Here is a 143,194-nt window from a genome sequence, read left to right on the forward strand (position 1 = left end):
CTGGGATAGCGCATTCATGTAAGAGCCCCATCCACCCCTGGGGCTGGGATAGCGCATTCATGTAAGAGCCCTCTCCCAGGAAGAGTAACCACCCTCAGGCTGAGACGAAAGACCAGCAAAAGTCCTCACCACGCTTAGAGTGAGGATACAAGGAACCACCCCCTCAAGGGCGGAAGTCTAGATCTTGCTGGAGAGGCCCAGCTGTGACTCAATGTGTGGCAGAGAATTTTTGTGGTGCCACCCTCTGAAATTAGAGATGAAGCACCCAAGGCAAAATCCCTTGTCCCAAGGCTGAGATAGGTCACCCAAGGAAAAGTCCCTCCCGAAACATGGCTGAGCTAGGAGTGCCCTGGAGACAGCACCTCACTACAGAGCTGAAATAAAGTACTCAACTAACCCACACAGGAGATACTTTTCCACCCAAGGAAAATGATCCCCTCTCCTAGTGTTGAAATTCTCACCTGGCTGGAGGAGCCTGGCAGAAACTCACAGAATGTCAATAAAGTTGTAGTGGAGCCACACCGGTGGAACTTTCTGGAAATCTGCCCTCTGGAAGTTGCTGGAAATCTTCCTGAGGTGACTGGCAATGTTGTACATGGGGAGGTGTCTCACCAGAAACACTCTGATATATTACTGCCCCAGGGAGGTCTAAAGGAAGCTGCTGGCTATGGAGTGGTGCTGGCCACACTGCCCTGCACCAGCCGGGCCCTGGAGAAGCCACGTGAGGTGCAGAGGCTGACGCTGGAGAAGCCTGGTGTCCAGCGGAAGCCAGCTGTGCCAGCAATCCAGGACCAGGAAGCAAAACTCTAGCTTTTCACTGTCTCTGGCTCCCTCTAGTGGTAAACTTCAGTAACAACTGCCACAAGAAAAAAATGGAAAGGACCCAGAACATTTTCATGGAAGCAGGACAAAAAGGTGAATTTGGAGCTTACCGGCAATAGAACCATCGTATTTTATTGACAGATTAAAAGAGGAAAGTAATACAATTATCCCAATGAATGCGGACAACACATGGGATGAAATGCAACAACTATTCATAAAGAAATATTTGCAAGTATGTTAAGAAGGTTACACACCAGAAATCTATAGCATACGTTATTCCTATATGAAAAAGTGGAAGTATTCCATGTAAGATAAAAAACAAGACAAGGATGCCAGCCATCACCCCTTCTATTCAACACTGTAGCAGCTCCTGTAGGAGACTGGTCAATGCTCTCATGCCCACTGATTAAAGTCAACGGAAACTACACTATCCTAATTCATTCAGGACTCCTAATGGCCATGAATCTCAGGAGTGAAACGCTGGGTCACCCCATCACGAAAAGGACAATCACCAGGGAAAGGGCTTGTGAGGGTAAAAAAATGTGGGATGGATAGTAGAAGTAACCACATAACCGTATGCATAAACAAGGACTGTAATGATTGTGAGTATTACTTCTTTGTTTTTGTATGAATTGATTCACCTATATATTAACCAAATAATTTTGACTTTGACAGCCTCTCATCTCCTTATCTTCTAACACAAGATGTATTATTAGTTAATTTTATTTTTCAGTATTTAAGATACAGGATATTAAACTGGGGTGTGAATCCAAGGAGAAATATGCCAAGACACATTTTTTTAACATCTTTATTGGAGTATAATTGCTTTACAATGGTGTGTTAGTTTCTACTTTATAACAAAGTGAATCAGTTATACATATACATATGTTTCCATATCTCTTCCCTCTTGCGTCTCCCTCCCTCCCATCCTCCCTATCCCACCCCTCTAGGTACCTTCTTTCAGAGAAAGGTTAGTGTTTTCTTGGTTGTGGGAGAGATGCATCAGGTTAGACAGAATCATGATTTTGTTATTGCCTCTATTTAGAGATTAAGTATGGTCTTTTCCTTCTCTTGTGTTTCCTGCCTAGAGAAGTTCCTTTAGCATTTGTTGTAAAGCTGGTTTGGTGGTGCTGAATTCTCTTAGCTTTTGCTTGTCTGTAAAGGTTTTAATTTCTCCGTCGAATCTGAACGAGATCCTTGCTGGGTAGAGTAATCTTGGTTGCAGGTTTTTCCCTTTCATCACTTTAAATATGTCCTCCCACGCCCTTCTGGCTTGCAGAGTTTCTGCTGAAAGGTCAGCTGTTAACCTTATGGGGACTCCCTTGTGTGTTATTTGCTGTATTCCCTTGCTGCTTTTAATATTTTTTCTTTGTGTTTAATTTTTGATAGTTTGATTAATATGTGTCTTGGTGTGTTTCTCCTTGAATTTATCCCGTATGGGACTCTCTACATTTCCTGGACTTGATTGACTATTTCCTTTCCCATATTAGGGAAGTTTTCAACTATAATCTCTTCAAATATTTTCTCAGTCCCTTTTTTTTTCTCTTCTTCTTCTGGGACCCCTATAATTCAAATGCTGGTGCATTTAGGGGCTTCCCTGGTGGTGCAGCAGTTAAGAATCCGCCTGCCAATGCAGAGGACACGGGTTCAAGCCCTGGTCTGGGAAGATCCCACATGCCGCAGAGCAACTAAGCCTGTGCACCACAACTACTGAGCCTGCTCTCTAGAGCCCACAAGCCACAACTACTGAGCCCACGTGCCACAACTACTGAAGCCTGCGCGCCTAGAGTCTGTGCTCCACAGCAAGAGAAGCCACCGCAATGAGAAGCCCGCGCACCACAACAAAGAGTAGCCCCCGCTCGCCGCAACTAGAGAAAGCCCACGTGCGGCAACGAAGACCCAACACAGACAAAAATAAACAAATAAATAATAAATGTATTAAAAAAAACTGTTGGTGCATTTAATGTTGTCCCAGAGGTCTCTGAGACTGTCCTCAATTCTTTTCATTCTTTTTTCTTTATTCTGCTCTCTGGTAGTTATTTCCACTATTTTATCTTCCAGGTCACTTATCCGTTCTGCCTCAGTTATTCTGCTATTGATTCCTTCTACAGAATTTTTAATTTCATTTATTGTATTGTTCATCATTGTTTGTTTGCTCTTTAGTTCTTCAAGGTCCTTGTTAAACGTTTCTTCTATTTTCTCCATTCTATTTCCAAGATTTTGGATCATGTTTACTATCATTACTCTGAATTCTTTTTCAGGGAGACTGCCTATTTCCTCTTCATTTGTTTGGTCTGGTGGGTTTATACCTTGCTCCTTCATCTGCTGTGTGTTTCTCTGTCTTCTCATTTTGCTTAAGTTACTGTGTTTGGCGTCTCCTTTTTGCTGGCTGCAGGTTCGTAGTTCCTGTTGTTTTTGGTGTCTGTCCCCAGTGGCTAAGGTTGGTTCAGTGGGTTGTGTAGGCTTCCTGGTGGAGGGGACTGGTGCCTGTGTTCTGCTGGATGAGGCTGGATCCTGTCTTTCTGGTGGGCAGGACCGCATCTTATGGTGTTTGATATTACGTGGAGCCGGGAGGTCTCTGGTGGACCAGTGTCCTGAACTCGGCTCTCCCACCTCAGAGGCACAGGCCTGACACCCGGCCAGAGGAACAAGACCCTGTCAGCCACACAGCTCAGAAGAAAAGGGAGGAAAAAAAAGAAAGGAAGAAAAAATAAAATAAAATAAAAGTTATTAAAATAAAAAATATTATTTAAAATAAAAATGTAATAAAATTTAAAAAAAGAACGAAGAGAGCAAGCAAACCAAAAAACAAGTCCACTAATGATAACAAGCACTATTAACTATCTAAAAACAAACAAACAAAACGGACAGAACCCTCGGACAAATGGTGGAAGCAAAGCTATACAGACAAAATCTCACACAGAAGCATACACATACACACTCACAAAAAAAGGAAAAGGGGAAAAATCATAAGTCTTGCTCTCAAAGTCCACCTCCTCAATTTGGGATGATTGGTTGTCTATTCATGTATTCCACAGCTGCAGGGTACATCACGTTGATTGTGGAGAGTTAATCCGCTGCTCCTGAGGCTGCTGGGAGAAAGTTCCCTTTCTCTTCTTTGTTCTCACAGCTCCCGGGGTTCAGCTTTGGATTTGGCCCCGTCTCTGCGTGTAGGTCGCCTGAGGGCGTCTGTTGTTCGCTCAGACAGGACGGGGTTAAAGGAGCCGCTGATTCAGGGGCTCTGGCTCACTCAGGCCGGGGGGGGGGGGGAGGGAGGGGCACGGAGTGCGGGGCGGGCCTGCGGCGGCAGAGGCCGGCGTGATGTTGCACCAGCCTGAGGCGCGCCGTGCGTTCTCCCGGGTAAGTTGTCCCTGGATCCCGGGACCCTGGCAGTGGTGGGCTGCACAGGCTCCCGGGAGGAGCCATGTGGATGGTGACCTGTGCTCGCACACAGGCTTCTTGGTGGCAGCAGCAGCAGCCTTAGCGTCTCATGCCCGTCTCTGGGGTCCGCGCTGATAGCCATGGCTCGCGCCCGTCTCTGGAGCTCGTTTAGACGGTGCTCTGAATCCCCTCTCTTCGCGCACCTCTGTAGCTTTATTTTTAAATTAATTTTTATTGCAGTATAGTTGATTTACAATGTTGTGTTAGTTTCTGCTATACAGCAAAATGAATCAGTTATACATATGCATATATCCACTCCTTTTTAGATTCTATTCCCATATATGTCATTGCAGAGTATTGAGTAGAGTTCCCTGTGCTATACAGTAAATCCTTATTACTTACCTATTATATATATAGTCGTATGTGTATGTCAATCCCAATCTCTCAATTTATCCCTTCCCCCCTTTTCCCCTGGTAACCATAAGTTTGTTTTCTACATCTGTGACTCTATTTCTGTTTTGTAAATAGGTTCATTTGTACCTTACTTTAGATTCCACATATAAACAATATCATATGATATTTGTCTTTCTCTGTCTGACTTACTTCACTCAGTACGACAATATCTAAGTACATCCATGTTGCTGCAAATGGCATTTCATTCATTTTATGGCTGAGTAATATTCCATTGTATATATGTACCACATCTTCTTTATCCATTCCTCTGTCAATGGACATTTAGGTTGCACTGTAGCTTTACAGTAAGTCTCGAACTCAGGTAGCATCAGTCCTCCAACTTTGTTCTTTTCCTTCAATACTGTTTGCTTCACCGTATAAACGTTAGAATCAGTTTATCTATATCCACAAGAGGACTTGCTGGGATCTGGATTGGGATTGCAGTGAATCTATAGATCAAGTTGGGAAGAACTGACATCTTGACAACCAAAAGTAGGAGTTTTTAATTCTCAGACTGTCCACACTGAGCACCTAGCAATTTGTCAGTTATAGTTCAGGTTTTCCTACCCCGGCACTGGTTCTCACAGTGGTTTTCAGTCATGAATCTCTGCTCCAGTAAGCCATGACTCCCTATTATTTTTCTGTCTGTCTCACCAATATTGGAGGTTTGCCCAATGTCCTCCCACTCTTACAGATCCAGTCTGTTCAGTCTTCTACTTGTTGGGACAGAGTGGTGGCTTCCAAGCTCTTTACATGAGGAACCAGAAACCAGAAGTCAGTGATTTAAAAAAAAAACCCCAAACAACCCACTATTACATCTTATAATTTTGTATGTCAGGAATTTGAGCATGGCTGAGATTGGCAATCACTCTGCTCCATATGGCATCAAGTGGTGTCAGATGGCAGCTGGGCTGCTCTGGAGCATTTTGTTGCTGTAAATTGTACATAAAATTCACCATTTTATTTTTTTGGTCACGCCACGTGGCTTGTGGGATCTTAGTTCCCCGACCAGGGATCGAACCCAGGCCCCTGGCAGTGGAAGCGTGGAATCCTCAATACTGGACTGCCAGGGAATTCCGTAAAAGTTACCATTTTAAAATGTACAACTCAATGGCATAAAGTACCTTCACACAACGTTGTGCAGCCATCACAGAACTATCTGGTTCTAAAACTGTTCTACGATCCTAAAAGGAAACGCCATCAGCAGTCATTCTCATTTCCCCCTTCCCCAGCCCCTCACAACCAGTTATCTACTTTCAATCTCTATGGATTTGCCGGTTCTTGATACTTCATATAAATGGAATCATACAATATGTGCTCTGTTTCCTCTGGCTTCTTTCACTTAGCATACTGCTTTCAATGTTCATCCATGCTGTACCATGTATCAGTGCTCCATTCCAATTTCTCTGCATCCTCCGCACTTGCTCTTTCTCTTTTTGATTATTACCATCCTAGTAGGTGTGAAATGGTATCTCATTGTGCTTTTGATTTGCATTTCCCTAATGACTAATGGTGCTGAGCATCTTTTCATGTGCTTGTTGGCCATGTGTATATGTTCTTTGGAGAAATGTCTTTTCAAGTTCTTTGCCTATTTCTTCCTTAGATTATGTTGTTGAGTTGAAAGAATTCTATTTATATAATGGACACTAGACCCTTATCAGGTATGTGCTTTGCAAATATTTCCCCCTATCCTATGGGCTGCCCTGTCACACTCTCTTGATTGAGTCCTTTGACGCACAAGAGCTTTGAATTTTAATGAAGTCAAATTATCTATATTTTTCTTTTGTTGCTTGTGTGTTTGGTGTCTTATTTAAGAAACCATTGCCAAATCCAAGGTCAAAAACTATTACTCCAAATTTTCCTTCTTAGAATTTTGTGGTTTTAACTCTTATAGGTAGGTACTGATTCATTTTAATTAATTTTGGTATATGGTGTGAGGTGAGGGTCCAACTTCTGTTACTGATTTCTGGTTTGACTCCATTATGGCAAAGAAGATTTGTTGTATGATTTCAATGTTGTAAAATTTATTGAGACTTGTTTTGTGGCTTAATATATGGTCAACCCTGGAGAATACTCCATGAGTACCTGAGAAGAATATGTACTTTGCTCTTGTGGTGTGGGGTGTTGTATAGGTGTCTATTAGACCTGATTGGTTTATAGTGCTGTTCAAGGCCTCTGTTTCCTTACTGATCTCCTTTTTTATTAAATATAATTTTATGTATTTATTTATTTTTGGCTGCATTGGGTGTTCGTTGCTGTGCGTGGGCTTTCTCTACTTGTGGTGAGCGGGGGCTACTCTTCATTGCGGTGAGCGGGCGTCTCTTGTGGTGGCTTCTCTTGTTGTGGAGCACGGGCTCTAGGCACACGGGCTTCAGTAGTTGTGGCACGCAGGCTCAGTAGTTGTGGCTTGTGGGCTCTAGAGCACAGGTTCAGTAGTTGTGGCACACGGGCTTAGTTGATCCGCGGCATGTGGGATCTTCCCGGACCAGGGCTCAGACCCATGTCCCCTGCATTGGCAGGCGGATTCTTAACCACTGCGCCACCAGGGAAGTCCCTCCTTACTGATGTTCTAACTAGTTGTTCTAGTCATTTATTGTGCTGACCCTAAAGATTAGCCAGAGGTGAAATCTTACGGTCTTCTCCGGTCTTTTCCGACTGAGTGCTGCCCTGGGCATGCACATGGTTTTCTAGATACCCAGATATACATGGGAGCATTTCAAAGCCTTACTTTCCCAAAGTACCTCACTCCTCAGTTTTTCTTTCCAGAATTCTGGCATGTCTGTTGTTTGCCATAAGCATCGGCAGCTTATTCACTTGCCTTTCAATGTTTCTGAGGAACGTCCTTCACATAGCTGCTTCTCCACTCTAAAAGAGCTTAGAGTTAAGGCAACAGAAAAGCAAAAAGTCCCCTTGCGTCAGTCCTTCAGGGAGCCTTCTAGACAGCTTTAAACAAACAAAATTCCTTGGGAGTAAGGTCTACTCTCCTCACTCCTGAGCCAGGAACCCGCACTTGGAATGCGGGCTGACATCTTCAAGACCGCTGCTCTACTAGGGAAGGGCTGGGGCAAGAATAACTTAAAATGCCAGCAAATTCTCCTGTCACATTTCATGGCTCTTCTTCAGATTTAACATTCGCTTGGTTGCTGTAAACCTCTGATGATCTTCCAGAGATCCAATAAACTTGATTCCGATCATTGTTTTCCCGGTGTTTCCAGTGTTCCTGGAGGACCCTACCCAGAGTGCCCTACACCACCCTGTTCACCAATATCACTAAGTTCCGTGAGTGACATTTTGAAGTTTACATCCTTCTGCTAACATCTTAATTTAACAGTGTGGCAGCTTCCCTGGTGGCGCAGTGGTTGGGAATCTGCCTGCCAAGGCAGGGGACACGGGTTCGAGCCCTGGCCCAGGAAGATCCCACATGCCACAGAGCAACTAAGCCCGTGTGCCACTACTACTGAGCCTGCGCTCTAGAGCCCCTGAGCCACAACTACTGAAGCCCGCGCGCCTAGAGCCTGTGCTCCACAACAAGAGAAGGCGCTGCAATGAAAGCCCACACACCGCAATGAAGGGTAGCCCCTGTTCGCGGCAACTACAGAAAGCCCGCATGCGGCAACTACAGAAAGCCCGCGTGCAGCAACGGAGGACCCAACGCAGCCAAAAAATAAAGAAGTAAAGAAATAAATCTATTAATAAAAACAACAACAGTGTGCACTTTTTTTTCTGAAAGGAATAACAAAGCAGAAGAAACAGAAAACTAGAAATTTCTCTAGCATCAGGGACCTTGTGAAAAATCAATAAAATGATTTATTTTATATATGCAAGTCAAAATCTCCTTGTACACTTAAAATTTTGCAAATTAATACAAAGATAACAATACTGCTCCATATAAACCTTTGTATAAACATTAAAGGAAATATATGCATTATTTTGTCTTTTAGTGCTTCTGAAGCACAGAATACACAAGTCCACCTGAAGACTTTCTGTCGTCACATGCGAGAACAAATGTCAGGGGTCGAGGCAGCCTCAGGTGCACTTTGTAATGTCTCTAGACAAAATAGAACAGAGTTGGAGGTAGATTGTTTGGTGACTTCCCCTGCCTCTCCCACGGAGAAATAACTTACCCAAATAGCAGCTTTCTTACTCTTTGATCCAAACTGTCCTGAATCTTGCATGGTTTTAAAGGCACAACTAGGAACGGTTGAAAACTTTGTTCAGCACACACAAGATTACCAGTTGGCCTCTGAACACCTATTCTTTCTAAAGGACATAGTAACAGCACCAAGTAGTGCCCCACCTGCACGTGGCCCCTAGTCACTCTGGAAGTGCCCAGGACGGCCAAGTTCAAGAGTGAACCCTTATCACATGTGGTAGGGGCGACAGGGTTTACTGATTTTAACCTGCTGGATTAATAACATCACCTTCCTCAATTGGGAAAAGTAACAACAAAACAACCAAGTAATACTTTCAAAGAACACTCATAGGGCAAAAGCCAGCTTTTCCCGCCAGAGAATCTGAAAACAAGAAGCTCCACTGCTTTCTCTTAGCCTCTGGAAGGCAGTTCCCTTGACTGAAACACCGTAGGATGATCAACAATGTCCCATTATCCTACAGCACAGAACACTCATTCTTTTTCCTCCCCGGTCGTTGCGTTAACATCGTGATCTGCTGTTGACGTGATTAAACGCTGTTGGGAAGGTGATGGGATTCTATTTCTTCTAGTAGCTTCTCGAGGTACTGAATTAAGACTCGTCTTTTGAACCTAAAAACGAAGAAGAAATTTTATTATCCGAAAGGTCCTTAAAGCATTTATGATGCGTGAGGCACCGTGTGGGATACAACGTGGGACTGGCCATTCACGTGGGAAATAGAAAATGTATGTCCGTGTAAAGACAGGGCTTAGCTAATACCGAGATTACCAGCTGAGAGCCTAAGCCCACCTCAGACTGTGAGGAGTGCAAAAGGCTCCACAGACCTGGATGAATGAGTTGGCCTCAGGTAGTATTGATCTAAACGCCTCTGCAGACAGCTGTAACTATGACTGAGGGCCAGGGCTTAGGAAAGCAAGGCAGGACTTCCCTGTTGGCACTGTGGTTAAGAATCCGTCTGCCAATGCAGGGGAAAACGGGTTTGAGCCCTGGTCCGGGAAGATCCCCCATGCCGCGGAGCAACTAAGCCCGCGTGCCACAACTAGTGAGCCCGCGTGCCACAACTACTGAAGCCTGCACGCCTAGAGCCCGTGCTCCACAACGAGAGAAGTCACCGCAACGAGAAGCCCATGCACTGCAACAAAGAGTAGCCCCTGCTCGCCGCAACTTGAGAAAGCCCGTGTACAGCAATGAAGACCCAACGCAGCCAAAATTAAATAAATTAATTAATTAAAAAAAAAAAAAGAAAAGCAAGGCAGCGCCAATCCCTCCACCTGTCTTGCATTGGGCGGCCCTCCTGCTCCAAAAAACACAATGAAGAGTTCCTCTTTACACCCACCTTGCAGCTTCCTTGATGGTAAATTCAATAAATTGTTTCCTCACTGCAAGAGGTCCTTGCACTCCTTCAAGCAAAATGAAAATTCTTTCATACTCTGCAGATATTTAAAAAAAATTAGTAAAAAAAAAATTAGTATTTTTAAAAATATGGATGAAAAATAAAATTCAATCTTTACACGTCATCAGTAATCATTCCTCGTGTGTGGAAAGTTAGGTATAGTTTGTATTTGAAACACTCAAATCAAGATATCCGCACATATCTGCTAGGGAAACTCTAAACACTAATTAAATGTGGTCTGCTGAATAATGGCCCCCCAAGTTGTCCATGTCCTAATTCTGAGAACCTGTGAACATGTTACCTTATATGGCAAAAGAGACCTTACTTTGCAGATGTGATTAAGTTATGGCTCTTGAGATGGGGAGATTATCCATGTTTATACATGTTGCCCAACGTAACCACAAATATCCTTATAAAAGGGAGGCAGTAGAGCTGGTCAGAAAGAAAAGATGTAAGGGTGGGAGCAGAGAAGGGGCTAAGTTGCTGGCTTGAAGATGGAGGAAGGGCCCACGAGCGAAGGAACACGGGCAGCCTGTAGAAGCTGGAAGAGGCAAGGAAAAAGATTCTCCCTAGAGCCTGCAGAAGGAACCCTGGCCTGCCAACACCTTCGTGCTAGCCCAGTGAAAATAATTTCAGATCTGACTTCCACAACTCTAAGATAATACAGTTTTGAGCCACGAAGTTTGTGATAACTTGTTACAGCAGCAAAAGGAAACTATTACAGTAAGTAAGGGGAAAAAGAGAGAGAAAGGTGTATTGGGTCTTTTTTAGGTAAAGCAAGAGGAATCATTTTAAATTATGTGAAAGCCCAATACTTCCCAAAAATGCACCTCAAGAGATACCTTGAGTGGAACTTCCGGGAAGATGGCGGAAGAGTAAGACGCGGAGATCACCTTCCTCCCCACAGATACACCAGAAATACATCTACACGTGGAACAACTCCTACAGAACACCTACTGAACGCTGGCAGAAGACCTCAGACCTCCCAAAAGGCAAGAAACCCCCCACGTACCTGGGTAGGGCGAAAGAAAAAAGAATAAACAGAGACAAAAGGATAGGGACGGGACCTGCACCAGTGGGAGGGAGGTGTGAAAGAGCAAAAGTGTCCACACACTAGGAAGCCCCTTCGCGGGCGGAGGCTGCGGGTGGCAGACGGGGGCAGCTTCGGAGCCGCGGAGGAGAGCACAGCAACAGGGGTGCGGAGGGCAAAGCGGAGAGATTCCCGCACAGAGGATCAGGGCTGACCGACCGGCACTGAGCAGCCCGAGAGGCTTGTCTGCTCCCCCGCCGGAGCGGGCGGGGCTGGGAGCTGAGGCTCCAGCTTCGTCGGAGCGCAGGGAGAGGACTGGGGTTGGCGGCGTGAACACAGCCTGAAGGGGTTAGTGCGCCACGGCTAGCCGGGAGGGAGTCCTGGGAAAAGTCTGGAGCTGCCGAAGAGGCAAGAGACTTTTTCTTCCCTCTTTATTTCCTGGTGCGGGAGAGGGGATTAAGAAGGCTGCTTAAAGGAGCTCCAGAGACGGGCGCGAGCCACGGTTAAAAGGGCGGACCCCAGAGACGGGCATGAGATGCTAAGGCTGCTGCTGCCGCCACCAAGAAGCCTGTGTAAGGGCACAGGTCACTATCCACACCCCCTTCCGGGGAGCCTGTGCAGCCCGCCACTGCCAGGGTCCCGGGATCCAGGGACAACTCCCCCGGGAGAATGCACGGCGCGCCTCAGGCTGATTCAACGTCACGCCGGCCTCTGCCGCCGCAGGCCCGCCCCGCACTCCGTGCCCCTCCCTCCTGCCGGCCTGAGTGAGCCAGAGCCCCCGAATCAGCGGCTCCTTTAACCCCGTCCTGTCTGAGCGAAGAACAGACGCCCTCCGGCGCACGGAGAGGCGGGGCCAAATCCAAAGCTGAGCCCCTGGGAGCTGTGAGAATAAAGAAGAGAAAGGGAAATCTCTCCCAGCAGCCTCAGGAGCAGCGGATTAAAGCTCCACAATCAACTTGATGTACCCTGCAGCTGTGGAATACATGAATAGACAACGAATCATCCCAAATTAAGGAGGTGGACTTCGAGAGCAAGATTTATGATTTTTCCCCTTTTCCTTTTTTTGTGAGTGTGTATGTGTATGCTTCTGTGTGAGATTTTGTCTGTATACCTTTGCTTCCACTATTTGTTCCAGGGTTCTATCCATCCATTTTTTTGTTTTTTGGGTTTTTTTTCTCTTAATAATTATTTATTTTAATAACTTTATTATATTTTATCTTAATTTTACTTTATCGTCTTTCTTTATTTTTTTCCTTCCTTCCCTCCTTCCTTGCTCCCTCCCTCCCTCCTTTCTTTCTTTCTTTCTACTTCTACTAATTCTTTCTTTCTACTTTTTCTTCCTTTTCTTCTGAGCCGTGTGGATGAAAAGGCTCTTGGTGCTTGCTGCAGCCAGGAGTTAGTGCTGTGCCTCTGAGGTGGGAGAGCCAACTTCAGGACAGTGGTCCACAAGAGACCTCCCAGCTGCACATAATATCAGATGGCGAAAATCTCCCAGAGATCTCCATCTCAACACCAGCACCCAGCTTCACTCAACAACCAGCAAGCTACAGTGCTGGACATCCATGCCAAACAACTAGCAAGACAGGAACACAACCCCTCCCATTAGCAGAGAGGCTGCCCAAAATCATAATAAGTCGACAGACACCCCAAAACACACCACCAGACGTGGACCTGCCCACCAGAAAGACAAGATCCGGCCCCATCCACCAGAACACAGGCACTAGTCCCCTCCACCAGAAAGCCTACACAACCCACTGAACCAACCTTAGCCACTGGAGACAGACACCAAAAACAACGGGAACTACGAACCTACAGTCTGCAAAAAGGAGACCCCAAACACAGTAAGATCAGCAAAATGAGAAGACAGAAAAACACACAGCAGATGAAGGAGCAAGGGAAAAACACACCAGACCTAACAAATGAAGAAGAAATAGGCAGTCTACCTGAAAAAGAATTCAGAATAATGATAGTAAAGATGATCCAAAATCTTGGAAATAGAATAGACAAAATGCAAGAAACATTTAACAAGGACCTAGAAGAACTACAGATGAAACAAACAATGATGGACAACACAATAAATGAAATGAAAAATACTCTAGATGGGATCAATAGCAGAATAACTGAGGCAGAAGAACGGATAAGTGACCTGGAAGATAAAAGAGTGGAAATAACTACTGCAGAGCGGAATAAAGAAAAAAGAATGAAAAGAACTGAGGACAGTCACAAAGACTTCTGGGACAACATGAAACGCACCAACATTCGAATTATAGGGGTTCCAGAAGGAGAAGAGAAAAAGAAAGGGACTGAGAAAATATTTGAAGAGGTTATAGTTGAAAACTTCCCTAATATGGGAAAGGAAATAGTTAATCAAGTCCAGGAAGCACAGAGAGTCCCATACAGGAAAAATCCAAGGAGAAATACACCAAGACACATATTAATCAAACTGTCAAAAATTAAATACAAAGAAAACATATTAAAAGCAGCAAGGGAAAACCAACAAATAACACACAAGGGAATCCCCATAAGGTTAACAGCTGATCTTTCAGCAGAAACTCTGCAAGCCAGAAGGGAGTGGCAGGACATATTGAAAGTGATGAAGGAGAAAAACCTGCAACCAAGATTACTCTACCCAGCAAGGATCTCATTCAGATTTGATGGAGAAATTAAAACCTTTACAGATAAGCAAAAGCTGAGAGAGTTCAGCACCACCAAACCAGCTCTACAACAACTGCTAAAGGAACTTCTCTAGGCAAGAAACACAAGAGAAGGAAAAGACCTACAATAACGAACCCAAAACAATTAAGAAAATGGGAATAGGAACATACATATCGATAATTACCTTAAATGTAAATGGACTAAATGCTCCCACCAAAAGACAGATTGGCTGAATGGATACAAAAACAGGACCCATATATTTGCTGTCTACAAGAGACCCACTTCAGACCTAGAGACACATACAGACTCAAAGTAAGGGGATGGAAAAAGATATTTCATGCAAATGGAAACCAAAAGAAAGCTGGAGTAGCAATTCTCATATCAGACAAAATAGACTTTAAAATAAAGACTATTAGAAGAGACAAAGAAGGACACTACATAATGATCAAGGGATCGATCCAAGAAGAAGATATAACAATTGTAAATATTTATGCACCCAACATAGGAGCCTCTCAATACATAAGGCAAATACTAACAGCCATAAAAGGGGAAATCGACAGTAACACATTCATAGTAGGGGACTTTAACACCCCACTTTCACCCATGGACAGATCATCCAAAATGAAAATAAATAAGGAAACACAAGCTTTAAATGATACATTAAACAAGATGGACTTAATTGATATTTATAGGACATTCCATCCAAAAACAACAGAATACACATTTTTCTCTAGTGCTCATGGAACATTCTCCAGGATAGATCATATCTTGGGTCACAAATCAAGCCTTGGTAAATTTAAGAAAATCGAAGTTGTATCAAGTATCTTTTCCGACCACAACGCTATGAGACTAGACATCAATTACAGGAAGAGATCTGTAAAATATACAAACATATGGAGGCTAAACAATACACTACTGAATAACGAAGTGATCACTGAAGAAATCAAAGAGGAAATCAAAAAATACCTAGAAACAAATGACAATGGACACACGATGACTCAAAATCTATGGGATGCAGCAAAAGCAGTTGTAAGAGGGAAGTTTATAGCAATACAATCCTACCTTAAGAAACAGGAAACATCTCGAATAAACAACCTAACCTTGCACCTAAAGCAATTAGAGAAAGAAGAACAAAAAAAGCCCAAAGTTAGCAGAAGGAAAGAAATCATAAAAATCAGATCAGAAAGAAATGAAAAAGAAATGAAGGAAACGATAGCAAAGATCAACAAAGCTAAAAGCTGGTTCTTTGAGAAGATAAACAAAATTGATAAACCATTAGCCAGACTCATCAAGAAAAGAAGGGAGAAGACTGAAATCAATAGAATTAGAAATGAAAAAGGAGAAGTAACAACTGACACTGCAGAAATACAAAAGATCATGAGAGATTACTACAAGCAACTCTATGCCAATAAAATGGACAACCTGGAAGAAATGGACAAATCCTTAGAAAGGCACAACCTGCCAAGACTGAATCAGGAAGAAATAGAAAATATGAACAGACCAATCACAAGCACTGAAATTGAAACTGTAATTAAAAATCTTCCAACAAACAAAAGCCCAGGACCAGATGGCTTCACAGGCGAATTCTATCAAACATTTAGAGAAGAGCTAACACCTATCCTTCTCAAACTCTTCCAAAATATAGCAGACGGAGGAACACTCCCAAACTCATTCTACGAGGCCACCATCACCCTGATACCAAAACCAGACAAGGATGTCACAGAGAAAGAAAACTACAGGCCAATATCACTGATGAACATAGATGCAAAAATCCTCAACAAAATACTAGCAGACAGAATCCAACAGCACATTAAACGGATCATACACCATGATCAAGTGGGGTTTATTCCAGGAATGCAAGGATTCTTCAATATATGCAAATCAATCAACGTGATACACCATATTAACAAACTGAAGGAGAAAAACCACATGATCATCTCAATAGATGCAGAGAAAGCCTTTGACAAAATTCAACACCCATTTATGATAAAAACCCTGCAGAAAGTAGGCATAGAGGGAACTTTCCTCAACATAATAAAGGCCATATATGACAAACCCACAGCCAACATCGTCCTCAATGGGGAAAAACTGAAAGCATTTCCACTAAGATCAGGAACAAGACAAGGTTGCCCACTCTCACCACTCTTATTCAACATAGTTTTGGAAGTTTTAGCCACAGCAATCAGAGAAGAAAAGGAAATAAAAGGAATCCAAATTGGAAAAGAAGAAGTAAAGCTGTCACTGTTTGCAGATGACATGATACTATACATAGAGAATCCTAAAGATGCTACCAGAAAACTACTAGAGCTAATCAATGAATTTGGTAAAGTAGCAGGATACAAAATTAATGCACAGAAATCTCTGGCATTCCTTTACACTAAGGATGAAAAATCTGAAAGTGAAATCAAGAAAACACTCCCATTTAACACTGCAACAAAAAGAATAAAATATCTAGGAATAAACCTACCTAAGGAGACAAAAGACCTGTATGCAGAAAATTATAAGACACTGATGAAAGAAATTAAAGACGATACAAATAGATGGAGAGATATACCATGTTCTTGGATTGGAAGAATCAACATTGTGAAAATGATTCTACTACCCAAAGCAATCTACAGATTCAATGCAATCCCTATCAAACTACCACTGGCATTTTTCACAGAACTAGAACAAAAAAATTTCACAATTTGTATGGAAACACAAAAGACCCCGAATAGCAAAATCAATCTTGAGAACGAAAAACGGAGCTGGAGGAATCAGGCTTCCTGACTTCAGACTATACTACAAAGCTACAGTAATCAAGACAGTATGGTACTGGCACAAAAACAGAAAGATAGATCAATGGAACAGGATAGAAAGCCCAGAGATAAACCCACGCACATATGGTCACCTTATCTTTGATAAAGGAGGCAGGAATGTACAGTGGAGAAAGGACAGCCTCTTCAATAAGTGGTGCTGGGAAAACTGGACAGGTACATGTAAAAGTATGAGATTAGATCACTCCCTAACACCATACACAAAAATAAGCTCAAAATGGATTAAAGACCTAAATGTAAGGCCAGAAACTATCAAACTCTTAGAGGAAAACATAGGCAGGACACTCTATGACATAAATCACAGCAAGGTCCTTCTTGACCCACCTCCTAGAGAAATGGAAATAAAAACAAAAATAAACAAATGGGACCTAATGAAACTTCAAAGCTTTTGCACAGCAAAGGAAACCATAAACAAGACCAAAAGGCAACCCTCAGAATGGGAGAAAATATTTGCAAATGAAGCAACTGACAAAGGATTAATCTCCAAAATTTATAAGCAGCTCATGCAGCTTAATAAGAAAAAAACAAACAACACAATCCAAAAATGGGCAGAAGACCTAAACAGACATTTCTCCAAAGAAAATATACAGACTGCCAACAAACACATGAAAGAATGCTCAACATCACTAATCATTAGAGAAATGCAAATTAAAACTACAATGAGATATCATCTCACACCAGTCAGAATGGCCATCATCAAAAAATCTAGAAACAATGAATGCTGGAGAGGGTGTGGAGAAAAGGGAACTCTCTTACACTGTTGGTGGGAATGTAAATTGATACAGCCACTGTGGAGAACAGTATGGAGGTCCCTTAAAAAACTAAAAATAGAACTACCATATGACCCAGCACTCCCGCTACTGGGCATATACCCTGAGAAGACCATAATTCAAAAAGAATCATGTACCAAAATGTTCATTGCAGCTCTATTTACAATAGCCCGGAGATGGAAACAACCTAAGTGTCCATCATCAGATGAATGGATAAAGAAGATGTGGCACATATATACAATGGAATATTACTCAGCCATAAAAAGAAATGAAATTGAGCTATTTGTAATGAGGTGGATAGACCTAGAGTCTGTCATACAGAGTGAAGTAAGTCAGAAAGAGAGAGACAAGTACCGTATGCTAACACATATATATGGAATTAAGAAAAAAAAATGTCATGGGGAACCTAGGGGTAAAACAGGAATAAAGACACAGACTTACTGGAGAATGGACTTGAGGATATGGAGAGGGGGAAGGGTAAACTGTGACAAATCGAGAGAGAGGCATGGACATATATACACTACCAAACCTAAAGTAGATAGCTAGTGGGAAGCAGCCGCATAGCACAGGGAGATCAGCTCGGTGCTTTGTGACCGCCTGGAGGGGTGGGATAGGGAGGGTGGGAGGGAGGGAGACGCAAGCGGGGAGTGATATGGGAACATATGTATATATATAACTGATTCATTTTGTTGTGAAGCTGAAACTAACATACCATTACAAAGCAATTAAACTCCAATAAAATAAAAAAGAGATACCTTGAATCTATTCTGAATCCTAAACGGAAAGGGACCTCCATTATATTATTGATAGATGGTCTTTCACTACTTACTTCGCCCAAATTTTCGAACTTCCTTCATTAACTGGTGTTTTATATCAGCATTGATTCCTTGTGCCATAGCAGGAGTTATTTGTGATGTATTTGGCCCAGTTTCCAAAGCAGATGCTACCGAGACTTTTCGATCATCTGCAGAGACGCTGCAGTTCTTGGTTCCTCCTATGACTGCATTACTACCAGGACTGTGCATCAGGTCATCTTTCCTGAGACTAGTGAAATCATCAGACAGGGAATCCACTTGGTCGGGCGGGATACTATCTCCTGCCATATTCATAAGCTCTGGGGCAGCAGATTTTGACAGGAAGCCATCGGGTGAGATTTGACCATTTTCCATCTTCTCATGAACATCGTGAGTGACAGTAACATCTGGAAACCAAATTAACAAGTGGAGCTGTGACGTAGGTGCATTATGGCAACCCCACAGGGACCACCCGGTGCTCCTCAGTTTTGAGGAAATTGTTTCATAAAGCAAGAGGAAGTACCAGATGGAGCCTGAGACCCCTCAAATTGGGCTCAGGAAGGTAATACGACAAACGCACTTTCTTCTCTTCGTGGCACCATGAACACATATGGAAACCAAGTAAGACAGTACAACGAATAAAGAGGCTCAGGTCCCTGGTGCTGAGGGTTGAGCTGCAGCTCGTGCTTTACAAGCTGAAAAGCAGCAAGTCTCACTTGGTGGCATGATTTCTGTCCTTTACCTATGAAATGCCATGCTCTACCGAGCTTGACATCAGATTACATGGCCCCCCCGCCAAACTCCCGCCTCTCTCCCTCCAAAGTTCTGAGGAAACACAGGTGGTGGCCACTAGACCTGAAGGCTCTGTATGGCCCCCGTCACCCCACCCCAAATCCCTGTCAGTATAAGATCTTCCTCATACATCTTTTCTCTCCCAGAAACCTGAGTTTCTTTTTACTCCAGGTCTGACACCTCTTCTCCATTGACTCGTCCTGCTCTGTGCCGGGCGCCGTGCCAGGAGCCGGGGAGCGGCAGCCAACAGGACAGACGCCAACAATCCCCGCCCTTATGGAGCTTCCATGCTCATGGGGACGCCAGGCAGTAGGTGTACAATGATCCAACAAAATTATTACAGTTGGAATTCGTGTTAGGGAAGAAGCAAGCAGGGATGGGACAGAGAGCAGGAGGGGGAGCCCCAGCGGACCACGTGGTCGGGAAGGCCCTCCTGAGGAGGTGTCCTTTGGGCAGAGCCTGGAGGAGGAGAGAGAGCCGGCCTGTGCACATGCAGAGGAAGAGCTCCAGGCTGCGGCGAGGGCACGTGCAGAGCCCCGGGGAGGGGACTGGCCAGGGAGCACAGAGCAAAGGACAGAGGCAGAGAGAGCAAGGAGGAGATGACAGGCCACGTGTTAGGAGAGGATGGCGGGCCCAGGTCGTGCAGAGCTGGGAGACCAGGGTCGGGAGCTCAGATTGTGTTCTGAGTGCCTAGGAAAGGTGATGATGGGTCTTCAGCATGGATGTGGCGTGATCTCATTTCTGTGTTGGCGTGATCACTTTGTCTGCAGGGCAGGAAGTGACTTAGATGTGCAGGAGATGGGAAGTAGGGAAATCAGATAAGAAGCTATTGGAGTAGCTTGGTGACATGAGGGCAGCCCAGATCAGAAGAATGGAGAGAAATGGTGGGATGTGAGATTTATATTGGGCATCATCCAGTGGAATGCAGGAGGCCGGTTCAGACTGCACTGGGTTGGAGCATAGAGAGGAACTGGGGACACAGAACACACATGCAGACCCATTTGCTCCTACTGACTCAGCAACTCCAAATGGCTGCACATCCTTCCGCCTTGCCCTGGCAAAGCAAACAGGCGTATCTCTTGCCATTTCTCCAACTTGTGTTAATTACTATGAAAGTAAGGATCTTCCTCCCCTCATACATATTGAGATCCTTGAAACACAGTCTCCACTCCCCACGGGGCCCTTGGTACCTACCACATAGATGGTTTAATAACGGTTTACTTAACGAACAAAAACTGAATACAAAAGAAATGAATACAAAGGAAAAGAAAATTGTTTAGTGTCTTAGTCCTCTAGGGGCCATAAGGAAATCACAACCACTACTCTATACCTGTATGTACAAGGGTGGGTTTTATGAGGTTTGGATAAGATGGGAACCACGAGGCTGAGGGTGGTCCCTTTCCGCCCACGTGGTTAGTTACAGTAGGTGGTGTTTGTGGTTTCCTCAACAGCAGGGACATACTCCGCCTTCTCTTAGATGACAGAGGACTGCTGGGTTCTCCAGGACGTTTCACTTTGTTTTGTGGCCCTGTTACAAACTCATCTGCTTCATCAATCATCATTCCCTAGAAAACATCAATGAACATATTCCATTAAAGACAGCACTGCACGAACTCTTCACATGCATATACAATCATACGCTACGTCACCAATACAGATCTTAACCATCGGCCAAAGATTTGCCATAGCCCACAGAGACCGTCCTCAGGAAACGCTACTCAATTTCAATCTAGTCTAAGTGGGACGAGGAGGAAACTTGTTGTAAGGTCAAACATAACACAATCACGATTAACCAGAAAGCTTGGGGAATGAGCAACGCGATGAGAGTTCCAAAGTGGGAGTAAACCCACAGTGACCTTTCTGAAGAAGATACAAACCATTTTGCATCAACCCTTGGTAAGGCAATTCATTCCCTTTTGTGTGCTTTAAACCCATCCTTAAGAAATATTGATAGTCACTGTATAGAATGCTGCATGAAAATGGTGATGGGCAGGTAGATGGAAAATGTCATTCCCCCAACAGCAATCTCACAGAGATTCAAATATGTCCACCTTGGTGCTGGACAGAAATGAGGGAGGGGGCTTTTCACCCTTGGGACTAGATAAAAGATGAGAGCCAGCAGTATAGAAGGTTAACTAAAAGCTGTTCTCATCCAAGGGTAATCCAAGAATGCGCACTCCCATTATTTGAATAAAATCATAATAAATGACTTTTCCAAAGCATTTCCCAAAGCAAAACAGTACATAAAGGGGAAAACACAGTCACTGAGCACGTACCACGTGTCAGGTAATGTTCTAAATGGTGTACGGGTACTAAGTCAATACTCCAGAGAGCTCTGTTAGTTAGGTGTCATAGTTATCTCCAGGGCCACAAATGAGGAAACCAAGACACAGAAAGATTAAGAAAAACTCCAGTTAATTGAAGATTCAGGTGAAGCAGAATACCTTTCAGTCTACTTTTGCTACAGAAGACATTATTTCACGGTCTGCACGTTTATAACAATGGTCTCCTCTATGAATGCAGATATAATCTCCATTTGTCTTCATGCTTATATGGTCAAGTCAGTATATCTCTCACTTATACACACAGAGATACACACACACACACGCGCATGCACACACACACATCTCACATGTATATCTCACGCACACATCTCACATGTAGAACAAGCCAATAAGGCAACACCACTTAGTACTTCATATTTCAAGAGGAATACTTTATAACTGTCTAGATACAGCACTAGAGAGCTGAATAATGTAAACAGAGGAAATAAACAGTGATCTCAATATTAAAGGAATTAGTGTGTGGAGGTGGGAACAAATACAGACTCTGGAGCTGGAAACACGGGGGTTCAAATCCTGGCTCTTAGCAGTCGTGTCACTGGGGTGAACCATTTGGCCACTATGAGCTGTGATTTCATATTATAGGGCAGACAGTAGCACTCATCTGCAGCTGTGAGCATTCAATGTTATCATTTAAAATAGCACCTACTACGTATCAGTAAATGGCAGCTATCACTTTGTTTAACCAACACACTCTTGCATAAGGAGGCTCCCACTTTCCATTCACAAAGAGCCCTGGAGGCATATTTTATCTCTTAAACAAACAAAAGGAGAACCTCTGAGTTACCTACACATTGCCAAGAAGAAAGGAATTATTGCAAGAACATCACGATCTAGGCAGACATAGAAATAGGTATCCCACCTTCTTATCTTGCTTAAATGGATTGCCAAAAGTATGTAGTCTTTTTGGTTGATCTGGATCAATCTCTCGAAGTGGAGAAGCCAGTGTCTTTAGATATTCTTGATAGTTACCCATTTGTGCGACTGGAACACTATGAAGGGAATCTGCAAAATCACCGGAAAAGCAACAGATACTATACAGCAGAAGTGTGTGGTCCTTTTGAGAGGACATGATCATAGTCTGATTTAGCATTGTGTATCTTGGCAACCGACAGTCTAAAATCTCGAATCTAGCAGCCTGGATCTAAAATCATCTCTCTTCATCCCACTCATCACTCAGTCTACCATCACTTCGGCCTACAAGCTCAAATCCCTAGGGCAAGAACAACTCCCTCACTCTTCATACCAGGTTCGAGAAGGGGCTGACATTCCCTATACCACCATCCCAACTCAAAACCCCATATTTTGTGTTTTCAAGAGCCTAGGCTCAGGGCTTCCCTGGTGGCGCAGTGGTTAAGAATCCACCTGCCAATGCGGGAGAAATGGGTTCAAGCCCTGGTCCGGGAAGATCCCACATGCCGCGGAGCAGCTAAGCCCGTGCACCACAACTACTGAAGCCTGCACTCTAGAGCCCGCGCTCCGCAACAAGAGAAGCCACCGCAATGAGAAGCCCGCGCACCACAACGAAGAGTAGCCCCTGCTCGCCGCAACTAGAGAAAGCCCGCACGCAGCAACGAAGACCCAACGCAGCCAAAAATAAAATAAAATTTAAAAATAAATTTATTTTTAAAAAAAGGAGCCTCGGCTCCATGGTTTTCTCTTATCATCCAGAGAATCTTGGTTAGCGGGCCTCACCCTCTTGGAAAATTTGATTAGATCTACAGGCTCTCTTCCTAGAAAAGTCTCCCCTGCCAAAAAAACAAAAACAAAAACAAAATGGCGTATAATTTCAGGAGGTTGGCCAGGCTAAGATTTGCACATTTTAATGGACAAATGACCCTGCTTAAAACGAGCAAAATGGAGTAAAGGGGAATTACACACCATCACCAATTATCCTAGACAATATCAGGTTCATTCTTTTCCTGTAAATGAGGAATTTGGATTGAATTCATCACAGTAGGCTGGGCGGTTATAGCTTCGGGGCATGCAATTTCCGGAATCTGATAGACCTAGGTTCTGCCACTTTCCAACTCACTAAACCTGGGCAAACTACTAAAATGCTCACTCTCAGTTCCAATGTCCATAAAAATGGGCACAAACACAGCATCTATCTCATGGGGTTGCTTTGAGACTTACAAGAGCTAAAACGTGTAGTGTAATATATGCACCGATTAATGCACACTTCCCCTTAAACCCGAGAACAATAAACTTGTTCCTGGGTAGCTGAAGGGATTCTGGAAAAGAGGCATTATAAATATTAAAGTATTACAAAATAACTTACTCGTTATGCAATAAACATCTTCGTGAGAGTCAGACTTGACATTTGCCTAATCAACAAAAAGTGCTTCTTTGTTCACTTACCTTCATCTTGTCCAACAATAAACTTGTGTGTTTTCAGCAGATTGGATCGCATTCTGGTTAACTGGTCTAAAAGACCTCTACGTGGAATATCATAAGCATTTCTATACGTCTGAGGTTTCAAATCCTATTTGAAATGAAACAATTTCAGTTACTCCTGAGGCTTTTAATATAGAAATATAATTCCTAATCCTCTTAAAATCTTAGTGAAGAGAGGGATATTCATTACAACTAACTACAGTAGAATTTTGCCAGTGGAAAATTTGCCTTCGCTGGCTGTGTTCTGAATTCTAATACACCCACAGAGCATTAAAGCCACTGGGAATATCCTTTTTCAATATGTCATTTAAAACATCAAATCCTGAGATTTGTGCCGGGGGAAGCCTTGCAGGCCCACTGTTTGTAATCTAGATGTAGCCCGCCTGCAGCCACGGGGGTGAGCTGCTGGGATGTCCATCCGGGAAGCAGTGGCTGATCCTACAAGGGCTGCAGTGATCTGACCACCTCCAGCCCCAGTACCTTTGGGATCTGGGGCAGCATTGGAGCCCAGGCTGTGCTCTTCCCCAGGCTGCCCCCAGCCAGTGATGGAGGATGATGGGGGATGTTAGGGCCTGGCCAGTTCTGCCCAATGTGGACCTCCTCTATGGGAGATCGTGGTGCCAGGCTTCCCTTCTGGGCTGGTTAAGATTTTCTACAAGCTATACTGATGTCTGAGGCTCTTCATACCCATTCCTCCTTCCTTCCCCCACCCTCTCACAAGTGTTAGTTCAGCAGCGTAATCTGACGGTTAGCAGACATTTGGTCCTGTCCAAAATGTCTGTACAACATTTGGTCCACGCCAGAGGTCCTTGATAATTGGTCACACTTGGTCCTGTCCAAAATGTCCATGGAGACATGTGGTCCACACCAAAGGGTCCTTGATATTTGGTTCTGTCCAAAACCATTTGGCATGAACCAAATATGCTCATGGATATGTTTTGGATCGAACCAGATTTCAAGGACCTTTTGGTGTGGACCAAATGTCTTATGGACATTTTGTTTAGGACCAAATGTTCTGCAAGGGATCTGAAAGCTCTCTCTGCTTACTCGTGTTCCTTCTCCCCTTTATCTTTCACAGACCTTACCACCCCCCCCACCCCAAACAATCTATTTATGTCACAGTTTACCTTGTTTAAGAGCCCTACTTGGAAGCCGGCAAATTCTTTGGTATTCAATTCTGCCAGTCTCGGTGCTGTTTCTCCTATGATTTCTTTCAATAGTTTTCTAAAATTTTTATTGTGAGTCAAGGACACGCCACCTCCAGAATGATTTTTCACTTTGATTCCAATTTCCTGGGGAGGTTTCTTCCCCACTGATGCTAGTATTCGTTCTGACTCTAGTTTGGTCTAAAATGAAAGTACATAGTACGTTATGAAAAGATCTATATTATCACTATTGTTTTTACTACTTAAGAAAGATAATACTTTAAGAAACCCATTGAACAAATTTCAATCGCAAATCACAGAAAAACGGATAATTAAACATTTTCCTGTGCTTCTCTGTACTACCACAGCAAACAGAGAGAGGGGGCTAGAAAGACAAATAATACACTTTTTTTTTTCTCTTGTCTAGTGTCAAAATTATGATTGAATCATGGAGAGAATGAAAACCATGGGTAAGAATTACATGTAAAATCACATTTTGCTACTGTAAAATCTAGTCTAAGTGAACATATTCATTTCGGACCCAGACATAAAGGGTAAAACTCTGTATTTATAAAAGTACACTAGTACTAAAATTCAGATTACATAGATTGCATTATATCTGAAAAAAACTTATAGTGTTTAGTTCTAATATCAGACCACCCCCCCAAAAGTAATACTTAACAAATATTACCAAGTAAATAATTTGTAATATGTACTCAGTAAGTTTCTTACTAACTCACAAGAAAAAAAATCCTCTTAATAGACACTATTATACCATATTGATAAATATTGCTTGAGAATGTATTGTAGCAATATATTTGGGCATATTTCGTGATTTACATACATCTGAGATGGTTCAAAGAACACTGGTGACATAGAGTTATTAAATTAGTAATTAAATTAGTAATTAGAGCTAGTATAAATTAGTAACGATCTTTTCTTTTTCTCTAAAAGGTGGAATTCCACCAATGTCCAGTAAGCCCAAATTAATTTGAATTTCTTGTGGTTTGGTCAGAGATACTCATAAATTTTCCCTAATTATTGGAATTAAGTATGTTTATTATCTTTTTAAAAACTTAGTCATGAAATAAGGGATAAGAGCAAATGAAGGGTCTGCTTCCACAAACTGGTCCTGAAAGGTCATTGATAAAACTGTACAAGCAACGTGTCCCAGAAAGCCCCAGAACTTGCATGAGTTTCAACTCTGTTCACTATTCTTCCTTCTGGCCATACCCTGCTGACACAGCCTTAAAGGCCTAAGGTAAACATCAAATAAAAAAATATAAATCAATAGATCAATAAATAAATAAATAACCAAAACAAAACATTTAACAACAACAACAAAAATCTATTAGCAGAGAGGGAAAGGGGTTAAGGGGACACTTGATAGATCAGAAATCTGGGTTTGTCTTTACTTTCTTTTGCATTTATGAGCACAGTGGTCTGGTAGGAGCTGGTAAACTCCAGACTATACTTAAGTTTTTGCCAGTTCCTAGCAAGGTGTGTCAGCATCCCAAATTGTGGAGTCATTTTGGTTCTTTGGTGTCAGAAATCTGACAGTTATTTGCTCTGACACTTATTTGCTCTGTTTTCTAAAGGCCCAACTTTGAAACATATCCAACTTGAAGCATTATTGTCACTGCAAATGCTACTACTATTCCCTACCTGGGAATACATTTGTGCACAAGAAGAAAGTAAAGCTGCTGCATTAATTTGTCATGTAACATAACACATTTGTATGGCAGTAAAGCTCTAACTCAGTAGTTCTCAAACATTTCCACCCTGCAAGAATGGGCTAGGTAGAGGTGAGAAGTACGATAAGTAGGGGTGAGTGGAGGATGAGGTACTAATAGAGAGGGGCAGGCAAGGGACAAGGTGAATAATGCAAATGAGGTGGGGGAACAGATGGAGGGCCTGTCACCCTCCAGTGCGAGGAACACTGGTCTCATCTCCCCCTCTCCAAGAAAAAGCATACTGATATTTATTGCCTAAAAACACATTTCAGGCAAGTCATTAATCACACCATGCCTCAATGTGCTGACCTAAAAAGGGGGATGCTCTAGCCCAACGTGATTTGAGGAGAAACTAGGTTGAGGATAGACAAAATGTGACCCACGGATAATTCTATTAAGCCTCTGCCCCTCCTAGGCCACAAAATATCAACCAGCTTGTGGGTAGAACAAACTGGCAAGCGAAAGGAGAAATGGCACAGCATCAAATGATACTGACAGACCCTTAACTGCAGTTTAATGGTGAAGCTAGAAGCCATAGAGAATCACATTATTACTAATCCATAAAGTGTAGAAATATATACACATTTAATTTGAAAATTACAGTTATACTAAAGAATAAGGAAATGCACTTCTGAGGGCAAAGGATTTTTGTTTGTTTGTTTTTACCAATACTACCTGTTGGCTGAGTTTTTTAAGGTAAGAGATAACACTGTAACTAAGTCCACAATCTAAATTATCTGATATCAGATTTGGAGCTCCCATCATCCTTAGTGCTTTCTTTAATGGCTATAAGGAAACAAAATACACAACAGTAAGAATAGAATAAATCTTAAAATACTCAAACTTCAGTTATAAGGGGCAAAGGGACATGATTCATTTCTTAGAAGTCAAGGTGCTGCACATAAAACCAAACATGGAACATTAAAAAGTGGCAATGAAAATAGCAGAAAAGTAAAGAGCAGAAAGTAAAAAAATCAGAAGAGAGTGGGATAAGAAGAGCAAGTAACAGCAAATTCAAACAGGTAAATTGCTTTCAGTCTTAATTCCCAAGTCATAAAATCATTTCACATTGCATTTTATTGTGCACCCCATTCCTGCCATGGTAAATACTAACACACCCCAATTTCTCCTCCCAGTGACACCAGTGGTACCACTTAAGGTTCTGCCTTTTCACCTCTAGAAACTTGGCTTAAAGTTTACCACATCTACCTCTGAAATGATTTTGATAATCTTGATTTAGATTATATGACTCGTTCAAAATAATTATGAATATTTTTCTCAAATTGTAAAAATCCAAATGACACCAAGTGATTTTTTACTCTTTTTGGATTCCCTCTAACCAGTGCCCCTACTTCATGCTGTGTCTAGGACACATTTAACAAGCCATAAGTAAATATAATGTCTTGAGGTTGTTTGTTTTTTTTTCAGAGGAAAACCCAATAGTGCGAATTTCTAGAGTTAAAAAGGGAAGTTGATATAATACATAAATCCAGTCCTATTTTTCTTAAATTCCAAAATTATAATTTCACAAGGTTAGTTTTTATAAGAGAAACATAGATGTGTTTTATAACAATAACCATGGCAGTTAAAGGAAATAAAATAAGCAGACCTCTTTTGTGCCGCCATGATATCTCCAAGCTCTTACACATAATTTGAGAAGACAAGGGCGACCCAAATTTACAAATTAAAAATAAAACTATCTTATTTCAGGGGTGAAGTTTTTGATTGATTGGATAGAGTTAATACATACTAATAAGTAGTATGGAGGCAGAGTTTTTAAGTAGCTGTCAAAAGCCTGTCGCCACTTCACATTTGGCTTAAGCTTGTGAACTTTAAACAAGTCATCTGCAAGAGAAAATCCAAGAAAATATTATACTATTCCAGTCCTAAATTCCAAGATCTAAGTCAAGCAACCCACATCTATTATATAATTTCCTAGAAATTTCCAGTTTCAATTACATTAGATGAACATTTCATCGGAGTTTATTTGATTATCTTTTTTTGGTACTATGTACCAAAATTATATATAGCAGTTTTCTAGAAAATGAAATAAATTCTCAGGTTACATATTCATCTTCCATCTGTGAAGCTACATAAAATATAATATTAAAACACGGACTCTGATCTATGTGAAATATTATCTTACATATTGGTAACTCTAGTGTAGTAATTTTCACCTGAGAAGGAATCCATGGTCACTGGTGGATGGAATATTTCTTTTATTTAAATAGAGAATGTTAAAACAACAAGAACAACAAGAACAAAACGAACTCATAGATACACAGAGCAGATTGCTGGTTGCCGGGGCGGGGGGGGGGGGTGGGTGAAATGGGTGAAGGGGGTCAAATGGTACAGACTTCCAGTTATAACATAAATAAGTCATGGGGATGTAATGTACAGCGTGATGATTATAGTTAACTACGCTGTAGTGCATATTTGAAAGCTGCGAAGAGTAGATCTTAATATTTCTCATCACAAGGAAAGAATTGGAACTATGTGTGGTGATGGATGTTAACTAGATTTATCGTGGTGATCATTTTGCAATACATACAAATATCGAATCATTATGTTGCACACCTGAGACTAATAGAATATGTCAATTATACCTCAATAATTTCTGGGCAATGATGGCACGCTCTAAATTACGTTTTGGATTCTCCTTAATCAGTGTATATTTTGTTTATCCATATTTCCCCCCTCTTCATTTCCTTGATTTCTGTGGTCAGGCATTTTGAGCCAAACTTTGGGTCTCTCAAACATTAGTTAACAATTGGCTGATGGCACTAGTAAAAGCAAGTAGAGATGTATGTTGAAGTTGAAAATTCTGTACAACTAAGTATGGTTCTTGAATATGGTGTATTATTAATATAACTAAAGACATTTTCCTTAAAAAAGCAGATATCCCCTATATTTTTACACTCAAATTTAATTATTTAAATAATCCAAAGGCATTGTATACACTACATGGAAAATTCCCAAAATATCTCATTATTTCCTTCCAAGGATAAGAAATTTTTTAATATAATAATTCAAAATTGATATCCCGACATCAACCAACATGAACCTGCCACACTTACTATAAATATCAAAGATATTATAAATTCACTCTCTATATTGTTTCTTCATGTTTTACTGGCTTTTATCCAAAAAACAAATGCTTTCCTTCCAGGAACAAAACGATCCCTATGCCATATGCACAATTTCTCTACAAATAGGGTTATTCTTTGAAATTCTGAATTTATTTGGTTAAGAAAAGCAACTACATATTTTCTTCCTTTTACTACTATAATAAATTATTCACTCCTGCTGAAACTAATTTAAATGAATTTACAAAGTCATAAAATGTAGGTCTTTTGTTCTTTTGGTACAGGGTAGAAAGAACAAAGGAAAAAAGATCTGAAGAGATTTCTGGCTCATTGTAACATGCAGGTCCTTTAAAGACCATTCATACCTTGACAGAAAGGAATGGGAGACTGTAGAAATATCCTGTTATACCATGTCTTTGTGTGAAGTCTGTAGGGAATTAGGCAGATCTTGGAAACTAACTGACAGATGTAAATACCACAAGACTGAAGAGACATTTAGATATAAATAGATTAGACAATGAGAGTCAATAATAGTCTTAATATTTCTAACCATGCCAATTGCAATGATTCCACCCAGGAGCCAATTTAGTCTAATTACTTCTTGTCGGATTTATTTTTTAATGGGGGCAAGAGGAAAAAAGAAAATCTTCCACAGACTAATCAAGGGTAGAGAGCAGTTAGGGTGACACGGCTTTAGTCACTATCTTTGTAGCTCAGAAAATGATTTCCATGGTATTAGATTTCCATTCACATGCAGTCTCTAGGATGGTACAGTAAAAATATCATAAACAATCAGCTCATCCACATTTGAAAGATGAGAGTGTGGAACGAGAGTAAAATGACACTGCCAACACCTCAAAAACTACAGATATTTTCTCTTCCGGTTCCTTTCTCCCCACTTCCTGCTTCAAAAAGGCAGGGGTTTGAGTTCAAGCTCAGACACATACTATGTACTTAGCTCAGTGAGCTTTGAGAAATCACTTCATCTTTTTGTGCCTCCATTTCATCCATAAAATGAGTTTAATGATAACTGCCTTTTCCCACAGGACTGTTCTGAGGAACTAGGTTATGTACGTGAAAACACTACATAAAATTTATAGGGCTTCCCTGGTGGCGCACTGGTTGAGAGTCCGCCTGCCGATGCGAGGGACACGGGTTCGTGCCCCGGTCCGGGAAGATCCCATGTGCCGCGGAGCGGCTGGGGCCGTGAGCCATGGCCGCTGAGCCTGCGTGTCCGGAGCCTGTGCTCCGCGGCGGGAGAGGCCACAACAGTGAGAGGCCCGAGGACCGCAAAAAAACAAAACGAAACAAAACAAACAAACAAAAAAACAAAAACCTTATAAATAGCGTAAACTGTGAAGCACCGGATATATAATGATAAATAAACATCAGATTATCCTCTTTCGGTTATTCTCTTTTCCTCCTCCTGATAATAACTGGCCTTAATATGGAGATGAACTATATTTTTTACACAAGTCCCCAGTTCTTAATTTTTTTAAAAAAAAGGTGACTGAATGTGGCATACTTAAGAAAAAAAAAAGACAAGTTGCTACAAATGCCTTACTTTCTGTACTTACTGATCCTCAATAGAAAAAAAAATGTTCCTAATTTCCTGATTGAGAGATAATCTTGCCAACTGTGATAATCTGGTTACCTACCACCCTACTAACATGATTCTTATGGTAGCTCATTGATCCAATTAAGCCTCACTTATCTATCCCAGCTCAATTTTAATGCTTAAATAAACTTTTCTTGACTACTTTTCATGGAAATCTTGAATTAATAAAGAGGAAACAGGGGTCACTTTTATGGACAGTTATTGTACTCTGCAGTACTATAGTGATGTTCCAGACATCATACAGTGTGTGTGACTTAACTTCATGACTTTTTACTAAATGCCCTGCCTACTAAAACTGCAAAACTGTCCTATATCTTTTTTTTTTTTTTTTTTTTTTTGCAGTACGCAGGCCTCTCACTGTTGTGGCCTCTCCCGTTGTGGAGGACACGCTCCGGACGCGCAGGCTCAGCGGCCATGGCTCACGGGCCCAGCCGCTCTGCAGCATGTGGGATCTTCCCGGACCGGGGCACGAACCCGTGTCCCCTGCATCGGCAGGCGGACTCCCAACCACTGCGCCACCAGGGAAGCCCTGTCCTGTATCTTTATATTATATCCTTAGTATGGAATAACAGTGCCTTCAAGACCTACTAAGGTAACCTAGATATTAATAATGACAATAGTATTATTAATCAGACAATAGCACTTACTGTTTGCCAGGTGAGTTTGATGCAATTTAATTCTATTAATTCATTTAATCCCAACTAAATCCTTTTGAGGTAGGTACTATTATTATTCCCACTTTACAGATGAAATAGCTGAGGCACAGAGAGGTTAAGTATCTTATCCAGGGTCACAAAGCTAGCAAACAGCAGAGCCAGGATTCATTATCAGGGCAGCTATGCCCTACAGTTCAGACTGCTAATTACCATGGAGGCTACACAATCCAGAAATTGAAGTAATGGTGGAAGTATTGGTGGAAGCTATTTCAGAACCTCAACATGAAACCCAAGTTTGGGATTCAGGGGCACAAGAACCTCAGCCTCAAAGGGTGTGAAAACCCTATGCTCCTTGGAAGATACAGGTTATAGAGAAGCCTAGAAATGGATATTTGAAGCCAAAGGGAAGAATGGGAACTGAGTCAAGGATGGAGTGGCCCTCAAGTGGATGTGTGGGGTCAGAGAAGGGGGAGGAATCAAAGATGCCTCTGGGGTTTCTGGTTTGGGATGTTTGCAAAGGGATAATGATGCTCTAGGCAGGGGTGGATAGAGCCCCTAGCCAAAATGACCAGATATAAGATTTGCAAACTTTTCCCCATTTCATACGTTGCCTTTTCTCTCTATTGTATCCTTTGATGCACAAAAATCTTTAAGTTTGATGTAGTCCCATGTGTTTATTTTTGCCTCTGTTGTCTGCGATTTTGGTATCATCTCTCTCTTATTTCTTACAACCGCATGTGAATCTACAATTATCTCAAAATAAAAAGCGTGCTTAAAAAATAGAAAAATAATACTATTAACAGTCTAAGTGAAGATTAGCTAGTTTGATCCTTCACTTTTTAGTTGTGAAAACTTGAGATCATAAAGGTACATTTAAGAAAACAGGGTAAATAAATCCACAAGATACAGGTACTTTTTTATTGGCAGTCTTATTAATCTCAAAGACATAACATATATTCTATATAAGTGAAAATCACCTGTTAGAAGATATTTTTAGATATGACTAAGAAATAAAGTAGATAGGCTATCTAAAACAATCTTTTATGATGACCCACTCTTAACCTTCTTAACTTGCAACATTCAAAAGAATTGCTTTTTCAGGACATTTAATACATATAATATTGATAGCAATAAAAATCTATGCTTTCAATGACTATATTAAAACTTAGTAAAGGTTTGATCCTTTTTGCAAAAATTAAGAAACCTCAGCAACTAAAAATGTTCACAACTTTACAAAGAGAAAGATACCGTGTGGTACTGTATTACTCTAAACAGATGTGGCTCTTTAAATCAGAAAAAAAAAATCACATACATTTTCAGTGATGTCTGAGTAACAGCTTCTGGAGTTGTTCCTTTTAGAATCTTGCCATGGAAACCACAGCTTCTACAACTGCAGTTATTGCAGAATTCACTCTTGTATCTATTTCCTTAACTTGCTACTCTGCCTAAAACACACGCCTCAAGAGCATTCAATATTCTTTTGTGGAGGAACTTAGTGCAAGCCAACAGCCCCACGGAAGCCCTATTTCCTGAAGAAAACCATCAGATTCTTGAAGTGTTAACCCCAATCAACTTTGGGGGGTCCAAACTAGTTTACCAAAAGCCAAGTGCACTTAAAACTGGAGAGAAGAGGGCTGACAGCATTGGAGCTTGCAACCCAAAGAGCAGCATAAGAATCACGCCCCCCGAGGTGAAGAGTCTCTTCTGTTTGATGTAAAAACAACGAAAGGAAAATGAACAAAACAGAAAACAGGATGCAAATTCTATCCTTCCAGATCAGTTTTTAGACTTTTATATATCCTGATATCCATTACTCTTTGACTACATTTAAAATGCTTAGTTCATTGTCGATTTTTCTTTTTTGTTGTATTTCAAAGATGACTAAATGGCACATACTTGACTTACCTAAAAGAGGGAGTAAAACTGGGTAGTTGTACGGCATCACAAAGAGGTTTACACAAGTTAAAGTCGTACTGGCTTTTAAATAACCAAATGGATATCCAAGTTCATTGTATTTTCCACTGCTAGTGACAAATACCTGAGAAGACGGTGAAGTAATGTACAGTTATGACAATAAGGATTTTATGTAAAACTAAACACAGCAACATTCCACACCGACATCTCTGGCACAATTTAATTGTAATTTAAAAATGGGAATAGTGCTTTCACTGTATTTATGTCAAAACATATCATACTAAAGAAGAATGTTCAGATTGCAATTCTTCTGCAAATTGAGTTAAGAAATGAAACCGTACTATGCAATAACGATTCAGAGACCACAGGCTGCATCAACAATACCCAAATATTTACTTGGTTAGCACGATGGAAAATAAGGCTGAAATACCACTAAGTGATACCAGCCATTAAAACAAATTGACTTCTCAAAAGAACAAGTGGTGACCAGAGTGGAGACTGTTAGGAAAATGGAACATGCCCCTATGCCTGAAGCATGCAATCACAAAAACAAAGCCCATTTAAAGGATTATGCTAACACTCATGTGTACTACTATTAAGTTTTGCTCTACTTCCCTTTTATGCCCCATTCCCCTACCCATTTATTCCTTTTTCATCCAATAAATATTTATTGAGGAGTCTGTTACAAGCCAGGCATTGGTGATAATTATTTTGATGCAATTATATTGAGCAAGGAGATGCTTTGGTTCATTCTGGAAAGCACTTTCTCTTGTAAATGATCCTGGTGGAGTAAACATTCAATAAAAATGAAAACATTAATCTTTATTCCATATGACTAACATCTTATTCCTTAATGATATTCCTGATTTGATATGTATTATATTGTCAGGTTCCATAGACCTGATATGCTCTTCTGGAGTCCTCTGGCTATCATGTTTTCTTTGTGCTCCATGTTTACTCTTTGGCCCAAATCAGGGCATCAGTATGTACTTTTAGGGACCTAGACCTTTACCTTTCCTAAAGCCCTTCAGCAGGATTATTTAAGACAAAAGTCAAACCCTGATGGTGAACAGAACCCACTTACTTTGCTAATTCTTGGTACCAGCCATATCACCTACCAGTTCACTAAATTCTTGCTATGCTTAGCTGTAGCTAAGAATAAACCCTTCCTATGCAAAGGATGCCTCCACAAAAAAATGGAGTGTGCTAAAACATGACTCACCTACTAGATTTCATGTCTTAATCTGAACCTTAATAGAAACAGATAATTGTAATAAAACATGTTGGATTTCCTCCAGTTTCCTAAGTGTGTATAATAGAAAAGGGGGAAAATCATCATAAAGGATAAAAAAGTTACGGCCAGCAAGGATCAGACCTGTAATTTTCCCGAAAGGAAAAGCACTGGTTTTTTTTTGCGGTACGCGGGCCTCTCACCGTTGTGGCCTCTCCCGTTGCGGAGCACAGGCTCCAGACGCGCAGGCTCAGCGGCCATGGCTCACGGGCCCAGTCGCTCAGCGGCACGTGGGATCTTCCCGGACCGGGGCATGAACCCGTGTCCCCTGCATCGGCAGGCGGATTCTCAACCACTGCACCACCAGGCGGATTCTCAACCACTGCACCACCAGGGAAGCCCCAAAGCACTGTTTTTTGTTCCTTTCTCACTCCCTTTCTGTCTTTACTCCCTCCCTTCCCACCTTCATACCTTCCTTCCTTCCCATAAGCCCCCTGAGTTTTTCCAAATTTCTTATCACTTGCAAATTCATAGAATTTGGGGGTTCAAAGGGATCATTAGAGACCGTCTAGTCTAGAGAAAGTGTCTGATCCCAGACCACATAGCTGGTGGCAGAGCTAGGGTTAGAATCCAGTCTCCATTATGATTTTGCCAAATTTCCCAGCTCCTGGTTCATCTTATTCTTTTTCACTCCCACTAATTCATCGCATTAAACTACTCTAAACCAAAGTAACGTAAGATGCAAGAGAAAGACATATGGCATATTTGAGGGGTGCTGCAGGGATCTTGAGGATTTCTTAAGCTCCTTTGGAGATTTACAAGGAAGGTGCCATATAGAAAAGAGGGTTTCATTTAGGGAGGAAGTATAATTTATAATTTTATTTGCTTTTATTCCAAAATGTTTTTCAATTCATAAATTCAAGCCTCTGTCTTGATTTTAACTTAGCATTCTATCATCCCTATCTCTACATTTCTAGCACATTTTTGGTGTATTTTATTGAAATATAAACATACGTTCAAAAAAGTGCATGAATTATAAGTATACAGTTCAATGAATGTTCAAAAATGAATGCACGTGTGTCATCAGCACCCAGATCAAGAAATAGAACCTAACCAGAAACCCCCTTGTGTCTTTTTCTGGTCACTACTCTGTACCCCCAAGAGAAATCACTGTCCCGACTTTTAACAGAGTCAGGCAGTCTTACCTCTTTTTGAACTATATAAAGTCGAATCATATGATATGCGATCTTTTATGTCTGGCTTCTTTCACTCAATATTATATTTATGAGATCATTCTGTTTCTTGCACTTTTCCATCCTTGCTTTATGCCTGTTGCTTTTTTTTCTACCCAGTTTTAGCATCTTTGGAGAATTCAAGTAGCTTAAAGGCAACTAGTAGCAATGATTTCGCATTTTAGGATGAAACAGATGGCAGTCTGAAAGTGTTTTTTGCGTAAGTAGAACCTAACAATTACTGATTGCTATACGGTGCTGTAGTTTAGAAACAGAACAAATATCCTTACAATGTAGGGCTTCCTTATTATATTCAACTAAAAAGGCTGTGACTGCCACGCCCGGATTTTCACAAATTAAAATCCAAAGGTGAGTCTACTAACAAATCAGCAAGCCCTTCTGGCTGAAGTATAACCCTTGGAAGAGCCAGTGTATGTGCATTTGCCTGTGCATTTGCTTCATCCAAGGAAAATCCACACTACACTCACCAATGTGGCTTGTACTACAGGAAGAAGGGTTTGATTACATTACACAAATACATAAAGTAGTTTCAGGCTTATTTATTTATTTATTTATTGGTCAAAAATATCTTGTACTGGGAATTCCCTGGCGGTCCAGTGGCTAGGGCTCCGCACTTCCACTGCAGGGGGCACGGGTTCGATCCCTGGTCAGGAAACTAAGATCCTGCATCCCAATTTTAAAAATTAAATTTTAAAATATTTTTTTTAATTAAGAAAAAAATCTTGTACTTCCAATCTGTCAAATTCACAATAAAGACTGAGAACATTGCTTCAGCTGAAGAATCCATAGCTGAATAGAATTACATCATTTAGGTTAGGGATTCTTTTTTTAAATTTTATTTATTTTCCTTATGTTTTTTGGCTGCGTTGGGTCTTAGTTGTGGCACACGGGATCTTTGTTGAGGCATGAGGGATCTTTTTGTTACGGTGCACAGGCTTCTCTCTAGTTGTGGCATACAGGCTCCAGGGCACATGGGTTCTGTAGTTTGCGGCACGCGGGCTCTCTCATTGAGGCACACGAGCTCAGTAGTTGTGGCTCACGGGCTTAGCTGCCCCACGGCATGTGGGATCTTAGTTCCCCGACCAGGGATTGAACCCACGTCCCCTGCATTGGAAGGCAGATTCTTTACCACTGGACCACCAGGGAAATCCCTAGGTAAGGGATTCTTAACCTGGGGTCCCTGGATAGGCTTTCGGGGAGTCTTCCAAATCCTCAAATACATAGGTTTCATCAGATCATACTTCCTTAAATGGCAGTGTACGGTAGGCTAGTGATTCGTATCAGTCTGAAATTATTTGCTTGGCCTTGTTGCTTATTTGACAGCATTTGTGAGAAACATTATCAACAGACTCAGCTCGACTATTCCCAGATTAACCTTTGAAACTTCTTAAAACAATTCAAAGATCTCAGAGTGGTTCCAGACATTTGGCTGACAACAAAGGATAAGTACCTGCCAGCAGGTATGGGGAGACTTTCGTTCCAGGATGTACTGAGTTAAGGGTGAAGGTTCAAGTTCATATTTGTCAAAGGGAAGTTTGTCTATTACCATTGGCTCACAATCTACACAGGAGAACCTCACAACAGGATGAGATGTTCGTGGAGGCTAAAAAACAAGAGGGGAAAATATAATCCGTTATCAAGAGAGTTTACACTTCTGATAATTCTGCAACCCTTTTATGTTTTGTTAAACCATCGCTGAGATACAGACTACTGTTTTGAGAAAGATGAATTGAGAAAGGTAAATTATAACACTCATAACCACGGTTTCAGGGAAGTAAAAAATAAAACTGCTTTGAATATTAAGAACTCTGAAATTCAGATCCACTTTTGCAACCTCCAAGGACTACCTGCCCTTCACTCCTTTGTACCATGAGGTTTCAGACAGGCCAGACACCGCTAGGAAAGAAGAAATCCATGAAGTTTTCTAATGCGGTAATGACAGAGCTGGAGCCACTAACAAGCAAGGTGAACAACTGTAAAGGCATGGAAAAGGCAAGATAGAGACTGAAAAGGAGCCCGTCACAACTCCAGAGCCTGGGTGAAATTTTCTTTGCAGCTGAATTTTTATAACATTTCTCACACCCACACACTTCCTTGAACAGCTAGAGCTGGGGATGCTTTTGGCTGGGCTGAAAGGCCCGTGTACCTGGGGTACCAGAGCAGATTGATGCAGCAGCCATGTTATTAATGACTTTAGCTTGTGGAGATGGAGAGCACCAGAGAGAGAAATGGTGGCAGCAAGGGCGAATGGAGAGAAAAAGATTTAGGACAAGTTCCAGGGTCAAGGGTGAGATGTAGCTCTACCTACTCTTGCTGAGAGATCTGTAAGGCTGATGTGAATACGACAAAACACCTGTTTCCTTCATAAAAGGGAAAAACATGCTCATTTGGCTTTATGATTTACAAACCTACAAGATATTTTGGAAGCTGAGAAAAATAGCCTTCCAATGTGCTTTTAAAGCTGAAGCTACGAGCTATGTGTGAGTTTCCTAAAATTCCTTCTTTCTGGTTTTTAAAAAGTTTTTTATTTTAATCAAACTTGCAAAATATATCTGGCTTATTAGATTTAAATCTATGAAAAAACATGAGTGGGGACTTCCCTGGTGGCACAGTTGTTAAGAATCTGCCTGCCAGTGCAGGCAACATGGGTTCGAGCCCTGGTCCGGGAAGATCCCACATGCTGCGGAGCAACTAAGTCCGTGCACCACAACTACTGAGCCTGCACTCTAGAGCCCGCGAGCCACGACTACTGAGCCCACGTGCCACAGCTACTGAGCCTGCGCACCTAGAGCCCGTGCTCCGCAACAAGAGAAGCCACTGCAATGAGAAGGCCACGCACCACGATGAAGAGTAGACCCCGCTCGCTGCAACTAGAGAAAGCCCGCGCGCAGCAACGAAGACCCAACGCAGCCAAAAATAAAATAAATTAATTTTAAAAAATAGAACTTCATAAAAAAAAAGACATGAGTGAAACCCTGTCACCAGCAATAATGAAGCAAATTTGTAACGAAAACATTCAGTCTGGGGTTTGAAGGGGCTGAGAGTAACTGGGCCCTGAGGTTTGACAAGCGTGCCACCTTGGTGCCCCAAGGGACAGGATTAGGAGACAGAGCCTCACCCACGGCAGGGGCTGAAGATGGCTCTTCAGTCGTACATTCAGGCCTTTTGTGGCCACCTTTGAAAAAAATGCAGGAGCCTCAAAATAGCAATCCAGGAGAAACTGCAGTTCATGTCAGAAATGTCTAAAACCTAGATAGACTATAGATTAGCTGAACCAAGAAGGTACTGGAAGATCAGTGACCTTTTTGTGCCCCCTCCGTCCCTCAAGGATTACTCTGGCCTTTTTATATTGGCTGCAGGGAGGGAGGACGATGAAAGGGAGAGTGGGTTTCATATGGTTTCCCTTATTACTAGATACCGCGCCTTTCCCCCTCCCAAGCCAATACATGTGGTGCTAGGAGCCACTACAATATCAAACCCTCTTCCACCAAATACAGTGAACAAAAAGATAAACCCTTGCTTAGAGATCATTTAAAAAATATTGCTTAATTACCCATTGTTGAAAGGTGCATTGCCAAGGAACTCAAGTCCACTGATTACAAAAACCTGAGAAGTAGGCCCACAAAGTCCCACTACATGTCTAATGGGTCCCTCGGAGGAAGTAGAATGACCTCTGCTTTGAATATGTTTCTAGAGCCTATACAAGGTGCAAACTAAGTTCTAATTTCCAGGGGATGTACATGAAAACCAATGCCTGCCCTTTTTAGAGATTGTGTTTACCACGTAAATCAAGTCAGCGGCTCTGGCCCTGAAATAAAAACCAAGTCACAGATTGCAACAGCATCAAAAATCACAATATTTTAACATCTGAAGAGGGCAGGTCAAGTGGCAAAGGCAACTGAAAGAAAGAATGCCAGAACAGAAAGGAGGTCCTCTCTTGCTTTTAGGTACAAGCTAGACTTTCCAGTAAGAAATAGAAAGCACAACTTAAAAGCTTCCAAGCTATTTTAAAAGGTTCTCTGCAATCAACTAATTGAAAATCCAGAATGATGTTTACCTTTTTGTTTTATGACACTTACTAGTGAAGGTAAATTCTGATCTGGCCAAAAAGATTCTGGAATTGGCCAATGTCCAACAGGAACACCAGTCTTAGAGTTAGGTCGCACATAAATGAGCTTATGACAGCTATGCCATGGTTGAGCAGCAAATGAATTGCTTGGCCTGGATGAATCCATAAGTCCATCTAAAAGTTAAACAAAAGACAGACTAAGGCATGAATTTCCTTTCACAGCCTCTGATCTTCTTGTACAGATTTTTCAGTTAAAAGCAAAGTACAAAACAAAACCAAAACAGTGATTCATGAAAGATGGAAGTAAAAAGTGACTCTACTAGGATTTCTGAATGTTCTCTCTAGCAACTCTTTTCATCATCTAATCCATCCTCTCTAATCCAACATCCTGCCCCCCCAATTCCTTAATTACAACCAAAATATGTAGTTATATGGAAAACTGTTACAAAGTTAGTTTTAAATTTTCTGAGATTTGGACACATAAATTAAACACACTAAACCACAACAGTTATTTTTCCAAATTAGGCAAATGAAATTTTTCATTCCCTGGTATAGTTTTACATTTTTGAATCTGACAAAATAGGTCATAAATTCTATTTAGATTTTCTATTTCCAACAGATGAAAAAAAGTATTCTTTACTAAACAGTTAGACCCAATGACCACAAAGGCAAATTCACCAAAAGGTAGAAGGAATGCTGACAACACAATCTATGTATATAGTTGGGAAGGGAACACAAAGCAAATGCATCACGTTTATGTGGACTAATTCATTATAGTTTGCCCATCCCATCATTAAAATCCCATGGAAACTGGGCATCGTATAATGCTGAATAATATATCCTGAATGCATTTTAATTATTTGAACTGGCATATTTCATTTGCCCCCGGAAAACAGGGCAAGACAAAGCTACATAACCTTTAATGGGATGATTTATTAGTCTAAATTATATTTGTAAAAGATATGTGTTAGTGATTTGAGTCTCATTTTTTTCTTCAATATCATTTGATTTACTTAAGCATTACTTTAAACAAGTAATTACTTTAGAGCAGGGGATTTACTGCGGCCCATGGAGCTCTAGAGAATACATGTAGTGCTTCAGGGGACCAAGACACCCCCTCTAAAGTTGAGCTCACAATTCTGGGGATGTGCATTTTTCTGAGGAGAAAGTTCTTAGCTTTCATCAGAATCTCAAAGGTTAAGAACCCTGGACAAAGGGGAAATGGAGCTAGAAAGAATGTCTGAGCTATTTACATGACACCATCTAATTGGCTTTCAGTAGGAAAGTTCCCCGTTCACATGAAGGTAATGAACACAAAATTATAGACCTGAGTGGTCAATCGTTACCAATATAACATGTCCTTCCTTTACAACTAATTTAATTACTTTAAAATGGGCTGTGAAGCCTCAGTCTTCTACAGCAGGTGTTTTGTTGTTGTTGTTTTTTTGGTTTTGGTTTTTTTTGTGTTTTTTTTTATTTGGCCATGTGGCATGTGGGATCTAAGTTCCCTGACCAGGGATAGAACCTGAGCCCTTGGCAGTGAAAGCCCAGAGTCTTAACCACTGAACTGCCAGGGAAGTCCCTACAGCAGGTGTTTTTAAATTGGAGTCCAAGAACCCCTGAAATGAAACACAAAATTATGTGTGTATGTGTTGCCCATGTCCATTTTCCTGGGGAGAGGGGTCTCTATTTTTTCTAATAGCTTCTCAAAGGGTTCTGGGGACTAAATAGCAAAAAGGTCAGGAACCACAGGATCCACTGCTTCAGCAAGAAATGTGGGTCTTTCTGCCCCTTTGCACTTACCCCCTTTGCTTCTCCAGGCAGCTACCACTAATTGTGGCCACAGCGATTAAAATGTATGGATCAGATCAGGCAAGCACTGTGGTGATGATGGAGTCTAGGTACACATATGTATGTATGTGTGTGTGTGAACCAACAGGAATGAGGAGAAGCGATGGCCTGGAACAGAGCTCTGAGGAAGCCGTGCAATGGGGTATGATTCCCTTTCCCAATACAAAAGTAGCTCTGCTTTCATATTTTGAGATGTTGAAGTTTCCATAAAATCTCATTTGAAGAGAAAAGGTTCTGCAGTTAAAAAGTGGCCAGGAAAATACTGGTGTAGGATCTTATAGGATATTAGCAGTTCCTGGCTAAACATTCACAGATCTCATCAAGATAGCTTGGCACGTTTGGTGCTCACAAGACCAAAAGCAGATGGCTGGTTAAATGGCACTCTGTAGTCAATCTCCAGATATTTCATGAATAGAGAAGTGAAGAATTCAGCGTCATCCCAAGACTGGGACCTGGAATATGAAATGGGTAGGGAAAAGGGAGAATTTTCTGAGGAATATTTGACATTGAATTAAAGCTAGAATTTGGCTACCTGAAATGTATCCACAGGCAATGAATGAATGGTAGTTGTTTGGATGGATGTTTGTAACCACTTGATTGTGTGTGGCTAGTGAAGACCGCGTCTACTGCGATTAGTTCAATGTTTTCTCAATTTCAGATCACTCTCCTATATAACACTTTAAGGTTAAAAAAAAAAAAGGTTATCTACCATACCTTCTCCAATAGGAAGTGGATCTGGTCCCGTTTTTTCAAAGTTAATAACTACACCACTCTGAACTTTTTGAACTAAAGATTCTAAACATTGATTCAACATTCTCTGTGTTCTAACACAGTAGGAGCGACCTATACCAGAAGGAAAAACAAATAGTACAAGTTTGATCAAATAAAACACTACTTAACAATACAAGCATCTGAAATCCTAAAATACAACTTGAAATAATCAAAAGTACACTGGCAGCAGACATCACACTAATGATGAGCTTAAGCAGCAGAGTTGAAAGATTCGGAAGGAAAAGAAGTAAAGACTGGATGTGGCATTTAAGAAAAATGGTACTCTGCTGGCCTGAATTTGTCCTTTAGAAATAGTAAATATTGCCAATACCTCCTGTGACTTCACACATCTGTGTAATGGCAGACTCATCAGTGGGTACACTCCCTAGCTGCTCTGGTTCAGTAGAAGGCAATCCAGGCAAACGCAACACCAGGGCAAATAACCTTTGATCCCAACGAAAAGGTTCTTTGGTTAGTTCACTTCCAGGCAGAGGAGAATTCAAAGGCAGATGAAGCTGATAAGGCAAAATTGGAAAAGTTTCATCATAACAACCCATACAAAAATGAATCAGTTCAAGGGTTATGGAGTTCACTTTTCTTTGATGTCCTCAATAAAATGAGGCAATCTTTCAAGGATTACCAGGATGGAACGTTTGCTCAAACTTATTCTTAACTGAAATAGCTGCATGTTCTCTGCCATTTAAATGAAATTTGAAAAAAAGAAATCTCACCTCTTCTTGAACACCAGCAGTACTTGTTAACTTGTTTCCATCTGTGATGGTAATTAAAATAGATGGTTCTAAAAAAAATGGATTTCTCCCCTAAAATACATTTAAAAAGTATTAGAGCTGTGTAAAGTAATAGCATTGTATTTCAACTTTTACATTTGCCTCCATTGTATTTCAACTTTTACATTTGCCTCGCCTGTGATCTTTCAAGTGTGTGATAAAATTTGCCTGGATAAATAAGAAGGAAAAGATTAGGGACTGAAGTGGGTGGGAATCAAAATAACAATCCCTGCAGAGGTAACATTCAGAATAAACTGAGGAATTCTTATAATTCAGGAACTCCCCAAACTATAACATCCAAGTCCCCCTCTCCCTCTGCTTTCCAAGTAATCATAAAAGAAAGATATTAAAGGGATTATAATGGCAGCATCCTCCATACCCGGGTATCATTCAGAATCCTGGCACAGTGAGGGGGACATTAATGACTTATGCTCTGCAACCTGGCCAGTGACTGGTTATTGTGAGCAGAGTTTTTACAGTGGGAAAGTGTAATGATAACATCAGCAAATGCTATTCTGCCTTCCTCTTATACTAGAGCTTTTTCGTTGAATTGAGAGGGACGAGGGACTTAAGGACTCTGAAAGTTTCTCTTCAATTGTCTTGTCCCAATATTCTCAGCAATGTATTCATCCCATGATAGCTGATGATCTGATGCGTAGGCAGTTTTAAATATTTTGTGGTCAAGCCACATAAAAGACTCCCCCAAAAGGATTTTTGTTAAAGTATGTATTTAAAAGATACATGGACCTCCTTTTGGACGTTATAAAAAAGAGCAGAAAACTTGGTAGCCATGCCCAATTTTAAATTCTTACCCCAAGTCACCAAAATAAATTAGCTGTACCCACTCAAATTATTTTTTACCTGTCCATAGTTGTCTATTCCAGATATTAATCTATTGAGATTTAACAAATCAAATGAGGATCTTAGAGCCTGACCAAGAGTAGTCAGTCCAGAAGCCTGAAGGTTTTTTAGTTCACTCATGAATGTTGCATGATTTTCCTTCCAACCAGCCTGCAAACCAAACATTTACAAAGAAATTCCCAATTATACAATGAACAATATATAAAGTGCAAACAACCACCAAATAGCAAGTATCAAACCTCTAACAAGTTAATAATTCCTTAATCTAATTCTATTCTATATCTCGACTGATCAAGTGGAACAAAAGCAGGCCATTAGTTTCAGAAAGATCTGCCAGCCTTAATGATCAAGAGCAAAGATGCAAACAATGCATTCAGTCCATTATCGCTGGAGGGCTTTGGCTCAAGAAGCCTAATTTGCTATTCAGGCTCAATCAAACCTACCAAAACACCTCAGTATTTACCTTAGTTTGACACTGAGGATGAGCACAGAGCACGGGGCAGAGGAAGGAGTAATTTTTTAAATGCATCGTCCTTGATAGAGACAATTAGCTATTGAGTGTCTGATTTACATGAACTTTTCTAACCAAGAGTTTTTTCTCCCAAACAATATTTTCACTTTAAACAAGAGTATAGGTGGAATTATAGGAATGGAGCCACAACTATGTGGAGACAATCCTTCTGGCATCTTTAAGCATTCAGAAAGGCGCAAATCTAGAATAGGGGAGAAAGAAAAGAAACAAAAAGTTTTGACAAAGAAGCAGCATCGCCTAGGCACCCCCAGTGGCTATGAACAGCAGCAAAGAACCAAAGACCCAAGGTCAACAGCCAACATGCTCTGATTGAATCATTTGTAAAACAGAAGGAAAGGACCACGTTGACTAGTCAGCAATGTGGCTATAAAGACAAAGCAGCGCAAAACGCCAAGAAGAGAAGCCAAAAGAAGATGGCAGCTAACAGTAGGTCACAGAGGAATAGGCCAGCAAAGGAGACAGTAGACAGCACAGCCTGGCAACTTTGTGGGACAAACAGGCACCTGAGTCTTGGTAGCCCTGTGGGCAGTAGTGTAATATGCTGAAGGTTCACGTCATGCCAACCAGACCAGTAGAGCTGGAGGTGGAAAGCTAGCGCAAATGATGCAGAGCTAAACGAAATGACTGAAGTTTCATGTTCAGCTAAAGACCATTATCCACACAACTATAGCAAACACTATCTCTTCTAGTTTCATAGCCTCCTAAAGCAATCTGGGTCAGAGTGACTGAAAGGCAGAAAAGGGGCCCATTGCCTGTACCCTACTATGAAGTATATGCATGACCTCGAGCAAACCTGTCGGCTCTTAGGACCTAAGTTTCATTATCTGAAAATGAAGAGGATTAGATAAACAGGGATACTGTGTAAGGCTGTGCATGTTACAACCCTGGAGAGCCATTCACATTGTGACCCATGAGAATGGCGCCCCCTAGGCTTGAACAGTACGCAACCTCCATAACCATATAAGGTGAAGGTGATCCTGGTTAAGATCCTTTCCAGTCCAACAGTCTGGATTCTGTGAAATTAAAAATGTGCTTTTAGGGACTTCCCTGGTGGCGCAGTGGTTAAGAATCCGCCTGCCAAAGCAGGGGACACGGGTTCAAGCCCTGGTCCGGGAAGATCCCACGTGCTGTGGAGCAACTAAGCCCGCGAGCCACAACTACTGAAGCCCGCGCGCCTAGAGCCTGTGCTCCGCAACAAGAGAAGCCACCGCAATGAGAAGCCCGTGCACTGCAAGAAGAGTAGCCCCCGCTCGCTGCAACTAGAGAAAGCCTGGGTGCAGCAACGAAGACCCAACACAGGCAAAAATAAAATTAATTAATCTTTTTAAAATGTGAGTTTTCTCTGTGTGTGTGTGTGTGTGTGTGTGTGTGTGTTTCTAACATATCCTGTAAGTCAAAGGATCTAAAGGCAGAACCTTTCCATGTATTATTCCTTTGGCCAGATTGTACATATGACTTATAGTAGCTGGGAAAAGTAGAGGATGTGAATAATTCCTTGTGACCCAAGGAAAATCTTACTGAACTAGACAAACTAAACTTTAGTTAAAAGGAAGGATTATGATTTGAATTGTCCTAATCAAATACTTAGAAATATCAGCAGGTGATTATAAATCACACTGAATTCAAAACTTAGCTTTCTTATTTGGGGTAGAAGAGAAGGTCTACAGCTGCGGGTGAGGGAGAGGGATAGCATCAATTCTTTCCTTTATTTATCCAACAAATTTTTATGGACCAACTATGCTATGCTGGGCAGAATGCTACATGCTGGAGATATCAAGAGGAATTAGCCCTTGAGGAGTTCCTGCCGCAAAGGAATAAGGAATGCAGTTATGGAGGCGGAAAGAACAAATGACCAGGGAGTTAGGGAAGGCTTGTCACAGAAGACGGGGCATTTGAAGAAGTCTAATGGCATGAGGAGAAGATCATGGGATCCCCACACTGATGTGAGGAGTGGAGGGGGCAGGGCAAAGGAAGAGAACAGAGTTCATAAAAGGACGGAGCTTCCTGGGGAACTGCAAGTAATTTGATTATCATCACTCTGAGTAAGCAGCAGGAGGCAAAGCTGATAAGCTGGGCTCTGACTATAACGTGCTGTGTACATTGTGCTCAGTAGTCTGGATTTTATCTGTTGGCCCTGGGAATGACTTGAGGTTTTTAATTAGGGGCGTGGCATGATCAGATATGTATTTTAGCAAGATCTTTCTGCTGGGAGTTGGAGAATAAATTGTGGGGTGGAGGGGAAGCTGAAGCTTGAGGCAGGGAAACTGGTTTGGAGAATGTTGCAATAGCTTATGAGAAAAGTGATGAAAGCCTGAGCGAGGGCAGCGGGGATGGAGAGGAGGCTGCAGATTAAAGAAGTATTTCAGAGGTGGAGTCAGAGGGATTTAGTAGCTAATTAGGGGCATGGGTGAGGGAGAAAAAGGGTCATACATTAGGTTGAGTTCTCTTGCTTGGGCAAGCCTGTGAATGGTGGGGTCTTTCACCCAGAAGCCACTTTACAAAGTTGACTTTTTTTTTTTCCAGAATGGCTTCATTTACCAATCTAACTTCTACACTGTACACTCAGAGTTACATGCAGCGAGTGTTGAACTCCTGAGAGCCACAAGATAGTTCAAGGCATGACTAAAGAAAAATCAGTGAACTACTTGATCTGGTAAAGGGCTGGGATAAGGTTTGAGTACCACCTAAGCAAACACCCTATAACTCATCTGTGTTTAAAATAATGTGTCCTAATTGTCACTAATCAATCTGTCAGAATGACTGCTCTTTAAAATTTCTTTTCTAATATGAATTGAAAACATTTTACAAATTGTTTCTGCACCTGAATCACTGGCATTCAATTTTTAGGTCAATTCCAATCCTTTGCAATGAATTAGACAATACTTGAAATTTGAATGATATTCCTATCTCAGTACTACACAGTGTATGGGCTACATTTACAACCCAAAGCAATAAACTTCTTGGTAGCAGTTTAGCTCCTTCAAGAGAAGAATTAATGCCCCTAAGTCCAGTCCTCAGAATGCTGAAGGGGAAAAAAGGCCTACAGAGTAATTTAAGTATCTAGAGAACCTTATTAATGTGAAAAATTCTTCCAAAAAGATAATTATTTGTTCTAGTGGGAGAAAGTATGTTTATATTCTTCATTCATTGCTTGCAGTTGATTTTTTCATAAATGAATTCAGGACAGCCCGTTGACCTTCTTTCATACAGTTTTTTATTTCAAGTAACTCCAAAGATATCCTACTCTCATGTCAGTAAAACCTTTACTCCTGATAATAACTTCCATACATTTTTATGGAGATTTACAGCTTACAAAGCATTTTCATACTTCACATTTGCCTAAGACAATCCTATAAAATAGGCAGGGTATTACCATCTCTATTTTGTTTTAACAGACCAGGAGGAGGTAAGACTTGAGTATGTCTTGTTTGTTGGGGGGATAGTGGGTAAGTCAGAGAGGCACAGTCTGGAGTTGCACTATCTGATCCATGGCTAGTCTGACTTGAGATGTGATATAAATGTAAAATGCACATGGGATGTTGAGGACTTAGAACGACAACAAAAAAGAATGAAGATATCTCATTATTTATTTTTTGATTGATTGCATGTTGAAGTGATAATGTTTTGAATGCTTTTAGGTAAATAAAGTATATTACTAAAAGTGTCACCTGTGGCTACTAGAAAATTTGAAATGCTGTGTATGGCTGGCATTATATATCTATTGGACAGAGATCATCTAGAGGGAACTGAAGGTCAGGCAGGAGAACTTGGCCTTGCTTCAGCATAAAATAGGCTCATTCCAGCTTCCAAGGCTGGGGGAAACAGGATCAAACAGTGTCTCAGGAAGGTCAGTCTGGCAGTGAATTATAGGATAGACTGGAGAAGAAGCTGTAGTCAGGAACAATAAGCTAGGAGGTTAGAATAGGCATCTAGGCCTGAGGAAGGGGTTAATTGAGAAACATTTTGAACCACCAAGATAGGACTTGGTGACAGACAGACCATAGGTTTAGCACAAAGGAATAACCTGGGGTGAATGAAATCCTAAACTAAGAGTTTACTGTCTTCACAGGTCAAGTTTCTAAAGTCTCCCAGAAGTAAAATGAGAATAATGATGATGATGATAAATAATAATCATAGGTAATATTAATCAGTGCCTATGTGTCAGGAACTCACTTATGCTAAGCAGAGCATTTTATACCTATCCTTCTCATCTGAGCCTCATAACCACCCCATGAAGTAGGTGCTATTATTATATCCATTTTATAGATTAGCACACTGAGGCTCAGAGAGGATAAACAACTTGTCCAGGTCAAAACAACTAATAAATGACACAGCCAGGATTTGAACCCAGGTACCCTAACTTTAGAACCCACCAATGTAAACCAAAATACTAGAGGTTCTTCTACCTATTCTACATATTCACCTCATAGACATGTCTTGTTATACTAGCTTAAAGGTTCATAAGTTTAATGGAATTTCCAAATTTCATTAGTTTAAGTCTACTTTCCCTGATGTCAGAACGCAGACCAGTTGGGTGTGGGGAGCAGTGAATTAGGACTTGGAAGACCCTGGTCTAATCCTGGCTGTAACTAACAGGCAAAACAAGTGGTCCAGAGTAAGTCGTTTCCCCTTACTGGGGCTGTTTCCTCACCTAAGCAATGAAAAAACTGAAAACCAACTCTAAGGTCCCTTCCAGTTTTCATATCCTATCATTCCATACCTTGTATCCATCCTTTATATAAATCTGACTTACAGAAAGAAAATGCCTCATATCTTAATAAATATGCTAATTCAGGTCTGGTTTAAATTTGTATAGCCAACTAAAGACATCTTTGAATATCAGCAGGAAGAGTATGGGCCTTTCAGTCTGTCAGTGACTTGGGTTCTCCCCGCAGCTCTACGGACTAGCCCACTAGCCTTTTATTCCCTACTCGTTATCACCACAAAAAGGAGAGAGTCTGTACTCCTTTCCTCAGAAGGGCAAAGCCTAAAAGAAATATTTTCTACTACCCTCTGCACCCCTATTTCCATGTCCTTATCTGGTATGTTCTCTGCCATATGGTGCTTAAAGGGTAGGTTTTGCCCCTATGACAGAACTATAGTGGAGGTCTGTCAACATGTGAACTATTTGGAAGCTTTTTATGAGCACACATCTAAGTTATACCCTCCAGTCTAGCTTTCCTCAGGAATAACACTGTTATTTAGAATTCTGGCTGGCTCCTGTGTCTTATTTCTCCATTGGTTTCAATGGAGGAGGGAAAGGTAGGGGTGTTATTTAATGGCTCCCCCAAACCTCAGTACCCGAACACTTGTCCTTCCTGAACTTCATTCCATTTTGGCAGGACCATTTCTCTGATTCATTGATTTTTATTTTGTTTTTATTTTTTAAAATGAAGAACTCTTTCCTCCAAGGAAATCTTGCCAGGAAGTATAAACAAGTAAAAAAGATAAAAACAGATCAACTGTCCTTGAAGAGGATGTGGCAGTGGTGTTACAGCCCTTTCTGTAAACGCCTGCGCTATCTCTGAAGGTCACTTGCAATCCTTTTCCAAAATATAAATGATCGTGTTAGACTCAGTATATAGTGCAGATTTAATGAACACGGTATTAACTTCTCCATCCAAGGTAACTGAAGAACATTTTTTAGGGCAGCTGCATCTAGCTTTCCACAGAAGAAGCGCCCCTTAAAAGACCATATAGATGGAATATGTATAAATAAAAAAACAGTTGAATAGTTAAAATTCTCTAGGGTGACAGCTCCTGAAAGAGAATGGCAGTGAATCTTTTCAAATAGCAAAAATAATCCTTCTCTATTACAGACTGTCACAAGCCAGGCTCTCTAACATGCAGCGAGAGAACCTCTCACTGGAAGGGCATCACTTGCTCTGTCCCTCTGACTGGGTGCTGAGCCACTGCACTAACCCAATTTGGGCACATGCACCCAAAAGCCTCTTTGGACCCTACCCTGAGGAGCAGTTCAATTCAATCCAAGGCTTCCTAGCTTGTTAGCAAGCCCTTCACAATGAATAAAAAGCCTCGCTGGATTCCAGAGAGAAAATACGTGTTGTTTCCCTCTCCTTGACAAGACTTTTTAACTTCTATTAAAGGAAATGAAATCAGCCTGGTAATATTTGCCCTTCATAAACTCATATAGAGGGCTATCCCGAACCTTGGGCTCTTCTAGGTGGTTACAAACAAGATGATTAACGGATTTAAGTATTTTCCCAGATGTTGCAAGTTAAAGCCAAAGAGTCTAAATTTAGCAGGGCCATCATTTCTCTTGTTGAAAGATAAACTATTTTCCTTTTTCCATCTGCTTTCCAGAAGTTGGGGAGAAACTTGCTCTGCAACAACACAGACAATTTGAATAAATCAACTTCAATGGCAGTTTTCAACTAACTTAACTTTCTTCTCCAATTTAACATTCTATCATCTTTGTCATCACAAACTGTTCTTGTGTTGGTAAAGTGACCAGTGGGACAGGATGACATGAAAAATAAGAAGCCCTGCTTTTCCAATCAACTCTGTCTCCTGAGAAGACAAATGACTTTTCCCTTGGTCTTTGCCCTTAGCTTTACATGGAATATTTGTGCGAGTTAAGTTTTCAACTTCGAGAATTTTCTTCTCACAACTAAAATGGACTCCAATTCTGATACATATAAGATGAGGTTTACTTGCCCTCTTAGGTAAACAGAACGCTGTAACAGCTGAAATCACTTTAATATGTTCAAATGTCTTTTTTTCCCCAGTATTTTATTTTATTTTATTTTATTGGTGTGTCTCCATATAAAATGTCTTTTTAAATTGTGTTTACAGCTAGAGCACCTATAAAGGAGGTTGTTAAAACTGTGAAATACACATTAGGAAGATGCTATATCATTGAAAGAATAAGATTGTCTCGCTTCTTGTATCAACTTTGAAAACTCTTCTTGTACTATATTTTCTGACCCTATCTGACACAATATTTTTCCCTTAATACTGTAGCAATTTGGTCTGATTTCACTTTTTTTTGTGGTTTTCTCACTTGACTCAAGGTACTGATACAGTTCTAGGTTCAAAGGAGACATTCTATTATTCTGTGTTTTATATGTACTAATACAGCTTTCTCTTGTAAAATTACTTGTTTTAAGACTATCCAGTTCTCAGGACAGGAATAAAGACACAGACGTAGAGAATGGACTTGAGGACACGGGGATGGGGAAGGGCAAACTGGGACAAAGTGAGAGAATGGCATTGACATATATACACTACCAAATATAAAATAGATAGCTAGTGGGAAGCAGCCGCATAGCACAGGGAGATCAGCTCGGTGCTTTGTGACCACCTAGAGGGGTGGGATAGGGAGGGTGGGAGGGAGGGAGATGCAAGAGGGAGGAGATATGGGGATATACGTATACATATAGCTGATTCACTTTATTATAAAACAGAAACTAACACACCATTGTAAAGCAATTATACTCCAATAAAGATGTTTAAAAAAAACAACAGAATATCCAGTTCTCTTGGATTCCTTTTTGTTAAATTTACTTCCCCAGGGGCACTTCTTAGTGTCCTGAACTTGCTAAGATACTCGAAGCCCATTTTATTTGATTACATCAGTTCTCTCCCAGAGAACTCTGAATGTTATCATTCTGTGGTTCAGTCCACCAATTTTCATCCACAAGCTTCAGGAAATACTGCCAGCCAAGACCACAAAAAAAGAAATCTAGCTTACTTGAGTCTTCTACTTTTTAAAAAAATTCTTAGAAATTGACCCCCTAATATATTGCAGAAACTTATTTGACAGTCTGTGGCCTGCTGAATTGTTTTTTCAGCAGATGGTTAAAGACTCTCATAACCACATATTTTTAAGTAAACCGGGCAAAGACATGATTCAGTTTGATTCCACCCTCACAAAGTTCACCATTTTGTGTTACTGGTCTCTTTAGGATACCTAGGATAGGGTTTTTTTTTTAGTGGATTAACAATCATCAGGATTAGTCTAAAATATCTGCAAACTTCATTTATGACTTTTCAATTCTTACCCAAGGGAATTAAGATAAAATTATGAAGTAGCACACCTCTCAGAGTTCATGTGAAAGCATAAGATCAAAAGAAATTTGATCTCACCAGAGGATGCTAACATGTAGAAACCAAATTTTCTCCTCTGTCCAAGAGGCAACTGAACTGTTACTGAAAGGAAAATATCATAGGGCTGCAAAGAATTTACCAAACTCGGTCCGATATAAATGTTAAGTTTCCTCTTTCACTCCCAGTCCATTTCAACTGTAGCTACTGACCAATACTCATTATTAGAAAAAAACAAAACCAAAACCAAAAATCAACCAACCAAACAAACAAACAAACAAAAAATGCTATCGTGCTGAGCACATGTTCAATTGCTTAGGTTTGGGGTTCTGATAGGAGATATTTTTATGAACACATACACAAGATAAAAATCAACAAAAGTGGTCTTGGAAAATACACAAGGACAGGAGTGAGACTAAGCCACCCAAACATTACAGAAAGAGTTGAAGAGAGGAGAGAGCAGAATGACCATTCCTTACTTTCTAAAGATCTTATGGCATCTCTTTCCTCCAGCCTAATTCTTTTTAAAAAATTATCTCAAAAACTTTTTATGAGCTGTTTTTTACATTATAAAAGTAACGCACGTTCATTGTTAAAAATCCGAACAGAAATACAAAGTTAGTCTATCTCTTCACAAAATTGTCAGTACCACTATTCAGAGGTAACCATTGCTAGGAATCTGTCCTAAACATTAAACTGTTGGCAGCAAACAGAAATGACTCCAATAAGATGAAGTGGCATTTACCAATAAGATGGAGTGACCAATTTAACCAGTAGGTACGTGATACAGCACTTTAACCACTTACAGAAACTGTTTTCTAAAATTTAAAGCAATTTTGGGACTTCCCTGCAGGTCCAGTGGTTAAGACTCCGCGCTTCCACTTCAGGGGGCGCAGGTTCGATCCCTGGTCGGGGAACTAAGGTTCCGCATGGCATGCGGCGCAGCAAAAAAAAAAAAAAAAAAAAAAAAAAAAAAAATTAAAGCAATTCTGAAGTCCCCCTGACGTCCCAGCCAGAATTATGCCACTTCCTGTCTTTCAGTTATACAATTCTCTCCTGACTTTTTTCAGAAGGAACAGTGGAAATAATCTAGTCTAATCCCTAGGAAGACTTTAAATAGACTTCTAACATATAGCTCAAAAACTTCACTATGAAATGGAATTTACAATGTCTATACCCATGTAAACTTTTAAGAAAAAGGAGCACTTTGCTCCAAACATCTTGCACGTTCTCCTACAAGACATACAACAGGAGGGACCCCCAATTTTCCAATGTCATGGCTGTATTAAAGACTAGATATTCTCCCTGGAATCCCATTATCCACTGTCTAGCTGCGTGGGCTCCCTTCCACAGAGACAAAGGCAGAGAGGGACTGGTTAAATATACGGCAGGGCTTCCCGGCATCTTGAGGCCAATTTAAATAAAAACATCTTGGTCTGGTTCAGGCTAATCAACCGCTAAAGGTCAGAGTCCAGCTCTCTCCCCCTTCCTCCTGCAACTTCTCATCATTATAACAGCATTTAAAGCACCTTCTGTCACATCCTCCCCCTCAAGTCACACCCTTGCTGGCACGCTTTCAGTTCATTTTCTCTCCTCCCCCAGGCCTCTGGTCCCTCTGGCTCTCTCTTCTCCCTTTGGTTAACTGATGGTCTAAGAGTCGGCATCAGGAGTGGGGAGACAAACTCAAGGGGCGGAAGAGAGAGGTCTGGCTGAAGGGCAGGGCTCCTGTGGGGAAATGATGGGAAATATGTTTATACAGACACATGGAGCAGGTCCTAGAGAGCTCAGAATGGCAGACTGAGCAATTTTGACTTGATTCCATAGGCACTGGGGAGTCTCTGAAGGCTTATGAGCGGGGGAGTGATATGATGAAACCACCTTTTTTAGAAAGTTAACAGTTGGTATGGGTAGAGAGTAGGAATTTGGGAAGCACTTGGAAGACTACATAAGAAGGTTGCTATAGTGGCCAAAGCACAGAAGTCAGGACCTGGACTGAAGTGCTGGCAGCAGAAATTGAGTTGAAGGAACATATGTAAGGGACATTGCAAAGGGATAGGCCTCAGAAGAAGATGGAAGGACAGGATCAAAGCTGAATAACGTCCACTGTGCAATCCTGAGTGACAAAAAGATGGGGAATATAGAAGACGGGATAGTTTTAGAGCCATAAGCAGGTCTGTCTGACATGCTAACTATGAGCTGATGGCAGGAGAGACAGGCAAGTGGAGATGTCCCGTCGTCAGCTAGCGATGCCCGGGTGAGAAGCTGAAGTTGGGGAGTAGAAGGAATATTTGAAATCATGAATGAGGTAGGATGCATTCAGCAAGGGAAAGAATTTGGCAGATAGGGAAAGAATGATCAGAGAGAGGGGTGGAGAAACGGGAGGAGGTGATAAGTTTCTGGAAGGAAGAAGCATTAACAGTTTCAAATATAGGCAAGGACAAAAAGAATAAACATTAGTAAATTAGCCCAAGTAGCTATATAGTAAATCCTAAGACCTTAATAAACTATATTTACTTTCCTCAGTAGTACTACTCCTTACTCACACAAACAAATGTTTTGAGCCTCTTGTTCAATAACATTCAAGTCCAGAGTTTGGTTCTTAGTACTAAGTTTAGTGAACTATTCGACTTAACAGGGCAGGATATAACTAACGAAAGAACAGGTGCATATGGTTGAAGATGCAGGCATATATATATTAAGATAATCACGCACATATGGTTTAAGATACAGAATTCTATTTTTTCTGAGAACATCTGGCACATCTGGCACAAAAGCCTTCATGTAACTTTTCTCTGGTTAAGACCCCAGTGGCTAAGTTGGCAGCACCTCCAATCCTCTGAAATCCATCCCTTACCAACCTAACTAAGCAGGAAGGGGGGAAAAAGTTATCTGCCTAGGGCAGGGGTGTGGCTTGAGGAGAATGGGAGATCTGGCTGAAATGGGGAGCGGGCCATTAGGTCAGGCACAGGTTGAGAGAGAAAACTCGGCGAAGGCAGTATGGCATGCTCAGGCCTTTTACAAAATGGCTTCTGCCTCTCCCACGGGCTGTGGATTAAAGGAAACTAAATGGCTACTGTGGAGTACACTGACTGTCTTTATTTTCCCTATAAGAGAAACATTTATCAGGAGAGTGACAGGGTGAAGATGATATATCCGTTTCTGAAGGCCATTAGATCGCCAAAAACCACCGTGTTGCTCTTTCAAGCCTACCGTTCCTCCCATGGGGCCTACTCGGCCTAGGCCCCAGTACTCAACCTCTACTCCCCAGCTATCTCAAGTTCCATCAACTGAGAGTCCCAACAACTCCATCTCTTTCCCTGAGTAGGGGCATAACTGTGATATCAAAGACCAAAGTGATTCACAAACAAATGCACCATGATATTCACCTACAAAGAATCAGAGAAATAATAAAAATGGCAACACTGGCAGTAGTCATTTTCATTCATCGAGTGCTTGCTCCAGTATCAGACACTGTCCTATCAAAAGCAACGATAAATAATAGCATGACAATTCTGTCTAAAAAACATGATCCCAGGACATATACCATAATAAGAAAATACCACTGAGAAGTTATTAAAAGGAATATTCTACCATAATTGACAGGGAAAGTGAAGTGGCTCATTACTTAAGACTTTGGAATAGAGACAGACCTGGGTTACTATTCAGTTGTGTTACTTAACCTCTCTGGCCCCCAGTTTCCTTATCTGTTAAGTGGGGATAATAATAGTACCTGTGATTTAGGCTGGTTGGGAAGATAAATGAAATAAGCACTGTACATTCATTGGCACACTGCCCTGTACATAAGCATTATTCAATAAATGTCAGCTGCTATTATTAGAAAGCTATTATATTATTGTTCATTATTATAAGGAAGTAGATATAAGTCGAATCATATCTGTAAAAGCCAGATAACACCTTTGACTATAAGATAGGTTTTAGGAGGATCTAAAACTAGGGCTACAAAATGGTTCCACATCATATACATGCTATTCATCAACATATCTGTACTCTCACCGAGGCTCAGAATTAGACATTGGTATTTATTCCTTAAATGGGAGCCATTACAGTAACAAAAAATAACATTGTCACTCCTGTAATCCCCCTTAGGAGGATTGAGCTTAGAGAAAGTAATGATCATGGGAGCCCGCCCATGGCCCCACTTGGACCTCCCCCCTCCTTTTAATGCTACTGATGACTTCCCATGATATAAGACAAGGGCCTTGCTAGGGAACCTCAAGAAACCCTTCAACAAGAGCAGTGATACAAACCCCTCTTTGTTTCTTAGGTTTTACACTATGCCAAGCTAAAGAATTTATCCTTTATCCTCCTTCTCTTGATGAATACTGTTCCTGGGAATTCTTGGGCCAAGTAGCTATGTAAATCTAATAAGGGATATGTTACATATTTCTAATAGCACTAAAAGCATGGAACATTTTGTGCCACTGGTGACCACATATTACAAACAGAATTCTGAATTACTGTAGTTACATTAGGAGTTCACATATATATTCTTTTCTACTTAGCCCAGGAAAAAAACTTCTAACCCAACCAGTTGGATCACCAACTGTATCCAAAAGTCTAAGCAACCAAACTGGCTTTCAATACAAACAAGAATGGGATGCTTTCATATTTTTACCCCAGGGCCAAGGGTTATCAACCCATCAACTCTGAACTGTATGATAACCTCTCATGCACAAATGACTCCATTATGGAGGTGCTCACTTAAAACAGAACTTTGAGAGGGAGAATCCCCCTTCAGAAACAATTTCTAGGACATGAACATCATAAATATGTTAAGAAAAAATAGAGACCAACACTGTTGTCCAATAGAAACATAGTGAAAGCCACATAAGTAATTTTATATATTCATGTAGCCACATTAAAAAAATAGAAACAAGCGAGATTAATAATATATTTAATTTAATCTAATATATCAAAAGTATTGTCTAAACTTGTAGTCAATATAAAAATTGTTAATGAGATATTTTATATACTTTTGGTACTAAATCTTCAAAATCCCGTGTTTAGTTTACACTTACAGCACATCTTGATTCAAACTAGCCACCTATCAAGGGCTCAATAACCACACGTGGCTAGTGGATGCTGTACTGAACGGCGCAAATACAGCCAGTCTGACATGAGTGACTGGTATATTTTGAAGAGCCATGCCTACCCTCACGGACACCTCAGCCCTTCACCGTCTTTGATGGAGCTCTTAGAGTGTACCCACCCCTCTCTGGGACCACTAGTCCACCTGGAGTTGTGAGGAAGAAGGAGGGGAAAGGATGTGTTTTTAACAAAGCACCTTGGAAACCCAACTCCATTTCCCAGTAGAAACAATAGCAAACACAATAGTTCTGTGGCTAAGTGGCATGAAGGGTTAAATAGGCTTTCCTGGGGAGGAAGGTCTGGGAACCTAATCACCATTTAGAACACTGCATCCAGGAGATAGCGTGTTCCAACCTTCCAATAGGCACACAAAGAGACTGCCTGGATCTCTCATCTACATTCTTGGTAAAAGGGAACTGACAGCCATGTTTACAAAGAGTTTTTCATTTAAGTACTTAAATTAAGCCGGTTGGTTCACTTCTTCATCCCTGTCCCCTCCTCCCCGCATCCAGAGGGTCCTTCAATCCTGCCCTTCTCTGGAAAGCACATTTCTCCCTGAGACGTGGAACAGCTGCCACTTTGGAACACTCTGTGAAACTGAGAACCCTGTCTTCTGAACAGTTCTAGTATATTTCTGAAGCAAAGGCAAACTGAAAAGGACAATATTTGCCCTTTCCTTATGTGTGCCCTGCCCTTCTGCCACCCTTCCTACTGCCATCCTAACCTCAAAGTCAAAAGCTCTCAAGTGGCCAGCACTAATGCAAAACTAGGCAACTTCAACTACATATTTTAGATCTCCCCCACCTCTCATTCTCTCATCTCCCCCAGCCCACCTCAACGTACGCTTCTGCATAATAACCATGCAAGCACACAGACAACAAGCCTTATCCTATTTGTCTTCAAATCCACCTCATAGCTCTTCATTCCAGGAGAAATGTACAAACTCTAGCTTGTAGGTTTCGAAGCCCTTTTGCGATCCAGTCTTAACTAGTTGCAATCTTGACTGGATAAACTGAATCATCACTGGGTCCTGTCAATTCTCCCTCCCTCACCTGCAATCTGTTGGTTCAGAGTCCACTGTTCTTGACATCTCCCGTATCTTAATCCACATTCTCCAGTCACCTTTTTCCAATGACTCTTCTCAAGACCCTTGAGGGCTAGGACCGTATCTTTTACTATTCCAGTTTCCCCTTGGGCCAAGTCTTTCCTGGTGTCACCTTCGGCCCCAAGTATAGTATAGTACAGTCCACAGAGGGTGCTGAATGAACACATGGTATATAAAAGCCTAGACTGCTATAGTAGCAATCCAATGTCAGACTTATCTGCCAGAAACACCATTTTGGTCATATCACCACAATGGTGGTAAAAGTCAGAGCAACGGCTACCTTCAGGGGAGGAAGGGATTGCAGGAAGAAGCAAGAAGCATTTTCTGGGTTAAGTTCTAGACAGAGGGTTAAGGGATCATAGTGGAAGTTGTTACACTGTTTGGAGTAGGGGTGGGCAGAGGGGCAGGATGACTTTTGAGAATGTAGAATGAAGAAGTGAGGCATGTCAGGCCAACCAGTGTGTCCCAGGCAGAGGGAACAACATATGCAATGGCACAGAAGCAAGAGACAGAGTGAGTCTGGACAAGTGACTCTGAAGAGTGTGGAGAGACACTGTTGGCAAAACCAGGTTAAGGAGTTTGGATTTTATTCTGAAATATAATGGGGAGTCCCTGAAGAATTTTTAGTAGGGGAATGACTTTTGAATTTACTCTATTTTAAGAATCAGCAATCTAGTGGTGATGAGGGTGAAGAATCAGTGGCAAGCAAGACCAGAAGGAGGGAGACCAACTGAGTGGCTGCTGAAACAATGGTCCAGATGAAAGTTGAAACAAGGGAGGAGCAAATAAGAATGAATGGATACAAGACAGGTTTAGGATACAGAACAGACAGGACTCCATAATTGTCTCAGCACTCCCTAGTCATCTCCCAGCTGGTACCTAATGTGAAAGTAGCACTTACTCCCTTGACCAGGGATCTAGTCTTCTACCCCAAAATCTCCCCTTTTCTTTCTTTTTTTTTAACAAGAAATATTTTATTCGCTGCAAAACAAAACAACAAACAAACGTGCAGATAAACATAGTAGTATACACATGACCGATGAAGGGTTCTCTATATAAGCTTTCACTAAAGTTCTAATTCCTCCTTCTACTCTTATATAAAGAAAAAGAGCTATCAGGCAGAGTACCTCATTCTTAAAATTCTTTCCAGTAAACTATATTTAATTCACAGGTTGGATAGCAGTCTGGAAGCATTTACTTTTTATGTATGTATGTATGTATGTTTACTTGATATATAAGTATTCGTTTCAGGTGTTCAACATAATGATTTGATATTTGTATATAGTGCAAAATGATCACCACAGAAAAGCTAGTTAATATCCATTGTCACACAAAATTACAACATTTTTTCTTTTTTCTTATGAGAACTTTTAAGATCTACTCTCTTAGCAGCTTTCAAATATACAACAGAGCAGTGTTAACTATGGTCACCATGCTGTACATTACATCCCATGACTTATTTATTTTATACCTGGAAGTTTGTACCTTTTGCCACCCTTCACCCACTTTGACCACCCTCCATCCCCTGCCTCTGGCAACCACCAATCTGTTCTCTGTATCTATGAGCTTGTTTTGCTTTTGTTTTCATTTTGTTTTGTTTTAGATTCCACATTTAAGTGAGATCACATGGTATTTGTCTTTCTCTGTCTGACTTATTTCCTTTGACATAATGCCCTCAAGGTCCATCCATGTTGGCACAAATAGCAAGATTTCCTTCTTTTTTATGGCTGAATAATATTCCATTGTATGTATATATCACATTTTCTTTATTCATACATCAATGGACATCTAGGTTGTTTTCATATCTTGGTTATTATAAATAAGCTGCAATGAACACGGGGGTACTTATATCTTTTCAAGTTAATGCTTTCATTTTCTTCAGATAAGTACCCAGAAGTGGAGTTGCTGGATCATACGTTAGTTCTATCTTTAATTTTTTGAGGAATCTCCATACTGTTTTCCATAGTGGCTGCACCAATTTACATTCCCACCAACAGTGGAGGAGGGTTCCCTTTTCTCCACATCCTTTCCAACACTTGTTACTTGTGTTTTTGTTAACAGCTATTCTAACAGGCCTGTGGTGATATTATTGTGGTTTTATTTACATTTTCCTGATGATCAGTGATGTTAAGCATCTTTTCATGTACCTGCTGTCCATCTGCATATCTTCCTTGAAAAAATGTCTATGCAGATCCTCTGCCCATTTTTTAATCAGATTGTTTAGTTTTTTTGCTACTGAGTTCTGTACATATTTTGGATGTTAACGCCCTTATCAGGTATATAATTTGACAAGATTTTCTCCCATTCAGCAGGTTGCCTTTTCATTTTGTTGATGATTTCTTTCCCCCTTTTTCATTCCAAAATTACTATCATCACACGCTTCAAATGGCCAATGAGGAAGGTGAAAAGGAAGCAAGATCAGGGGAGGAACAACTAATTATAAAAGTCAATGCCCCACTTTTGTGGCATTTTGAGTTTTCAATGTACCTTCCATTGCCTCCGGTTGTTCTCACCGGCCACGTTGCCACTGTTTCACCCAAAACCACTTCCTTAGCTTCCAACCACAATGAAAGGCTCCCCTAAAAGTCACTCCTTTTCCAAATAAGTCCCATAAAATATACTCATGGGCATATGAAAAAGTTAAGCCTTAGTTAAAAATACCACTAAATGCTTGGAACACAGATCATTTAAAGAGCATAGGTTTACTTCTTAAATCTGTAAGCCAAAATACTGCCTTTTGCTGATACATGTTGACAAAGGCACACAGATACCAGTAAGCAAGGCTGGCTACAGGATGTGAAAAAGCAACACTCAAGGGAAAATTGCACTTTTTCAAATGCTCTCTGTTTCAAATTACAGACTTGGGATATTTCTTTGAAACAACTCTCCCTATTTATTAAAAAAAGTCTGTACATGATTTATACATGTGTTTCAGCTATTTCTAGAAAAATGACTCAGTTTTATGTTTAGAAAAAAAGCATTTCCTTCAATAAAAAAGAAATCGCTTTAAGAAAGTAGCTTCAAACATCAAACCATTTTGAATACTTATTATCTACTCCAGTCTCACGGCTCACTTTCTTCTTGGTGCCCTCAATTTGCTCAGAGTCAGTAGTAGCGACAAGCTTACCTCTGCTATTCACTGAATAAAAGGAAATTATGACTCATAGCAAAACAAAACATACAAGACAGCAGAACCTCAGCCAAAACTATTAAGAATTATTATACCAAAAAAAGAAAAAGAAAAAAAACCCCACCCCACTTCTTAAAACCATGTATTAGTCTTATAAGGATACACTGGAAATTTAAAAATATTAAAAGGCTTCATCCCAGCTGTGTACACTAAAGATACCATTGTATAAATGTAGTGTTAACATTTGTGACACTATGTATAAAACCTGTCTACAAAGCAACACTTGAAACAAATGTAGCACAAAATACTTGCATTTCATATGCTTTTTATATGGTTCCCCAAATCAAACTTAATTCCATCCATGCCCAGCTGACTGCAAATTACAGGTATGACTAATTTTAAAAGAGCACATAGCCATGTCCTAAGGGGTATGCATTAAGAAGCTACTAAGTCCTGGGTGAAATACTATATTCACATGCTCAACAGTATACTTTAGTGAAGAATTCCAGTCACAGTAACTTTTCACAACAAGATTTATTGTCAGAGCTTGTAAGTGGATATACTGGGAATAGTTCCACGCCTATTAGGAAAAAAACCTTCCAACCAAATGCACAACTCACGCCTGTTACACCACCAGCAGAACTGAATCTGCTACTAGGAAAAAAAAATCGGTTTTGCAGTGTTTAGAGTTGGATATAACCAAGACCTGAGAAATAAGTAGGCAGTTACTTTGACAAGAGATAAACAATGGCCCTCCAACTGTACAGAAATCCAAAAATACACTTCACGTTATTCTGCAGAAAAACAAGTTAACAAATAAAACCCTATCTAACATCACTTTGCTGAAAGGACCTCAGGCTCCTAGCGAAGAGTGCAGTTTCAAGTAGCAACTAAGATGCCTGCTGACAGTCAAATAAAGACCTATTTGATAATCAGTGTGACAGAAAACAGACATTTATGGCTCCCAGCTATTAGCAAGTGAAAGATTAGACTAAATTTTAAGAAAAATTCACCAAATGTTCTAAAATTTCAGACCTTCCAAAATGGCTAGATCCTAAAAGCAAAAGAACAAATAGTTACCACATGCTGAGGGGAGGGACGGGGGTGGGCAGCAGGGAGTGACCGAAAGGGACTCACAGAAAGAAAATGCTACCAAAATATGCCATATCATTAGAAATTCAGGTATAGACAGCAAAATGACAAGAACATCATTAAGATCATTGACCATTCCCTAGCACGTGTAGTTATCATGTAAGATTAAAATGAAAAAACCTGAATGACTTTAGAGACGCCTAAAGACTAAAGAAGATAACTCACGATTAGCAACTGAAAGTATTATACAAAGTATCTTCCCACACCTGCCCTGCATAAGAAGAGAAAGATCAAAGTCAGCTTGGAAGAAGGTTTTTTACTTTAGGAAAAAATGTAGTGTAGAAGATGGCAAGATAAAAAGAGCTGACAGATGAAATTTCCACTAAAAACAAAATTCAACTTTTCCCCTCTGTTCACAGAACTATCTGGAGCCTCTAAAATACCATGGATAAGTTACATAGCCACTAAAAATTTTAAGTATGAAGACTATGTGGCAACCGGGAATAATTCACAGGACAAAATAGGTGGAAAAGGCAGAACTCAAAGTAATATGTACATTATGATTACAATGCTAGGTAAAAAGCTGTAATGATGGTTGTTAAGAAGGGGGCCAGACTTTCTTTTTCTTTTCCAAAGATTCTGTAAATATTGCCATAAAAGTTTTATAGATCAAAAATCATGTTTAAACTATGAGTCTTGGCATTCAGGAAAATGTTAAATAAGTTATTCCTTTCAAGAAAAAAAAAAGGCACACTGCTTTGTAGTTTATCCTTTTAACTACTTCAAATTAAGGAGGATTTCAAATGGCCACACTACAAACGGTGGGTTCTTATCTGTATTAGTACTCAAAGGGTGTAGACTTTCATACTTAGGATGGACAAACATCTGCTTTTCTATGTGGAAAAAATGGTCACACCCTTAGAGGAAACTGACATGTTTAAAAAGCTTATGGCATTCTTAAAGATGTCTACTTGCTCCATTTTTCTAAATAGATAAATCAAAAACGGAAAACAAAGCATCAAAACCAGACCGGTTTTCAGGGGAACCTACTAATCAAACTGTTGACCGAAGCTACGAGTTACAAAAGTAAAGCCTCTCTGGTTTTATTTCTGAAGGAACGCTCTCTATAGCCAACTATTCAGTTTGGTAGGTTCCATTCTTTCAAACACCTCACTCGGCTAAAACGGATTACAACACATCCAGTGCCTCCCCGACCCTGTTAAGAGAATTCTGAGAAAAAGAGGGTATCTAGCGAAAGACGTCAAGGATTATGGTGATGTATTTTAAAATTTTCAATATGCAAGCAGGACTCTTATGTAGGTTGCTTTAATAGTCTGAGTTCTATTTTATCGGGCCACTGCAGGCAAAGCAGTTCTTTATCTCCTCACCATTAGGACAAGGGTAGGGAGGTGAAGTGCTCCCTACTTCTCTCCTGTAGGTCAGAACCCTGTGGATCAAGTCATCGCATTTGACTATTGTAACCGCGCTCAGCGAGTCCTCCCCTTCCTTCCTTTCTTTTCCCTGGACAAATCCCTACGTGACTAACACAAACCTAATTTATGATGTCAGTAGGTAGGCCAGGTCCCTAAAAAGCTCTGTCCCCGCGGGTTCAGACTCTGCATCTCCCCGCCCCACCCTGTCGCGCCTTGGGTGGAATCGCCAATGAAACACTAACAGTAGCTAAGGTAACAGAGCCGGGCTTAACCGGACCGATGCCGGAGAAGAAGTAAAAAGAGTTTCTCCGGGCCTGGGGGTTGGGAGGCTGGCTCCGCGGACTGATTTTCCATTGGGTGGGGGTGGGTTAGAGACCACAGAAGCGCAAAAGCAGTAGTCTAATCTTTGAAGGCCGGCGGCCGGCTCTGCCACGCTCTCAGCAGGAAGGGGAGGGGAGCTGGAGGAAGAGGGGGAGGAGAAGCGGCGAAGGAAGGGAGGAGGGGGGGGAAGGAGGGGCCGGGGGCGGAGCCAGGGCTCCAGGAAAACCCGCGCGCGAGCCCACAGCACCTCGGGGTGGAGTCGCCGGCTCCGTCCGGCCCCTCGGCCTCCACCGCGCGCGGTGCGCCCCGAAGGGGCGGGCCCGCCTGCAGCCTCCCTCCGGGTCTCGGGCCCTCCTTCCCCTCTCCTCCCTCCCCTCCCTCCTTTCCATCTCAGCAGCGCCCTCGGTCTCCCTCTCCGGCTCATACAAAAGCAAAATGTCCGCCATCTTCCGAGGCGGCTGCGCTCGTCGCCGCCACCGGCCCGGCTCTCCTGCGCTTTCTCCCCGGGGCCGCCCTTCCCCCGGCCCCCTCCCCGACCCCCGGCGCCGCGGCTCCTCGGAAGCCGCGGAGGCGCCACTCACCCCCGCCCTCGCCCCCACCTCGCCCCGCCCGCCCCGCCGGGCGACGCAGGACCGCCTCGGGCGGGGGCAGGGGGGCTCGACTGCCCAGGCCGACCGGCTCCCGCTTCCCGCCCGGCCCACCCCCTGGATGGCCCCTTTACCTTGATGCAGTACGGGGATTCGTCGTAGGTGACCAGCATGTACCTGTCTCCGCGGCTGGCCGGGTCCCGGGCGCGCAGCTGCGGGACGAGGGATGACGGAGGGGGCCGCGAAGGGAAGGGGGGGAGGAGGGGGCGATACCAACGTTACAGAAGCACCTAAATCCACCACCACCCCCATCCCTAGGGAACTCTCCCCATCTCTCCCCTCCCCTCCCTTTACCTTCAAGAATAACTCCACAGCGCCTTTGGCAATGTCCAAATAGGAGGTGCCCAGGTCAGTGCGCTGGTTCATAGAGGCGGACGTGTCTATGAGGAACAGCAGGATGGGCATCTTCCCCCGTACCCCTGGCTCCGGTCCCCACTCTCCTGGCCCTCTTGCCCTCACTGCCGCGTTCTGCCACCCGAACCCTCAACTCTCGCAGAGCCAGGGTGCAGGGAGCAAGAGTAAGAGGGGGAGACGGGACGGGACAGATGGAACTGCTCCTGGCCTCCTCTTTCTGCAGCCCCACCTCTTCTCCCTCCAAGGGAACTTGAAAGTGTGAGCGTGTGTAGCCCTCGGGGCCCTCCCCCTTCCTCTCTTCTGCCACCACTACTGCCGCCGCCGCCGCTGCTGCCGCAGGGACTATTGCCCGAGCATCGGTCCAAGCTCACTGAAGCGCTCGCCCCAGACTGAGAGCTGTCTCTGTTCACCAACACACAACTTCTGTCCGCTCACCTACCATGGGCACCATGTGACCAAAACCCACGCCATTGGCTGCCAATTATATGTTATTTGCATATTCATTAGATGACAGGGCAAGGGGAGGGACTTGGGCGAACCCTGGGAGTTGAAGTTTGAACCCAGGCAGGGGGTAAGGGGAAATGTTAAGGACCCTCCTTTAAAGGACTTGGAAGCTGTTAGGATACGTAGGGTGGTTTGGGTGGACTTTTCTCTTGCTCTTCAAAGATGATAATTCGAGAGGAAGAGTGAATTTGAGCAACAGTTGTGCAGAGGTACAGAAACAGATGCTTGGACAGGCTGTACAGAAGACGCTTTGCTAACTGCAATCGATCAATCCTGCCAGTGGCTAGGACCAAAACATTTCAGAAGCAGCAAACTTCTTTCCTGGCAAGACCTACTCGCATTCCTTCAGATCCCTCCCCACGCTTGATCAGTGTTTGTAAGTCGGTCGCTGGCCTTGCATTCCGCGTATATCTACTGAGAAAGGAAACTAAAACTTAAACAGTTACCTAAACTGGCCTTTTGTGTGCACAAGCTTCTTCAGTTTCATTGAACACTTTGAAGTATTGCCCTGCCTGTGATAATTCCACCCACTGTTGTGTCTGCGCAGCCTTTACACATGGAAGGTTTGCCATCCTGGATTCTGATTCATCTCACATTTATTGAGCACCTATGAAGTGTCAGCCACCCACGTTAGTCTCATTTAGTCTTTGAAATAATTGTGGTAGGTGGCATTATGTTCAATTTTCAGTAAAGGAAAGTGAAGCTCAGGGAGATGAGGACAACACTGAGGGATGTTCTCAGGTCTGGCTCTATGGAGAGTCTCAATGAGTGGCCAATCACGCTTGGCTGACTGCTTCATGTAACTCGAATTTTAAATATGGAGGTGTGTATTCCCAGCAGTATGCTGTGCACAGCGTGGAATCCTGAACTTCAGTGAGTTTACAACTTCATTTGATATGTTCCTTGTAATATATATAAAATCCATATTCAATAACATTTTCATAAAAATAAGATTTCAGAAGAGGCCATATAGCAATGTATGAATCAGGGACAAACAAGTAGTGCAAATAAAAAGTGCAGTGGGGGAATTTCCTGGTGGTCCAGTGGTTAGGAGTCCATGCTCTCACTGCCGATGGCCCGGGTTCGATCCCTGGTCAGGGAACTAAAACCCCACAAGCCGTGTGGTGTGGCAAAAAAAAAAAAAAAAAATGCAGTGGAAGCAACGGTCCAGTGGTCTCGAAGTTCAGAAGGTTTCCTAGATGAGCCACTTAGCAGGAAGGGAGGGATTCTGGATTGAAAGGAATGGTGGGAACAAAAATTCAGCCAGAGATACTAACATATATAGCACAATTCAGACCCATCTGGGATACAGCTGGTGGGAATTAATGGGGAAATAAGGATGAAAAAGACACATTTGTTATCTCACAGTTGCCATGAGTCAGAGGTCTGGGCATGGTGTAGCTGGATTCTCTGCTTAGTCTCACAAGACCGCAAATCAAGGTGTCAGCCAGGCTGTGTTTTCATCTGGAGGTGTGAGTGGGAGAGAATCAGATTCCAAGGTGAAGCTGAATCCTGAATGGATGTTGGCAGAATTCATTTCCTTGTGGCTGTCTGCTTGGTGGAGGCCACCCTCCGGTCCACCTGCACTTACTTCCTCCCATAGGTTGGTCACAGTATGATTGTTTGCTTCTTCAGGGCCAACAGGAAAATCACTCACTGCAGTCTTCTAAGATGGAGCCTTATATGATGTAACTTAATCATGAGAGTGCCATCCGTCACCTTCGCCATATTCTATTGACTAAAAGCAAGTCACAGATCTTACCCACACTCCCTCAAGGAGAGAAGATTACACAGGACATAACATCACGCAGGGGAGATCATGGGGACCATCTAAGAATTCTGCCTCGCATTAGGTGGGGATGAGATTATTACCTGGAAACAAACTTTGCCTCATTCACAGTTTTTGTTGAAGTCAACTCCAAGTCATAATATAGCACTTTCAGCCCACTGGATCACATGCATGGGGTTGATTGCTTGTTTAGACTATCCTTTGGTGAAGAAATACAAGATTTCCTATTAGGAGCTATATATATACACACACATATATTTATAAACAAACATATATTTAGTTATATAATAAATATAATCAAGATATTTAATTATAAACATATAAATAATATTTCTGTATTATGTATATGATATATTATAAATGTGTATGGACTGTGATATGCCCCAGTTCACAGTGTTTATTTATTTCTTTGTTTATTTCTTTGAAGTATAGTTGATTTACAATGTTGTGTTAATTTCTGCTGTACAGCAAAGTGACTCAATTATACATATAAATGTTCATTTTCCTATTCTTTTCCATTATGGTTTATTGCAGGATATTGAATATAGTTCCCTGTGCTATACAGTAGGACCTTGTTGTTTATCCATTCTATGCATAATAGTTTGCATCTACTAACCCCAAACTCCCAGTCCATCCCTCTCCCATCCCCCCTCCCCTCCTTGGCAACCACAAGTCTGTTCTCTATGTCTTCACAGACAGTATTTTAAGATGACATTTTAAAATCTTCTTTACAATTTTCCCCTAACTTTTTACAATGAGTATGCTTTGCTTTTATAATCAGGAAAGAGGCTATGTTAAAAATTACAAAGTATCCCAAATACAAATTACAAACTTACCAAAAGAAAAAAGAAAAAAACCCTCCAAGGTGAATACTATTGAAACAGTTTCCCAAAAAATGCTAAGGAAGCACAAACAGTCTTAGTCACCCAGTGCTCCAGTGGGACAACAGCCATGTCTTCATTATAAACTACAAAAGTGACAATATACAAAAAATAACCGGGGGGAGGGGTAAATTGGGAGATTGGGATTGACATATACACACTATTATATATAAAATAGATAACTAATAAGAACCTATTGTATAGTACAGGGAACTCAATACTCTATAATGGCCTATATGGGAAAAGAATCTAAAAAAGAGTAGATATATGTATATGTATGACTGATTCACTTTGTTGTACACCTGAAACGAACACAGCATGGTAAATCAACTATACCCCAATAAAAAAAATAACCATCTGGTGGATTTACGAGTTTATTCAGATTAAACCAAATTCCAAGCCCTTAGCCTGAAGCCTCTCTTCTTCACTTCCTAGGGGAAAGTAAACCCTGCATTATGCTGGGGTGGGTACTTTTATGCGTTTCTTTGACACACATCAACACTAAGACCCCCAGAGCCCTTTCTACATCTTTCTCTGCTACAGAATATCAGCGCCGCCCCCCTTGTTATAGGTTGACTTGTGCTTTGGCTTTGCTGCTGTTGGAATGTAAACTCCTGGAGAGCAGGCTGAGCCTATAACCAATGCCTGGTGCCAAGTACCGGCTCAATCAATTGTTGTTGAAAGAAACAGTTGCATGTGCTATGGCTGCCCTTCTTTCATCGTCTTCCCAGGTGCCCCTTTCCTCCGGGTGCCCGGCCCTGCCTGTCACCCCACCCCAGCAGCTCCCTGTCCCTGTGGATGCAGGGTCTTTGGGATTTGGGGCCCAGTAGTCCCCTTCAGACCAAGCCCTGGAGCTGACCGCGCCCCTGCCCCCGGGCAGAACCCCTGCAGCTTCCAACTTTCAGGCCCACTTTCGCTGCCACCTCTGGCCAGTTAACAGAATTCTTTTTTCCCCGCAGCTCTATGACCTACACCAATGTCCCTGTCTTCTTTCTGGTTTTCTCCTGCTTTTTTGAACTCCTGAGCTTTTGAAAATAGTTTCCTCTTTTCTCTTCATGTCTCTACTCTTTTTTTTTGCTTTTCTTCCACTTGTAGCCTCTAAATCAATTCACTTTAATACTTCACCATAGCCCCTCATTCCAGGCCTTTCTATTGTACCTCGTGTCTGAGGTTACCAGATATCTCTCAGGAAGGAATTCTTATCAAGCACTGCTCTCCTGGCCTTCATTCTGTTCACAACAAATGTTAGCATGCTTTGTGCATGTTTCCATTTCTTGTGGCTGGCCTTGGGGCGGTCCACCACCACACAACAGACTCTCTGTTTTGGTGAGGGCTGTTTTGATTTCTCACTCGCCAAAGATTTGTTACCTCTTGCCTTTAAGCAGGCCCTAATCGCCGCATCTTGACAAAAAGACCTTACTTAACCTGATCACTACCCCCTACCAAATTCCAAATTCCACCATCTACTCCCTCCTCAAGGCCATGCAATCTGGTTTCTCTCCCTAGCACTCTTTGGAAACTACTCTGAGGTCCCAGGGGCCAGCTCCTGGCCAAATCCAATGGTCTGTTCTATATTTTCCTTTGTCGACTGTAGAGCCATTTGTCACTTGCCTTTCTGAGCTTCCCCTGCCCCCTCCACCTTGCCTTTCATCACCTGCCACTTGTCCTGGAATCTTCCTTACCCCTTTTGGACTATTTGCTTTCAACTTCTCTGACTTAATCTCTGTCTCAGTCTTTTCCTCCCACTGGTCCCACATAGGACTGTGTTATTTCCACAATCTTTATTCATTTAGCCATTCTTTCTTTTATTCAAACATTCCTTGGGTGGACCTTCTATATGACAGGCAATGAGAATATATTGGTGAACAAGGGACACAGCACGTTATAACAGTTTTAAGAACTTGGATTTGGGGGTTCGAATCCCAGCTCTGCCGTTTACTAGCTCTGTGACCTTGGGCAAGTTACTTAACTCCGCCTCAGCTTCATCATCTGTATAATGGCGGTAACAATAGTACCTCGTAGGATTGTTATGAGGATTAAATGAATTAATATTTACAGAGTTTACAGAAGTGCTTAGCACAGAGTTATCTCTGTGTAGGCATTAAATAAAAGAATAGATATAGTCCATGGCCTCATACATTACATTCTAGTGGGGAAAATAATCGAAAGTGTAGATGCAATGTTTTATTAAGTGTTATGAGAGAGGAAATGCATAGTGCTCTGGGAGCAGTGGAAGGAACGTGTATTCTAGAAGGGCTGGAAAGGTCAGGAGGACATATAGAGAAGGTTTCCTGAAGGATATGACTTGCAGGAAATGTAGGAAGTAGCCTGGTGAAGGAGGGCTCGTGGATGTAAGGAATGGGGCAGGCGAGGAGGGAGAATGTTCTAGGCAGGCAATGGTGAGGTGGTCAGATGGTGAGAGACATTGAAAGAAAACCAATGGAAAAAAGAAAGTTCTGTATTGCTAAAGTGTAGGGGAGCAGGGTGCGGGGAGAGTAGGATGAGGAGAGAGGTGGCTAGAGATGAGCTTGCGGGGGGTGAGAGGAATCAGGTCATGTAAGGCCTACTAAGCCCTGCTGAGGAGTTGGGATTTTATCCGGCAATGTGGAAACTGTGGGTCCACTCGCTGACACAGGCGACAAAGGAAGAGATGCATATTTGGAGTGGGGGTGGGGTGTGTTCATTCAACAAATGTTTATTAAACATCTGCTATGTGCCGGGAGTTTTTCCAAGAGGGAGATATACATCAGTGAACAAGATAGACCCAATGGGACTTCCCTGGTGATCCAGCGGTTAAGAGTCAGCGCTTCCAGTGCAGGGGACACGGCTTCCATCTCTGGTTGGGGAACAAGGATCCCACATGCCGTGCGGTGGCAAAAAAAAAAAAAAAAAAAAAAGCCCAGTGCCCTGCACGCAAGGGCACAAGCTGGCTGAGTGGGGAGAAGCTGCCCCCCTCTGACTAGAGTCGTGAGTGCTTCATTTCTTAAGCACTATGCGCCAGGGCAGCCTTCCTGCGAGGTAAGGGCTATTATTTTTCTTTCCATTTTGCCAGGGGAGGAAACAGGTTGCTCGGGTGGTCAGCCGCCCGATGCCGGAGCCCAAGCTTCCCTCCCCGACTCTGCAGGAGCAATACCAGAATGAGAGGGGTGTGCGGGGTGCCTGAGAGCCTGAACACATTTGAAGGAGCCCAGCATGGGAGCAGCTCGCCAGCAGGGTGCAGAGGGGCCAGAAGAGAGAAAGGAGGGTGGGAGGGAGTCCACCAGCTCCAGGCAGCACCACAGGCCTGGGAGAGCGCTCTCTTATTCCCTGACAGATTGGCCTTGGATAACCCATCCTGTGGGATTGTGTGGGACCTGGCTTTGCTGTGATCTGCCTCCTGACACCTATTGATTTGGCCTGTGCTCAGGAAGTCTGATTGGAGGAGAGCTGGTGAGGGGTGATGGCTATGGTGGGATGCCCAGAGAACTGAGGGCAGTGGCCCAGGAGGTAACCTGGGGCACCAGAGATCCAGGCATCTGCCAACCGAGGGCAGCGAATTTTCCAGTACAAGGCCTGGCACAAGGCTTTTTAGCTGCTCCCTTCTTCCCTGGGCCCAGGCACAGCAAGTGCTATGGACATTTATAGACCTGGTTACTCTGAGACGTGGCGTAGGCTAAAAATAAAAAGAGCTGATGATGAAACTTGGCCCAGGGCAGCCCCCAGACAAGCTCCCCAGCGGGTTTTGCCACTTGGATAACCTCTTGTCACCAGTCAGGGGGTAGGAGCCTCTGGGTGGTGATCGTGGAATCTTCCTCTTTTCCTTTCATATCTTCTGTGATGCCCCCCTCCTTCTATCTCACCGCCCTGAGGCCACCGCTCCATGTCCCCTGTAGTATGGGACTTCAGTGAGGAACTCACAAGGCAAGAGCATCCTCACTCCTTCTGTGGAGCTCCAGGGGGCACGTCACACACAAGGAGTAACCACAGTCAACTGGAGCCCTCCGCCCCTCCCCCATCCACCAGGCCATCAGGTACTGGGGAGTTTTCACCTTGTAGGTATAACTCAAATTCATCTCACTCCTTTTCCCTTGGTTTAGGCCCTTTGCATCTTAGTTAGCCCATGGCAATGACATACCTCTAGTTTCCTTTTTAACTTCTGGGGAGGATTAATGTTGCGGAAAATTCTTCAACAGCCCTTACACCAAGCTATTTCCACTCATAAAAAAGAGAAACTTTTCTATTCCTGCTAAGGCATAGATTTCATAATTCTTCCCTCTCCTTCTTAAGGCTATATTTTTTAATTGACAGCATTTAAACCACGTTAGCGCATACCTTCTAAAATTTAACAATGGTAGAACTGTATTTGTACTTAGGTGTAGCAAGAACCTCTACAGCTAGTTTATTTGTCATAAATCACTTAATTTGTCCCAAATACATTGACAGGTTTTCCATCCCCCCCCCACTATGTGGGGATGGAAGAGCTCTTGATAGCAGAGCTGGAGGGCCTTGCACCGTCACCTAGGAAGTCACTTACCTGGTGTTCAGTTACCCGGATATGTACTTCGGCCTGCTCTGCTTGGCACTCTGCTAAATGCCTGGGGCTAAAAGATGAGCAGGACGTGGTTCCTGTGCATCTGAGCTTCTCCTCCACTGAGGGAGGCTGGTTATGTAAGCAGATACTTTCAATACAATGTGGTAAATGCTGAGCTAGAGAGATAGTTGTAACAGGGTTTTATTCAAGCCCAGAAGGGTAAACTGTAGCCGGCTAGTTATCAGGGAAAGCGTCCTGGAGGAGGTGATATCAGTGAAGAAAAGGAGAGGCAGTTGTATCCCAGGATAAAGGACTAGTATGAGCCAGGCTCTGAGGCCTTGAAACAGGTGACTGTGCCTGGTGGCCCCTGCTGGTGCCCAGCCCACGTCCCCTTTTGTGAACACAAGCTGCTGGAGGCTCACCACTGCTCCCCCTGCTCTGGAAAATTCCCCTCAGGAGGGAGAGCTGCCTGGGCCCAGAGGTTAGGCTCCATGCCATGTGGGCAGAGCCTGCCCGCCTCCCCTCCCCCAACCTGCAGCCAATGACACAGCCCCCTTGCCTCAGAATGGGATCACCTTGTGGTGTCATTCGTGCTTCACAGCTTTAGGGATCTGGCCAAAGCTAGACTCCAAATGAGGCCACATTCTTGCTTAGCTCCATTCCCTGCACTACCCTGCTTTTCTCTCTCTCTCTCTCTCTCTCTCTCTCTCTCTCTCTCTCTCTCTCTCTCTCTCTCTCTCTCTCTCTCTCTCGTCCTTCTTCCTGAGAGCTCTCCTTTAGTAACTTACAAGGACCTGGATCCTTGTCCCAGGCTCTGCTTCCAGGGAACCTGACCTAGGATAGTGTGTTTGATGAACTTCTCGAAATTTGGCATACCTGGTATTTTGACATACTTTGTATTTAAGGTGTGAGTTAAGGAATAATTGGAAGATTAAATCTAAGAATTAGGCAAGAACCAGATCATAGACAACCTTGTGTGCCATATTAAAGACTTTGAGACTTTTTAATTTTATGTTGTCTTTCTATATTGAGCCTTTTATATTAAAGACTAAAATACTCTTCCTCGGGGATTTCCCTGGTGGCCCAGTGGTTAAGACTCTGCACTCCCAATGCAGGGGGCATGGGTTCGATCCCTGGTCAGGGAACTAGATCCCACATGCCACAACTAAGAGCCTGCATGGCGCAACTAAAGATCTCGTGGGCCGTAACTAAGACCTGGTGCAGCCAAATAAATAAATAAATATTTAAAAACAAACAAAAAAAGAATAAGTCTTTCCAAAAAAATAAGATAAAATACTCTTCCTCGAATCATGCTTCCCACTTTTAATGAGGTAGCCTCCTCACCTTCAATGACTTATTCACTTAGGTTGAGCCATGGGGGACTACTGGGGTCCTTAGCTAAATATAAATCTCTCTGAAAGTGATAATCCATTACTTATAGCCATTAATAGTCTAATTCACCTTAAGATATGATGGAGTGTGAGAGATTGTATTGTCCAAAGATGGCCACATCTATGTATTTATCTCACCTGCATGCTCTTATAATGTTACTAATATTCTTCCCACTGTGAGATGGGGTCTATGCTTCCTGCCTTTGAATCTGGGGATGGGGGCTGTGACTGCACTGGCCAATGGCATGCAGTGGAAGCAATGCTAGGAGATGGCCAGGGACTTCCCTGGTGGTCCAGTGGCTAAGACTCCACACTCCCAATGCAGGGGGCCTGGGTTCAATCCCTGGTCAGGGAACTGGATCCCACATGCCCCAACTAAGAATTCACATGCCCCAACTAAAGATCCTGCATGCTGCAACTAAAGATTCCCTATGCCACAATGAAGATCCCGCATGCGGCAATGAAGAACCCATGTGCCGCAGCTGAGACCTGGCACATCCAAATAAATAAATAAATAAATATTAAGAAATGCTGGGAGATGTCCAAGGCAAGGTCATAAAAGGCAATGGCTTTCACCTGGATCGATTCTCTCTCTCTCTCTCTCTCTCTCTCTGTCAGGATGATTATTCTTGGAACTCAGCCACCATGTTGTGAGGAAGCCAGGCCACATGAAGAGGCCACATGTTGGTATTCTGGCAGACAGTCCCAGCTACGCCCCCAGCTGACACCAGCATCAATCGTCAGACATGTGAGTGAAAGAGCCATCAGATGATTCCAGCTCCCAGCAGACATCATGGGGCAGAAACAAGTTTTCCCTACTGTGTCTAGCCTGAGATCCCAACCCCCAGCAACCATAGAGATAATGCATGATTATTGTTATTTTAAGCCGCTAAGTTTTGGAGAAATAGGTAACTAATACATCTGTCTAGACTCTGAAGTTACAATTTTCCCTCCAAAATCAGCTCCTCTAGCTTCCCTACCCAGGTTAATGGTATCTCCAAGTTCTTTCAGTGACAGAGCTATTTTTAACTCACCCTCGTCTGTCCACTTACATGTAATTAGTTGTCAGGTCCTATAGATTTCCTTCTACAGTGTCTCTGCCATCTATCCTTTTCCTCAGTACTGTCTCTCTCCAGATTAAACTAAATCCCAGCTCTCATCATTTTCATACCCCTGCTCTAAAACTGTCAACTTTCACAAAAACATACCTTCTAGATGAATTCTATAATTTCATCTGGAATATATGTATGCATATATATATTCTAAATATATATATATTCTCTCTATACATATGTTTACAGAAATAATGCTTTGCTTGTTCATTGTAACAAATTCAGGTTTGTTACCATACAGACGTGTGCAAAAAAGTGAATGTTTCACTCACCAGAGGTAATTACTGTTAACATTTGCTATGTTACATTCCAGACATTTTTCTAGGTAAATGTGTTTGTGTGTATTCTAGGCATGTGTGTGTGTGTGTGTGTGCGTGCATGCGTGTGAGAGAAAGAAAGAGCATGCTACGTGTTATATACACATACATGATAGATACATTTAAAAAACATTGTTTATAAAAATAGGATCACAGCACACATCTTGTTCTACAATTTTGTTTTTTACCCAACATTACTTCCTGGTTACCTTTTCATGACAGCACAATGCAGCTCTACTTCATTTTAAAAGTTGCACAGTATTGCACCATAATTTAACCATTTCCCTATTGAAAAACATTTGGCTGTTTCTACATTTTGCTATCAAATAGTGCTGCAATGAGTATTGTTGTGCAAATATCTTTATGGACTTGTGCCATTTCCGTAGATTAGAGTCCTAGAAAATGCAGTCACTGGATCATAAGGTGTGGACAATTACGGATTGACAGGGAGCGCTAAACTGTCCCTCTCATGTGGTGGTGTCGATTTTCACCCTCATAATACTGTGTCGGTGCCCATTTTCCCACACTCCAGCCAAAACAGGCTACTATTAATCATTTTTAATTTTTGCAAAGCTAATAATAAAACGTACTTCTGCATTGTTGCTTTAATTTGTATTTATTTAATTGGCGCAGTTGAATAGTTCTTTCAGAATTTTATGAGCCACTTATATTTCCCTTTCTATGAATTGACTCATACCCTTTATCCATTTTCCTATTGAATTTTCAATATTTCTTAATACTTTCTACGTGCTTTTTATACAGTATGACTCTTAATTCTGTTGTAAATATTTAATCCGACCTGTTGATATGTGTTTTGTGTGTGTGTGTTTAACATCTTTATTGGAGTATAATTGCTTTATAACGGTGTGTTAGTTTCTGCTTTATAACAAAGTGAATCAGCTATACATATACATATGTTCCCATATCTCTTCCCTCTTGCGTCTCCCTCCCTCCCACCCTCCCTATCCCACCCCTCTAGGTGGTCACAAACCACCTACCTGATCGCCCTGTGCTATGTGGCTGCTTCCCACTAGCTATCTATTTTACGTTTGGTAGTGTATATATGTCCATGCCACTCTCTCACTTTGTCACAGCTTACCCTTCCCCCTCCCCATATCCTCAAGTCCATTCTCTAGTAGGTCTGTGTCTTTATTCCCGTCTTACCCCTAGGTTCTTCATGACATTTTTTTTCTTAGATTCCATATATATATGTTAGCATATGGTATTTGTCTTTCTCTTTCTGACTTACTTCACTCTGTATGACAGACTCTAGGTCCATCCACCTCACTACAAATAACTCAATTTCGTTTCTTTTTATGGCTGAGTAATATTCCATTGTATATATGTGCCACATCTTCTTTAGCCATTCAACCGATGATGGACACTGAGGTTGCTTCCATCTCCTGGCTATTGTAAATAGAGCTGCAATGAACATTTTGGTACATGACTCTTTTTGAATTATGGTTTTCTCAGGGTATATGCCCAGTAGTGGGATTGCTGGGCCATATGGTAGTTCTATTTGTAGTTTTTTAAGGAACCTCCATACTGTTCTCCATAGTGGCTGTACCAATTCACATTCCCACCAGCACTGCAAGAATGTTCCCTTTTCTCCACACCTGATATGTGTTTCAACTTTGTTCATGGTGTCTGTTAAAAGTTTTAACTTTTCTTCTGTCAAGTTTGATTGACGTATTCTTTATGGCTTCAGGGTTTGTTGTGTTTTAAGAAGCTCTCCCCAATTCATGATTATAAAAAAATGTTCTCTATCTTCTCCTAGTACATTCATGGTTTTATTTTTCAAATGTTTAGATCTTTATTCCAAAGGCCAAAAAAAAATCACATTAGCAACAAAATGGATTATAACTTCAGTCTCTCAAAATGGTACTGATTAAGCAAATTATGGTGTATACATACATACTGGACAGCTATTAAGATTGATAAGGTAGATAAATCCTTAAAAAGTTGTTTACCAGGACTTCCCTGGTGGCACAGTGGTTAAGAATCCCCCTGCCAATGGGGGGGACACAGGTTCGAGCCCTGGTCCGGGAAGATCCCACATGCCGCGGAGCAACTAAGCCCGTGCACCACAACTACTGAGCCCACGTGCCACAGCTACTGAAGCCCGCGCGCCTAAAGCCCGTGCTCCACAACAAGAGAAGCCACCGTCATGAGAAGCCCGCGCACCGCAACGAAGAGTAGGCCCTGCTCACCGCAACTAGAGAAAAGCCCGCATGCAGGAACGAAGACCCAATGCAGCCAAAAATAAATTAATTTTTAAAAAGTTGTTTACCAAATTAAGTGAAAAAGACAGAAGGCATAGTATGATTCCACATTTATGTATATGCATAAAATGTCTGGAAGTACATATACCACAGCTTTAATAGTTCTTTCTGTGAAGTAGGCAAGTCTATGGAGAACTTTAATTTTTTTCTTTATAGTTAAAATTTTTGTTCTATTATTGTCAGAAAAGGGAGAGATTTTTTCACTTAGAAAAACACTGCATGAATGATGTGAGTGTTAGAAATGTGCTACACATGGATAAAAGAAAAAAGGAACACGATGGAGGAAACAATGAGAAAGCAGTTAGAAAACTACGGTTGACATCAATTCACATCTGTTAACTGTGGGAGCTGACTACAGAGACATAATTAGACTTAACATCAAATGGACTTTACAAATACACAGACCATTTCCCATTGTTTAATGTAGCTCAAATATAAGAACACTTCCTTGCTCTTTGGCAAACATCTGTGGTAAATCAAAATTCTGATTAAATTAACACTATTCAAATAAGCTGCTGAAACAAGGAGACATGTCAGAAAATAACATAATTTTCAATTAAAAGAGAAAAAACCTTTAATGGCTCCCCATCACTTAAGACTGTATTTCCCAAACTTGTTTGAACATCAAAATCATTCTGGGTATTGTTGATAGATTTTCAGGCACCACCCCAGATCTGAATCTAATTATGACCCAGAATCTAAATCTTCATTGAAGGGGTCTGGGATTCTGTAGTTTTAACAAGCTCTCTGATAATTCTTCTAATCAGACATATTCAGAAAACTAAATTTGTGATCTACAGAAATAAACACAAACCCTTTACCTGGACACTTAAAATCTCTGTAACTCCTGTCAGCATTTGCAACTTCATGTGAAGTATAATGCTGCCAATTGTTGGAATGTGTTAGGTGTTACCCAGGAAGAATGTTTTTTAATTGAGATATAATTCACATACCATACAATTAATCTTTTTAAAAAGTACAATTCAGTGGCAGTTAGCATATTCACAAGATTGTGCAACCATCACCACTCTCTAATTCCAAAACATTTCATCATCCCCAAAAGGAAACCCCATGGCCATTAGCAGTCACTCCCCATTTTCTCCCAATCCCACCAGCTCTGACATCCACTAGTCTAAGTTCTGGCTCTATGGATTTGCCCATTCTGGATCTTTCCTATAAGTGGAATCATACAGTATGTGGCCCTTTGTATCTGACTTTTTTCACTTTACATAATATTTTCAAGATTCATCCATGTTGTAGCATCTATCAGTACTTCATTCCTTTTCATGGCTGAATATTATTCCACTGTATGGATATAACACATTTTAATTACCAGTTGATGCATATGTGGGTTATTTCCACTTTGGGGCTATTATGAATAATGCTGCTGTGAACATTCACGTCTGGGAAGCTTTTAAAACTACCAGATTCCCAGTTCTCACCTCAGACCAATGGAATAAAAGTATCTGAGGGGTGGGGGGTAGGTGATGACTGGACATGCTTTTTTTGAAAATTAAGTTTACCAGGTGATTCTAATGGGCATCCAGAATGGAGAATAATCAGGCTAGATATCCCTAAGGGAGTGGTCTTAAAATGTGGTCCCTGAACCAGCAGTATTGGCTGGGACTTGTTAGAAATACAAATTTCCAAGCCCCACCCCACACCTCCCCTATCAGAATATTCTGAGAGATGCAGGCAGAAAACTGTGCTTTAATAAGCCCTCCAGGCAATTCTGATGCACACTCAAGTGTGAGAACCACTGTGCATCCAATTGCCATCTTAAAATACCCCAAATTCTGAATTTCAAAACACATTTCCAGAAAGATGGAATAGATGTGCTTTCCCCTCTTCCTCCCACGAAGTACAGTTTAAAACTCTGGACATTTTTTATAAAAACAAACCCAAGAAGACACTGAAAGGTGGAGAGAAAAAGGCAGAAGGAGTAGGAACCTGGAGGATGCAAGGCTCTAAACAATGGTGAATTGTCTTGGTTTTCTTTTTGCCTCCTAGATCCCAGGATGGGTACACAGGCAGAAAAGGCAAAGACAGAAAAGGCCCAAGGAAAGCCTGCTCTCTCCAGCCAAAGGACAAGGAGAGGGGCAGCCTAGCAAGACAGAAACCTTTCAGACAATGAACGCTCTACTGCAGCCAAACCCCACAGAAAAGACTGTGGCCCCAACCCACCCATGCTAGTGAAGGCCTAGTGTGGAACCTAGACTTCCACCCTCCACAGCCTGTAACAAGGCTCCTGACCCCCCTTTAGGGTGAAGTCAGAGGAAGCCTAGTGAAGAGTCCGAGAGGCAGAACTAGCATCCCTGCATAACAGTAATGAGGAGCCACCCTAGGTGTCAATGCAGGCCAAGTGGAGAACCTGGACTTCTACCTTCATCTGTAGGTAAAGAGGCCATGTCTGCCCTTCCCCTGCCAGAACAGTGTCAGAAGAAACTAGCTAAAATGGAAGGCTTAAATAAGAGCCAGAGTCTCACAGCATAATACAAAAATGTCCATTAAAAAAATCACTTGTCATACAAAGAATCAGGAAGCTCTCCCATAATGGAAAAAAACAATCAGTGGATGCCAACACCAAGATGACAGAGATGTTAGAATTAGCCAGCAAAGCTTTTAAAGGAGTCATCATAAAAATGCTTCAAGGAGCAATTATGGACACATTTGAAACAAAAATAAGAAAATCCCAGAAAAGAAATGAAAGAAGTTAAAAAAAAAAAGAATTGAAATTTTAGAATTGAAAAATACAAAAATAAAAAATGCAATTGATGGCCAATCAGCAGAATGGCCAGGATAGAGGAAAGAAGCATTGAAGTTGAAAATAGAGCAATAAAAATTTCCTTTTATAAAAACTCTTATAATGGAGACATTTGGACTATAACAAAAGATCTAACATTTATGTCAATAGAGTCCCAACAGAGAAGAAGGAGGAGCTGAAAAAATATTTTAAAAAATAATGCCAAAAAATTTTGGCAAAAGAAACAAACCTACAACTCCAAGAAGCTGCACAAACCTCAAACAGGATAAATCCAAAGAAATTCAGGCCAAGATAAATCACAATAGAAACTAAATACAAAAGGAAAATTTTGAAATCAAACAGAGAGAAATGACACCTTACCAACAGGGGAAAACTAATTCAAATAACAGCAGACTTCTCATCAGAAACCACGGAGGGCAGAAGGAAGTGACAACATTTTCAAGTGCTGAAAGAAAAGAACTGGCAGTCCAAAATTCTGTTTTCAGCAAAAATATCTTCCAGGAATGAAGGTGAAATCAAGACAGTCTCAGATGAAGATAAACTAAGAGAATATGATGCCAGTGGGAAAGAATGTTTACAGAAACTTTTATAAACAGACAGGAAATAATAAAAGGAGTCTCAGATTATCAGGAAGGGAGAAAAACAGAATGAACAAAAAATATGGTAAATACAATAGACTTTTGTCTCCTTTGGAGTTTTCTAAATTATGTCTGATGTTTGAAGCAAAAACTACAACACTACCTTGACCTGGTTGTCAATTATTTGAGACAATTATATTATAGTTGAGGGAAATGAAAGGGACATAAAGGGAGATGAAGTTTCTACACTCACCTGAACTGGTAAAATGATGATACCAGTAGACTGTGATAAACTACGTATGCATAATAAAATACCTAGAGCAGCCACTAGAAAAGCTGTACAAAGAGATACACTAAAAACACTATCGATAACTCAAAATAGAATTCTAATAAATGTTTTAAAAACCACAGGAAGGCAGGAACAATGAAACAGAGAAAAGTAGCAGGAATAGAGGATCATTACATGATAAAAGAGCCAATCCCAACTGTGTATGCACCAAATGGCAGAGCTGAGAAATTTGTAAAGCGGAAAAAGAATAGAACTGAAAGGCAAAAATAGACAGATTCACAGTTATGGTTGAAATTTCAGCACTCTCTCAACAATTTATAGAACCACCAGGCAGAAAATCTGCAAAGATACAGAAGAACTCAACACTATCAACCAAAAGGGTCTAATCAACATTTAGAGCCTACTCCATCCAACAACAGCAGAATGCATCTACTTTTCAAGCGCCCATAGAACATAATAACAAGATAGACCATACTCTGGGCCCTAAGGCAAACCTCAATAAATGTAAAAGAACTGAAGGCAAATAGAGTTTGATTTCTGATCACAATGGGATCAAACTAGAAATTAATAAGTGAAAGATAACAGGAAGGTTTTTAAACACTGGGAAACTATAGAACACACTTCTAAATAAATTCATAGATCAAAGAAGAAGTTTCAAGGGAAATTAAAAAATACATTGAACCAAATTAAAATGATAACACAACATATAATTTTTGAGACCATGCTAAAGCAGTGTTAAAGGGCCACTAAAGTTATGGCACTAAATGCTTATGTTAGAAAAGAAGAAAAGTATCAAATTAGTAATCCAAGCTCCTATTTTAAGAACCCAGAAAAAGAAGAGCAAAATAAACCCAAAGCAAGAATGATGGAAATAATAAAGAGCACAAATCAGTGACATTGAAAATGGAAAAAACATTACAGAAAATCAATGAAAAGACAAGCTGGTTCTTTTAAAGAGTATATAAAATTTAAAAACCTCTAGCAAGAATGAAGAAGCAGCGAGATGACACAAATGACTAATATCAGGAATGAAACAGGGAATATCACTACAGACTCTGTAGCCATTAAAAGGATAATAACAGAATACTACAAACAACTCTACACACGTAAATTTGAGAACTTAGATAAAATGGACCAATTGCTTGGAAAGCACAAACTGCCAAAACTCACCCAATATGAAACAGATAATTTGAATAGCACGATAACAATGAAGGAAATTGATTCTGTAATTTTAAGTCTCCCTTAAAAGACATCTCCTGGCCCAGATGGTCTCACTCAAGAATTTTACCAAACATTTAACGAACAATTAATGCTAATAATCCACCACATCTTCCAGAAAATAGAAGAGGGGAACACTTTTTCAACTCATTTTATGAGGCCAGTTTTACCCTGATATCAAAACCAGACAAAGAGGTTGCAAAAACAAAAACAAAAATTATAGACCAATAGCCTTCATGAACTTAGATGAAAAAAATACTTAAGAAAATATTAGCAAATAGAATCCAGAGATATAACAAGTCTATACCTTAACCAAATGACTTTTTTTCCAGAGATGGGTCAGTAGTTTTAAAAAATGAATCAATGTAATCCACTATAATAACTGGATAAAGAAGAAAAATCACATGATCATATCAATCGATGCAGACAAAATTTGACAAAATCCAACAACTATTTATGATTTTTAAAAAACTATCGGAAAATAGAAATAGAGGGTAACTTCCTCAACTTGATAAAGAATATCTGCAAAAGTCTTCAGCTAACATCATGCTTCATGGGGAAAGAATAAATACTTTCTCCCTAAGATGGGGAACAAGGCAAGGATGTCTGCTTTTACTGTGGCTATTCAACATAGTACTGGAAGTTCTCTACAATGTAATAAGGCAAGAAAAGGAACAAGTCATATAGATCAGAAAGGAAGAGGTAAAACTGTCTCTATTTGCAGATGATATAATTGTCTATGTAGAAAATCCCAAGGAATCTACCACAAAACTCTTAGAACTGGTAAGTAAGTTCATCAAGTTCCCAGGATACAAGATAGAATATAAATTAATTGCATTTCTGTATACTAGCAATGAATATGTAGGCACCAAAATTAAAAATACAATACCATTTATAACTGCTCAAAAATGAAATAATTAAGTGTAAATCTAACAAAGCATGTAAAGGACTATGATTTGTATGCTGACAACTACATAAGACTGATCAAGAAATCAAAGACTACCTAAATAAATATAGAGAGTATTGTGTTCATGGATTGGAAGACTCAGCATAGCAAATACTTCAGTTCTCCTCAAATTGATGTACAGCTTTAACACGATTCAAAATCTTAGCAAGATTTCTGGCAAATATAAACAAGATTATTCTAGAATTTTTATGGGGGCTTCCCTGGTGGCACAGTGGTTAAGAATCCGCCTACCAATGCAGGGGACACGGGTTCAAGCCCTGGTCTGGGAAGATCCCACATGCTGCGGAGCAACTTAGCCCAGGCGCCACAACTACTGAGCCTGCGCTCTAGAGCCTGTGAGCCTCAACTACTGAAGTCTGCATGCCTAGAGCCCGTGCTCCACAACAAGAGAAGCCACTGCAATGAGAAGCCCGTGCACTGCAACGGAGAGTAGCCCCTGCTTACCACAACGAGAGAAAGCCCACGTGCAGCAACAAATACCCAACTCAGCCAAAAATAAAAAAGAAAATATCAGTAAATTGAACTTCATCAAAAAGCAAAAAAAAGTTTGCTGTGTGAAAGACCTTGGGAAGAGGATGAAAAGACTAGCTACAGACTGAAAGAAAATCCTTGTAAACCACACATCTGACAAAGGACTAGTGTCTAGCATATATAAAGAACTTTCAAAACTCAACAGTAAAAAAGCAAGTAATTCAATTAGAAAATGGGCAAAACACATGAACAGACATTTCACTGAAGAGGATACAAAGATGGAAAATAAGCAAATAAAAAGATACTCAATATCATTAGCCATTAGGGAAATATAAATTATAGCAACAATGAAATCTCGCCTATCAGAATGGCTAAATTTGAAACAACAAAAAAGTAACAATACCAAACAATGGCCAGGATGCAGAGAAACTGAATCACTTACATATTGTGGATGAGAATGTGAGGTGGCATAGCCACTCTGAAAAATAGTTGGGAAATTTCTTTAAAACTCATCATAGGGCTTCCCTGGTGGCACAGTGGTTAAGAATCCACCTGCCAATGCAGAGGACACGGGTTCAAGCCCTGGCCAGGGAAGATCCCACATGCCGCGGAGCAACGAAGCCTGTGCGCCACAACTACTGAGCCCACGCGCCACAACTACTGAGCCCGCACGCCTAGAGCCCGTGCTCCACAACAAGAGAAGCCACCGCAATGAGAAGCCCACGCACCGCAGCGAAGAGTAGCCCCTGCTCGCCGCGACCAGAGAAAGCCAGCGCACAACAGCAAAGACCCAACGCAGCCAAAAATAAAGACTTTAAAAAAACCTCATCATATTACCCATGATAAATGCCACTCGGGTATTTACCCCAGAGAAATGAAAACTCCACCCTTAAAACCTGACACTACTGAGACCCAATGCACCAGACCAGAAAAGGGGGCTGGTGAGGGTGTCTGGGCCTCCCTGTTCCAGCCTTATTTTGACCTATTAAAGTTTTCCCCATCTTTAAAATATTTGAATATCAGCAATTTAATATTTTTCTACCTAAATATCTCTGCTATGTCATCTCTGTTACTGTACCTTGACTTTCAGCTATCCACACCCAGCTTTCCTCTCCTCTACTAGGTTGTGAGGTCCTTAATGTACTCTTTCTTTCTGTAATCCACAACACCACCTAGAACAGGGCTTTGCACCCACTGTTGGTGGGAGTGGTCAGTCTCTAAGACCCAAGGTTCTCGGACTGTCGTGTGCCTAAGAGCCATGGAGAATGCTTGTTTCAATGCAGGCGCATGGGCTTCATCTCAGACTCTGGGTGTAGAATCGAGAAGTCTGCATTTCACAAGCTCCCCAGCACATTCAGGCACTCAGAGTACTGCACATGGAGAACTTCCGGTTAGGGTTGAAGTGTTCAGGCAAGGCAGAGGGCTTGTTAAAATCACAGATACCCAAGCTTTATTATGTCTTGCAGTATTCTTTCTAATGAAGTATCTCAACCTTGGCTACACATTAGAATCACCTTGGGGATTTAAAAAAGTCTACATGCCCAGACCACACCCCAGAACAATTAGAACAATGTCTGAGCCCAGGATGTCAGTATTTTCAAGAGCTCTCTAAACAGTTTTGTTGTTCATTCATGGTTGGGAAACACAGTGAAAATAGGAAGGGCAATGACCTGGTCAGGATTCACTCTAAAACAGTGAGAAGGCAGAAAGAAGCAACGTGATCAGGTGAGGGTCGTACTTGTTGGTCCTTGCTTGGCTTCTAATTGCAAGGGTGGAGATGCAGTAGGAAGAGCCACTGTTACAGCCCAAGCACATTGTATTAGACAGTCATTTGCTCACTACAATGTGAACTCCGTGAGGGAAGGGACTATCTATCTTGTTCTCTGTTGTATCCCCAGCACCCAGTGCTAATTATGTGTTTGTATCATCAACTAAAGAATAAGCCCCATTTTAGGATCATCTGCCCCAGAATCACCTGAGAAATCACCCCAGAATCACTCATTGAAACAACAGATACCCTGCCCTATCGCACTACCGCTTTTCTTTCTATTCTGTCCAGAGTAGTTCTACTGATATTCCCATGTCTTTTTCACTAATCCAGTCTTCATAGCATCCTCCAAAGTACTCCATTATGAAACCCTTTCAAAGTAGTTCGCAGGATGAAAGCATCCATTCATTCACCAAATATTTCTTGATGAATAAGCCCTCGACCCTGAAGAAACAGCATTCTAGTAGGGAATACACACACCAAACAAATGAACACACTAATAAATATATACCTATAAATCATGAGAAGTTCCATGAAAGAAAAGAATGTGATGTGCTGTAAGGATGAATAACAGGAGACACTAACAGATTGAAGACTCAGGGAAGGCCTCTCTGAGGAAGCAGCATTCCAGCAGATTTGGAAAATGTCTGAGAGTTAGTCAGTTGAAGAGTGGCAGAGGAGGGCTACCCTGGTGGCGCAGTGGTTGGGAGTCCGCATGCCGATGCAGGGGACACGGGTTTGTGCCCCAGTCCGGGAAGATCCCACATGCCGCGGAGCGGCTGGGCCCGTGAGCCATGGCCGCTGAGCCTGCGCGTCCGGAGCCTGTGCTCCACAACGGGAGAGGCCAAAACAGTAAGAGGCCCGCGTACCGCAAAAGAAAAAAAAAAAAAAAGTGGACAGGCATTTGTCCTCAGAAGTTTGTGGGCTGCTCTGTCACTGGGACAGCAGCAGCGGGACAACCCCATCCCGGAGAGCATCGAGGGCTCGGGCTCCCCTGGTGGGAGATGAGACAGGACAGGCTAGGGACCGCAGCCACCCCGTGCAGCTCTGAGACCCTAAGGAGCGAGCTTCACCTTCCGCGCAGCTTGTCCGCGGCCACGTGCATTTCTTACCTTATTCTAGGGCTTTCGTCTCCGCTTCCCGGCTAGAGGAGAAGCCGCCGCCGCCGCACCCCCAGCTGCGCCACGTCAGCCACAGACGCTTCCCGGAAGCCCCTGCGCTTCCGGCCGCCTTGACCCCCGACCCCCAAGGCCAAAGGTGAAGGCGGACTTGCCTGACCTCTGACCTCTGACCCCACATCACAGTGACAGAACACCCAAGAAAGGAGCGGAGGGAGGTGTGAGGCCAGTTTCCTTCATTTTCCCTCCAGATGCCCAGCGCTGGGCTCAGAGCCCCTGGAGAACTCTGGGGACGGGAAGCAGGGACTCTGAAGGGCCACTTAGGAGCAGAGAGAGGAAGCTAGAGGGTTAACTCTTATATAGGAACAGAAAGGCTATTTCCTAGAGTCGGTATATCCTTAGCGGAGTGGGAAACCAAAACAGAACTCGGGGCTTCCCTGGTGGCGCAGTGGTTGAGAGTCCGCCTGCCGATGCAGGGCACACGGGTTCGTGCCCCGGTCCGGGAAGATCCCACATGCCGCGGAGCGGCTGGGCCTGTGAGCCACGGCCGCTAAGCCTGCGCGTCCGGAGCCTGTGCCCCGCAATAAGAGAGGCCGCGACAGTGACAGTGAGAGGCCCGCGCACCGCGATGAAGAGTGGCTCCTGCTCGCCGCAACTAGAGAAAGCCCTCGCACAGAAACGAAGACCCAACGCAGCCAAAAATAAATAAATAAAAAATCACAGCCAAATTGGGAATGATAAGCATTATCAGGTGTGACCTGTAGGCCTTGGCAAAGCAAACTTTGAAAAAAAGAGTGGCAGAGGAGAGCTTTCTAGGCAGATGAAATAGCCAACGTGGGTGTCCAGTGTCAAGGAAGAACTTGGTGCTTTTGAACTGAAAGAAGGCTGGAACACAGTAACACGTGGCGGAGCAGCTAATGAGGAGTGCAGTGGGGGACAGTTCATGCAGGGCTTTGTGGGAGAGAGGAAGTAGCCTGGTTTCTTCCTGAATGTGGTGGGAAGCCAGTGTAAGGTTGGCGTGGGGGAAGTGCGTGATCTGATTCACACAGCTGCTGTCTAGACCAAAATTGTAGCAGGGCAGGATGGGAAGCAGGGGATTCCCATGGGAGGCTCTTAGTGTACCCTGGTGGAGTAGCAGAGGAGGGGAGAAATAGATGATTGGGGATGTTTTTGCTGGAAAAATGAGTCTTTTCCCCCACTCTAGCCCTCTCTGTACTCTAAGAAGGAGAAGTCGTATAAAGCTCCCTGTTAGGACACAGTGGCACGTACCCGTAAGGCTAGACATGCCAACACACAAGAACAGACCACAAGACGCGACAGCTTTGCTTCAACCATTTCAGTTGGAAAGAAACCAGCATCTTAGGTGAAATCAGTGACAGATTCTTTCAAAGCATTACTGGTCCATTGGTTGGTTACCTTATTTTTATTTTTTTATTGAGGTATAATTTAATTCTGTTAAAGGCACAGACCTTGAGTGTACAGTTTTATGATCTTTGAGAAATGTAAAAATCCATGTTACTATTACCCAAGTAACCCCAGAAAGTCCCCTTGTGCCTCCTTCCAGGCAATCCCTACTGCCTTGTAGGTACCCACTGTCCTGAATCATGTCCCCATCAGTTATTTCTGCCCGTTTTTTACCTTTATATAAGTGGAATCATACTGTATATATTCTTTTGTGTCTGGCTTTTTTCTCTCATCACAATGTTGTGGAGAGTCATCCTTTCTGTTGCTGAATAGCTTTCCATCGTATGAATACACTACAGTTTGTTCACCCATCATCCTGTTAATGAAAATTTGAATGGTTTCTCATTAGTTAACTTTCAGTCTGTCTCCAGTTTCATTAGTAGACCAAGGTCCAGCTTCAATTCATTTTTCACTTTTTAGCCTTATCTCATCATTTTCTACTTCAAATTCCACCTTTATTACCCTTCTATTTATCAATTCCTTTCCATAAAATCTTTTAACCTTTTCCATGGGAATGCCCTTCTGTTTTTATCTCAAACAATTCCAGTTACACTCACACATATGAGTGAGAATACTCATATTCTCACTCCAGTTGTATCTATCCCTACAAAACAGATGACAAAAGTCAGCTAGATTCTTATTTAGAATATGTTTCCTTACGGAAAAATGATTCCTAGATGTGATGGTAATCCAGGTAGGTGATAAAGGCTGTGTCTCATTTGTGATTTTAATTTCATAGAGAGTATATGTTTTTCTCAAAACTGGTAAAATGAATTGCTTTAAAACCTTACATTTCCCAAAACTAAAAACATGAGGGAGAAAAGTGACATTGTTTTGCATTTTTAAAAATCTCTTTAATGTCTGGTATAATAAAAGACAGCTAGATTCACATATCTACTCTGTGTTGAGTCGGTTGTCATATGTTGTTTTGGTTACAGTATGTGAAAAAAATCAGGACTTATATAGATACAAAGCTGGAAAAAAAAGGAGGGTGTTAATAACTTTCTCAGATAATTATGGATATTCTTTGATACTACATCACGTGCCATGTATTCTGATAGCTCTGGGAACTTTGGAAGATTGGAGTGGTGGGGCTGGCATAATCCAATTGTGGAGGCGTTGAAGGAGCTCTGTACCTTCCTACAGATGCTAACCCAGGCTTCAACCAGAGCAGGGTTTCTCAGCCTCGCCTCTCTTGATATTTTGCACCGGATCATTCTTTGTTGTGTGTGGGCGGGAGGCGTACTATGCATTGTACGATGTTTAGCAGCATCCCTGGCCTTTACCAGCTAGATATCACCTCCCCCAACACGTGACAACAAAAGATGTCTCCAGACATGGCCAGATATCGCCTGGTGGGGCGAAGTCACCGCTGATCAAGAACCACCGGACAGGGCTTCCCTGGTGGTGCAGTGGTTGAGAGTCCGCCTGCCGATGCAGGGGACACGGGTTCGTGTCCCGGTCCGGGAATATCCCACATGCCGCGGAGCGGCTGGGCCCGTGAGCCATGGCCACTGAGCCTGCGCGTCCGGAGCCTGTGCTCTGCAACGGGAGAGGCCACAACAGTAAGAGGCCAGCGTATTGAAAAAAAAAATAAAAGAACCACTGGACAGACACTCCAGAAAGAACCTTTTGGCTGGACTGAACAATTCAGGATGAAAGTTGTATTATAAGGAATATGTATTTGTAGGTAACTTTACTTAAATTTCTCAGTTGAAAATACAAATGACAACAACTATCATTTACTAAGCCCTATCAGGCGCTTTGTAAACATGAACTACTTCATCCTCACAGTAACACTAGGAGGTAGGTATTAATATTCCCATTTTACAGATGAGGAAATAAAAACTCAGAAAAGTTAAGTCACATGCCTAAGAGAGGAGCAGAGCTGGGATTAGTATCTTCATCTAATTGACTCCTAAGCTATGCTTTATACACCATAGTATTAGTTTTGTTAGAAATGTAGTGTCCTCCGCAGTATATTAATACTGGCACATATTGTATAATCCTGTCTGATGACCTTACTGGGATCATAGAATCATGCATGATTTTAAATGGGAAATAGAATAGAGGGTGACTTCTTGACCTAGTACCTGGAATAGCTTTGGGATAAACGTAACTGAAGCATTACTTTGATGGATTACAGAGACTTCTGAGGTGAGGTAAGATCAAAGAGATGCGAATAAGGCCTCGAGGCACCAAATTACCCATCTCATTGGTTCTAGAAGCCATGGCGGTAATGAATCAAGCAGTCTTGTGAAGATGTTGGCAGGACTCTTTCTGATACCTTTGATTATCTCCCTCAAGGGGGAACAATACCACCTCTGATTGACCCCAGGCCTGGCTGTTAAGCCCTTTGCTTTAGTTGAGGAGAAAAATGTTCGGGGGAATGTAGACCACGCACTGTAACCTCTAATGCAGTGTTCTCCCAAGTGCCCATCACAACCCTTTCAGGGTCAGGAAATCATTTGAAAACCAATAGAGGAGACCAGAGTAGCAAGTATCAAAAGGCCTCACACACTATAAGCAGGACCGGTGACAGAGTTTGCAGAGCAAAATGGAAATGTGGGACTCCCTTATCAAAAAGCAGATCAAAAGTATTGTTAAAGTTGTTCAAATATAAGCATTTTTCCTTTCTTCCACAATCTCCCGCTTCACTTGTCATAGTATTTTTTCATGTGCTATTGATTGTCATCCTAAGTTAAAAAAGATGTTTTTCATTATTAACGGGAATTTTCCCTTACATCTTTTTGTCTTGCAATGCCAGTTTAAAATGCAAATGTCAGTACTCTGTAATGACCTATATTGGAAAAGAGTTTTTTAAAGTGTGGATATACATATATGCATAACTGATTCACTTTGCTGTACACCTGAAACTAACACAACATTTTACATCAACTGTACTCCAATAAAAATTAAAAAATAAAATAAACGCAAATGTAAGAGCATCTAACTTATATGCAAAATCACCAAAATTACATAATTCTACAGCTCATACATGCATATATATTATGTAGGTCGTTCTTACCAGAGCAATGGGCTGGCTCTGCACAAAACTAATTCAACTGTTTTTTCTTTTTTAACATCCTTACTGGAGTATAATTGCTTTACAATGGTGTGTTAGTTTCTGCTTTATAACAAAGTGAATCAGTTATACATATACATGTGTTCCCATATCTCTTCCCTCTTGCGTCTCCCTCCCTCCCACCCTCCCTATCCCACCCCTCCAGGCAATCACAAAGCACGGAGCTGATCTCCCTGTGCTATGCGGCTGCTTCCCACTAGCTAGCTATTTTACGTTTGGTAGTGTATGTATGTCCATGCCTCTCTCTCGCTTTGTCCCTTCCCCCTCCCCGTATCTTCAAGTCCATTCTCTAGTAAGTCCGTGTCTTTATTCCCTTCTTGCCCCTAGGTTCTTCATGACCATTTTTTTTTTAGATTCCATATACATGTCTTAGCATACAGTATTTGTTTTTCTCTTTCTGACTTACTTCACTCTGCACTTCTTCGCACACAAGGCTTCTACCCACACCCTCCCTTCAGCTGACTGATGAGTAAGGGATGATGAGAGGGAAAGCCTTACCTTATCGTCCGCTTTCCTTCTCTGTCATCATTTCCAGCATAAGAGGTTAGCTAATATAGGAAAGTAACACAATAGGATGTGATACGGTTCCTCGGCCTTCATGTTTCTCAGAACTCGATTGCATGCCTTCTGCGCTGGAAACAAGTTTCCTCTCCAGCGAGAGGAAAGGAGGGCCTCTTTGGTTTGTCACCACCACTACTCCCCCACCTCAGCCCCACCTTCCTCAGCACACTCACCTTGTCCTTGCTTTCAGCCTTGCTGAACTCCCAAGCGTCGCAGGCCAGGGCAGTTCCCTGATTACAGGGCATCAAAAACACTACGTGCCAGTGGGCCAGCAAGAGGTGGCAGCACCCACACATACCGCCTGAATGGCGTCTGCTCGCAGCCATGCTCTACTCTTCCACCTGACTTCACTTGCAAAGCACAAGTTCAAAAATCAAATTATTCAGAATTTCAAGACAGTGACAGCAGGACATTAAATCAAATGTGGGCCCGAGCACGGACTCCTGTGCTACCTTAGAGGTCACATGCCTAGGCAGCCGGCCCTGATCAAAAAGTATTGTCTGTGCATAGAAAACAAACTTATGGTGACCAAAGGGGGAGGGGGGTATAAATTAGGATCTTGGGATTAACATATACACACTACTATATATAAAATAGATAAGCAACAGGGCCTACTGTATAGCATAGGGAACTATACTCAGTATTCTGTAATAACCTATATGGGAAAAAAGAATCTGAAAAAGAATGGGTATATGTATAACTGAATCACTTTGCTGTACACCTGAAACTAACATGACACTGTAAATCAACTATACTTCAAAAAAAAGGAGGTATTGTCTCTGATATTTTATTCCAGGTGTGTGAGTGAGTGTGTGCTATGTGTGTACTGGGATTGTCATCAAAGTTTGAGAGCCCCTACTTTTCCCCTTCCCCCCCTCTACTAGGGGCTGGAGATTTTTCAGGGGGGGTGTGGTAAAGTGATTTTAGTTAGAAGAGGACTGGGGACTGCTCTTCAGTGTGGAGCAAGTTCTCTCCACGTTATCCCTCAACCCAGGGGTGTCCCCATCCCCCGGGCCACAGACTGGTGCCAGTCCGTGGTCTGTTAGGAACCGGGCTGCACAGCAGGAGGTGGGCAGCAGGCGAGCGAGCGAAGCTCTGTATTTACAGCCATTCCCCATCGCTCACATTATCGCCTGAGCTCCGCCTCCTGCCAGATCAGCAGCTGCATTAGATTCTCATAGGAGCACGAACCCTACTGTGAACTGCGCATGCGAGGGATCTAGGTTGCGCGCTCCTAATGAGAATCTAATGCCTGATGATCTGAGGTGGAGCTCAGGCAGTGATGCTAGTGCTGGGGAGCGGCTGCAAATACAGATTATCATCAGCAGAGAGGTTTGTCTGCACAGAGACCATAATAAATCCATTGCTTATAGACTCATACCAAAACCGTATCAGTGAGTGACAAGTGAAAACAAGCTCAGGGCTCCCACTGATTCTGCATTATGGTGAGTTGTATAATTATTTCGTTATGCATTACAATGTAATAATAATAGAAATAAAGTGCACAATAAACGTAATGTGCTTGAATCATCCCGAAACCAGCCCCCATCCCCGGTCCGTGGAAAAATTGTCTTCCACAAAGCAGGTCATTGGTGCCAAAAAGGTTGGGGACCACTGCCCTAACCCCTGCATCTTCTGGGCTGTTATGACATGACAGACCAGGGTCACCTCCTGTTATGAGCAGGCACCTTTGACCTTGCCCAAAGACGAAAGCAGGGTGGACCAAGGAGAAAAAAGTAGGCCTACCTTAGTTCTGCTGAGGCCTGCTTCTGACCTAAGTTCCTTAAGCTCAAGGGGCAAAAGGGCTCTTTTCACCTCACACGTAATGCAGGTCAGTTTAGCAGGATACGTAACTACTTAGTGATTCAGTACTAAGTAGGCTCTTTCCTGGACCATCTTTGTGACTATATCTTACCCTTGTGAATCTGTGGGGTTGGGCAGTAAGATGGGCTTCAAGGATCCACAGAACTTTAACCTTACCTGCCTTTTCCACTCTTAACATAATAGGCCTTGATGTTCGTTTCACTTTTCACATTGTAAAGATTCTACAAGTTCCACAGAGAATTGAGAAAATACAGAAAATTATACAGAAGAAAACAAAAATTGCTTATCACCTGTCATTCCATCATAATTGCTATGAATATTTTTTATATTTTCTGCCATTCATTTTCTGTGTGTATACACTACAATGAAAGACAATGGATCATATTGTGTATAGAGGTTGAAATCTATTTTTTTTTCACTTAATATCATGAGATTCAGTCTCTCTGTCCCTTAATGCTGCACATGTACCAAAAAAAACCCTCTCTCTCTCTCTCTCTTTCTCTCTCCTGCTGTCATCTATAAAGACATCATTTCTTTAGATGCATTAAGATCATTGATTCAGCTAAAGTTTAAGCAGTTTTTCTTTGTAATTAGGAAGCATTTTTTCCCCTACCTGTTAGTTTCCCTCTCAGAGGAGATCCTTATTCCAAATTTCATCAAGGGTGAAGATTCTCCCTTGGATCTAGAATTGGACTTCTACACTAAGTTCAACTTTTTATCAAAAGAATATATCTCTTTATGACAAGTTTATAAGTACCAAAATTTTAAATGCAATGCCCATTAACTCTGGTAACCAAATATAAAACCCTGTCTATGTACATATTTTTCTTTAAATAACTTGGCAGCCCTTTGTCCTTTCTTGCCTTTAAAACCTGACCTGGACAATAAGAAATTCTCTTCTCCTTAGTCCCACCTGTACTTCCCTAGGCCTCCTGTCTACTCCCCAACTGGGAAGGCAGGGACAGTGCTTAACTGATGTAGAACTGTGGTTTTTAAAAAATTTAAACAGCTGAATTATAATAGTAATGATAAGAAGTAACTACTCCTTTCCCCCAAAATCTGATTTTTGAAACACATTTATACAGAAGAAAAGCAGTTTCAAAATACATGCAACAGAGTTTCTTCCCACTATTAGAGGCTTTGGCTGACTCCACAGTTCTTGAACTGAGTTTCCTCCCCTCATCCACCTCTTTCCCCCACTTCTAAGGATCATTACCCAGTTTCTTCCTGAGAGTCAACACTAGTCAGAGACTCAGGATGATCAGGCCCTGGTGTAGCCCATTATATCCAAACAAGGCAAGAGTATTTGGAGAGGACTTCTAAGGAAATGCCTCTGACCATATTGTTATCACAAGAACATTCTAGAATACATGAGAAATAATGGTGGCAACTATCCAAGGATCTCATACCTCTAGTTATCTTGAGTTTGCAGAGTATGAAAATCACAGAATGTCAAGCTATGCAAATCATCCCATCCTACTACTTCATTTTGGAGACACGGAAACAGATCCAGGAAGTGAAGGAACAGATTTGAACGTCACATATGTAGTTAGTGGCAGATCTGGAGCTAAAAGGCCAGGTTACCTAACCCTGAGTTCAGAACTTTCATCTCTGCCAAACTATCTTAAACTGGGATTTGCTCGACTTGCAGAATGATTTTAGGCTCTGATGAACAGCAGTGTGCTGAATGGTACGAGCCAACGGAGAATACCGCCACCTGCTGGCAGCAGGTATGAATTCGCCGGGTGGTTATTAAAAGGGAAATTCATTCGTTTATTCATTCAATTCCATAAATATTTGCTATCAGCCTGGCATGTGCAAGCAATATGCTGTGCACTATGGGGTTTAACTTCATCGGGCTGACCTCTTTAAGGGAGGTCATCACAAAAAAACCACTCTGTAAGATAGTGTAAGTGCATACCATGAAAGCAGTGCAGTTACAGCTATGCAAGAGTTTAGGGGGAAAACAGTTTAATGCTTTCTGATGGGGATCTGGGAAGGGCAGCGTATGGAGAAAGGATGGGTGAACTTGGCTTTGAGCTACAAATAGTTTAGGGTTTGTTGAAAGGGAGCTGAGGCAGAAAATTCAATCCTAGATCTGGCTGGAGATCTAAAGCCTGAACTCTTAAACATTATGCTGTATAAGCCCTTTGACTGGGTTGGGAATTTAGTGTTGGGAAATGGCATAAGGCTTTGAATGCCATGTTAAATGATTTGGATTTAGTCTGTAGGCAACTGGTAGCCATGGAAGGTTTTAAGGAAGGTAGTCTCATGTGAACTGTGCTCTCATCCCCCAAAGCTTAGAACATTAGGCCCTGAGAGCAGATCAAAGACAACAGTGCAAAGGCCTGGGTTCCATCAGAAGCTCTGATGCCTGGTAATTATGCTGCAGCTTTAATTGCTCAGAGCCTTTTGCTAAACTCTACTCTGTTACACATGACTGGTCAAGTTAAGTGCTGTCAAATCTACTCCCTGATCTATAGAGTAAACCAGGATTTTCTCAGAAGTTAGGTTTTATTCAAAGAATGCTATTATATGTTTTCTCAGAGGAAGTTTTTACATTGTCTTTTAAATTAGAAAAAAAATAATGTCATTTCCTGATTCCAAAATCATTACAGAGCCATACAAGTATTCTAGAAAGCGAAAGTATCCCATAGTCCCAGCACTACAAAGATTACGACTGTTGAGTTGGTATCTATTCTTCCAAACATTTTTCTTGTATGTATAATAGCATTTTTTAAGACAAAACAATTTTTTAAACAACCTATTCATACTATTTTTAAATTTTTATTTATTATTTGTTTATTTATTTATTTATTTTTGGCTGCATTGGGTCTTCGTTGCTGCGTGCGGGCTTTCTCTAGTTGCGGTGAGCGGGGGCTACTCTTCATTTCGGTGTCCGGGCTTCTCATTGCGGTGGCTTCTCTTGTTGCGGAGCACGGGCTCTAGGCGCACGGGCTCAGTAGTCGTGGCACGCAGGCCCTAGAGCGCATGGGCTTCAGTAGTTGCAGCATGCCGGCTCAGTAGTTGTGGCTCGCGGCTCTAGAGCTCAGGCTCAGTAGTTGTGGCGCATGGGCTTAGTTGCTCCGCGGCATGTGGGATATTCCTGGACCAAGGCTTGATCCCATGTCCCCAGCATTGGTAGGCAGATTCTAAACCACTGCGCCACCAGGGAAGTCCCATACTATTTTTAAACTTTCTTTCTTCACTGATCTGTACAACATGAACATTTTTCCATATTAGTACATTAGATCTATCTAGGTGTTTTTTTTAATGCACTGTTGTATATTTTCTCAGTTCCTTTATTAATAGACATTTGGGTTGTTTTTCTCTTATGAACAATACTGCCATAAACATCCTTGTACATAAATCTTTGCACATTTGTGGTGACGTCTCTATAGGATAAATTTCTAGCACTTGAAATGGTGGATCACTGGGTCTGAAATTTACCTTTTAATGGATACTATCAAGTTGCCCTTTGAAAATGTTATACCAATTTTCACTTCCAGCAAGAGTGTGCTAGCTTTTCCGCATCGTCTTTAATATTATCAAACTTTTAAACCTTTCCTACCATGATGGACAAAAAATGATATCTTATTGTTCCAACAATCAATGCATATATGGTAAGCATCCATATTTAGAGTGAATTAGGAACCTAGTGTTAACTGGTCTCTATCATTCTTCCATATAAGTTGCAAATGTCTTCAGAAAGTTCTGAGGGCCATTTTGCAGGAGCTGCCATGTTAGGTACCCACTCTGGGAGCACACACCAGACATATGCCTTGTACATATTACTTCATAGAGTTTGTATATAGGAAATATAGATAAAAATGGATAAAAGTGTAACATAGGTTACACACTAGCCTGATCCAAGGAAACAGCCGTATTGCCCGTCAAAAGCCATAGATGAAGAAGATCTTCATCAGGCAATAAATACCTAGCGAGTGCAGAGCATCTGTCCTGGGTCTGCAGCTTACCTCTTTGTCTTGCTTCATTCACACCATGGACAAATTGCATTTTCCAAATGGTGACGACAACTTCACTAATACTGCGGCTCAAGTAATGTATCACTTTGCCAAATGGCTCACACCCAAGAGCGGATGATGGCATAGATTCCAGCTAGGAAAAGTAACAACTGTAACAAAACCATCTAAGCCCAAACATTTGGGTACTTGGCCCTCTGAAAACAATAAGCCAACAGACCCACTTAGCACACAATAATCCTAAGTAATATGCTTAGGAGAAGTCTCGCCCTCACCTAGCTGGTGTTAGTTGAGCTGGTTCTCTTCTTCTGAGCACTCTGGAAGGTTCCACTTCTCCATGCCCTTTTGCTGTTGGGAGGGACCATGTCACTCACTCTGGCCGATGACTTGTGAGATGAAGTGACATATTTCATGACATATTTCAATTTTCGGTGCGAGCCCTTCCACTTTCTCTTCTGCCTCCCACAGTGATCGTGGAAGCGTAGGTAGAGACAGAGGTGTCACAAAATCAGAGCAGCAGGTATCACTGAGTCACCACATGGGGGAAAGCTGCTCCAGAGTGTCACCTGGACTGGCAATGGACTTTGCGAGGGCAAGAAATTAAATTTTATCGACGTCAGCCACTGAGATTTTAGCGTTGTTCGTTACCAAGGCATAACTAATACAGCATCCCTTGGCCAAAATGAATGTTATATGGCCTATCGGCCGAAGAGGCTGATGTCCAACTAAGAATTAATTCCTAAGTGATTCCTGTGTGCCCAGGAGAGGGCTAGGTGCACGCACAGTGCAAAGATGTCTGAAACATATTCAAACTCACTGCCTCTGGCGTCTTCTTTGATTGCCTAGCCCCCATCCCCCTGGCTACCCAGTGGACAGGACTGAATGCTTCCTCCTGTGTGCTCTCATAACCCTTTCTCCTCGCCCTCACTCTCAACCCTGCAGCCAGGCTGAACTACTTACTGGCAGTTCTGGGAACAGGTCAGGATCTCTCTCCAGGCCTTTGTCAATGCTACTTTTTCTTCTGGGGATGCCTTTTCCCCTTTCCAGCTCCTTGCCTGGTGAGCTCTCACTCATCCTTCATGCCTCCAGAGCTTGGGTCCTTCCCTGCTCTCCCAAGCCTGGGTTAGGGCCCTCTCCTCTGGGCTCCCACAGCTCCCTGGACCTCCCTCATCACACCACCCATCACGCTGCAATCTGATTGCCCGGTTAGCTGTCTGTCACCTCCACCAGATGGCTAGGGACCATCTTGTTCAACTTTGTGATCTAGAAGCTGATTGAGATTCTGGCACGGAGCAGGCCTCCAATATGTTTTTGAATGAAACAAATACAACATCTCATTGTAATATGACAACCTGTGAATGAATGTGCTTGCCGGGTTCATGGGACACTGATGGGACAGACCTGATCAGAGTAGAAGAGGCGTGTTAGGAGTCTGGGAAGTGAGAGTAGGTGGAGGCCGAGATGAGGCCTGATGGGGGAAGGTCTGGATAGGCTAACAGGTAAGTTTTTGTTTTTCAAAGCAAATATATATATATGTATGTATGTATATATTTTATATCGGAGTATAGCTGATTAACAATGACGTGATAGTTTCAGGCGCACAGCAAAGTGACTCAGCCATACATATACATGTATCCATTCTGCCCTAGACTCCCCTCCCATCCAGGCTGCCACATAACATTGAGCAGAGTTCCCACTAACAGGTAAGTTTAGACTTTCTGCTATTGGAAATCAGGGGAGCCATTGAAAAGTTTAGCTCAGAGGAGTAAGTGTCACGTGTGGATATTTAAGGATTATTACTCGGGTATCTGGTATGTGGGATGGATTGAAGCGGGGAGTCTTTGTGGTTATCCAGGCCACCCAGTGATCCAGCAGGCAGGAGAAAATGGGAGCCCGGGCTGTGGTGGAGGTGGTGGGACTGGAGAAGAATAGATGGTGACAGAACATTTTAAGTCCCCATCACCAGGAGCCTCAGAAAATCACCTCACAATGCCATCTCTGATCATTGCAGTCTGTTTTTCAAATCCAGAAAAAGTCAAGTTCAAATGCATGCCAAGATTGTTTTAAAGGGAAAAGGAGTCACAGAGCACGATGATTGACAGTGGATGCTGAAGAGCGGCTGCCAGAGAAGCTGGTCTCTGAGCACTTTACAACCTCACTTAGGGAGCCTCAGGTAAGTTTGATTTTTCTATGTCAGACAATTATTTTTTTCTCCCAGCACTCCCTGTACATAAGTCCCAGCATGGGGGGCTCCCAAGGCCACTTCCCCAACTGACCTTAAGGTGGGGATGACTTTGCTAACTTAAGGCACATTGTGTGTGTGTGTGTAGCAGTAGTAGCAGTAGTAGTAGTAGTAGTAGCTCTCTCACAGCAATAGCATCTAGAAATGCAAGGCTGTTATAGGTACGGTCCTTCATTTGATAGATATGCTGATCTAACTTGTTGCTTCACACACACACGCACGCACACACACACACACATTGGTGCACATGCACCTGCACACCCCTAAATAGAAAGAGTGGATGAATTGAATGAGTTAGCCCAAATTAGAGAAGTTTGCCATACATTATAGAAATAGGGGAGTTCTGGTTTCTCCACAAAAATTAATGACCGTAAGTCCTAGAGCAATGATATTCAAAATAAGCTAAAAAGAGGCATGCAGAATGGACATATAAACATTGATAGGAATATAAAACAGCCCAGTCAATTGACGCGTAGACATAATTTTCTCGTTTAATATTGTATGGAATTGATTAGGGTGCAGTGTTTAAGAGAACAGACCATAGTCAGACCTGGTTCAAGTCCCAGCCACCACTCACTAGCTGTGTGTACTTTAACCTCTCTGTGCCTCAGTTTCCTCAGACATCAAGTAGGGTAATGATAATACTAATTCCATAGGTTTCTCATGAAGATTGAAATAATATATACAAACAGGCTGATACATGATGATGCTCAACGCATGAGCCATTGTTTTGTTTTTGAAGTATAGTTAATTTACAACGTTGTATTAGTTTCAGGTGTGCAGCAAAGTGATTCAGATATATATATATATTCTTTTTCAGATTCTTTTCCATTATAGCTTATTACAAGATATTGAATATAGTTCCCTGCTCTATACAGCTGGTCCTTGTTTATCTATTTTATATATAATAGTGTGTGTCTGTTAAACCCAAATTCCCAGTTTATCCCTCCCTCTTTCCCCTTTGGTAATCATAAGTTTGTTTTCTATATCTGTCAGTCTATTTCCATTTTGTAAATAGGTCCATTTGTATCATTGTTTTAGATTCCACGTATAAGTGATATAACATGATATTTGTCTTTCTCTGTCTGGCTTACTTCACTTAGTATGATAATCTCTAGGTCCATCCATGTTGCTGCAAATAGCATTATTTCATTCTCTTTATGGCTGAGTAATATTCCACTGTGTGTGTGTGTGTGTGCATTATATATATATATATATATATATATATATATATATATATTCCACATATTCTTTATCCATTCATCTGTCAATGGACATTTGGCTTACTTCCATGTCTTGGCTATTGTACATAGTCATAATAGCTATTGTTCTTTAAATGCAAATGGAAGGTTGCATGTTCCTTATTGGTGGTAGTATTTTCTCAAGTGGCCAGATGGCCAACCATCACAGTGGAGTTAGAGGACAGTGATGGACATGATTAAGGCAAGAAGCCAGAGCCTTCATCGCATTCACCTATGATTTCTATAATTGATTAGTACTGGCTGACTTTCTATTTATAACAACTTAGTGTACTTTGAAAAAGCTATGCATATTTTAAAGCTCCTGTGAACCTGAATATGAAATTTTGTTCAAAAGGCTTTTCTCTCTTAATAATCCATCTTCTTGTCCTAGTCCAAGACTTAGAATACCTAAGAGGCTGCCATTAAAAGAGTCATTCATTTTTACTGTCATGTGGTTCTAAGAGTGTGGACTCTGAAACCAGACTACCTGGACTCAAACACTGGAGGTACTACGTGGTAGTTATGTTTTCTTAGGCAATTTATTTAACCTCTGTGTGCCTTGATTTCCTCATCTGTAAAATGGCCACAATAATTGTACCTCCCTCACAAGATTCTTCTGAGGATTAAATGAGATCATCTCTATGCTACTTTTGATTATTATCTTTCTATTTACATATACTGTCTCCCCAACTAGGTTGTAGCACATATCACTGAGGGCAGGAACTGTGTGCTATTCATCTTTGGAGTCGACGTCCAGTAGACATTTGTTGTTGATTATGAGAAAACCTGAAGTAATGTTTTTCTTTAGTACTTCAATTTTGAAAGACAGATCTCTGCAACTGACATGAGATGGGTGTTAGTTGACACTTTCGATTTAGACTGAAAGTAGGTCAATGAAATGGGTCACCTGCCACCCTCGCTTTATAAAACAAAACCAGACACTCCTCATACAATAATGAGTCTCTTAACTACACGTATAAGCCAGTGTACGGTGTGAAGTTTTCGTCTTCATTTTGAAGAAACTCCAAAAGGTGAAAGTGCTTTTAGCAAAGTAAAGGATTTCTGCTGTGGGTATGGTATTGTACAGGACTTGTAGGTTTGCTTCCTAAAGAAAGTGTCTTTTTTGGAGAGCATATAATTGGCTACAGATGGATCCATCTTGATTTGTTGCCTAGTGACGGCCAAAGGAAGTCACCCTCTGGTGAACTGAAAGTCTGTTTGCCATTACAGTTTCACACAAAATGCCCTTGTAGCAATGTTTGGTGAAAGCGAGAGAGTGATCATTTGATCCCAAAATTGTTACCTTGGGGAGGCTACATTCTGAACCCCTGGCTTTCTCTGGGGTGCCCTAGGACCACCAGCAAGATTTGGGCTGAGATAAGAAAGAGTCCAGTGGCTCCAGTGAAGCCCCCTAGTTACCTGGTATCACCCTCTATAAATCTGGGTTTTTCAGAAACTCTGGGGCAACCGATTATTCTGTACATCCCCTCAAAACGTCCTAACTGCTTCAGGGGTCTGAACTCAATTAGCGTCTACTCTCTACTCAACTCTGATCCTTCAGGCTCTTTGACTCCCTTCCTCTCCATATAGCTAGTATTAGCTTGCTAGGGCTCCTATAACAAGTACCACAAACTGGATGGCTTAAAATAACAGAAATTTATTGTCTCACACTTCCAGAAGCTAGAAGTCTGAAATTCAAGTGTTGGCAGGGTCGTGCTCCTTCTGAAACCTCTAAGGGATTCCTTCCTTCCCTCTTACTACCTTCTGGTGGCTTGCCAGCAATCTTTGGCAATTCCTTGGATTGTAGATGCATCACTCCAATCCTCTTTCTTCACATGATGTTCTTCCTGTGTCTACATTTTGTCTTTCTTCTATACGTGCCTGTCTCTGTGTCCAAAGTTCCCCATTTTATAAGGATGTATAAAGTCATATTGGATTAGAGCCCATACCAATGACCTCATTTTAACTGGATTACCTCTATAAAGATCCTAGTTCCAAATAAGGTCACACTCTGAGGCACTGGAGATTAGGACTTCAGCATCTTTAAAAAATAATTAATTAATTAATTTTTAAATTTTTGGCTGCGTTGGGTCTTCATTGCTGCACGCGGGCTTTCTCTGCTTGCGGTGAGCAGGGGCTACTCTTCGTTGTGGTGTGCAGGCTTCTCATCGCAGTGGCCTCTCTTGTTGCGGAGCATGGGCTCTAGGCGCGGGCTTCAGTAGTTGTGGCATGTGGGTTCAGTAGTTGTGGCACGCGAGCTCTAGAGCGCAGGCTCAGTAGTTGTGGTGCAAGGGCTTCATTGCTCCGTGGCATACGGGATCTTCCCAGGCCAGGGCTTGAACCCGTGTCCCCTGCATTGGCAGGCGGATTTTTAACCATTGCGCCACCAGGGAAGCCCCTAGCGTATCTTTTTTGGAGTGGACACAATTCAACACATAACATACGTGTATGTTGTTGTTGTTTTGGTTTGGTTTTTAATCTCAGCAGATTTCAGTCCTCTGACGCTTCCATGTTGTCATAGTCAATTAACCTCTGTCTTCAATTCCTTCCCGATCCAGAACAGACTGTGGTACATAATTCAATGACTCCGTATCCTCTTATATTTTCATTCCACTTCCCCAGAAGAACTCCAATCCTGGATCAATCCAACTGCACCCGCCTTCCTTCTGCTTTCTTACTGGAGGGCTGCTGAGTGCTGCAAGAGGAAACCCTGCCACCATGTGGATGGGTGCTGGCCACTACAAATTCCTGGTCACCACCCCGAACTCAGTCCTGGATGCCATCTAGCAGTCTTCTCTGTATCCCAATCTCAGTCTCTCTCTGTATTAGTCAGGCTTCTCCAGAGAACAAAACCAATAGGATATATCTCTATGTAAACATATGTCTACCTATCTATCAGGATTCTGAGGAATTAGTTCACACGATTGTGAGGGCTGGCGAGTCTGAAATCTGCAGGGCAGGCCAGCAAGCTGGGGACCCAGGGAAGAGTTGATGTTGCAGCTTGAGTCCACAGTCTCAGTTCCTTTGAGTTGACAGAATTCCTTCTTCCTCAGAGGATCTCAGTCTTTTGCTCTTAAGGTCTTCAACTGATAAGGCCCACCCATTTTATGGAGGGTAACCCACTTTACTCAAAGTGTACTGACTTAAAAGTTAATCTCATCTGAAAAATACCTTCCCAGCAACATCTAGACTAGTGTTTGACCAAATATCACCGTAGTGTGGCCCACCCAAGTTGACACATCAAATTAACCATCACATTTTTCCATGTCCCACTTTTAACTCTCAGTAAAAGATGCTTCTTACTCTTCAGGGAAAATGGATGTTTTAAAGCAGGAAGCCCCTCAGCTTTCTACCTTCAAGACACTAAAACCCCACTCATTACAGCAGCCAGCCTTGCCTCCTCTCTTTTTGTCACAGAGGAAGAGGGGTCACTCTTTCTGAGCCCAGTCTCTCCACCTGGGCTTTGGGTTTTGATTATTACTGCATTTTCAGGACCTATATAGTGTGAGGGAAATTGTAGCCCCTCAAACATTTGAAGGAATCCTCTCCTGACCCCTTTCCTCCATTCCTCCCTTGTACTCTCTATTTTCAACCCCTTCTCTACCCTTCAATGTTTCTCATCAACATTTAAACAAATTCAAGTCTTTCCCATTAAAATAACACCAACATAATCAGCACCCTCGACTCTGTCCATCTTTAGCTATTGCCCTTTCTTCTTCCTTCAAGGTCATGCTTCTCCAAAGAATTGTCTATATTTTCTGCCTTCACATCTTACTCTCCTATGTACTCCTCAACTACTGCAATCTGGCTTCTACCCCCATCATTCAATTGATACGGTCTTGACAAAATGGTCTTTTTCTTTCTGGTCATCTCCCTAGTATTGGATATTGTTGATTGCTGTCCTCCTCTCCCCCGCCCTCAAAATTATCCTTCACACATGACTTCTTATTTAGCCTGAACAGCAAGGTCCAACCCTTCAATTACTTTCTTGCTAATATCACTTTCTGGCCCCCTTTACCCTTCAGTCCTACATACTTGGAAGAACTCCATCACACTTCTTTTACTGAAAGACCTCGTTGTTTCTCCATGGTGTTCATTCTTCCTCACTGCAAAGTGAGTAATAAACCCAACTCATCTGACTGCAGGTGTGCTCCTGGTGACCATTGCCTGAAGGGCATGACACTTTCAAGTTACCCAAGTATTGGGGCATAAGAAGCGCTGATAGGCATCAGAAAGACTAAAAATGAAGTATGGAAAATTTTCACTCCTCCATCCCCATCTCACAAGCCAGCATTACTTGACACCCATTCAGCTGAATTTATCACAAGAACACAGCAATTAGGTTTTGCTGTCACAGGCAACTAAAGTGTTCCTATGCAGAAATTGGTCCCTAGAAGTAGGGCCTGGAAAAGAAACAAGCCAAATAATGTGGAATTGTCTAAGGCAAGGTTGGGTGAATGGCAGTGAAAAGCCCTCTATCTTGAGTTGGGAAATGGGCAGACCAGTTATATGGCCTCAAAGTGGTCATTTTTTGTGAACTGTGTGCCTAGTAAGGCTAGGGCCTTATGGCATTTTGTAGAGGATCAAGATACTGGTGTTGATTTAGTTGCTCCTTGTGGCATTCAGAAAGGTTCTACAAGCAAGAGACAAATTTTGGGTGGTGAAACTGATCCATCTGAAAGCAGAGAGGGAAGAAAACACAGCTCTCCTAATAGAAGCCCTGTAGCCTACACTCCAAGATGGCTGAGTGATGACTATTGTACAAGGTGAACAAAGCCCAATTATTTGCCCCAAGGTGAAGTAGGACCAGTGAAGGCAGAGACCTCGGGGGAGCCAGAGCCTGATCGTCTCAGTCTTTCCCAAACACCTGGGAAAGATAGGCCTGGGAAAGATACCAATTATCCTCACGGGGCCTCTCCATCCCAGGGTATTTTTGTGAACTGTCCTAAAGCAGAAACCAAGGAGGTCATTAAACTCAGAGACAAGGGAATGGGCTTAGCCAACACAGATTGATGCTAAGAGACAAAACCACCCAGTCTGGAATCTAGTGCTTGGTAACTGTCTGCTTTTGTCATCAGTCTATAGAATTGATCAGAAGCAAAGAGATGCCTAACCTCCTCAGTTGACAAAGGGGTCATCTTGCTGGAGAAACCTCTAGCTTCACCATCAAGGACGTGTGAGTGCTTACCCCACCATGCACATAGCTTACCACCTGGAAGTGGGTGCTGCATCCCAGAAGGGGACTGCTTCCCCATGCCTTCCTCAGATGTGGCCACGACAAAAAATGGACAAGGTTGATCTTCCCAGAGAGCAGAAACCAGGAGCAGCAGAAAGGTCGCCTAAGAAACTCACGCCTTTGCCAGAGTGGGGAGGCCCTGCTTCTCTTGTCCAGCGGAATGTGAGATATGTGAGAATTTGGGGACCACCGAGAGTGATTTCTCCCCGCCCCCTTTCTAAATGGATATTGTATTGCAGGTATTCTGGTATCTTATTCTCATCTTGTATTGTGACTGTTAGTGACGGTTAATGTTATCCTTTAACTGTAGGTCTTTGAATTATGAGGTGCCCCATCCAGAAAGGATCAAGAAGGAGGATAATCACCCAGAGGTACTGCACTTGAAGCTCGATGTAAAACAAGGATGAGACTTTGGGCTGTCTCCTTTGAGAGGGGGGTGAGTGCCTTTGGCATAACGCATGTGACATAGTGACATTATGATAAGGAGCATTTTTGCAAGTAAATGAATGGAAAGAAGAGTGTGCATGTGGGTGCTAGGCAGCTGCTGGGGGCTGGGGAAGGGGGGAGAGGTTAGACGACAGTGAACATCAGTTGTTTTACAGACTTTATGCATCATTTTCCCATATTCTAGTAGGATCAATGTCACCTTGCTGACAATCTGTGCACGACGAATTTCCAATCATTTGGATCATTTCCTAAGGATAGTGTCCGAAATTGGAATTTCAGAAGGTACAAATAGTTTCATGGCTCTTACTAAATGTTTGAAAACTGCTTCCAAAAAGAGTTAGAGCAATTGACATTCCTACCAGTAACATAGGAGAGTGTTCCTATAAATTTCATCAACTACTTCTGAAATTTAATGCTCCACAAATATAGCCTTGAGCTTTGAGGGAATAGGCAAGCCTCTATGGTTATCCTCTACATAGATTGACTAAGAATCATCCCTCCAAGTTTATTTGTGATCCATGTGATAAAGCTGCACACCCAAAGAGAATCTTCTTGTAGTTTCCCTCTGATCAATTCTGCTGCCACCAGAGGGATTAATGCACGTAGTTCTCTTCGGACAGCGATTTTCTGGCTGCAGCTCAGAGCATCATTCCACTTCCTGCCTTTTCCTCCTGGCATCTCATTCAAAGCCGAACACTCTAAGATAGCAATTGAGACATCAAAATCTACTCTAGTGTGGTGTGAGGCATCTCAGGGTCCCAGGTAGGTACTCTATATAGGTGATCACCTTAGTCACATCTTATTTGGTTCAAATTAGCTTCTAAGTCAGGCTTTTCCAAGTTTTGGAAACCTAAACAAAATTTTAAACCCGAAACTCAAAACGATACATGCTTGTGAGTGTCATTAGTCCAAAATTCACAGTCTGCAGAGAAGAAAATACAATCTCCAAAGTTTAAGGGTCTTGCCCAAGTGCACACAGTTAGCCAAGGACTGAGATTTCTGGACTTGTGATGCCACTAGAAACTGGGACTATGGTGGTTCTCAACATGGCAGTCATTGCTCATTGCCTGGTCCTCACATCCGGAAACATCCAGCTTCCCTCTCCTCTAGGCTCCACAGCTTGGCTCAGACTGGGGCTACTCTCAAAGCTGGGACAGATTTTTCTCCCTGAAGACCCTTTCAGTTCAGGAGCTTGCAAATACCATTCTGTCATTGTTATGTTTTCCCTCCTCCAGCCCTCCCCTCAGGGCTTCCATCCTCTGCCCGGATATAGTGTCAAGGAAACTGCAGGTACAGGGATAACCCCAGACTCAGAGCTGTCTTTGAAGAATCGGCGGGGGGGGGGGGGGGGGGAGGGAAGTGGGGGGGAAGGAATGCCTTTCATCAGTCTGTTACTTCTAGTCTCAATCCAGGAAACCCTTAGATCAGTGGATCTTATATTTCTTTTGGCCACAGGCCACCTTAGGAAACTGGTGAAAGCAACAGACACTCTCAAATTCACATTAGCACAAAATTATACCTACAATTTCAGGGCCATCAAAGACCATCTGAATCCCATCCAAGGTCAACGGGTAATGGTAAGAGATCCGATCACAGCGGTTACATCCTAGTTTTCAGCAGAGATACTTTCTAATAATCATGGGGAGAATTTGAACCCTGCAGGTTACTTCCTTGTCTCAAACAAAACATGGATAATTGTTGTGTCTGGAGTGGAAGGTGGGGGACATTTTTCGTGGCAGGTTTTTTTCCTAGGCTCATTCACACGGATGGCCTCCTAGAGAACTGTAGGGATGTTATCACAGTAGGTGGCTACCCGAAGTCTTCCTGCTAATTAATGTACCTCTTGGGCACGGGATACATTATCCTGCACTGACAAAAATAGTTTCAGTCTCCAGGAGGGGCTTTAACATTGGGAACAAAAAGCTGCTTATAATTGCTTTGGGTTAGCTTTTAAGATTATAGCCGAGTTAACACATAGTTATTTTTGCAGAGTAGCAAAGTAAGCTTGCCAGATAAAGTCCTGTACCATAGTCCCTCCCCACTTGCTATGGTTATGTCCCTGAAAGCCATCATGGTAAGAGAATTTACAGTTGATGAACTTAGAACCTTACATGGAAAGTAGAATCAGGAACCGAAAGTCAAATCTGTGTCTATAAAAGCTCTTAGAAACATTTTTTTTGGCTTTCGCTAAAATGAAATGTTAAAGATGGCACATCAAATAAAAAGAACGTCAATGTTTTATATAGGTTTTAATTTAGAAAGAGCCATGAAGAGTTCTGTACAATTTCCATCTACCATTCCTTGATCATTACAGCATTTTTAGGAACCCTCTCTTCCTCTGTTTTATCTTTATTACTGTTGTTTATTTTTAAAGTAGCACTCTTGTAACAATTTAATTGTATAGAAGTGCTATAAAGTAAAAAAGCAAAAGTCTCTCAAATCTCACTCCCCAGTCATAGATAATCACTATTAATGGAAGGACATTTGGGCTGTTTCCATTTGGGCTTTTTTTGGTTCATTTTTCAGGTTGATGGTTGAGGCTGCTGGATTTTAAGGGTCCCGTGAAGCTGGGGAGAAGGGGATGGGAATAGTCCAAGTTAAAAAGCCATAAAGCCAGCTGTTCTCACTGTTCTTATGAGATTCAGCAGTTTTGCTTGAATAGAAGCATGTCAGAGTGTTGCAAGCCTTTGGTTAATTTCCAGAGTTCTGAACAAGTGGATACTGACAAGTTCTGCCAGCGTTTCTTTGCTTTTATGGAGGAGCAGGTTTATGGACGTCCTCACCCTGCCTTTCCGGACTTCCCATCACTGTCCAGGCCTTTTTAATTTCTCTCTTTTTACAAAAGTATGGAGGGCTTCCCTGGTGGCTCAGTGGTTGAGAGTCCGCCTGCTGATGCAGGGGACACGGGTTCGTGCCCCGGTCCAGGAAGATCCCACATGCCACGGAGCGGCTGGGCCCGTGAGCCATGGCCGCTGAGCCTGCGCGTCCGGAGCCTGTTGCTCCGCAAGGGGAGAGGCCACAACGGTGAGAGGCCCGCGTACCGCAAAAAAAAAAAAAAAAAAAAGTACGGAGGCCACTTGGCAAGGAACTGTGGCAAGCCTCTAGAACCTGAGAGCGACCCCCAGCTGACAGCCAGCAAGAAAGTCATAAAACCACAAAGAAAGGAATTCTATTAACAACCAGGGATCTTGGAAGAGGATCCTGAGCCTCAGATGAAAATAGCAGTCTGGTTTCAACCCAGAGCAGAGGACCCAGCTAACCTGTTCCCAGACTCCTGACTCTTGCCCTACTTCTCCTTGGCCTGCCCCTTTCCCTGTCAAGGCCCCAGTTCAGAGTGGACACCCTTCCTCTAGGACAATTAAGGGGCTTGCACTAATGGAGTTAGTTTTCACAAATATCTTCTAGGATCCACAGAAACCAGAAGTCTTTCATTCCTGGTAGTTGCTGGAAAGTGGCCAGGTGGTGAGGAAAGAATTTATTTTTAATATTTTATTTTTTAAAATTTATTTTTTTATTTTTATTTATTGTTTTTGGCTGCATTGGGTCTTCGTTGCTGTGTGCGGGCTTCTCATTGCGGTGGCTTCTCTTGTTGTGGAGCATGGACTCTAGGCGCGCAGGCTTCAGTAGTTGTGGCTCGTGGGCTCAGTAGTTGTGGCTCATGGGCTCTAGAGCACAGGCTCAGTAGTTGTGGCGCACGGACTTCCTTGCTCCACAGGAGGTGGGATCTTCCCAGACCAGGGTTCGAACCCATGTACCGTGCATTGGCAGGTGGATTCTTAACCGCTGCGCCACCAGGGAAGTCCAAGTCATGCATTTTACATTCATGGGTACTGTACATGAGACAGCATCAGGCTGGCCAGGAAAGGTATAGAAAAAGCACAAATGAACATTCCAGTTTTCCAGCCTTTTTTCTTACTCCCACAACCGGACACGTGCATGGACTTGAGCTTTGGAAATGTTCACAGCAGTTCTTTAACATATCAGTAAATCTTTCATCTTCAGCAAGTCATGTCCAGAAAAGCTCTAAGTCATTTCAAAATGTAGGGTGCTTCTCCCCTGATCCATACCCACATCCTATTCATGCTGAGAAAAATATACCTTAGTACTACGCAGAAGGCTCCCCTGCCCTCCCAGCCTTTCCTTCTACTCGGTGGGCAAAGCCATCATTACTCAGATGTTTAGTTTTCGTTGAATAAAGCCCAGGAGGAAGGAAGAAGTCCTGGGATTTGTTTCCTTCCCTCCTCATCGCCATCTGCTGGTAGATTGTTGAATTTCAGATGTGTATGCAGAGTCCAATTAAATAAATAGTGCCAGCCTACTTACTGCTGGTCACAAGGTGCCAAGGTTCTGCAGAGGAATCCATTCCTGCAGTCCTGGGCCAGGACACACCACAAGCACCATGAAACCCTACTCCTTGTTTCACCCAGGCCAGGGTGGCCGAGGACAAGGGCTACATCAAGCATTCCCAGCCTCAGTGAGAGTGGTTTTGGGATCAGGAATTAAGAAACTAAGGCTTGGGACTTCCCTGGCGGTCCAGCGGTTAGGACTCCATGTTTTCACTACCGTGGCCCTGGGTTCAATCCCTGGTCAGCGAACTAAGATCGCGCAAGCCGTGAAAAAAAAAAAAAAAAGAAACTAAGGCTTTCTGTTTAAGAATGTTCTGGTGTATCCAGATATAGAGAACAAACTAGTGGTTACCAGTGGGGAGGGGCGGGGAATTACCAGTGGGGAGGGGCGGGGAAGAGGCAAGATAGGGGTAGGGGATTAAGAGGTACAAACTACTATGTATAAAATAAATAAGCAACAAGGATATATTATACAGCACAAGGAATATAGCCAATATTTTATAATAATGCTAGATGGAGTATAATCTATAAAAATATTGAATCACTATGTTGTACATCTGAAACTAATACTGTAAATCAACAATACTTAAATTTAAAAATTAAAAATAAAATTATTTTATTAGGTATAATTTTTAAAAAGAGTATTTCGGTGCATCTGTTTTATTTTAAAATGGTCTTTAGAAGGAACAAGGCTGAAATGTTTATTGTATGTGGCAGCTGCCCTGCCTGACAGCAGAAGCAGAAGCAATTGGTGATCACATGTCCAAAGAAGTGGACAGCGGTCCCCATATTGTTCATGCCAGTCCTTGCCAGAAACTGGAATCCTAGCCTTGAATTCCCACCAGCTTAGGGACATCACAGTGCCAAATGCCTACCATCCTAGACCTTTTCCTATCAGGCTGTCAGACTCCAAAGACAGTTTCTAGCAAGGACCAGGGTGAGGAATGTGTCAGGAGAAAGGAATAGTGGGGACCAAAGTTTGACCCCAGTTCTTTAATCTATCTATCTATTTATTTATTTTTGGCTGTGTTGGGTCTTCGTTGCTGCGCATGGGCTTTTCTCTAGTTGAGGCGAGCGGGGGCTACCCTTCATTGCGGTGCGAGGGCTTCTCATTGCAGTGGCTTCTTCTGTTGCGGAGCACAGGCTCTAGGCACACGGGCTTCAGTAGTTGTGGCTTGCGGGCTTAGTTGCTCTGCGGCATGTGGGATCTTCCTGGACCAGGTATCAAACCCGTGTCCCCTGAATTGGCAGGCAGATTCTTATCCACTGTGCCACCAGGGAAGCCCCTTGACCCCAATTCTGGAGCACCTTGATGTTAGGTAAGGAAGCAAGTCATGGATTTAGATGCAAGGACACGAGACTGGGGCTTGGTCCCAGAAACAAAGCATGAACTTGTCCCCTGGGACCAGAGGGGAATCTGCCATAGGGTGCAATTGACAAGAATAGTGCAGAAATGGCTGAGCTGAAAGTCAGGCAACCTGGCTGCTAACCTTGGCTCTCCCACCCACTAGCTGTGTGGCTTTGTGCACATTGTTTTGAGCCTTCCTTAGTTCATTTGTAAAATATAGCTCACTTAGCCTCTCCAGCCTCAAGCTACCGCGGAGTTGTGCTTCTCAAACTCTAATGTGCACTGGAATCACTGGGCACATTATGAAAGTGCAAGTCCTGATTCAGTTGGTCTGGGGTGGAGGCCTCAGAGTCACAAGCCTCCAGGTGATGCTCGTGCTGCTGGTCCCTGACCCACACTTTGAGTAGCAAGTAAGCATAGATTACAGAAGTGGCTCAAGGGCTCTCACTGCTGGTGTGGATGGAAGGCCAGAGGCAGGACTCTAGTCACTCCACACCCTAGCTTCAGCCAGAGCACCTCACCTTTGATTTGGTTTACGTATTAGGGTTCCACCTAAGATTTTATTTGAAAAATAAAAGGAGTCAGTTTGTTTATTATTTTAAGAGCTTGACAACCATTGAATTGCAGCCCTTTGGGGGGATAGGATAGTTTAACCTATTTTTATTATGGAAGATTTCAAACATACAACAAATTCAAAAGAAAAGTCTAACAAACTCGCAAGTACCCATTACTAAGATTCAACAAGCACCGCAATTTGTCAATCTCGTTTCATATCCAACTGATAGGAACTTAAAAAAAACAGGGCACAGGGCAGCTCTCGTGTCTGGACTTGGGCTCTGTTGAAGAGACTTCTACAGTGGCTGACTGGGATATTCATTCATGCTTTAATGGGACTGAGTTTGGACAAGATTAACTGCAACTTCTGAAGGACCGATTCCCAGAGTTAAACAGCCACCACATAAAGCAAAATGGCAAAGACTAAGACCACCAAGAAATGTCCTCAATTCGCCACCTCCAATGTGTTTGCCATATTTGACCAACGACAGATTCAAGTGTTCAAAGAGGCCTCCAATGTAATTGATCAGAACAGAGACGGTTTCATCAAGGAAAACTTGTGTGATGTGCTTGGTTCTCCAGGGAAGAATCCAGCTGATGCATACCTCAACGCCATGATGAATGAGGTCCCAGGGCCCATAAATTTCACCTTGCTCCTCCCGGTGTTTGGTGAGAAGTTAAATGGTGCAGATCCAGAAGAATGCTCTTGCTTGCTTTGATAAAGAAGCAGTAGGCACCATTCAGGAGGATTATCCAAGAGAGATCTGACGACAATGGGAGATCAGTTGGTAGATGAAGAAGTGGATGAGCTGTTCAGAGACAATTGACAAAAAGGGAAGCTTTCATTTAACTGAGTTCATGTGCATTCTTAAACTTGGAGCAAAAGGCAAAGAAGACATTGAAAGAACTTTAGCTAAAAACTTCCAACTACTGGGACTTCCCTGGTGGTCCAGTGGGTAAGACTCCATGATCCCAAAGCAGGGGGCCCGGGTTCGATCCCTGGTCGGGGAACTAGATCCCACATGTCGCAACTAAGAAGCCCGCGTGCTGCAACTAAGATCCTGCATGCCACAATGAAGACCCGGAGGAGCCTAAATAAATAAATGGTTTTAAAAAATTAAAAAACAAAAAACCAAAAAACTTCCAGGGACTTCCCTTGCGGTCCAGGGGTTCAGGCTTTGCCTTCCAATGCAGGGGATACATGTTTGATCCCTGGTTAGGGAGCTAAGATCCTACATGCCTTGGGACCACAAAACCAAAAAAACATAAAACAGAAGCAATGTTTTAACAAATTCCATAAAAGACTTTAAAAATGGTCCACATCAAAAAAATCTTTTAAAAACAAAAAACAAAAAACCAACTTCTACTTACTTTTTAAAAAAATGTTTTTATTAGACTATAGTTAATTTACAATGTTGTGTTAGTTTCTGGTGTACAGCAAAGTGATTCAGTTATACATATATGTATAAATATGCATATATTATTCTTTTTAATTACACTTTATTACAAGATATTGAATATAGTTCCCTGTGCTATACAGTAGGATCTTGTTGTTTATCTATTTTATATATAGTAGTTTGTCTTACTCTTTTTTACAATTGAAGTATAGTTGATATACACTATTATATGTTACAGGTGTACAATATAGTGATTTACAAGTTTTAAAGGTTATACTCCATTTACTGTTATAAAATATTTGCTATATTCCCTGAATTGTTACATATATCCTTGTAGCTTATTTTATGTGTCTTATGCTTTTTTATTTCCCAGCCTCATAGAACCTGTTGAATGCAACTTAGTTTCACAGCTCCCTCCCACCCCACTTTTTTTTGATATATTTATTCCAGACCTTTCTGCCACTTAGCATTTGTATAATCAGACTGGAAATGGGGATGAGGTTGTAAATTGTATTGAAAAAGAGATTGTGAATAAAAATTGACATGTGAACCTCCAGGAAAATATATCCATATCTCTGGCTTTGCTAGATTTTTATAGTTTTGTATAATTAAAATGATATTTTGAAATAAAGATTATTCTGACTGAAATGGAATCTAATGGCAAGTTAAACAAATGAGTGAGTGGTGGTTTGGGGATAGTTCTTTTTTCAGTTTGCAATGTCATATAATTCAGGTTTCATGGTAAACTTGATTTTTCTCATATGCGGGACAGTGTCCTTCAAAACTCTTAAGTACACTTTAACATTATTATGCAGTAAAAACTAGTTATGTGTTTGGTTTTTTTAATACTTCTGGTAAGTTAAGATGTTTAAACTACTGAATGACACATGTAGAATGTATCTGGGAGAACATTAAACATTTTATTGATCTAAGATTCTAAGATGAGGCAAAATTCCATAGAATAGTTATGACTGAGCATTTACTGTGTCTGAGGCATTTCACGTATATGATTTTCACTGAATCCTCCCAACATGACAGTTGGAATTCCAACCTAGGGCACCTCACCCCAGAGCTTACGGTGCTGGAACCACTAGGTTGTCTCTATGAAAACCCGCAAATGCCTAAAAGAATCAAGACATTTCCATTACATTATAACATAATTCTGTAGTCACTATCGAAATTTAAAATAATTGGGGTAATTGATGATGTGAATAGAATTTCAAAAAATTCTATCCCAGGTTTAAAAAAACTACAGAAGACAAAGATGATAAGCAATACTATTGTCTGTTTGAAGGCAGTTCATGTAGTGTAGACTCTAGGGAAGGCGAAGGACTGAAAAACATGGAAACAAGGCTGCTATGAGCTCATTTTAAATTCTCAAGGCCCAGCAATTTGACAAACAGGAGAGAACAATTTTAAAAAGGAAAATATCCACTGAAAGAAGTTTTTCAACACTGTTCAACACCTATTCCCTCTCCTAAAAGCATATTGGAATTTTGTCTCCTTAAAATCAATGCATTTACATATTGTTTAATATTTGTGCTTTATAGCTGGGTGCAGTAGGCAGATCTCTGTTGACTTGCTATCACTTAAAAGAATTTTTTTTCTTGGCTTCCTTTCCCCACAGACATAGAAAACAAACTTATGGCTACCAAAGGGGAAAGGAGCAGGGGGCGGAGTGAATTAGGAGTTTGGGATTAACAAACAAGGATTTACTGTACAGTGCTTTGCAGTTCATAAGAGCTTTCACATTTATTATCTAATCCTCACAGCCCACAGGGTAAGTAGAGTGTAAGTCAAGTTGAAGTCTCAAAAAGTCAAAGCACTTATCTAAGGTTTCTCAAGTACAAGAGTTCACATCCGGCTCCCTTTTCCACTTACAAGCATAAAGTCACTGTGAAGTGTCACAAAACCAGGTGGAAAATCACTGTATGTTTAGGGAAAGGGGAAAAGGTGGTGGGATTATCTTGATCATCATTAAACCACTGTTTCTCAGGCACCGTTTAAGTGTTGGGGACAGCTGGGGGGCAGGACAGACAAGGACGCTGCCCTCCTGGGATACACGCTCTCTAGTGAGAGCCAGATGATCAATAACTCATCTCAAATAAGTCCTGTGCGACAAAGAACTGAGCAAATGAAGCAGAGGGTAGTCAGGAAGGGCCTCTTTGAGATGTCACGTTAAGCTGAGGTCTGAATGACAAGAAGGAGGTCCCATGAGATGATCGGGGTTCAAAAGGGACAGCTCCTCCCAAGGCACATGCGGCAGGAGCATTGGGGGAGCACGAGAGAACACAAGGATGGTGTTTGCTGCGTAGTTTAAGTGTGGAATCCTAGGGCTTTAGGCAGGGAAGAAACGTGATTCACATTTCAAAAAACTCAACCTTGCTGCTGTGTAGAGGGGCAAAAGGCTTCCAGGTAGGAGGAGGCTGTCACCATCATCCAGGCAAGACATGAGGACAGCTTGGACCCGGAAAATGATTGAGGATGTGGCTATAAAATGCCTCTCCTTGTCTAACCTACTTCCTCCCCTCCAACTACCATCTTTCTGGCATAATTTTAATACATTTATTCTATTGCTCTTCTTGAAGCCAGATTTAAAAGATTGTGGGGGGGGAAGCTTTCAAGATTAAAAAAAAACTTGGTTGTTCCTTGAATGCCTTATGTTTATCTGACACAAGCTGCTCTGTTTCATCTATATTGTCTATAAAGAGCGTTGTAGAATCCAGTACTATGAGGTGCCTAGGCCAGAACCTTGTTCCTCTTCAGGGTCCAATAAATATTATTATTTTTTTAACATCTTTATTGGAGTATAATTGCTTTACGTTGTTGTCTAAGTTTCTGCTGTATAACAAAGTGAATCAGCTATACATATACATATATCCCCATATCTCCTCCCTCTTGCGTCTCCCTCCCACCCTCCCTATCCCACCCCTCTAGGTGGTCACAATACTATTAGCGATGACGATGAAACCAAACCAGACTTTTTGTTAAATCTGTTTGGTTGATTTGTTTGTTTGTTGCCTTCTGTTTAAAGCAACTACAAGCGAACCTGAAGACTATCTTTGGTTTCTGAAATGCTGGGGTTCAAAATTCTTCGCACTACCAACAAGCTCCAGAGCCTCACTGGCTGGACTGAATGGACAACTGGGCCCGGTTTGGAGCGACCTCGGGAAGCAGGGACAGGGAACTGCACAAAGCATTACAAGGCCGGCTTCTCCCTGACAAGGTGAAGTCACAAGAAGGACGGAGTGGGGACAGGAATGTGGCCGGGCTCTTGTCCTTCAGTTGTCCTCCCAGAGGCACTGGCGAGGAGAGACAGCCCTAAGAGGCGGTGCGAGGTTAAAGGTTCCGGCGAACTAGGCCTCTGGACGTTTCCAGCAAAGCTGGGAGGCAGCAGAGGCAGGCTGTGAGCTTCGGGGAGGCTCACCGCGGATTTCAGCGGTAGTACCGCCATCAAAGTCACAGGGTGGCTTTGTCTTTTCCAAATCCGGGGAAATGTTGATGGATAGAATCGCCTGTGTTTCCCGTTTTCTTTTTCTCCCTTTGGAGCTCGGCTACCCCCTCTGTGTGGCTGAGGGCGAGCAGAGGAGAACTGGGGGAACTAGGCGCGGACCGGGCGCAAGGAGACCTTTGATTCCGGGCGGTGCGCGGCGGCGCCGCCCCTGCGGCCGGGTTCCCACGGCAACCGCCACCCACCCAGCCCTTCCCACGAGCCAGGCCCTCCCCACGCTCGCGGCCGCCTAGGACCCCGCGACAGCCCGCCAGCTGGGTGCTGCCCACGCCAATTGCACCGGTCACGGCGCTGCGGCTCAGAGAGGCCAGGGCCATCCCGCCGCCCTGATTAAGTGGTAGAGCTGCTGTGTCCAACGACAGTTTGCGCCCTTGACCCTGACGCAGTGCTGCCTTTTGACGTCCTGAGACTGAGGAGCTCGTCCGACCAGCTCCGAATCAGGCTGATCACTAATAAAGGCGAGTCCTCGTGTTCGAACCGCTCCCACGTGTCAGCCACCGTGCTCGGTGTTCACTGACTGACGTGCGTTAGTTCACCGATTCCTCAGAGAACCTGGGAATTACTAATCATCTCGCAGATGAAGGAAGCGAAGCGCAGAGAGCCTGAAGGACCTGGCCATAGTGACTCCGCTCGTAACCTGAAGACGCCGGGTTCAAGCCCAGCTGGTTTCCCCCTCCCAAGCCTGCTCCACCCGCCGTGCGTCTGGTTTAAAGATGGGACGGCCCATCTCCAGTACTGATGGTGTTCTGAAAAGTCCCTGGTGACTTACTGGGATGCCCTGCCCGCCGGATGCATCTGCAAGTCTTGTTGTAGCGTGCATGGAAATCGGGAGCACGTAATCAGTTCATAGGTTCTTATTTGCCCAAGATCTTGCACCTCGTATAACTCGAAAACCTATATATCTCGTCCTCATGGTTTGTTCATTTACAGAAAGCGAATTCTGCCAAAGCTGGGTGAAAGCTCCACGCTCCAGCCCGAGGCTGGCCGGCGCTAGTGGAGCAGCGCCATCTCCTGGTGGATTCCGTGAACTACATCAGAAACCGCTGGAGGGTGTTGTGTTGCCAAGGCCTTCAGACACGGGGACAGCACCCGTGCACAGCCAGTTTTGATAAGGGAAAGAGAAGAAAGAGAAGAGAGGTTTTGGGACACAGGAAGGGAGTGGAGGGAGTGGGTGTCAATGTGAGGTTGTAGAGCCTCTGCTTTAGCCATTCCGCTGTGATCCCCAGGGTGATAGAATCTAACTTTTTATTAAAATTGGCATCGGGGAAAGGGCACCCAGCAGTGAAATACTGAACTGCAGTAATTCGCAGGTGGCATGTATTATGGTTTTATCTCATATGTATGTCATGATATCGAGTTAATTTTTGTATATGATGTGAGTTAAGAGTCAAGTTTTGCACGTGGCAGCAAAGATCCCACGTGCTGCAACTAAGACCCAGCACAGCAAAATAAATGCATAAATAAATTTAAAAAAATTTTTAAGTCAAGTTTGGTCTTAAAGATGTGCTTTTCCAATGTTTCCAGTACTTTGTTGAAAATGTTATCTTTTTCTCCATTGTATTGCCTTGGCATCTCAGTCAAAAGTCAATTGTCCATATAGTTGTGAGTATATTCTGAACTCTCTGTTCTGTTCCATTGATCTCTAAATCTATCTTAATGCCAATACCACACTGCCTGGATTATTGTTGTTCTATACTAAGTCCTGAAATGTAGTGTAAGTCCTGCATCTTTGTTCTTTTTCAAAATTTTTTGGCTGTCCTTAGCCTTTTGCATTTCTATAGAAATGTTGGAATCACTTTGTCAATTTCTTTTAAAAGTCCTACTGTGATTTTATTGGGAATGCATTGAATCTATAGATCAGTTTGGTAGAGGTGACATCCAGCAACACTGAGTTTTCAAATCTGTGAGCATGGTATATCACTCCATTTATTTATGTATGTATTATTTAATTTCTGCTGTAGTTTTCAGTGTACAGGTCTTGCAGACCTTTTGTCAAATTTATCCCTAAGTACTTAATATTTCTGCAAAGAAGATGTATAAATGGCCACCAAGCAAATGAACAGATGCTCCACATCATTAACCCTAGGGAAATGCAAATGAGAATTACAATGAGATACTACTTCACACATACTAGGATAGCCATAAATTAAAAAAAGAAAAAGAACAACTGTTAGAGAGCATGTGGAACCATCATACATTACTGAGTGAGACTGTAAATGGTGCAGCTTCTATGTAAAACAGTTTGGTGGTTTCTCAATAAGTTAAATATAGAACTACCAAGTGATCCAGCAATTCCACTCCTAGATGTGGACCCCCAAAATTGAAATCAGGTGTTTAAACAAACTTGTACTTGAATGTCCATAGTAGGACTATTCACAATGGCCAAAAGGTGGAAGCAACACAAATGTCCATCAACATATGAATGGATAAACGTCATATATCCATAAAATGGAATATTATTCAGCCATAAAAGGAAAAAGGTACTGATAATACAATAATGTGAATGAACTGCCAAAATATTATCCTAAGTTAAAGAAGCCAGATATAAAAGGTCACATATCGTATGATTCCATTTTTTTGAAATATCCATGAAAAGCATATAGATAGAGACAGAAAGCATATTTGTGTTTGCCGAAGGCTGGGGTAGGGAGGGAATGGAGACTGACCACTTAATGGGCATGGTGTTCTCATTTGGGGTGATGAAAATGTTCTAGAACTAGATAATGGTGATGGTTACACAACATTATGAATGTACTTCATGCCACTGAATTCTATACTTTAAAACGGTTAAAATGGCAACATTTGTTATATGTATTTTGCCACAATAAAAGACCCAATTGATCATAAATTTAAGGATTTATGTTCCAATCTGTTCCACTGATCTACACACTTATCCTTCCACCAGTACCACACTGTCTTAATTACTGTGGCTTTATAAGTTTTGAAATAGGTATGGTAAGTCCTTCAACTGTTTTCCTTTTTCAAAATGTTTTGGCTGTTTAAGGTAATATAAATGTATATTCCACACACATTTTAAGATCTGCTTGTCAATTTCTACAGGAAAGTCAGCTGAGATTTTGACAGGTATTGTGTTCAATCTACAGATAAATCTAGGGAAGGTTGACATATTGACAATATTGAGTCTCCCAATCTATGAACTATCTCTATTTATTAAGAACTTCTTTAAATTTTCTCAGCAACGTTTTGTAATTTGTAGTAACTTTTAGTATGCAGGTTTTGTACATATTTTATCAGATTTATCCCTAAGTGTTTTATTCTTTTTTAAAGGCTATTGTGAATCAAATTGTTTTCTTAATTTCGTTTTTGGAGTTTTGTTGCTAGTATATACAAATACAATTGATATTTTGATGTTGATATTGTGTCCCATGGCCTTGCTAAATTTGTCTGTGGGTCTACTAGCTGTTTTGTGTGTGTGCATTTCTTGGGATTTTCTCCATATAGGATCACCTGTGAATAAATACAGTTTTATTTCTTCCTTTCCAATCAGGATGGCTTTATTTCAGTGAGGTAGGGGGCTTATTCCACTGGCTAGAACCTCCAGTACAATGTTGAATAGAAATGGCAAAAGTGAACACCCTGCATTGTTCCCAGTACTAGGGAAAATACTCATTCTTTCACCATTAAGTATTATGCACACTGAGGTTTTTGTAGACACTATTTGCTGGGATGAATGAGTTCCTATTATTCAAAATTTGTTAAAGGTTTTTAAAATGAGGGACTTCCCTGGTGGCACAGTGGTTACGACTCCATGCTCTCAATGCAGGGGGCCTGCGTTCGATCCCTGGCCAGGGAACTGGATCCCACATGCATGCTGCAACTAAGAGTTCATATGCCACACCTAAGGAGACCGCCTGCCACAACTAAGGAGCCAGTGAGCCGCAACTAAGACCTGGCACAACCAAATAAATAAATAAATAAGTAAAACATCTTCCCAGCAATCAATAAAAAACGTTAAAAATTTATTTAAAAAAAGTTTTTAAAATCATGAATGGGGAGACTTCCCTGGTGGTCCAGTGGGTAAGACTCTACGCTCCCAATGCAGGGGGCCTGGGTTCGAGCCCTGATTGGGGAACTAGATCCTGCATGACTGCTGCAACAAAGAAGTCTGCATGCTGCAACAAAGAAGTCTGCATGCCGCAACGAAGATCTCGCAGGCTGCAACTAAGACCTGGCGCAGCCTAAATAAATAAATAAATATTTTTAAAAATATCATGAATGGGTGTTGGATTTCATCAAATCCATTTTTTAAACCTATTTCAATGATCATGTGTTACCCCTTTGTTCTATTAATATGGAGTATAACATTAATTAGTTTTCTGATGTTAAACCAACTTTGCGTTCCTGGGATAAATGCCACTTGGTCATGGTATGTATGTCTAGGGTGTTTGGACCAGGCCTTTCCTGGTCTCCCTACTTCCCATTCACAGAGGATGTGATCCATGAAGCAGAAAAAAGAGAATCATAGTGAGGAGGGTGCAGATCCCCCAGCTTCTTCTAGGGCTGTATCTCTGATCAAAAAGCCACACCTTCCATGCCAGTCTCCCATCCTCCCAAGGACACCACAGAGGAGCCCCTCATCCCCCTGAAGCACACGCAGGGCATAGACCCCAGCCCATTTCCCTATGGCCACCAAATTGGCGCCCTCACCAATGATGGGAGGAGCCAGGATGTCCCCGCCCACTTCCTCTTAGCGGCCACAGGAGCCCACCTGCTGCACCCTCATTGGCTGGACGGCCACGGAGGTGGGCCCTGCACATTGCACACCCAGGGACTGGAGCATGGGGCTCGTGTCACCTCCTAGGGTGGCAGCAGGGTTCCCTGGGGGCACCGAGGCTGAGAACTGACAGCAGGAGGCTCAGGCCCTGAGAGGTCACTTTGACCAGAGGGCATCTGTGAGGCAGCGGCTTCGACAGAAGCAGACCTCGTGCATCATCTCCTGTGGCGCGTGACCAGGCTGTGGTGACCACGCTCAGGCCTCTGACCAGGGCGGTGCCCGTCTTCCGGAGGAGGGGGACCCCGCAGAGGGAGAGTACCCCAGGCAGCCAGGGCTCCCACCAGGTACCTCTCAGTCCCCTTGTCCCCCCACAGCACCCTCGCCAGAGGGGCTCCCTCACCCCTGGTCTGGGCGGCAGAGGCGGCTCCGTCTTGTGTGCATTGATCCCAAGTGGGGAAGATGGGGGCAGAGAAGGCCCATGGGGGCGCTTCCCGGCCCTGCATTTCCCCAGCTGCTCCTGCAGCAGATGCCTTTCCAGATTTCCCCTACGGTGCATCACCCTGAGCTAAGGGTGAATTTGATCTTTTTTCACAAACGCCTGTGTATTTGAAGCCAAGTGGAAGAACCATGGATCTGTCCCCGGTCAGAGGGCAGGGGCCACGTTGAACTTGCTCACCTTTGTGCCCTAAAAACCTGCCCCAGAGTCTGGCACTGAAGGGATGACTTGGGGGACACTGAGAAAGCGTCATTTTGTTGGTGGGAATCCATTAAACTGAGAAAGTTTGCTGGGGATGGTGGCATCCGTGCTGATTGCATTAATTCTATTGTTTGTTGAGTATTTGTCTGTGCCCTGGCAGGAGAGGGAAGTGAGCACCCGACTTCACCCTGAACCACAGGCAGGCTGGCCTCAGCACCAGGACAACTCCACGTCCCTAGGTTCTAGGTTTTAAAAACAGAACAGCCATATGGTCCAGGAATTCCACTTCTGGGTATATATTTAAAGGAAATGAAAACAGGAAGTCAAAAAGATATCTGAACTCCCATGTTTATTGCAACATTATACACAATAGCCAAGATATGGAAACAATCTAAGTATCCATCAGTGGGGAGTTCGCTGGTGGCCTAGTGGTTAGCATACTGGGCTTTCACTACCATGGCCCGGGTTCAATCCCTGGTTGGGGAAGTGAGATCCCACAAGCCACGTGGTGTGGCCATTAAAAATAAAAAAGGTTAATTATCCATCAGTGGAGGAATGGATAAAGAAGATGTGAGATACACACACACACACACACACACACACACACACACACACAAAGGAATATTATTCAGTAGTGGAAAAAGAAGGAAGTCCTTCCAATTGTGACAACATGGATGGACCTTGAGGGCATTATGCTAAGTGAGACAAGAACAACAGAAAAAGACAAATACTATATGATGTTACATTATGTAGAATCCAAGAAAGCCAAACAGAGAGTAGAATGATGGTTAGCAGGGGCTGGGAGGCGGGAAAATCAGGGGTCAGTTATTTAAGGATACACACTTGCAACAAGTAGATGAATAAGTTCTGGAGATCTAATGCACAGCATACTGATTATAGTCAACAATATTGTATTATAAACTTCAAAGCTGCTAAGAGACTAGATCTTAATGATTCATACTACAAAAAAGAAATGATAATTATGTGATGTGATGGAGGTGTGAGCTAAAACTACTGGTGGTAATCAAATTGCAATATATGAATGTACCAAACCAACATGTGTACACCTTAAAGGTACACAATTTATATGTCAATTATATCTCAATAAAAAAATTACTCCCTACAATTTAAAAGAAAACTACAAACGGCCAATGGACATATGAAAAAAATGTAATCTTCATACGTATTGAAAGGCATGCAAAATAAAATATCAAAATAAACAATTTGGCTTATCCAATTGAGAGATTCAAAACCTGTCTTGAGACTTCGCTACAGGCAAAGGTGAGGAGCAGAAAGAAAGGAACCACGACTTTATCCCAGGACAACTGGAGAGTGGATTTAATTCTAGTCGTGAACTGGGGATGATGGGAAAGGAAGAGTTTGAGGGAAATGATGAGTTAAATGAAAGATTACACTGATCTTGAGGAGAGAGAAATGCACCCAGCTTGAGGCAGGAAAGGCAGTAACAGATTTTGAAACGTGTTGTGACCCACAATTGCCACCCTCGTCTGACAACAGTGTCACTCCTGAGGGGCATGAGCACAGTAACATGGCACCGCTGCTCTGGAGGGTGTCAAACCCCTGAGGCGTGCCTACCCTGCGCCCACGTGCAGGAGTGTATGGTAAGAGATCGACCATGACTGCACCACAACATTTATCCACAAGGACACCTGTCACCGCATCATCAGTAAAACCCAATAAAAACCACAAAAGCAAACCAAAGCCAACAACAACCTCAAACTCAACCCCCCAAACAAACAACAACAAAGGAAAACAAGTAAGAGGCAGTGCGAAGTACATGACGAGAGCTTCATACCAGAGATACTCTGTGGCTTTGGAAGCAGAAGCGTACTTAATCACACAGGAAGGTGAGCAGGAAGTATTTATGTCATAACGTGACAAAAGTCATATGTTCCTAATTTTACCTATATAAAGGACATGCACACAAAGTGAAAATTCATCCGAAACTGGGCAGTTTCCCTCGGGGTGGGCTGGGCTGGGACTCTGTATGCCGTTTCTCTCTCTCGTGTTCTGACTGTATTGGCTTCTGACTGGCCCTCCTGGAACTGCCCTCTCAGCTGCTCTTTCGCCCTCCCCTGACTCAGTTGCTTGGATCCCAGTCAGTCTGCAGAGGTGGGAGGTTCGCAAGAAGACAGGTGGCCCCACCTCAGCGTGGCCCCAGCTGCTCCAATGGGGAGCTCCACGTTGCTAAGGCTCCCAGCTCCGCCCCCAAGCCCTGGGTTTCTTATCTGTCCCCTGGCCCCTACCCAGAAAGACCAGGGTCGCCTTCGGACTGTGTCCTTGCACCACCCCTCCAGCCTAATTCCCTGCCCCTGCAAGAGGCACTGGGGCCTCAGGAAAGCAGCTTCTGCTTGGGCTTCTAGTTCAGACTGGGCTCCGAGACTCAGTTTCTCCAAAAAATGGGGATAACGGTGGTGCTGGTTTGCAAACTGGTCCTGTACACAGAAGGCAAGGAGAGACCTAGAAAGAAGCAGACCACTCCAGATTGGGAAGGGGGCACGGTTACTAAGCAAATGAACTTACAGATGAGGCTTGTCGTGAGTGCACAAGACAAGCAGATCTCCCCACCCACCTGCCAGAATCTTAAAAGTTTGTACAGAGGTCTTAATGGAATTCAGTCACGTATTCAGTTCAGATAGTCCCAGAGACGCCTTACTCTCTCAAGGCCGTGTCCTCAAAAGGGCTCTGGCTGTGGGAACAGTGGGCAGAACATGCATCCCAAGGAGCGGGGAAGGGTGAGGAGCCTCCGACGGCCTGAGGCCAGCTCGAGGTTCAACCTCAGTGACATCCTAGTGGTGAGCTCCTCCAGAAGGTGGCCATGGGGATAATGAGGTTAAGGCATGGTGCCTGGAGCTCGGCAGGCTCTCATCACCTGTCAGTTTGTTTCCTTTCCTCATGGTGACAGAGCTGCTCTGGCTGAGACCTGGGGCCATTTGTTGAAGAGACATCCTCACACTGAAGGCCCACAGCACCCTGAAGGCTCCTTCCTGAAAATGCACGAGTGCCCGTGGCTGGCCTGGGGCTCCGCTGTGGTCAGTGGAAGAGCTGGGCTCAGCGCACAGGTCTCTGGTCTCCTAGGCGCCCCTCTTAACCAGAGTGTGATGTGCCAGACTGCCTGCCTCCCTCGCGGGGGAATACGGTCCTCCCTCATCACAGTCCCTTGGCCCCTGGGTGCTGGATCCTCTCTCCCATCTGGCTGTGCCAGGCTACCTGGCCCCTGAAGTGGGTGCAGAACCATCAGGGACTGAACAGGACCATCTGGACCAAGGGACGGGAAGCTCGGGGCTCTGGCTGGGACGGGGGTCTACTCCTCCCTCCTAGGGTGGCGGATGCTGGAAGAGGCCCTCTTGTCAAGTTGCTCTGACCCCTGCGGAGCCCTTGGCGACAGGTGTCTTACCCCAGGCTGCGCTCCTCGCGTGACCACACCCCAAGTCCTCAGGACACCCCTCTCCTGGGTCCTATGGGCCTGCATTCCTCCGAGGGGGGTGCTGCCCTCCCCTGCAGGTGCCCCTCCCCCAGCCCTCTGTCCTCGGCCCACCCTCCCCCTGCAGCAGCCTCAGAGCCCCCGCCCTGGCTTCTCTGCCGGGACAGCTTGCGTCTAAGGTGGGAGTAAGGGAGGCAGGTTTCCAGTTCCAGAGGTTGATTTCCAAAACTCAGGCACCACCTGGCCAGCTGGGAGGTGATGGAGACCCTGCCACCTGCGGCTGCGGAAGGGCCTTCGGGGACACAAAATGATCTGCAGACAGTCCATTCCACCTCACCTACCGCAGCCCATCCTCGGGGTTCAGCTGAATTACGCGCCTTCTAACACCAGCCTCTAAGATGAAGAAAAGGCCTAGGCGTTAGCTGATTCAAATAAAGTTTGTGAATGGGACAAAGTGCCACCTCTTGGGCCAGGCCTGTGCTGCTGCCTTCCCCTCACGGGAGCAGTGGTCCGGGTCAGCTCGGGTCTCGCCACATCTTCTGACCGGGCACCAGCCCCGCCCTCAGCCCCGCCCCCTTAGAGCCCTCGGGGTGCTCCCCTCCCCCAGCTCCCGGCCACCAGAGTGGGGGGAGCTCGCCGCCCCTCTCTCCTCCGAGGCGGCAGAAACAGGAGGCCTCCAGGTTTTATTAGATTGAACTCAAAGGACTTTCTTCTTAACTGAGACAGACAACAAGATTTGACAACACCCGAGACAAGAACATTTCTCTGACCAGACGCTGCTGCCCGGTGCAGAGTACATTCACACACAGGAAAGTGGAAGTTGTCTTATTCAAGTCGGTGTCTGATTTTGTAAAAGCTCCACTGCCTGAGAAACAGACGGCAAATAAATAAAGTGCTCTGAGAGCCCGTCAAGCAGCAAGGGCCCAGTGGGGGAGACGAGGAAGAGGTGGGAAAGCAGAAGCAGCTAAGGACCCAGGGCCAGAACCATAAGAACAGCCCCGGCAGGAGCGCATGCTAAGGACGCGTCCCCAGCCCCTCCCACGGCCAGCCCCTCAGAGCGCAGACAGCCCCCGCCAGGGCCACCGCCGTGCCCCTCCCACGATGGGTGGGAGGGGGGTCTCTAAGCCCGGGCCCCTGGGCCTCCAGCGCGCTTTCTCCCTGTTGGGAAGCAGCCCCAGGCAGCTCTAGCTGAGCCCCGAGCCCAGGGAGGACAGGGCACCCTGAACAGCTCACTCTGCTCAACAGCTCCGCGCCCGCTGCAACGCACAGCCACTCGTGTGTGTGCACAAGCACTCACACACACGCTCACACCCGCACGTTCACTCACACACACACGCTCACACCCGCACACACTCATACATGCGCACTCACGCACGGGCACCCACGCGGTCAGTGAAGAGCCTCCCCTGTGCCATTCTCAGGCCCTCTCAGGCTGGCCCAGCAAGAGGCTGAAGCTGGGGATCGAGCCACCCGGAGGGTGAGAGCTGGGCTTGAAAGGGGCACGTCTGCGAATCAGCCCCAAAGAGGCCCCTCGTCCTCTGCTCTCCTCCCATGCAGCCCCGCGGCACAGTCTCTCAGAGGCTGTCCCCAGAGCTCCGGGGATGCAGTCCGCAGGCTGGCAGGCTCCCAGAAGTGGCCCTGGGTGGGCACAGTTGGGCTGGAGGAGGGCCACCAGGACCAGGGCTTCCGGGTGACTTGGCATAAGGAAGGAAGCCATCAGGCCCCGTCAGTGGGCATCTGTGGGGGGCACGTGGTGGCCGCGGTGCAGCCTCCGGCCCCGGGGTGAGGCAGGCAGAGATCCTCACCTGGGACCCGGGCTCCAGCTGGGCAGCTGAGGAGGGCACATGGTGTGAGGCTCGGCCGCTCTGTCCTGGGGGCAACCAGGCTGCTGGGGTGCTCAGTCCCAGGAACTCTGAGTGCATCGACCATGAGCAACCACCACCCGAGCAGACGTGGGAGCAGTGCGGGGTGAGGGCCAGAGTCTCTCCTGCCTCCCCTCTGCACCGCTCCTGGGGCGTCAGTCAGCAGCGCAGCCAAGGCCTCCAGGACCAATGCAGGCCCATCCAGAGGAGACTCTCCCGTGCGATGCTGGGCCCAGGGGCCAGCCTGGGGACAGAGACATGGGGTCAGGCGTGGGTCTCAGCCTCACCCCACCCACCACTGTCCCTTCCCCTCCTGGTGACACGGTCCCCAGGAGCCACCCACCCTCCCGTCCTGCCACCCAAACTGAGAGGGTTGTGCCACTCAACACTGAGGAGCCCTTGGTCTAGCCTTGGGTGGGATTTGCAGCAGGGTGGGGAGGACCTTGCTCACCGGGGGTGCTGGGACTCATCTCTCCCGTGCCCATCTCAGCTCAGACTGTCCCCCGGTCTTCCCTGTGACTTCCCATACACTCCACTTTCCCTACCATGGGCCCCTCTGTCTCTAGGTCCCCTGGGAGCCTCTGCTCCCTTCCCCCATCCCACTGCGCTAGGTCTTTCAGAAGAAGGTGGGAGAGTGCAGGCCCAGAGGCAGATTCGGCTCCACCACTTCTTACCTGTGTGATAAGGGCAAAGCGCTCCCCTCCCAGAGCCCCAGTAGGTGGGGAGGACAGAGCTCCCCCAGAGTGTCGCTAGGTCTGTCCTTCCTTCCCCATGCCAGAACCGGACCACTGGGCCACCCCCTCCCTCGGGGTCTCTGCCTGGTCCCTTCCTGTCCTCATGGGTCAGGCCCTTCTCTAGGCTGCTCCCCAGGCAGCTCTAGGGTCAGGGTCAGGGTTAGGGTTAGGCACTCTCTTGACAAGACCAGAGAAGGGGCAGGTCACTTCCTATAACACCAGTTCCTGAGACAAAGAAAGAGATGGGGACTTGAGAGCTGCCTCCCCACCCAGAGAGGTCCCTGTCTCGCCAAGTGTCAACTCCTCTACAAGCCCCTTCTCCATCTGCCCTCCAGCCTGAGAGCTGCCCTCTGCTCAAGGAGATCCCCACTTTCCCAAATCCTCTGGGACACGGGGGCTGCTGGAGGCCGTCCAGGGCTGTGGCACCGGGAGGGCACGGGGAGGAGCTGGAGGGAGCGTGGCTGAGATGGCGGGAGGGCCGGGGAGGAATGCACCTTTCCTGCTCTTCCGTGGCCGCAGATGCGGAGCTTTGGAGGATGCCCCAGGAGAGCGGAGAGGGGAGCAACAGGGCCAGCAGCAGCAGGCAGAGAGCAGTCCCCCGGCCGCAGAGACCAGGCAGGGGGCCGGTTTGCAAAGCGCTGAGAAACAGACAGACCTGGGCTTTGGCCAAGAACACAGCCACCCTTCCAGGCTGCCCCCCAGCGTGTAGAGGACAAGGGTAGCAGCATCTTTTCTCCTCTAGGGCCTTCCCTGGGCCTCCCCTGGGCCTCCCTGAGCCTATTTCCCTCCACTCCCCCGTGTTCAGGTGACACCACTGGGGCCGTGGCCGGGAGGTGATGGGCTGACCCTCCAAGATGCCGAGGCCGCCGCCTCTCACCCCCATCTTGGAAATATGACAAGGGACTCCGCAGGGCATGCGCCCGCCCTGCCTTGCCTGCTCGCGGCTCGGCAGCTTTCCGGGCTGGCTTTCTCGGGCCCCTTCCACGTCTCCCCGAAACCACCGAGGGGCCTGGACATCTACATGTCATGGCAACCGCCTCCCTCCAGCCCGAAGTACAACCTCTGGCCTCCTACCTCTTTGGTCAGGGCCAGTCATTCACGTTCCTGCTGCAGAATTTCTTCCTTCTGCTCCTCACTTCGCCCAAGGTGTGGCAACAGGTCGGCCGCACTCAAGTAATTTTCTCGAGTTCGATGGAAAGGGCCCGTTTCGCGAGTTTCTGTGCAGTTCGTCACCGGCCGCGACGTGGGTGACCAGAGCCGGGGCTTGAGGCTCGGTGGCCGTGACCTCCGCCGAGGTCTAGGGTCCGGGGGCCCGGGCCGCCCCTTCTCCTTCCCCCGCCGCGTCCCGGCGGCCCTGGGCCCCGCGGAGCTTCATGCCGGCGCCCCTGCCGTCGCGGCCGCGGTGGTTGCGGGCGCTCACTCGATCCGCACCTGCAGGCGGACGTTGAGCATCACCGAGGCCACGATGTAGAAGTAGGGGAAGTTCATGCGCAGCCGCCAGGCCAGGTCGAAGAAGGTGATCAGTGTGCGCGTGAGCCCCTTGCAGAAGGCGCCGTACGAGCCGCGGGCCGCAGCCGAGCGAGACAGCCGCACAGCCAGGCCCGACATGGCAGCCGCCGCAGCCGCAGACAGGGCCGCCGACACCGCCATGGGTTCGGCCCGGCGCATACCCCGCCGACTGACCGCAGTGGGAGCGGGTGGGCAGGTGGACGTGAGGCCTGGAGGCAACAGCCCGCCCCGCCCGCTCCGCCGTCTCCCGAGGCAGCAGCAGCCACAGCCACAGACAGCTCCACCCCCTCGCCTGCTCCCTGAGTGGCGGCCGCCAGTTTAACTCCGCCCCTAGCGTGGCCGTGCCCCTTTCAGGGGCTACAGACTGGCCGCCGCGGACTCAGCCCCACCCACGACACGCCCCGCCGGCAAGCCCCGCCTCCTCCCCGACTCCCAAGAACAGAGCCAGAGGGCCAGAGCGCGTTGTAAGGCGCTGCTGCCCTGGGATCCTTTTGCAGAATGCGCTAGAGCAGAGGAGTAGAGGCCGTGAGGGTCTGGACCGCTGGGCTGATTCTGCACAGAAGGCCCACCCTGAACCCTCTGCCCCGTTTACACCATCTCCTCTCCCTCCCTGTCTCCACAGAAAACCGGGCCAGCCAACCCACTGTACTTTTCTAAGAATTCACATGTTTATGGTAACTCTGCACTATGGAGTTTCACCAAACCCACACGCGCATGTTTTTCCTTTCAGGTATATTGGCTGGTCATGTGTATTTCTTTATTCGTGAATTGCTCCATTGCCTCGTTTTCCTTACCTTTCACTCCGTAGTGATTTCTAAGCACTCCTCTTAGTCTATCTTTGCCCTGGATACCTCACAAGGTCCTCTCAGGTATTAATCTGCTCTCATTCATTGCCTTTTTCTTGCTGTTGGGCTTTAAAGCCTTTTCGTGGTTTCGTCTAATCTTTTTCTAAACCACATCCAATCCAAACTCCGTCACGTTTTCAAGACTATTGAAATGCGCATGCTTCATTATAGTCAGGACTTTTAAAAAGCTGTCTGCATGAAGCTGATTCACGAAGACCTCATCCCAATTTTCACAAGGAGGGCTGGCCTAAATTAATACCTTAATAGTCCCTCTCAAAATGCCTGTTCACCATCACACTGAATATCTCTGTAGCCTCTGTATAAGTGTTTAAGGAACCCAGCAGATTCATATACACTGAGCAAATGTCTACCTGCATGATCAAGGAAGAAAAGTAAGTTTGAGAGGCACTAGGTTATTGGATTGCATCATGATTTTATCAACAATATAACCATGCATGGATATGAATGCATAAAAAACACCAGGGCAGATATATATCAAATTACGGAACATTGTTTACTCTGGTTAAGGCAGTAGGAAGGAGGACATACTTTTTATTCTCCATGTATATGTATGTATATCCATATGTATATCTATAAGTATTACTTGTATAATGCAATAAAAATTATTTGAAAAAGAAGGGGCACAGGAATATAGACTTATGCTTTATAGAAACCCTTTGTTCCAGACTGGATCCAGCGTCATTCATTTGCAGAACCTGTTCCCTCCAATCATTTCTGAAACCTCTCCTTGGCCTCATCTCATTTATTTTTAACATTTTATTTTGAAATAATTATAGACTCACAGGAAGTTGCACAAATAGAACAAAAAAGACATTGTGCCTTTCACCCAGCTTCCCCAATGGTGGCATTTTCTATAGACAGAGTATAATATCAAAACCAGGAAACTGACACTGGTATATTACTCTTGACTAGACTACAGGCCTAATTCAGTTTTCACCATTTTTCTAACCTGCGTTAATTTGTGTGTGTGTGTGTGTGTGTGCATGTATAGCTCTAGCAATTTTATCCCATGTCAGGATTCATGTAAACACTACTACAATCAAGATACAAAAATATTCCATCACCACAAAAGAACTGCTTTGGGCTACCTCTTTGTACTTACTCAGCAACCCTGTAGATATTTTGTTAGAGTTACATCTATCTCATTTCCTTTAGAGTGGCTGTAAGTGGTACTGTGTGTTTAATTTTGGTTTCCACATGTTCATTGTTAGTATATAGAACTGCAATTGATTTTTTAATTAAAGCTTTTCTTTTGAGATAATTGTAGATTTACATACAATTGCAAGAAAAAATAGAGAGATCCCATGTACATTTTACCCAGTTTTCCACAGTGGTAGCATCTTTCAAAACTGCAGTACTGTACAATATCAAAATCAGGATATTGACACAAATCTATCTATCTTGTTCAGATTTCCCCAATTTACTTTGTGTGTGTGTGTGTGTTTAGTTCTATGCAATTTTATCACGTGTGGATTCATGCATCCACCATCATACTCAAGATATAGAACAGTTTCATAACTGTCAGGATCCCTTGTGTTGCCCTTTTTTGGCCACACCCACTTCCTTCCTGCCCTTCCTCCTTAATGCCTGGCAATCACTAATCTGTTGTCTATTTCTATAATTTTGTCTTTTTGAGAATGTTATACAAATGGACTCATACAGTATGTAACCTTTGGGGATTGGCTTTGTCACTCAACATCATTCTTTGGAGAGTCATCCAATTTGCTGGGAATGTCAAGTGTCAATAGTTCACTGCTTTTATTGCTGAGTTAGTATTCCTTGGTATGGTTGTACCATAGTTTGTATACCACTTACCCAGGAAGCACACCAGAGTTTCCAGTTTTTGGCTATTAGGAATAATGCTGCTGTGAATATTTGTTCACGGGTTACTGTGTGAACAAAAATTTCTATTTATCTGGGATAAATGCCCAAGAGTGCAATTGCTGGGTTGTATGGTAAGTGCGTGTTTAGTTTCATAAGACTCAGCCAAACTTTTCCATCGTGGCTGTAACATTTTACATTCCCATCAGCAATTTATGAATAGATCCAGTTTCTCTTCATACTCATCAACATTTGGTATTATCACTATTTTTTATTCTTGACATTCTGATAGGTGTATAGTGATATCTCATTGTGGTTTTAATTTATATTTCTCTAATGGCTAATAATGGCGAAAATCATTTTATGTGCTTATTTTCTATCTGTATGTCTTCTTTAGTGAAATGTCTTCTGTCATGTTCTAATTGAACCGTTTGTTTTTTGTTTTTTTTTTAATATAAATTTATTTATTTATGACTGCGTTGGGTCTTTGTTGCTGCGCGCGGGCTTTCTCTAGTTGCGGTGAGCGGGGGCTACTCTTTGTTGCAGTGTGCGATGCGGTGCGCGGGCTTCTCATTGCAGTGGCTTCTCTTGCTGCGGAGCACGGGCGCTAGGTGCGTGGGCTTCAGTAGTTGTGGCTTGCGGGCTCTAGAGCGCAGGCTCAGTAGTTGTAGGCTCATGGGCTTAGCTGCTCTGCGGCACGTGGGATCTTCCCGGACCAGAACTCGAACCTGTGTCCCCTGCATTGGCAGGCGGATTCTCAACCACTGCACCACCAGGGAAACCCTGAATAATTGCCTTCTATCAGCATTCATCATCATGCTTGTGGTCAGACATATGCTGAAACTTAAACTTATACCAGTAGTCATCTTCATGCATCTTTTTTTAAATTGAAGTATAGTTAATTTACAATATTTTGTGTTAATTTCTACTGTATAGCAAAGTGATTCAGTTATAGATATATACATTCTTTTTCATATTCTTTTCCATTATGGTTTATCACAAGATATGGAATATAGTTCGCTGAGCTATACAACAGGACCTTGTTGTTTTTATGCTTCTTAACTCACCTGAATGTTGCCCTTATTCCAACAGGCATCGTCTTGGTAGTTGTGTCACACTGAACCTTAACTTGTTCCATCAGTAATATTCTAGATTGTTGACACTCTTTAAATCTAAATCTTATTCCAGTGGCTGTGCTAATGTTTGTTGGTGTCACATTGAACTTTAACTTTTCCACGACTCATCTTGTTTGTGTTGGCTTGGTGAACCTTAACTTTCTTCCAGCAGTCAACTGAATGCTTGATCACACATCATAGCAAGACATGAGTCTACCAGCCATCTTCACGCATTTTGTCTCGTACTGAATCTTGAGTTGGTTCCAGCAGTCATACCATGCTTGCCATCCCACACTCAACCTTAACCTCATTCAAGCAATCATGTTTCTGACAATGTTTGACACTTAACCTTAACCTTATATCAGTGGTCATCTTCACGTTGGTTGACTCATACTGAACAGTAACGGAATAGCAGTGGTCAGCTTCATGCTTGACGTTTTTCAATAAACCTTATCTGTATTCCAGTGGTCTTCCTCATAATTATAGTCTCACACTGAACTGACCTTTATTCCAGAGGCCATCTTCTTGCTTGTTGCCTCACACTGAAGCCTAATTATTTTTGTAATCCATCCACTTGCTTATTGTTGCACACTGAACCTTAGCCTTATTCCAGCAGCCATCTTCATACACGTCGTCACCCTTTCAATCCTAACCATATTTCCACAGTCATTTTCAGGTTGGCGGTCTCATCCTGAACCTTTATTGAAGCAGTCACCGACATGTTTGTCAGGTCACACTGAACCGTGTGTACCTTTATTCTAGCAGTCAGCAACAGGCCTGTTTTCTCCCATTGACTCTAAGTTTATTCCAGCACTCATCTTCTAGCTTTTTGTCCCACACTGAAGAATAACCTTCGTCCAGTGTTTATCTTTCTGATTGCATCTCACACTGGGCCTTAACCTTCTCCCAGGAGTCTTCACGCTCTTGTCTCACTCTTATCCTTAACAATAATCCATCATTTTCGTGGTGGTTGTGTCACACTGAACGTTATCCTATTGCTGCAGTGACCTTCCAGCTTGTCATCCTCTAAGCCTTTACCTAATTCCAGCGTCATGTTCAGGAATGCTGCGGCACACTGAGCTTTATACTTATTTCCCTGGTGATCTTCTTTCTCGTCACACACCAAACTCACCTCATTCAGCAGTCAGCTGGATGCTTTTGGTCTCACACTGAAGAATAAATTCTGCCATTCATTGTTATGCTTCCTACACTAAACTGAAACGTGATCTTATTTGAGCAGTCATCTAATTGCTTGCGTTGCCTAGTGAACCTTGACCTCATTCCAGCAGAATGAGGATTGAAGATTCCAATCCAATCTTCAGGATTGTTTTTTCACACTGAACCATAACCTTTTCCCAGTGAAAATTTCCAGTTTTTGTCTCACACTGAACAAATAGTTGTCTTTGTGCTTGTGGTTTCAGCCTGAATCTTAAACTTTATTCCAGCGGTCCCCTTTATGTGCGTTGTTTCATGCTGAACCATAGAAGATCTATATTCCTGTTATCAAATACTGAACCTTAACTTTATTCCAGGTGTCACTTATGCTTGTTGTCTCACTCTGAACCTTAATATAATTCATGTAAGTCACTTGAAAAGTAAATGTGACTGTATCTGTTTGGTGCTTAACATTTAAAATAAAATGATCTGTCCAATTGCTATAGTTTTAAAAAGTAGATCATTTTTCCATTCTCTTTTAGGAAAAAAGTGCAGCACAAAGTAACTCAGTAGAAAGTAGTGAAAACAGAATTACATTTAAAACATAATTTTGAAATCAAATGTGCTTATTTTAGGTTAGTATGTATGATATGTAATTGTTGGTAACAAAACCAACAAGAATGAAATACAGACATTTACATCTTATGTTTGCGTGCATCATAAAGACAACATAAAACATGTTTAAAACTTTCATGAGAGGTAGATATAACATATAAATAGGAAAAACTGTCCCTTGTTTATTTTTACCCCCAGTTTTCTTCTATATTCAGTAATAATTTTTCTTTTTTTACTTTTCAATAGTATATGACAGCTACCAGTGCAAATGTCTCACTTTAACATTCACTTTTAATTTTATATACACAGGTTAGGTATTAATGATGCCTAACCTAACACTGTATCTTACACACTGTATTGCGCTGGCTAGTCTGATATATGGCAGCTGGTACTGCCATGGTAATCAGGCTAGGGGACATTCCTTGGTCCTCTGCATTTTATTCCTCAATCTTGGGAACACTAGGCACATCAGAGAAAAGTTCATTCAGTATTTTTCTATAAAGGGTCTTCGTGAAAGTATTTCTCTACGAGATTCAATCACACCTTCTGATTCTGCAGACTCATCTGTCTCTGCAATCGCTGCTGTCTGAACAGTTTGTATTCGTGGTGACTGAATAACCGATGGCTGTGGTGTCTCATTTATTATTCCCTGGGCATGTACCATTTGGCCAGAAGGTGACAGCACTAGAGTGACAGCTGGGGAGCCTCTTCTGGTGCCTGATGCAGCTACAGAAACATGAGCTAAACCAGGGATTGAATTTTGACCAGTCTGAGTCTGCATATGAGCAGATTCACTCTCTGTCACACAGAATCTGATCCATCCTGCTGGGATTCAACTGTTTCCATGGTCAGTTGTCTTCTATTTTTTTTTCCTGCCACATTTATTCATTATTAAGACATTTGCCATTTGCAATCAATGCTTTGCCCCTTCCCCGTTTCCTTCTTCATTTATCCTGCCGCGATGTGATTTCTGCAGTGGCCCTGGTCACTGATTACGGACGGGAGGGTGTGGAGATGAGGAACCCACTGCCCCTTGGGAGGCGTGCCACTGCCCAGCAACCCGGTGAAGGCGGCCCTGTGTCGGCCGCACTCAGCTCTGACGTGCAACCGCGCTTCCCCGCTGAGCCAGGACCCCGAGCAGTCATTTTTATGCTGTTGTCACACATGACATTAACATTATTCGAATCTTTGTCTTAATGTTTTTTGTCTCCTGACCAGTAACAGTTCCAGGTATTATCATCATTCTCATTGTCTCCCAATAAACCTTAAACTTACTCCACTGAACACCCTTATACTTATCTCATTTTTAACTTGAACTTATCCCAAGGCCAGCTTCATGCTGTCTTACTGTGAACCTTACCCTTTTTCAGGATGGTCGACTCTGAATCCTAACGGGCATTTGTAGATGAAACTGAATGCCTGGCTCTCTCCCAGATCAGGTCTCCAGACTGGCTGCTAAACCCCTACTATTCCTCAGTGCCTAAGAGGGCACATACCCGTGGGCTGCCTCAAAGGCAGGAAAAGGTTAGGTTACGAAGATGGCACAGGCAACTATACTCCAGTTAAAGAAAAAAACAATAACAAAGATGGCACAGGCTTGGGATCAGGACAACTACCAAACCCTGAACCACGTGGAGCCCCCATCAAATATAATTATCCCAGGAACCATAAGCTATGACTCAGAAGCAGACCACCTCTGTACAAGTTTATCTGATGTAGTTTCAAATCAAAAGAAAGACACTCAAATCCTGCAAGTCCACTTTAAAGCATGTATTGTTTACTCCTTAGGGGAGCAACGTCATCACACTATAAGGTGCGGACAAGGGGAAACCTTGCAATTCATTTTGTAGAGTGGAATGCAGAGTGGTAAACAACGCCCTTTTGAGGCAAAGCTGGTGCCCCTCCAAGAAGGTCAAACTGACAACTGTGTTCAGACGACCAACAGCCAATGGCTTTTAGCAGAGAAGAAAGGAGAGTGAGCCATTTTCTTGAGGGTAATTCAACTTCTCCATATTAAAGCTGTTAGGCAGCTAAATCTAGTAGCGACATGCACCTTTACTATGACCAAATGACTTCTACTAAGAGGTTTCCTGGCATCACATAGAATTGAACTTTCAGTCCCACCTTTACCAATATGGGTGACCTCTCCCCTTGTATATGGGTCTTGGTACAGCTATATATATTAATCCAAGAGCTAGCTGATGCTCTTAATCTCAGTGGCCTTTAGAGAGGTGAATCGGAATGTAGTGGTGTGGGAAAGTTAAGATAATGCTAAGTGGAAAACCAGACTCCAAAGCTTGGAGATTCTTTTCTTTTTCTTTCTTTTCCTGGCCGCGCCCCGCAGCTTGCGGGATCTTAGTTCTCCAACCAGGGATCGAACCTGTGACCCGTGCAGTGGAAGCGCAGAGTCCTAACCCCTGGATTGCCAGGGAATTCTGGAAGCTTGGAGATTCTATTGTTCAGAGTTCAGTGTGTGAAGAAGGAGGTCTGAATGGAACCCGAAGCTTGCTGAGCTGGACAGGGGAAGCAGCCTGGCTTGACTTAATCGCTCTCAGGCAAGGTGCTGCACACACAACACAGGGAGATTTCTTTAACTTCTATAGCTCTTCAGCAGCTGGAGTAGTTGAAGGATAAGCGTGAAGTTGCATGAAGAAGGGTGGTCCGGCTTCTCTATTTCATGCTTTTGACTTCTCTAGGGGCATCCAATCTGGGTCAGTGTATGTAGGAGTCAGAGCAGGGGCTTTGATAAGACTGAGCCGAAAGGTATTGTGTTTTGAAAGGGAGTATGAAGAAGCAAGTGGTTTAAGGGATATAAAGTGTGGTGCGAAGTACAGAATATTATTCATCCTGCACAATCTTCCTGTAAGCAGCTCTTTTGCCCCTTTTCTGTTTGTCTATCTCTGTTTCCCCTCAGACCTTAGTTATAAAAATGAGATCACTAGGTAACGTTTAACCTAACTCCTGACTTATGCTCTTCTGAATGTACACCATGCCTTCCCTAACGTGTTGAGTCATTTCCCGGATTCTAAGGAGTAAGAATGAAGAATTAAATAGTTGAAGAATGACTGACCCTCTACTCCTAATTTCCCCGTTAGCAAATTTGCAGGTGAACCACGTGGACAAGATAGCATCCAAAGGAAGATCACGAGTCAGCAGATCTGCACGCAACAGAAAAATGACGAAGAATCTGACCCTCTACCTTAATGATTAACTGAGATTATTTCCCCTTTTTCCCTTTAAAAACTTTCATGACTGAGCAGAGTCTTTGGGGTTGGTTTTGGGATTCCACCTTCTCCCTGGGTAGCCGGTTTCCTGATTAAAGCAACATTTCCTTTCCAACCAACTCTTGTCTCTTTAATATTGACTTTTCAAGTGGTGAACAGCCAAACCTGAGTTCGGTAACATTCCCTTTAGCACTAAGCACTTCAAAATGCAGGCCACAGTGAAAGGTTAAGACAGCAGTAGGAGTATCCAGGAGAGGGAAGACCACGGACGGACTCATCATTGTTGTGTTGAAAGGAAACTCTGAGTGCAGCAGTAAGTGGTTGCATACAATCAACCCGGACTACTAACGTTGTTTATTTCTAATAAATATCTAGAGGAATTCTTCAGTGACTCAGGAGTTATATATATTTTGAATGTAAACTGGTTCTCTAATATATGAATCAGGTTTCCAGGTAATCCTTGGAAATAAAATTTTGTTTTTGAAAATCAGTGTATCATGTTGGAGATTGTGATGGGCTTCACTCACTCAGAGGAAAGATGACATTTTAATACCTTCTGATCCTTAAAATATGTGAATCTAGGCCATACTAGACCTCTGAGAAGTCCTGTTTGACAATGCAAGCTGAAAAAGACTAGATAGTGACTAACTTACACATCACTTTGGTGAGGAGAGAACTTAACCCCCCTGCCCCCAATCCCAGTAGTTGAATTTCCAGAAATGGGGGACTAAGCTGATTATTAATGCTGAAGAAAGACTAAGAGATGAGCTGTCTTCTCATCTGTTCCATATCTGTTACAGAGGACTCAAAAAGAAGCAGGAGCTGCCCAAGGCTTAAGTGTAAGCTTTGGTTCTTAAGAATGTTCAGTTTATACACTGGGCTAGAAATGAGAGACGGGTGCAGAAAGAAAGAGCATGCAGTTTCCTGGAAGTGCCTAAGACGGTTTCTTTTCAGAATGTTATGGTGATGCAGGTGCAAGAGGGCAAAGCTTCATGTCTCTGTTCACCCACCTGATGGTGAGCCAGTTGGGCACTGATTCACCTGTATGTTCCCTAGACAACCTCGCCAGCACACTGGGAAACAATCCCTGCTGATTCAGCAGGGCCACTGTTGCAAAAACCTCAAAGTGCCCATCGCAGGTTCTCGCTGCTTTCAGGACAGACCACTGTGGAATCCCGAGGGAGAGCTTTCTCAGCCTGGCTGGGAAAGGGTAAGTCTCTCCGAGGTCTTTTAGCCTCCTGCTTTTAGGGCCAGCCTTGATAGCTGCACAGCTGTTAAGAATCGCCATATAACATCCATAAAATGGACCCAATAAAACTCTTACCAAGGGAATGGGGAGTACAAAATTGCAGGGGGGCCGAACGGGGAGCAAGGCAATCTCCTCTAAGTTACTGCCTCTTCACACACACCAAGGGCATTGCCAAAGGCATTAAAGTAATTTAGAGGTCCAAGACTGTATTCTAAATTTGTGCCTTACAAATAGAATCCTGATTCTCTAGGGTTTTTAGGATACTTAGCAAATTTTGTCAAATATGTGTCTTTTTTTTTTTTTTTAACGTTACGCGGGCCTCTCACTATTGTGGCCTCTCCCGTTGCGGAGCACAGGCTCCGGACGCACAGGCTCAGTGGCCATGGCTCATGGGCCTAGCCTAGCT

At 43.1% G+C, this 143,194-nt stretch overlaps 2 protein-coding genes and 2 pseudogenes across 2 annotated transcripts; 1 reads left to right on the forward strand and 3 right to left on the reverse strand.

Annotated features, from left to right (window-relative positions):
* Window positions 1-8,438: 8,438 nt before the first annotated feature.
* LOC111164523 (integrator complex subunit 6-like) lies at window positions 8,439-66,933 on the reverse strand. Its single transcript, XM_022554232.3, is given in 19 exon segments — window positions 8,439-9,338; window positions 9,340-9,418; window positions 10,144-10,237; window positions 18,301-18,672; window positions 20,388-20,622; window positions 22,262-22,404; window positions 23,761-23,884; window positions 24,924-25,142; window positions 27,350-27,460; window positions 28,425-28,519; window positions 33,940-34,072; window positions 37,883-38,035; window positions 40,512-40,675; window positions 43,067-43,195; window positions 43,455-43,638; window positions 43,855-43,944; window positions 44,773-44,922; window positions 66,283-66,360; window positions 66,503-66,933. Coding segments are annotated over 19 exon segments (2,694 nt in total). The 5' UTR covers window positions 66,614-66,933; the 3' UTR covers window positions 8,439-9,308.
* A 48,333-nt stretch (window positions 66,934-115,266) lies between these two features.
* Window positions 115,267-115,986, forward strand: LOC111164577 (myosin regulatory light chain 12B pseudogene; annotated as a pseudogene).
* Window positions 115,987-131,611: 15,625 nt separating this feature from the next.
* Window positions 131,612-132,952, reverse strand: LOC111164583 (small integral membrane protein 10-like protein 2A). Its single transcript, XM_022554317.3, has one exon. The coding sequence runs from the start codon at window positions 132,900-132,902 to the stop codon at window positions 132,651-132,653; it is 252 nt and encodes an 83-aa protein (XP_022410025.1). The 5' UTR covers window positions 132,903-132,952; the 3' UTR covers window positions 131,612-132,650.
* Window positions 132,953-138,515: 5,563 nt separating this feature from the next.
* On the reverse strand, window positions 138,516-139,161 carry LOC111164578 (cAMP-responsive element modulator pseudogene; annotated as a pseudogene).
* Between the last annotated feature and the right edge of the window lie 4,033 nt (window positions 139,162-143,194).

The sequence above is a fragment of the Delphinapterus leucas genome, chromosome X (genome assembly GCF_059928025.1).
Source record: "Delphinapterus leucas isolate spDelLeu-1000000601 "Yukka" chromosome X, BTC_Dleu_Yukka2, whole genome shotgun sequence".
NCBI lineage: Eukaryota > Metazoa > Chordata > Mammalia > Artiodactyla > Monodontidae > Delphinapterus > Delphinapterus leucas.

Bases quoted from the DNA above. Each gene is read 5' to 3' on its own strand.
- LOC111164583 (XM_022554317.3), bottom strand. From the start codon at position 132,902: ATGCGCCGGGCCGAACCCATGGCGGTGTCGGCGGCCCTGTCTGCGGCT.